The 125,254-nt window shown below is 41.2% G+C and overlaps 1 protein-coding gene across 1 annotated transcript; it reads right to left on the reverse strand.

Moving 5' to 3' along the window:
- Positions 1-60,924: 60,924 nt before the first annotated feature.
- Positions 60,925-121,664, reverse strand: ANXA3 (annexin A3; the record flags this gene model as incomplete). The annotated part of the gene is made up of 12 exons (XM_080697384.1): positions 60,925-60,984; positions 71,759-71,881; positions 74,239-74,297; positions 78,610-78,705; positions 80,218-80,311; positions 80,934-80,990; positions 84,199-84,278; positions 90,310-90,400; positions 95,032-95,145; positions 98,210-98,304; positions 102,854-102,941; positions 121,650-121,664. 12 exons carry the CDS (start codon positions 121,662-121,664, stop codon positions 60,925-60,927), a joined length of 972 nt encoding a protein of 323 aa, XP_080553510.1.
- Between the last annotated feature and the right edge of the window lie 3,590 nt (positions 121,665-125,254).

Below are 125,254 nucleotides of genomic sequence, written 5' to 3' on the forward strand. Positions count from 1 at the left end.
TGTGTGTGTGTGTGTGTGTGCGCACGCACACACTGTTGAGAAATGAGCTTGGGTCCCTTGTGCATGTTAAGTGTGTTAGTCAGTTTTTTGTCTCTGTGACCAAAATAATTGACATAAACAGCTTGGAGAAGGGAAGAGAAGAGAAGAGAAGAGAAAGAAGAGAAGAGTGGAGGAATAGAAGATTAATCCTTCCAGGGCACACTCTCAGTGACCTACGTCCTCCAATTGGATACAAGCTATCAATGGATTTGTCCATTAAATAAATTAATCCAATGACAAGGTCAGAGCCCCACCATGATGCAATTATTTCCTAACATCTCACCCCTGAGCCTGTCTGCATTGGAGACCACACTTCCACACATAAGTGTTACCGGCGGGTTCAGTCCTGTGGGGGGCAAGTCCACTAGCGGTCGGGGGCCTCAGAAAGATGGGTCAAAAGGCAGGCAGCGTTCTGCAGATCCTTATCTGCAGCGGTTCTTTTCCCCTCTATGAATTCCTTAAGTTTTTAGTTACGACGCTTTGGAAAAGAACCTGGGGTGGACAAAGGCTTCTTGAGCCAATGACACTTTATTACGAAAACCCCAAGAAATTTATACACTTCACCAGTAAAGTTAAGAGAAACGGGGGAGGTCTTTCAGCTGGCTGTTGGCCCTCGAAGAATTAACTTCTGTTTCTCTCCAAGGTCTTGCAGATAAGCAGCTCCAGGTGGCAGCCTCCCAGGATAGTCAAGGCTTGGGAGCTTCTCAGGGGAATCTTCTTTAACTTTTCCTGGAACTTTCCATCTTTTGGGCTCAGTTCATATAGCAAGTGCGGGGAGATGTGGTGATTCAGTGTTGGCATCTTATCTTTTAAATCTGAAAGCTTAAGCATACTCACAACACAGTTTGGCAGACAAAATATCACAAACAACACCACAAGGTTCTTAGTTCTAATTGTCAGATGTATTTCCTTAACTGCTGAGCACTCTTCTTTAAACAACAAGCCTATTAAAAGAATCCACTTCCCTGTCACAAACTCTCTGCAACCTGCTTCTAACTTTCTAATTCCTTTCTTTCCCAGTTGGGACTTTCTTATGATAAGCTCTTTTTCATGCAAAAATACTTTTCTTACTCTTACGGTATTTCTTTTTCTTCATACATATATATATTTAGAATGTCTGTCCTTTATTCTGTCATATTCATTTCTAACTATGCGGCCATTTTTTCTGTCTCCTGGGGTGCTCACACTGAGGTAAAAGTTAATAGTCTTTTTCTTTGGGTCTATTGTATTCGGGCAGCTAAGTTGTTTCTTTAAGGTCACACACAAAGTTTTTCTCTGTCTCTAGGCAGGATTTCAAGGGTGAATAATTATTTTAAACTGAGCTACTTTTGCCGGAGTGATAGATAGTGATGAAGGTCGGAGGCCATTTGTGATTGCTGCAGCTGGGGTGCTTATCACAGTACCTGAATTCTGGCCAGTTTCTCATTATTGTTGAGCAGAGCCAAGGACGTTTAGACAAATTATTAGAAAGTTTATTTCCACGGACTCAGTTTCTTTTTATATTTCTAATTTCACATCACTGGAGCAATTCGTGTAGAAAGTTAAAAGGAATAATAGTGAAGGGTATCTAAAAGTGGGGGGTACTTTGGCCAGAGACGATACCTCCTTCTCGGGGCGTTTTTGCTGATTTTTACTATGTGGAGTGGGGTTCTCAACACATAGATGCCGAGGCAGCAGGATGTCTTGGCACATAAGGTTTTGAGGGACACTGTAGATCCACAACACTAGGCCAGTGCTCTACCATCAAGCTACACCCCCAGCCCCACCCCATCTCCTGCATTGTTTGATAGGAACAAAGTACTTAGATGTCCTACATGTGTTTACAAATGGTCAGGGAATAGCACTGAGGAGAAATGGTGGGAGGTTAATCAGAAGCAAGCTACATGCCAACAAAAACCAACCCATTTAACATTCTTGAGTATGTGTTAAAACCTAACTCCAGTCCTCTGACTACTCCCTACACGCTCTACATCCTTTCTGTAGCCCCAACCCATCCAAAGGCAACAATCGCTTCCTCTACAGACTATCCTTTGATCTCAAAGCTTTCCCTGCTTTGTATAATCCTGCCTCTTTTATGTGTAGACAGCCATAGGTTCAATGTAAATAACTTATGTCTTCCTTCCTCTAATTTTCATTCTAAAATACTCTCTCTGGATTGAGCCCAGGGACATTCTACCTCCAAGCTACACCCTCAGTCATATTTTGTATTCTTTATTTTAAAACAGGGTCTCACTAAGTTGTGGAGGTCCTCACTAAGTAGTTGAGGCTGGCCTCAAATCTGTGATCTTCCTGTCTCAAGCCTCCCAAGTACTGGGATTACAAGCATGGGCCACCACCCCTGACTCTCTCTGGCTTTTTAGTTCTAGCGTTTTAGTTTTCCAATTGCTACCTAACCTTGCTGCTGAGCACTGCCTCTGTTCTCCCTTTCTTTCTGGCCAGCATCTACAATGGCTCAATGAAATATTTTATTTCAGAGATCCGTTGATCTCTGTTATGGTGCAGATATGGGACGGAAAAGAATTTCCCAAACAAAGAGTAGAGTTACAGACAGGTTTATTTAGAAAAGCAAGAGATACACACTCAAGGGAGAATGTGGGTCATCTCCAGAGTGAAGGAGAGGCATCTGGGAGTCACGGCTCCTCTTTAACAGGTAGAGGTATATGTGGGTGACATCAGTCCGGTGGTCACAGGATGATTCAAGGTGTTTTAGTTCTCTCCTGGATTTTGATGGGTCCTTCAAGGACATGTCCAGCTCTGTTGTTTTGATCGTAATGCAGCTGGGCTTGCCTTGTCCTTGGGGTTGCAACGTGGCAGATGGGGTGCCTGGGGATCTGCAGTCAGAACACTTGTTCTCTGGGCCCCTGAAGCTTCCTCTTGGCTCTCTCCCAAGGTTATGCCAGGCATCACAGTCGCTAGAGTTATGGTTTAATATGTTAGACTTGCACTCCCAAGCCATAGTTCATGCCCTCTATTTTCTGTAGTATTTTCCTAAGGACTCTGGAGTCATCGCTATCTCATTCTCCTATAATACTATTTCTTAATACTTTACTGTTTTCTTACATAATATGAAAAATTGACTATGTATATGTCACCGAAGATCCCTTGAAATTGTCCTTCACCCTCCCCCTTGTCCTTTTACCCTTTGCTTATTCTCTGGCTGAAGAGAAACCCCACCTAGATCCTTCTATGGTAAATAGCAATCAGCTAACACAAAGAATATACATTAACTTGCAGAAGATAAATGTGTCTGTCTGAAAAGCCAAGGTAAGAGGTGATCCCAGGAGGTCCAGTCCCATTGCGATGTCCTGGAGAGGACATGGGGCCTAGCTGACCAAGGCCCGGCCCAGCCTGCAGCCTTACCGCCACCTTCTCTCCCCATAAAAGCCCTCAATGCCCCTGAGCCTGGGAAGAAGAGCTTGGAGGAACTAGTCTCTCTAGTTTCTTCAGGGCTGCTTTGAATAAACCTGATTCCTTCCCACTGACTCTTGTCTCACCAATATTGGTTCATTGGTACTTGAGCAGCCAGCAGCCAGACACTTGACTCTGGTGATACATATATTCAAAGTGTGTGTGTGTGTGTGTGTGTGTGTGTGTGTGTGTGTGTGTTTCATATTTTCTCAACCAGGCTATAAGCTCAATGAAGATGCTAAAGCCAAGCTCTAGAGACCAAGGGCTCTCTGAAATTGAAGAAGGGCTTATTGAGACATTACAGACGCTAGCAGAAAAAGAAAGGAGCAGCAACTAGGACAAATGTGTCTTCCGCCTCCAGCAGCAGAGCTGGGTAGCATTTGTTAAAGGTCCACAGGACCAGAGCTAAGAGCACTTTTTCTAAACTCTGGGGAGGGAGAGCACTGTCATCTATTGGCTATAATAAGGAGGCAGGATAATGTGGAATGGGAAAAACCTGGGGATTAGAGGACAGTGCATAAAGAGTAGCAGTTGCTGCTTCTGGATTGGTTGGGGTTATCCACTAAAAGTTTATCTGTAAACAGGACGGGGTGGCCCTGCTGTTGGGATGGGATGGGATTTAAGTCAAAGATTCAACATAAACAAATCTTCTCAGTTGGTTTCTCTTTTCTGTCCTCCTCTCTAATTTCTGGTCTTTGTTATTAAATTAAGATATCTTAGAACAGTTTTCTTTTTATCAAAGTCAAGGACTAAGTCTTTTCCCCAACACCACTCTATGCTCATTTAATGTCTGACATACAGTAGGTATGCAATTAATATTGGTGGGATGAATGAATAAACAGCTACTCAGTAGGCCTCACTGGCTTGCAGTGCTCTCATTTAAACTAGCTCAGAGAAGGAAATTGGTGAACTCAAGTGTTCCATAAAAATTAAAGGAGGACATTGTTTTTGGACTTAGCTCCTGCACTAGGCCCCAAGAAACCAGGGTAAAAGTCAGAATGGTGTCACTCAGGCTAAAGTTTTATGTTATCAAGCTGCAGCTAAGCTGTTTATCTGACCTTCAGCAGAAATCAGGCTTAGAGAGATAACAACCAAGTTTCCCAAACAGGCCACTTTTAATTGGCATGATAGTGAAGTTCCCTCTGCCTTATTCCTTACACAAAAAAGGTAATGTGCTGTCAACAAATCCACTGTTTTCCTCTTACGCTGCCTCTCCGTTCCTGCCTTACAAGGAAAGTAACATTGAAATAACTAATCAATTTGTTGTTGTTGTTTTGTTTTTGCTTTCTTCAGTCTTTCTCTGTGAAATCAACCTCTTATCAGTCCATGGGACTATTTATTCTATTTTGTGGAAAGGAGTGTTGCCCAATTCTAGAATAGAAAGCAAAGTCAATTAAGATCATTAAACTAAATTGTTGTAATTTTGTCCTTTGACACAAGTATCTAGGCAGTTCAGGAATCAGCTGGCTTCAATCATGGCTCCACTGAGGTTAGATTAAATTGCTTTTCTTTCCTCCCCCTTCTACTCTTCCTTCTCTTTCCCCTGCCCCCTCTCTCCCTAGAGTGCATCCTCCTCCTCCTCCTCCTCCTCCTCCTCCTCCTCCTCCTCCTCCTCCGTCCCCTTCCTCTTCCTCCCCTGCCTCAGACATTCTCTCCTTCAGCAGCTGGACCTCCCTCCTGTATGATGAGGATGGCAGCTGGTAGCTTTTGCTCTAGTTTAGCATCCCAAGAGCTTTAAAGAGCCTATCTTCTCCACATAAGTTTTTTAATTTCAGGAAACGAGAATTTTAGGATTGGCCAGGCCTCTATCCTACGCTACCAGTGCAGATAGAATAGGGATGGGGCTTCTTGATTGACAGTTCCACCTAAAACCATGAGGAAGGGGGAGTAGAGGTTTCCCAAAGGAAGGGACGCCGGGCAGATGAAAACAACATATGTCTGCCATAAATAATTTCCAAGGGGATTTTGTGAAGAAGTAGTGGAGAGGCTGCTTTTAATATGAAGCAACTTCCTGCCTCTTGAATGGAAGCTCCTGGGATGGAGCTACATTATGACCTTTTAAACTGTTTGACTTACATCATAAACTTTAAAAGATGGACTGAGCTTCACTCTTTGAGTCAAAGGTATTAATAAGTACAGTAATAAAGAGAAGCCCACCCACAGCCTGACACATCTATCTGTTCCATAAAGCAAATGACCACTGAACAATTTTTTTTTGTTTATCATGGCTTCCAGCCAAATAGGAACTCTAGAAATCTGCAGATGTTTCAGTGTTGGAGAGGAAGTGTGCCGCTCAGTCACTGCTGCAGGATGCAGAGCCCCAATTCATGGAGAGAAAGCTATAGGCAACACGCTCATTTTCCTGTGCTGTGGGAAAACACCAAACACCCTTTACTCACATGACTGCAAAGGTGTGCAAAGTACTGATAGCTCTGTAGCCTCAGTTCTTCAAGGACGAAGCGGGCTTTCAGTTTAGGACATTTTTTTATTGGTCCATTTCTCTGTGTTTGAAAGCTGTCTTTTGGAAATGGATTTATAACTAGAATTTTCTCCCCTTATCTATGCTAGCTTAAGGTACTTTACTTTTATGTTCTTTTCATATTTGCACAAAATGCCTGAGAATGTAACAGTTATTATAAATGAATGAATGAGAATGAATGAGCAAGTATTCTATTCAGATGCTCGATAAAGTAGGATCAGAATCTTAAATACTTCTGAAAAACATAACATAGAAAGAATTAATATGAATTACTAAGTAGAAAGTATTAATTCTTTTGAGGGGTTCGTTTTTTAATTTATAAAGTGGATCTTAAGAAAAGGAATAGTGAAATGTTTTTCCTTCTTAAAGTTATAGTCAGGCATGGTGGCTCATGGCTGTAGTTCCGATACTTGGGAGGCTGAAATAGGAGGATTGAAGGTTCTAGACCAGCTTTAGTAACTTAGTGACTCCTGTTCCAAAGTAAAAAACAAAAAGGGCTGGGATGTGGCTTGGAGACAATGCCCCTGGGTTCAATCCTCAGAACTAAAACAAAACAAAACAAAATACCCTTATAAATATATAAGATTAATATAAAAAACACTGAAGGAAATGAAAACACCCTCACATCCTGTACCTCCTGACATCCTCTTGGTTTTGTGAAGTTTCCTGTCATTATTTTTTGGTATATTTATTTTTAAGGAAGTTTCTTAAGCAAGAAAAGAGCAAGACATGTACCCTGACCTCCCCCTTCCGCTGACACACATACACGCACACACACGCGCGTGCACACACACATACACACACTTACTCCAGAGATATCTAGAAATGTATCTGTATTATTATTCCATGCTTTTGCAAGACGTGTCATGTCTTGGATCTCTGCACTTACAGTGAAGCAGCTGTGATATAAACATCATTTACTGAGTTATTAGGAAGTATCATCAATGTGTGCACTGAGTATTTTAGACACATACGCATCACAGGTTTGTTACATGATTATGATTCCTTTTGGGGGGAGAGTACTGAGGATTGAACCCAGGTCATTCTATCCCTCAGATACACCTCCAGCCTTTTTTACGTTTTTGAAACAGGTTCTTACTGGGCTACTGAGAGTCTCCCATTACTAATGAGGCTGGTCTCCAACCTGCTATCCTTCTATCTCAGTCTCCCAAGTACTGGGATTATAGGAATGTGCCACCACTCCCCATGGCCATGATTCTGAATATCAGAGTTTCTGCCATGGGTTAAGGTTTATTTTTGGTGATTATCACGCATTAGTAAATCATGAATTGAATGAGTAGAGATAACCTCAGTGCTATAATATTTCTGTGAGGTGAATTATATTTCCTCATATTATAGATGAGGAATGTCAGACTAGAGGAGGCTGAGTTTATATAGAGATAGTAAAAGGTATAAGGTGTTGGGGGTATAGCTCAATGGTAGGGCACTTGCCTAGCATGCATGAGGCCCTAGGTTCGATCCCTAGCACCATAAGGAGAAAGAAAATAAACAAATAAAAAAAGTAAGAGGTATAGCTGCATTTGAAATCCTTTGCTCTCCAAAACCTTGTCTTAATTACAAAGGTTATGTCATTTAACATAGCTTCCAATAATTCTGAATATGTCACATTATAAATACAGCTATGTTTAAAACAGAAAGCCTGCTCCCTAATATATCTTACAAGGGAAAACAAAGGGTTTGTGGATAATTGGCTAGCCTGCATTGCATTACATATAGGCTTAAAAATAATTTGCATATGTACATTTGTATGTGTGTGTGAATGTGTGTGTGTTAGAGTTACAAGAAAAAAGTAATATGATTCAGTACTGCCAGGCACACGCTTGTAATACCTGCGCTTGGGAGGCTGAGATGGGAGGATCACACAGGTTCAAGGACAGCCTTAGCTACTTAGTGAGGCTCTCAGCAACTTAGTGAGACCCTGTTTCAAAATAAAATATAAAATAGGTCTGGGAGTATAGACCAGAGGTAGAAAGCCTCTGGGTTCTACCCCCAGTAGCACCAAAAGAAAAAAAATATATATGTACACACACACACACACACACACACACATATGTATATGTGTGTGTGTGTGTATATATATATATGTATATATATACATATATATATATATATATATATATATATATATATTTCAGTACCATTAATGGAAATACTAAAATTCATCAGTAACTTCTTAGGCAAAAGAGTTTTGTATTTAAAAAAATACAAAATAATGAAATTTTGCATAATATTTTACAATGTATATAGAGTTTTCAAGATATCAAGTGATCCTCAAACATTCTACAGAATTTATATGTGTGAGCTCTGTATGGCACGGGCTGTAAGACTGGTTAGAGCTGATAAAGATTCTTTATCCATAAGAAAGCCAACACATTTTGACCACAGTCCAAAAGTTTAAAAATGGTGCTTATAGATAATATACCATTTTGCATTTTCGGCTCTTAAAGAAGTAGCTTGGCTACTAAATGAATAATCAAGCAGATGTATTTAGTAGGCCCTATAAAGATAAACATAAAAATACCACCAATAAATTGGCTCTAGAAACATTTCTGCCTTCCAAAAATAAATATGTATGATTTTTAAACACATTTTTCACTTCAGAAAGATTTTCTAAAATTACTACAGCCATTTCACATGTCAACATTCATATACTTTCATTCAGTCTTCATTTATCTTAGGAAAAAAAAGTACATAAATTTACACAGAACCCTTTTCAGTTTTTATTGGCTGCTATTTTATTCAGGTTTAAGTAAGACTTTAATTATCCTTAAAGACTTTCATGCAAAGTTATCACATTACTATCAGAATTTGTGTTGTGGTTGAGGAAATGTTTTTGGTAATCCAAACCATTCATGAAATCAATTTAGAAAACAAACACTTAAAAATGAAATAGTGGTAGGCTTGTACATCTCAGTACAGGGGAAGCTGAAACAGGGGGTTCACAGGTTGGAGATCAACTGCAGCAACTTAGCAAGGCCCTCACAACTTAGTGAGATGGTCTCAAAAAATAAAGCCGACCGTGGTGGCGCACGTTTGTAATCCCAGCATTTGGGAGTCTGAGACAGGAGGATCGCGGTTTGAAGACAGCCTCCGCTACTACTTAGTGAGGCCCTTTGCAACTCAGTGAGACCTGTTTCAAAATAAAGAATAAAAAAATAGGGCTGGAGGTGTAGCTCAAAGGTAGAATGCCCCTGGGTTCCATCCCTGGTACTGTAATCAATCAATCAATCAATCAATCAATGGGGCTGGGTGTGTAGATCAGAGATACAATGTTCCTGGGTTTCATCCCTAGTACAAAAAGGGGAAAAAATATGGGGCGCTTCTATTTCTTATATACTTTGACATCAAAAGAAATCCCCCCCCAAAAAAAATAATATGCTGTGTTCACTCCCTGAGACAATGCACAATGCTTGACCTCTGTTGGAAAAAACAATGTAAGAGAGAACTGCTGGTCACTGTGTAGAGCTTTACTTCTCTCCCCGTTCCCTCCCCCCCCCCCCTCAGAAGCAACACTTCAGTGTTATGCTTCGTGGGCACTTCCCAGCTTTCTGTGTCTTGACATAAAGACATTGCCTGGTAGAATCTCCCTAGCCTGAAGAAAGGCAAGTGCAGGGGCAGTGTCTTGGAGGAGACGTGTGTTCTGGTGGATGGCTGCAGTGTTGTGTGGGTTCCCTTTCTGAAAGGCTAGCAGAAAATCAGCAGCCCACACTTGCTCCCATCTCTGCTTTGGCCTCATCGCCACCACCAGCCACTTCCCCGCCCAGGAGAATTATAGCTAAGTGGTGTTTTAACTGTGTCCCCAGGAGAGTGTTGAGTAAGATGAAAAACATGCTAGGTCACCAATACATCATTTCTGGAAAAAGGAACATTTCAGGAAAATTAAACAAAGCATAGAAAAGCCTGAGCTTGCAGTCTGTTGTGGAGCTTGAATGATGGCTTTCCTCCCTGCTTAGACAAACACCAAGCAGGATGGTCTGGACAGAAAAAAAAAAAAAAATCCTCTCCAGAGCCATGGAAGAGAATAGCAAACCATGAACCACAGTAATCAATAATTATTTCTTCCTTGTCCATTTAAACAGAAATGAAGGCAGCTAGTTCTTTAACCCTTCCCTTTTTTAGAAAGTTCTCCAGTGAGGATCTAACAACTCTAGCAATCCCACGAGCATGAAACATAGATTTTCAGAGTTAACTGGAAGCTCATCTTAATCCCCAAGTAGTTGAGCGAGCCCCCTCTTCTGCCCTGACTTCAACGTTTGCCCCCTCTTCTGCCCTGACTTCAACGTTTAGGTAAATTGCTCTCCTTGGGACGTTTGCTGATGGTGGGGTATATGGGGAAACAAGCTCACAGCTGGTTCACTGGTGTTTGTAAATAGCTTCTGGAGTTTGAAAATCATCCTTTTCCTATGTGGACCTTGTGATTTTCGATTTGGCCAGTTTCGCTGTGATCCTACTGTTTGTTCCTCTGCTGTATAAGTCCATCACTCGGCCGTCCACTAATTGCTGCTCTCGTATCATCCCACAACAATGTCAGCTCATATTTACTAGCTGAACTCTCCACTGGCAGCCTCCATAGCAACCAACTGAAAATATGATCGGACTTTCCCAGGAGCCCACACTGTGCAACAGAAGCACATCGCCATTTCTTTCGGTTTTAACATTTGTCTACCCCAAGAGGAGCTGGGGCAGAATTCAGAAAAAAAATGTTTCATCTGGGAACAGAAATAATCAACCAGGTCAAACTCAGGGCCTTATTTCTTTAGATGCCTTATTGATATCCTGACACTCTGATAAGTGACTCAAGCCATTCACCTTGAATAAGTCACAGTATCTCCTCAATATCTATATTATACTCTCTAAAACTGACATTGCTAGGATGGGTAAATTCTCAAAACAGGTGTGGGGGGGATTCAGTGAGCATTAATATCTTTGATTACATAATTTATTTTATAAGATCCTGTTAAAGTAATTTAAAATTTTGAAAATTTCTTAGGACATTGATGAGCATTTTAAGGAAAGTCTAGGGAACTCATTTGCATTATTTTCTGAGTCCTCCCAGCTTTTACTAGCTGTGAATTTATGAGTATATACTATCATGTTCCCAGTAGGAGATTCTGGATTATTGTTTTCATGAAGATTAAAGAAATTAGTTAAATATTGACTAGGTAGTAGAGATGTATGCATAGAACCACAAACTAGCAAGAGTAATAAATAAGACCATACATACAATAGACACTAAATAATTCCTTCCTTCCTTCCTTCCTTCCTTCCTTCCTTCCTTCCTTCCTTCCTTCATTCCTTCTTTCCTCCTTCCCTAGAGATCAAACCCAGGGCCACTCTACCACTTTATTTTACATTTTATTTTGAGCCAGGGTCTCATTATATTTGCCCAGGCGGATCTTGAACTCAGGATTATCTTGCCTCAGATTTCAGGTAGCTGGGACTTCAGGCATGCAACAATGTACCAGGCTAAATAACCATCTCATGATTCTTAACAACTTAACATTTCCAATTACCAGTTTTTTAATTATACAAACTGAAAGTGGTAGTATTTTCAAATAGGCCAATTTATAGCAATACATTTTGTAGCTTATATAACCATAACATGTTTAAAAGGGAATTTATTATCTTTATGTTATGGTAGGACAAGATCAGTCATTTCTATCAGTCTTCACAAGGTCTCCTTGTTTAATTATTTATATGTATGATTTTTATAGAAGATTATTAGAGTGCTTTTTTTCTTCCATTATATAGAAGTCATTTATTAGGAGAGCAAAAACCATAATGTTCCTTCCCAGGAATATTCCAAACTAGACAAACAAACCTAAAATCAGAATATTTGCTTCACTGGACATTAACCAGGCTAGTCAGGTTAGTATCTTCTCCTGTGATCCACACCCTTATCTAGCTGAATCCAAGCCAAATGATGCCCTATTTGTTCCAACAGAAGAGGGTTCCTTACTCCTGTTTTACAGTATTGTTCTGTCTTCTTCTTATTAATCCCCAGCAATTCTCTGACTACTTTATGAAGCTCATTGCCACATTAACCTCACTTTTCCTTTTCCTTTTTCTTTTTCTTCCTTCCTTCCTTCCTTCCTTCCTCTCCTCCTCCTCCTCCTCCTCCTCCTCCTCCTCCTCCTCCTCCTCCTCCTCCTCCTCCTCCTCCTCCTTCTTCTTCTTCTTCTTCTTCTTCTTCTTCTTCTTCTTCTTCTTCTTCTTCTTCTCTTCTTTGTGGTTCTAGGGATTAAACCCAGGGGCATTTTACATTTTGCCTCTTAGCTAAAGCCTCTGTCCTATTTTTTAAATTTATTTATGTATTTATTTATTTATTTTGCTGTACTAGGGATGGAACCCAGGGGCATTCTACCTCTAAGCTACACCCCAGTCCTATTTTTTATTCTTTATTTTGAAACAAGATCTCACTGAGTTGCAAAGGGCCTCACTAAGTGGCTGAGGCTGGCTTCGAACCTGCACGATCCTCTTGTCTCAGCCTCCCAAATGCTGGGATTACAAGCATGCGCCACCACTCCCACTTATTTTTATTTTTATTTTTTGTAGTACTGGAGATGGAATCCAGGGGCATTCTACCTTCGAGCAACACCTCCAGCCCTATTTTTTATTCTTTATTTTGAAACAGGGTCTCACTGAGGTGTAAAGGGCCTCACTAAGTAGCTGAGGCTGTTCTTGAACTGCAATCCTCCTGTCTCGATTTTCCAAATGCTGGGGTTACAAGCGTGCACCACCACACCTGGCTCCTATTTTTTTTTTTTTTTTTTATCTTGAAGCAGGATCTCACTAAGTTACCACATGCTGAGCTCAAGCCTGTGATTCTCCTTAGTGGCCTAAGTACTGGGATTAGATACATGTGCCACTGTGCCTGGCTTGATTCACATTTTCAACTCCCAACTCCTACTGAGCCACTCAGGTACAGTCAGCCTGGTCTTCCCTGGACACCTACCATCACCATCGTCATCACAATAGGATCTCACATTAATACTGTGTGCCAGCAAAGCAGCATGCTTTTTGTAGATCATCTCATTTAAACCTCACAACACCCTTTGAGACAAGTGCTTTGGGTTATTAAGAACACACACGGCACACACCTGTGTGTGTTCCTAGCTACTTGGGAGGCGGAGGCAGAAGAGTCACAAGCTCAAGGCCAGGCTGGGAAACTTAGAAAGACCCTGTCACAAAATAAAAAATAAAAGGGAGACTGAGAATATAGCTCAGTGATAGAGCACTTACTTAGCATGCGCAAGGCCCTGGGTTCCTAACACACACACACACACACACACACACACACACACACACACACTCACTCACACACCACACCAGAGAGAGAGAAAGAGAGAGGGAGAGAGAGAGAGAACACGTAACAAATAAGTGGTAGACTTGGACTCAGGTAGTCTTTAAATTGCTATTCTCCACCTCCTCCCAACTCTTTCCCAAAAGAAGAATTGAGTATGAGCCACTTGGGTAAGAGCCAGGCTCCACAACCATATGGTAGGTGTCATTATCAATATGGGGGAGGGCAGAGCCCCAGCTGTGTAGAATGTTACTGCCTTCCAACAGTTTTCTCTTAATTCTCTTAGCAGCGAGAGGCTTTATTCACTTCCTTTGCACCCGAAGTTAGCTTTTTTACTTTTTATCCACACAAAATCCCAGATTGCATTTGTTACGGTGTCTCTTATTACTCTGTTTACAAGAAAGGTTCTAGCTACTTTCAGGTGAAGTCATCTCAGAAAAAGTTAGCCAAAGAAACAGAGGTTAAAGAATGACAAACATTGCAAACATTCATTTTGTAGCCACACAATCTTTATTTTCCAATTTTTGTTGGTTGAAAACAAAGACAATATGAAATCTTAGAAAATACTGAGTTATTGGAAATGCAAGTACCTGTAAACAGAAGCCAAACACACTCTCTCTCATATCCTTACTCCACACAAACCAGGCAATGCTAAAAAGACTTGGAGAAGCTTTTTATCTGTCTGCAGCCTACAAAAACCTAAGGGCAAGCAAATGAATGGGAGCTCTGAGTAGCATGCATGGCTCATTTTTGTTATTTACCATCCAAACCAAAAGAATAAAAGAGACTAAAGTGGAGATTCAGTTAAGAACTTAGAATGCAATAGGAGAATCACAGATTTGAAGCCATCCTCAGCAATCTAGCAAGGCTCTCAGCAACTTAGTGACACCCTGTTTCTAAATAAAAAATAAAAGGGGGCTGAGAATGTAGTGTGGAGGTAGAATGGCCCTGAGTTCAATCCCCAGTACAAACCAAAACCAAAACCCCAAACTTAGCAGTGGCTCTTAATGGGTGGCATTTGCTAGTAAATATCTCAGGCAGTCCAAATACTGATACTGTAGAGCAACTGAAGGTCCCTCTGAGGAGCTACCCTACCTCGTAGAGAAAAATCAAGGTGTGGTAAGAGATAGACACAGACTTGCAGTTGCCAGGGTGCAGAGCAGAAATACTGTCAGGGAAGATGAATCCTCTCACTTGAGAGAATAATAAGAAACAAAGCAAACGTCTTAGTTTGGTGGGAAATCAAAGGTCTGGATCTTGAACCATCTCAGTGAGCTCTGAGAGACAGAAACAGGAAGGAAGTATACATGACCCCCTCCTCTGGACTGCATTTGACCCAGGACATGTGATAAACCCAGTCTGCTCCCGTCTCGTGTTCTCTTCTGGAATCTTGAACCACACTATGCTTTTCTCAAAGAAGCAAATTGTTTGATTCTGAAAAATAACCACCACCCACCCAGATAGATAAATGGTTCTGGATGACAGAGAACCATCTGATGTGTCTTGTAAAGAGCTCTACTTGTGAGCACCAGGAGCATAGTAGGTGAATATTCACTGAGAATCTACTATGTACTAGGTGCTCAGTGGATATTTGTTGAATAAAGGCACACCACAGAATCCAATAATTTGAGAGCAGCTTGAGAAATACTTGGGATTCTCTTATTCTTCACCTAGCCCATGATGGCAGGACAGGAGGAGGAGGAGAAGGAGAAGGAGGAGGAGGAGGAAGAGGAGGGGTAGGAGGAGGAGAAGGAGGATGATGAGGAAGAGGAGAAGGAGGAAAAGGCAGAGGAGGAGGAGGAGGGGGAGGGGGAGGAGGAGAAGGAGGAGGAGAATATTTCTTATCTGTTATAGCAACTGACTTGTTTTATTCATGTCTACTTTGTATTTATAGCTTCCTTGCAGAGAAGATTGTGATGAAAGAATCATGCATTTTTACGTGTGTATATGTGTGTGTGTGTGTGTGTGTGTGTTTCTTATTCATGCAGACAAACAGCAAATAGTATAGCTATATATCCATGTCTGTGGTTGGCTTTAAATAACTCTTCATCAATTCTGCTGAAATGATTTTGCTAATTCTTCTGATTCAGCAGTGATAATTTAGAATTATAGGAAACAGGATTGGCTTATAAACAAAATAACCCACCCCTGCTTAATAACACAAATTTAGTGATAATAAGAGAAGAGTAATATGGGAAGGCCACACCCCACTCCCGAAATCTGAGGACATCTAAATTGGGAGTTGGTGGCCATGTCAACAAATTCAAATTACCTTCCAGCAAAAACCTCAAAGTACTTGTTTGAGATGGTTTTTGGCTAGAAGATGTGAATCCAGATCAAAATCAAAAGCCACAAAAATACTGAAATAGCTGAAACAGAGACATAGTCATTACAGGAAGCTGATGAAGGTTCAAAGGAGGTTAAAATAGCAAAGGAAAAGCAGCAGCCAGAGAAGCTGGTGGCATTGCCCATCCCGCCTGGAAATGATGACACACTCCGAGGAGGAAGGGGAAGGAGTCAGAGGTGCCAAACAGGCAGCCTAGACAGTGACAAACAGGAAACAGGAGCGCTGATGAAACGGACTGCCGACTGGGAGGAGAGCAATGCACGGGGCTGGCCTGACAGGGGAGGACCACACGGGAGCAGCCAGCGAAGGACCCAGCACAGACTATGAATTAATGCACATTACAAACAGATAATGAAGTCTCCATTTTCCTAATGAGATGGAAATAGGCTTGGAGTCCTATTACAGCCATTCTAGGAACATTCTATTATACTAGAATTGCACTGGATCGAATTTGCTTGAAGTAAATTCACCTTCATATTTGGGAGAATTCTGTTGTCAGTGTATAGAGATTATCTCATGGTGGTGCTGGTTAATAGTGATAGGTAACACTGAGCACACTGTCTACAATACTTCATGAATAACATAGTTTAATCCTGAGATGAAAGGCTCGAGAGGCCATGGAAGAATCATCTGGGGACATGAATATAGTACCCTTCACTCCAGATTATGTTCCATCTTGCCTCCAAAATTACAGCACCATTTGATCAATACTTGACACATACCTCTAGTTATTTCCACTTATATTTGCTCTATTTACCAATATTATTATTTTCCTTTGACAATCATTGAAGGGAGGGAGAGAGCACTGAGCCAGGTAGGTTATTATAGATTAGAGAGTTCGATTCTCTCTCTCGTTAGGGTGAGAAAACTGCTGATCCCTAAGTAAGGCTTTTGCTAAGATTCCCTTAACAAGTTGGTGACAAAATCCTTTGACCAGATGAGAGGTGACTAGTAAGTTATTTTCCTTATATTTATTTAATCATATGGCAATATTTTGGAAGAATTACTGTACTGATAATCTAATGTAACTTGTTTATTATTCATATAATAACAACAACTTGATTTGGGTAAGTGGTTTGTCTAAGGTCACATAGCATGCTACATATTTCAAATTTCTCCCAAATCTTGTTTTATCCGGGAATTACACTATTTGCTATTAAGGCCCATTTGGGATTGCATATAATCATATGTCACTTAGATGTTGCTTTTATTCGTTTATTTATTTATTTATTTATTTATTTTTTGCAGTGCTCAACATGGTACGGAAGCCACTGTACTAGGGATCTATACCCTCAGGCAGATGTAGTTTTTAAGGAAATGAAAACTCTGCTTCAAAGTCCAGAGCCTGTGTTTTTATTTTGGCTGCTATCCCAGGACTGTGTCATGCAGTGGACACTTCCCCACAGCAGGACAGTTTTGGATACTCCATCACTCTTTCATAACCCAGTTGGTTTGCCCTGTTCCTTGGGGTAGGGAATGAGTCCTCCAGGCAGAATTGTTCAGTTATTTAAGGTCTGAAGAAGGCCCAGGGTCGTTTTACCTCTAAGTTATACTCCCTGTCCTAGGTTTTTTTTTAAATATTTTTTTTATTATGAAACAGGGTCTCTCTAGGTTGATGAGAGTCTTACTACTTACTGAGTCTGTCCTTGAACCTGCAATCTTCTTATCTCAGCCTCTCAAGCACTGGAATTACAGGTGTGTGTCACCGTATCTGGCTTTAAGTCAATATGCTTTCTAAGAAGTATTTCTGGGCTGAGGCTTTTGGAGGACTGAGTAACTGAGAGCTTACTTCCATTTAAAGTATGTCTAGACTAGATATCTGTAATTTTGTTTGATTTGAATTAAAGGAGTTTAAATACATTCATGTGACAAACACACGTATATCCATTGCTTTTTGTAAAATAAGATGAAATATAAATACTTAAACCGATTAAAGTATTTTATTTATTTATTCATTTATTTTGTGGTACTAGTGATGAAACCCAGGGGCTTTCTACCTCCAGGCTATACTCCCAGACCTATTTTATATTTTATTTGGAAACAGGGTCTCACTGAGTTGCTGAGAGCCTCACTAAGTAGCTGAGGCTGGCTTTGAACCTGTGTGATCCTCCTGTCTCAGCCTCCCAAGCGCGGGGATTACAAGTGTGCGCCACCACGCCCAGCATAAAGTATATATTTTTTGAATCACATACTATTGTGTACTCCATAAAGAATGGCAGTATTCTCTCTTTGTCTCTATTTTTCTTTTCTGTGGTGCTGGGGATTGAACCCAGGGCCTTGCAGATGCTAGACAAGCCCTCTACCACTGAACTAAGGCCTCAGCCCAGCAATATTCTTACAGCCTAAAGAATATTTAGAATTTTTGAACAACAACATGCTTGAGGATATTCTACCCACTCGCTTAGTTTTTATTCTTAATGTTTTGTTTGGAAGAGATGTAGAGCTACCCACCCTCACACCCATTCTCTTCTTCCTTTTAACAGAACCCTGACTTGTAGTCAGACACAGTATTTCTCAAGACAAAAACTCTATCTCTCAGCCTCTCTTGTGGCTAAGTGTGGCATGTGACTGGTTTCTGTAAAGATATGAAAGCATGATCCCTAGCTGGAACATCTAGAAAGGCTGCTTAGAGGTATTCTACTGCACAGCTGGGAACCTTTCTGCTTTGCCTCCTCTTGGCCTGCCATGCAGATGTGATAACTGAACCATTAGCAGTCTGAGATGGCCATAATAATAAATACACATGTTGAGATAATGGGGAAAAAAAAAAGATAGCTTGGGCCCTGGATGACATCATGGAGTGGCCCTAGCCACACTTTTTTTCTCCAGACGCCTAGCCGAGGAAAAAGTAAAACAAAACAAAACAAAACAAAACCTTCTAGCTTGCTTTAGGGACTGGTAGTTTACATTCTTTCTTTTCTTTTTTGGTACTGGGGATGGAACTCAGGGGCATTCTACCTCCAAGTGACACCTTCAGCCCTATTTTTTATTCTTTATTTTGAAACAGGGTCTCACTGAGTTGGAAAGAGCCTGACTAAGTAGCCGAGGCTGTCCTCGAACCATGATCCTCCTGTCTCAGCCTCCCAAATGCTGTGATTACAAGCATACGCCATCATGCCTGACACATTTTTCTTTAATATGCAGCAAAATCAGTTGTTATATTAGCAATAACTCCCTCCATCCCCAGTACTATTATTCAATTTCAGAGCCCGAACACCTAAAGTTATAGACAATGAGTAAAATACAAAAGTATAGGGCTGGGCAATGCAGCTCAGTGGTACAATACTTGCCTCGCACGGATGAGGGTGTGAGTTAAATTCCCAGTACTGGGAAAAACGTATGGCTGGAAAACCATGGGTTTGGTTATTATCTGTTGGTATTTTTAAAAACTATGAAGATAATTATTTAAACTAACTTATATTTTTAGCTTTTGAAATCTTACTTTTGCTAAAAAAAAAAAAAAAATAGAAAAAAAAAAGGCCCAAGATTTCATTTCTTTAGTTCCTGGATATATTCATTCTCATTCATTCTCCCTTTCTCTCTCTGTCTCTCTCTGTCTCTGTCTGTCTCTCTCTATCTTCCTTTCCCCCAAGTAATATTTAACAATGCCATAAGTTTCTTCTTGGGTTAAGTATCTATTTTTTTACATATTTATATAATATTTCAAGTTCATAAGCAGACTCATATAATTATCTCATATGATTCTCATAATAGGTTTATGAAGTCAGCAAGAAAAGCATAATCATTTCCATTTCTTTTCATTTCTACCAAAGCAGAGACTGGGTTTTCCTCTTCATTACATCATTTTGAGGTAGACGGAACTATTATTATCCCTAATACGCATAGAGCAGATCCATGGAGTGTCTGCATTATCTGATCCAATGCCTTGAACAGAATCTGGCATTCAATAAATACTTTCTGGCTTCCTGGGTAGGTTCCAGGAGGAGTGAGGGAATAAGGAAAATAGAAGTTAAAGGAAGTCTGGAAGTCACATTAGAATTAAAATGAGGGCTCCTCACTCCCGTTTCAATTCTTTTTCCATTGCACCGTGTTGCCTCTCCCTAGAAACTCATTCTCCAGTTTGCTGAGTGGTGCATTTGGGAATGCTGTTGGTGAAAGGCAGTTTTTAGACGGTCATCAACGACGAACTTCAGCCGATGCCCCAGCACAGCACTGCACACATCACAAAAGAGTCTGCGATTGCTGGCAGCTCTCCCAATGCTCGCATATCAGTGAGGTGCCAACAGCCATTGTCTTTGACAAGTGACTGTGCCGGCAACATAGGAAAGCCTTAAATAAAGTCCTTCACACAGTAGCCAGCAAGGAGTGCTATTTCTAGCTTTGCCTGACACCCTCATGTAACTGGAGTATTTGTTTCACTTGGGAAAAAGTGTCAGGAGGTTTTGTGCTATGGTAATTGTTGTGATTTAACAACATTTTTAAGGTTTGAACTAGGAATCACAGAAACTATTGTAGGCCCGAATATTTAGAACATTTTCTTTCCTCTGAAAGTAGTGAGAAATGAGCGCACATCAGAAATACCTGAATTCATCACCCTGATTCATTCTAAGGAATGAATAAAGGTAATTTTTAAAATTAAAAGTATATTTTTAGCCAGGCACAGAGGTGTGTTCCTGAAATCCCACTACCTGGGAGGCTTAGACAGGAGGATTGCAGATTCACAGCCAGGTCCAGCAGCTTAGTGAGGCCCTCTGCAACTTAGTGAGACCCTGTTTCAAAATAAAGAATAAAAGCCAGGTGTGGTGGCGTATGCTTGTAATCCCCACGCTTGGGAGGTGGAGACAGGAGGATCGAAGCCAGCCTCGCTGGCTTAAGAGACCCTGTTTCCAAATACAAATATATAAAATAGGTCTGGGAACGCTGGGTGTGGTGGTGCACACTTGTAATCCCCGCGCTTGGGAGGCGGAGACAGGAGGCTCGCGCTGGTTCGGAGCCAGCCTCGCTGGATTAAGAGACCCTGTTTCCACATAAAAAAGTTTAAAAATAGGTCTGGGAGTGTAGCCCGTGGGAGTGTATCCTGGAGGTAGAAGGGCTTCCAGGAACCCCAGTACCACCAAAAAAAAAAAAAATAGGTCTGGGGGTGTAGCCCGGAGGTAGAAGGGTTTCCAGGAATCCCAGTACCACCAAAAAAAAAAAAAAAAAAAAAAAAAAGAAAGAAAGAAAGAAAGAAAGAAAGAAAGAAAGAAAGAAAGAATAAAAGAGGGCTGGGAGTGTAGCTCAGAGATAGAACGTCCTTGGATTCAATCTTCAGTACCACACACACACACACACACACACACACACACACACATAAATAAAGATAGAGTACATTTTTTTTTTTTTTTTGCAGACCACTGAGACATATATAAAACAATTTCTCCAAAGTAATCTAATTTGTCAGGGCAAGGACATAAAGTAGACAGCCTAGGTCCCATAATAGTAAGGTAGTACATGAAATTCTAAGGCTCCTGTTTATTAGCTGTGTGGCTTGGGAAAATTAATTATTCATTCTGAGCCCCAATTTTAATATTTATATATATTGGAATAATACTCTGACTCTTGTTTGATGTTAAATAAGATGGTGTAAGGTGCCATTTAGAGTCTCTCAATTTCATATTAGTTTCATGCCTTATCCCCATGATACCAGCTCTTTTAGAACCTGTTGGCACATTTTATAAGAAGCACTGAGAAATCCAACATCATCTTTATCAAAACATTCTATTTCTTTTATAGAAGTTTAAAAATGTCCATAATGTGCCAAGTTTACAAAAATGTCTAAGAAGATTTAGAAGACTTTTGGCCTGGTTTGCTTCACCTGCAATAAATTTATGTGTGTAACACACCTTTGGCCCAGGTCTGTACAGAAAGCAGCGCAGGGAGTGAGAGCTTTCAGTACCTATCATTTTCTCATGATACTGACCCAAAAATCTTTACCTATGTTTCTTCACAACTTTCCTGTATTTGATTCAGCAGATATTTTATTTACTTGTTTAAACAGTAATTGTGCTATGGTAATTGTTGTGATTTAACAACAATTTTAAGGTCTAGAAATCATAAAAATGTGACATGCTGATTTCATTTCCTAGAGCATATACCCAGAAGTGGGATTTCTGGATCATATGGTGGTTCTATTTTTAATTTTTGAGGAACTTCCCTACTGTTTTCCACAATGGCTGTACTAATTTGCATTCACACCACACCAACAGTGTGCAAACGTTCCCTTTTCTCCACATACTCATACTAGTGAGGTACCATGTGTAGTGTTTAAATCAGGTTAAACATTATCTTTTTTTATAGTTAAAACATTCAAAATTCTTCTAGTTTATTTAAAATATATAGTACATTTTCATTATCTATAGTCGCCCTCCCGTGCACTGGAACATCAGAACTTCTTTCTCCTAACTCTAACACCTACTGCTCAACCTTTCCTCACCCCCTACCCCATTCTTCTTGGCCTCTGATAACCATCCGTTTATTCTCGATTTCTGTATGTTCAACTTTTTTAGATGTGGCATCTGAGTGAGATCATGCAGTATTTCCTTTTCTGTGCCTGGCTTGTCTCACCTAACACAATGACCTCCAAGTCACCCATGTTGTTACAAATGACAATACCTCGCTCTTGGGGATGACTAGGATCTCATCGCATGTATGTACCACATATTCTTTATCCAGTCATTAATGGATGAGTGACAGGTTGTTTGCATTTCTTGGCTATTGTGAATAGTGCTGCAGTAAATCTGGGAGTGCAGATGTCTCTATGACGGGCTGATTTCTTTTCCTTGAACTTATACTCAGAAGTGGGATTGCTGGGTCACATGGTGGTCCTATTTTTAATTATTTTAGGAACTTCCCTAATGTTTTCTACAATGGTTGTACTATTTTTACATTCACACCACACCAACAGTGTGCAAGTGTTCCCTTTTCTTCACATCCTCACTGCACTTTTGTTCAACTAGTATTTTTTTCCCTTTTTTGTGGTACTGGAGATTGAGCCTAGGGGCATTCTACCTCTAAGCTATACTCCCAGCCCTATTCATTTTTACTTCTTTATTTTTGAAACCGGTTCTTACTAAGTTGCAGAAGGCCTCAGTAAGTAGCTGAGGCTGGCCACAAACTCACTATCCTCCTGTCTCAACCTCCCAAGTAATGGGATCACAAGCATGCATAACTACACACTTCTTTTAGCTAGTATTTTTGAAGCACCAACTGTATGTCAGGCAATATACAGGTGTTGAGGTTACAGAAATGAACAACCAGACAGTCCTATTTGTTAGTAAGGGAATACAGACAATAAACCAAATAAATATGGTACGTTGGTGAGTAATTAGCATAACGAAGGAAAGTAAGGTAGAAGGAGAGATGCAGCAGTGGGGCAGAAGTTGACAATTAAATATGGTGGTCAGGAAAGTCGCACAGGAAGATGAACCTGTAAGGAACTGAACTCGTGGGAAGGGCATGGAGCTCAAGACGACAGTGCCTGGTGTACTCAGGACAGCAAGAAGGCCAGTGTGGCTACAGCAGAGATGACCAAGGAGATGGGTAGGGAGGTGGGGAGGGGCAGGTGCTGTACCGCCATTCCAAGGGCATTGGTACTGTAAGTAAAGTGGGAGCCTTTGTGAGTTGGATTAGAGAAGTGATAATACCTGACTTATGTTTTAGTAGGAACATTCTAATTACTGCATTGTAAAATAAGCTGAGAAGCCATGAGATCAGTAAGTAGATTATTTTAATAATCCAATGACACATGGCACAAATATTTGCTGACGGACGATATGACAGAGATGAGTCAAAAAGGACTCCAGGTGTTTTTGGCGCGAGCAAGCAAAAGTGTGGTGCTGCCATTTAGCATCAGGAAGAGCACAGGAAGAACAGGTTTGGGCCAGATCAGGAGTATGATAGTAGACATACTAGATTTGAGATGATTATTAGACATCTTGGTGGAGATGGAATGTAGGCAATTGTATATCAAGTCAGAAAATAGAAATCTGGGCTAGAGATATAAAGTTGGTATTGCCAGCCTATGCATGATATTGAACAAAGAGAAGTAGATACATGTATGTGTAGGGGGGCAGACAGGTGGGTAGGATGCGGTGGAAAGTCTCTTCTGAGCTGCTTCAGGTTTTCAGTGAAAAGGGAAGCAAGGTTATCTAGTAAAAGTTCCTATTTAAGGCTCCGAAGGAATGGCAAATGCCTGGTTGTAGAAAATAAGAGTGATTCCCAGCAGCAGCAGCACTAGAAGCCTAGTCTTCGGTTCTGAGGTTTCCAAACTCTGCAAGTCCAGAGCACACCAGTTCTGTATGTCCTCTCTTCATGGTTGACTACCACCCCAGGTCTTAGCTTTTCCAACCTCTAATTTCGTGGTATGGATAGACCATGCCACCACACGACGTGGCTCTTGCCTAGAGGATTTAGTCTCATGTTCCAGAGAACCTGCTCCTAGAAACCATCTGGGGGCAGAGTGCCTGGGAAGAAGAGGGAACCCCTGAGTTCATGAGTTTCCAATCCCTTATGTGAGAAAGATGAGCAGCTGCAGGAGAGCAGGGCTGGATTGGACCTGAGGAGGAGCATGGGAAAGGTCAAGGACCACAGGCAAAACAAGGCCGCTCTGAGTGATGTAGCTCCCTGACTCACACCCACAGAGCGATTCAAACAGACTTATTGGGCACTCACTCTTCATAACATGCTGCTTACACAGCATGATTTATCTGTTCATAACATAAAAAAAGATTACAGAGTAATCTTTGACTCATGATTCCATTTCTTGACATGCATCCTAGGGAAACAATTTTAGTTATGATGATATATTTATATGTACGGGTATTCATCCCTGTGTCAGTTATAATAAAATAAACCAACACAATCTAAGCACCCTGTAAAGAAGGAAGGTTAAAAACAGGAAGATCAGAAATTGTCATATACTATAAAATATCCTATAACTACTCAAAGTAATATTTAAAATAATACTGAATAACATGAGGAACAACTATAACATGTTAGATAAAAATTAATAAAAACAATTCACTATCTGATCCCAATTTTATACTTTTATATATGCAGAGACCAGAGAAAGAAAAAAAAAACCCCAATAATTATCTGTCAGTAGGAGACTTGAGGTTTTTCCCCCTGTCATATTTGTGTATTTTCTAAATTTTCTATCAAGAGAAGATATTATTTGTGTAATGCTAATTTTAAATTTTTTTCTAATGATTTCAAGCCAATATAGAAATAAGAAATTTATGAGTTCTCCCAAGTTCTCCTTGGGTCACTCTGTCTGGTTTGATTTCTCTACTTGTTTCTGATCCCCTGAGAATTTGGTACCCTTCTCCCAGAACAAGTGGTCAAACCGGAACGATTTGACAAAAGGTGTCAAGATGTTGAATAAAAGCTGAGCTTGTGGAAAACCTGTGACACTGGTGTGACAGATGGAGGCGTGGTCTCCTGGAGCCCTGGAGCTGCTCATCAGGCTGGGATTAAATCCATCTGAGCTGGCAGCAGGCCCTCTTGCTCCCAGGACACCTGGGTTGTTTATTCATTCATACTGCTGAATTCTTTGTAGCAGAGTCATTTCCTGTTTAAACCTCTTCAACTCTTCCTCTTTGGCTCAGGACTGACTGAGCATTATCTCTGTTCCACAGCGCATGAGATATTCTTAACAAAAGTAAGCCCTTAATAATGTGTTAAGTCTGTCACACAAAAAAGAAAAAAGGCAAAATAATTTAGATCTACAGTTCATCTATCTGATTTGGGAGTAGCCAACAATCATTGTGGATGGTGGACCTATCCCAATTGGGTCAGTACATAGCACTTTCTATTTTGGTAAGTAAATCTATCCAAGTTTTTCTTTGGGAAGAAAGCCTTAATATCATCCTGCTTCTTTATGATTAGGAAACCACCCAGGCCTCCCAGCTGTTGGAGAGCCACAGGCTGACTTCATGTTGTTACTCAGCACTTTGCTCTGTATTGAAAGGCCTGGCTTTGCACAACCGGTTTGTGAAGTCTAAAGATCCACTGGGTGTGCCCAGAACATAGCAGCCTCAGGAAGAGAGTACTCAAAAGGACAGACAGAGAACAGGAGATGGGCGGGACAGCTCTGATCTGCTTGGATCAAGTTTATGTCCACATCTTGCTTCTCACAGCCCTTCTTCTCTTTTGATTGTATCCACCTAGGGTTTTTTGTTGTTGTTGTTGTTTTGTTGTTTTGTTTTTATGGGGTTTTTGTTGTTGTTGTTGTTGTTTTTTGCAGTACTGAGGATAGAACACAGGGGCATTTTACCTCCAAGCTACACTCCCAGCCCTATTTTTTTATTCTTTTTTTTTTTTTTTTTGTGGTACTGGGGTTCCTGGAAGCCCTTCTAGCTCCGGGCTACACTCCCAGACCTATTTTTACATTTTTATTTGGAAACAGGGTCTCCTAAGCCAGCGCGTGTGGCTGGCTTTGAACCTGCGCGATCCTTTTGTCTCTGCCTCCCAAGCGCGGGGATTACAAGCGTTCGCCACCACGCCCAGCTCATTCTTTATTTTGAAACAGGATTTCACTGAGTTGCAAAGGTCTCACTAAGTAGCTGAGGCTGTCCTAGAACCGTGATCCTCCTGTCTCAGCCTCCCGAATGCTGGGATTACAAGCATGCACCACCACGCCTGGCTACTATCCACGTACTCTTTAGTGCAATTCTATGCTACCTTGCCAGCTTAATCTAACCCAGTCCTCATCTGTGTTTTTATAATGCTTTTTTTTTTTTGTCTTAGAAGCTTTCCCGGTACCATACTTAAGTATGCAATATATGTACATACCTATGTCTTCCTATTATGTTGGGAGTGTCCTGGAAAATGAGAGTGGTCTAGTTGAGCTGGCATTCCTTCTCCTACAGCATGATGTCTTGCAGTTATTAAATTAAAATGCTTCAATTAAATGGAATCAAATCTCAGTTTAAGGCAATAATTTGCTTTGGACTAGATCTGAGAATGCTGAGTAATGTACAACTCTTGTCTTTCTGGGTAGACTTGAAACCTTGGGTGGATGTCAGTTACTCCCAGGTTTGCAGTAGATTCAGCAAAGGCGACATTTCCCAGGGTTGTAATGGTTATAGGAATCTAGCCTTCAGTGGCCTTCATTTCTGTCTTTAAATGGTTATGGAAACACACTTATTATTCATGGTTCATATACAACTATTGTAATGATATAAAAAATACTAGCAGTGTTGATGAAGAAAAGCAAACTCTTGGAGTGTAATTTCTTGGAAAGAAAATAAATACATAGGAATTAAATTTTATTGTAGAGAAAGTGGAGCTTGATGAATTAAAATAACAATGTAGATCTATGTTTATTATCATGGAAGAGTTTCACAACACATTGTTGGGTGAAAGCAACAACATTCCACAGTAGCGCGTTAATTATGATCCCATTTTTATTTTGGTAAAACCCAACAAAAGATAATCTTCATGTAAAATGTGTCTGCATACCTGGAGAAATACATTTGGAAAATTATACAGGCATTTATTCTTCTTCAGTTCAGGTATCTATAACAAGAGTTAGACATAACCCAATTAGTTTATTAGTGAATTTAATTTATATGAACTACTCTTGGTAATAACTAGAACTGGCTGGGAATTATTATCATCAGAGTAGAAAACAAGCTGCTCTTCCCTGGGCAGTTAAGGACTGTGTAATAGGTAGATCTGCACAGTAGAGGTGATGGGAGCTACCTGGAGAAAAGCACAAGGGTGGGCGAGTTTGTTTTTGTGCTTTTTTCCCCTTAATTTTTATTGAACATGGAACCTCTCACATGCTGGTCAAGTGCTCTACCACTGAGCTATGCTTCTCAGTCCTGTTTTGTGTGTGTGTGTGTGTGTGTGTGTGTGTGTGTGTGTGTGTGTATCTATATCTATCTATCTATCTATCTCTCTATCTATCTAGTGGGGGAGATACTGGGAATTGAATCCAGGGACATTCTACCTTGGACCTACATCCCCCAGACCTATTTTACTTTTTATTTTATTTTTAATATTTAATTAATTAATTAATTTATTTATTTATTTTTGTGGTACTGGGGATGGAACCCAGGGGCTTTTCTACCTCTGGGCTATACTCTCAGACCTATTTTATACTTTATTTGGAAACAGGGTCTCACTAAGTTGCTGAGAGCCTCACTAAGTAGCTGAGGCTGTCTTCGAACCTGTGCAATCCTCTTGTATCTGCCTCCCAAGAGCTGGAATTACAAGTGTGTGCCACCATGCGTAGCTTATTTTTTATTTTGAATCAGAGTCTCACTAAGTTTCTGAGCGCCTCACTGAGTTGCTGAGGCTGGCCACAAACCTGTAATCCTCCTGTTTTAGCCTCCCAAGTACTGGGATTACAGGCTTGTGCCACCATGCCCAGATCTTGATCTATATATTTTTTTAAAAGTTGGCAATGTACAAATACAGTTGTGGTTATATAAACATATATAATTACTATTCAAATTAATGAGTGGGGGAAAACCCCTGTTCTTCAGGGAGCTTAATGGGATTTTCCCTGTTTCTATTAAAATATTTTTAAATCTTGGTTTTAAATTTAAATTTAATTTAGTTTTAATAGGAGATACATTTATTAAGCACAAAATCTAGCAGACATTTAATAGTACTTATCCAATAAAAAAATATGTGGCACACTGCTGCATCTCGGCCATCTATCCCCAGTTTCAACCAGGGTTACCCATTTTTGTGTGTGTGTGGTATTAGGGATTGAATCCAGGGGCATTCTACCTCTGAGAAACACTGCCAGCCCTATTTTAGTTTTTATTTGGAAACAGTCTCACAAGTTGCTAAGTCCTAGCTAAGTTACTGAGGCTGTCTTTGAACCTGTGATCCTCCTGTCTTAGCCTCCCTAATACTGGAATTACAAGTGTGTGTCACCACACCCAGTAGGGTAAGCCATTTAAAAATATTGTATATAATTCATGTATATAATTTCTTAGGAATGTACCTATTTTGCTAAAATCAATAGACTGTATAGTAAAATATTAGCTGTAGTAAATTTTCAAGTAATAGGATAACGGGAAATATTTATCTCTTCCTAGCCCAAATGGTTAGAGAATTAAAGGTAATATCCAAAACATTTTGTTGGACTTCGTGTGACAGCATACCTACATCTTACATTGTCATCACGTGTGTGTGTGTGTGTGTGTGTGTGTGTGTGTGTGTGTGTGTGTGTGTGTTACTGGGGATTGAACCAAGGGACAGTCTACCTCTGAGCTAATAAAAATTTTTATTTATTTATTTTATTTTGAAGCAGGGTCTCAAGTGCTGAGTCACTAATTTGCTGAGGCTAGCCTCAACTTTATGATCCTCCTGTCTCAGTCTCCCAAGTACTGGCATGTGTCACCACACTCAGCTTGTCTTCACTTTAATTACTCCATTTCTCTGCTCTGGTCTTTAATCTTCACTAATAGTACAGCTAATGCTGAGGAATGTCCTCTCAGCCTATTTTCTCTTCCCTTCTCTTCCTCAGTCCATAGCTCGTGAAAAAAAAAATCAAAAACTCGTTCTGAAAAAAAAAATTTGCTGGAATTTCCGCTGAACTCTCTGAGTTTTATTTGATCCATACTAATTAAATAAAATTAATGACTTAATAGCTACTATTCTTGATTCACATAAGATTTTTAAGGTAATAACACATTCAAAGGAGACATTTATCTCACCAGGATGGGTAGAAAAAGATTGTATTTATTTTATTTTTTAAGTGGGTTTTAAAAATCCTTAAAAGCCGGGCGTGGTGGCTCACGCTTGTAATCTCAGCATTCGGGAGGCTGAGACAGGAGAATCACGGTTCACGGACAGCCTCAGCTACTTAGTGAGGCCCTTTGCGACTCAGTGAGACCCGGTTTCAAAATAAAGAACAAAAAATTTAGGGATGGGGGTGCAGCTGTAAATTAGGATGCCCCTGGGTTCCATCCCCAATACTGAAAAAAAATCCTTAAAAATTAGAGGTGTGATATGTGGTACCTACTAAATTTTGAAAATATGCATTTTGCACTATTTTATTATGTCAAGTATTTTTTCAAGCCTGCCCGTTCCAGGTGTAAGAATTTGGACAATAGCAGCATTGCTTGTAAATGCGGTATACTAGCCTTGAGTGGACCACCTTAAGCCCAGGATTGCATCAGTTTACATCTTGCTGTTATGCCACCTTTGAATTCAACCCCCAGTTTTACTTATTGAGATTTCTGTTCTAGAAACATTCTTCTTCCTTTATTGTCATTCCTCTTATTTTTCTCTCTTACTGTAGTCTAATGTCAACCTAGAGTTGGATGTGCACTGAGATAGGACTTAGGAAGCCAGGAGTTTTAACTAGTCTTTACTAGATTAGGCATATCTTTTCTTCCTTGTCTCCCTTCCTTCCTTCTACAAATATTTGCTGAGCTCCTGCCCTCTGTTAGAGGCTACTGTAAATTGCAAAGATGAATTAAGGCATGACTGGTCGTGATGGTGCCCGCCTGTAACCCCAGTACTTGGGAAGGCTAAGACAAAAGGAATGCAGATTCAAGGCCAGCCTCAGTAACTTAACAAGACCTTCCAAAATTTGGTAAGACCCTGTCTCAAAATAGAAAATAAAAAAAGAGCTAGAGGTGCAGCTTAGAGGTAGAGTGTCTTGGGTTCAATCACTAGTACTAATTGGGTTCAATCACTAGTACTAAGAAAGAAAGAAGAAATAAGAGAGAGAGGGAGGGAGAGAGAAAGAAGGAAGGAAGGAAGGAAGGAAGGAAGGAAAGAAAGAAAGAAAGAAAGAAAGAAAGAAAGAAAGAAAGAAAGAAAGAAAGAAAGAAAAGAAAGAACCACCTTTGGGTCTATGCACTTGATCTTTCTAATTGTCACAGAGAAAGCCGGGTCTGACAGCAGGTGAATCAGTGAGCGAGCGCAGGTCTGAGGCAGCCCTGCCTGCTGTCTGGGCAGCGAGGCAGTGTGCCACACTTGGGCATTTGCTGTGCTTCTCGGTGGCAACTTGAGCTGCTGCTGGGGCTGCTGCAGTCAGCCAAGGCATTTCACCCTGTAGCGTGATGCGATATAAACAATCCACTGAGAGTCACAGGATGCAGGCTCACGTCCAGCTTGGGTTAGAGAGACAGCAAAGTTGGAAGCCACGGAGAGTCTGGTGAATTTGAAGCAAATCATTCCATAAACGCCTTATCCTTTGGATAAGGGGCTCTTCTTCCTCTCCCCAGGACTTAGCCTTTTTTTTTTTTAATGCCATGATACTTACTGAACAAATGCAGGGATGGCAAAATGCTATGGAACTTAATAGTACGTTGAAAGCATGTCCTTGGTGGAAAATTAGGAGAGACTGGTGACCAAGAGCTGAGCATTATACTGCATGAAATATTAGAGAGGAGCACTTTTACTCGTAGAGAGGACTCACTGGGAGGCCAGAGGGGAAAAGCAGAAGAGGGGAGGAGGCTGACCCTGTCCCAGCCCACTTTCTGGGATGCTCTGGGGAAGTAACTTGTACCAGAGGCAGGAGGACAGACCTGGGGAAGGAAAGCCTTACTGTCAGCTGAGTGGCCTACTGCCCCAAGAAGAAAGGCACTGGGTGGGGCAGAAAAGAAGATGTGGCTTGGAGCCAGTGACTAGGAAGTAGAGCTTCACTTTCACAGTGTATGGCTTACTTTTGGTCAAGCCAAACATTTTCTGAGACTCAGCTTCCTCTTCTGTAAAATAGCACCTCCTACTCATTGTAATGAGCTGCTTTCCATTACAGAACTGAGAGACTTACTTGGATTGGTATATTCTCCTTTTTTTCTTTATTATTCAAGAAAGTGATTCTTTAAGAGGAATTATAAAATTAAGCTTTTTTGTCTTTAAAACTATTTACCCCCATCATTCATGTTTATGAAGGGATGGAGTCAATAATAAAATGCCTTGCACAAACCATTTCTTAGATTTATAGTTTAAGCAGAGATTCTATACCTAAATACAGGATTTCAACATTTTTCTCTTCCATTATAATAAAGAAAGATATAATTAGATATTCTAATTTAAATTTTTCTTCTCATATTTTTCCCCAGTATGATACATTTTTTTAAAAACACAAATACATCCTGGTAATGCCAAGTATTGTTTGTTTTCTTGTTTATTTGAGATGGGGTCTCTACATATTATCCAGGATGGTCTTGAACACTCAGGCTCAAACCATCTTCTTACCTTAACCTCCTGAATAGCTGAGACTACTGATACGTGCCACCATGCCTGGCTAGTGCCAAATATTCTAATAGAGAGAAATGTAAAGATATCGAAATTTGAAACAGATCTGATGCTTTGAGTTACTGGAGACAGGTAATAATCCCTTAACGGGGATGCACTAAATTGCCAGGTGCTAGACTGACAGAAGAGGCTGGTGGGCAAGTCTGATCATTTAGGTGTCTGCGAAGAGGAAACCCTCGAGGACTTGCGTGTGCTCTATCGGGAGAAATCCAAGTAAAGGGAGAGGCACAGAGCAGGTGACTTGGCGGTGGCAGGAGTCTGGATCTTAAGAGAGAACAAGTCAGAGGTTCCTCTTCACAAAAGAAAAATTAAGGAAGGACAGACGCCGGGTCACAGTAAATCAGAGAGATGCCTGGCTGTACTCTATTTGCAGATTCTTGTTTTGTCTTTTTTCTTTTTTTCATCTGCGAAATGGTGATTATATATAACTAAAGGTGGAGTGAGGAAGATTAAAATGGGAAGATATATGCCATTTCCTACCATGAAATAAACACTTAATACATTACAGATAGTATTGTTATTTTATGTATCATATATCTATAACAATTATATTTAAATAATAGTAATCAATATAAAACAGTGGTGATATAAATATATCAACATATTTGATGCTATAATATGATATATTGCTATATATTTGATGCTATAATATGATATATTGCTATTATAATATAGCAAATATATTTTTAAATTTACAATATAAACTGTATTATATATTGCTAAGATTCCCATATGAAGGACTGGGGTATAATTCAGTGGTAGAGCACTTGCCTAGCTTGTTGGAGGCCTTCGGTTCAATTCCTAGCATTAAAAAAAAAAACCTTCTCCCACATAACAACCATGATGGGTAAGCTCATAGCTGAAAGTGAAGAAGCCCCTGGTTGTGGTAGCATAGGCCTGGAATTCCAGTACATGGGCAGCTGAGGCAGGAGGATCAAAGTTTTGAGGGCAGTCTCAGCAACTTAGTGAGACTCTCAGAAACCTATCAAGACCCTGTTTCAAAATAAAAAAATTAACAGGACTGAGAATATAGCTTGGGGTGGAATGCTTCTGGGTTCAATCTCCAGTGCCACAGGCAAATGTGGCGCACACACACACACACACACACACACACACACACACACACAAAGCCAAGAGAGGTGTGAAAGAGGTTCTTTGCCACCAAACTGTTCAACCGCTGCCATTGGACTCTGGAGAGTTTTGGTTCCTCATGTCACCTCACAGAATGTGTGACATGCACTCTCTTGCTTGCCAAAATAGAGATGACTTTAAAAAAAAGCATAAAATTAATACTATTCCTTGCAATTTAAATAAATACATGAACAATATAGGAAAGTATAAAGAAAGCAAAAAATCAATTTTTTCATTCATATATTTGCCAGTGAACAACACTTTTTATGAGTTAAGTAGCCAAAAGCTCACTTGATTCTTAGGCTACCTTTTTTTTTTTTTTTTTTTTTTTGCGGTACTGGGGATGGAACCCAGGGGCATTCGACCTCTGAGCTACACCCCCAGCCCTATTTTTTATTCTTTATTTTGAAACAGGGTCTCACTGAGTTGCAGAGGGCCTCACTAAGTAGCTGAAGCTGGCCATGAACCACCATCCTCCGGTCTCAGCCTCCCGAATGCTGGGATTACAAGCGTGCACCACCACGCCCGGCTAGGTTACTTATCTTTTTAACTGCTGGCTTGCTTGCTTGCTTATGGGTTTGTGAAAGGGTTCCATGTAGTAAAATTATTATATCTTTGTCAAATAGTCCATCCCTCCCCTGGTTTTGTTATCTGCCTCTTCATCTGATGTTCATTCTCCCACAGAAGTTTAAAGTTTTTCATTTTCTGTTTCTTGTCAGTCTCTACATATCTACTCTTTAAATGGCCTACAAAATCAGACAGGAGATTCAAAATCATGATGATGAGAATGGAAATAAAAGACGCAAACATAAAATCTATATATAATCGGCAGATGAATGGGGCAGAAAATAGGGGCTGTAGGCCTTTATAACATAGCCAAATTCATCAAAGTCCCTCTTGTGTAGTCTAAGGTTAAGACTTGCTATGCCTTAATCCTTGTTCTGTAGGCCACCAACAGTTTGAAGTTTGGAAATTTGCTTCATCTGCTTGTACTTCAATTTCTTCACCTAGGATGTAGGTTTGCTGTGAGGTTCTGGTGGTGGTAAACTTTCGATAAATGCTATCCATTCTTATGTTTTTACCACTTTGTTAAGACCTGGTGAAGAAATAAAGAGATAATTGATTGGTTTGGGGGTGGATATGAATGAGACTAGAATAAAGAGCAGACAAAATTTGCACCAGGGACCCCAAGATACAGGTGAGGTGATCAGAGTGACTGAGAGCTTTGAACAAGGCTGCAGAGGTCACCCGGGGCTCGGGGGTGGGTAGGACACACGAGTAAGAGTGACTGGAAGCACCCATCAGAAGGAAAAACAAAAAATGATGAACTGTAAAACACAAGACAGAACTCACTAGAATTTCTTGTAGGATGGACCATTTTAAGGAAAAAGAAGAAAGTGGAACTAAGGTATTTCAGACACTGTGTGAAAGGAAATGAAACTCAAGTGGCGGGGGTGGGGAAGCTCTCAATAGTTGGCATGGAAATCATTTTGAAGAGGGTGAAATGTACCTCGGACCTACCAGGATGGCCAAAATGCCAGAGACTGAAATAACAAGTACTGGCAAGGATGTGAAGCGGACAGAGCTATTGGTAAGAGTATGAAGTGATCCAAACCCTTTGGGAAATTACTTGACAATATCTACTCAAGCTGGACTGTGTGGCCTCCCAGGACTCAGCAATCCTACTGCCAGTTCTTTATGGAACAAGGATTACAAATTTGCTCACCAAAAGACCTTCATATTAATAAGCAGCACTAATCATAAAAGCTCCCCAAGTAGAAACTACCCAGATGCGCATTCATCATAGAATGCACTGATATACTATGGTGTGCCGCCTCGATAAAAATAAGGACATTACAGCCACAAGAATGAATCACAAAAATGAAATCCCACAAAACTGGGCGAGAGCGATGAATGCAAGAGTCCAATGTACAATTTCACATGATTCTATTTATATTATATATAGTTTAAAAACAGGCAAAACAAATGTTGGTGTTAGAAGACAACATATGGTTACCATTGGGGGCTCTCATCAACTACAGCTATGAGTGGAGTGGGGTGAGAGTTTTGGAGGTGCTAGGAGTGTTCTTTTCTGCCTGCCTGCCTGCCTGCCTTCCCTCCTCCTTCTGCACTGGGGGTTGAACTTGGGGTAGTATGCATACTAGGCAAGCACTCTACCACTGTTACATCCCCAGACTTATGTTCTATTTCTTGATTTGTGTGGTGACTATATGTGTATATTCAATATGTTAAAGTTTATTGCAGGGTATGCATATTACTTGTGCATTTTTCTTTATGTACTTATTTGTTCAGTACAATATTAAAAATATTTGCCCATGCTGGGTGTAGTATTGCACATCTGTAATACCAGTACCTGGGAGAATAAGATGGGAAGATTGCATGTTCAAAACCAGCTTCAGCAACTTAGCAAGACTCTGTTTTAAAATAAAAAGTAGAGCCGGGCGTGGTGGCGCACGCTTGTAATTCAGGAGGATGAGACTGGAGGATCGTGGTTCGCAGACAGCCTCAGCTACTTAGTGAGGCCCTCTGCAACTTAGTGAGACCCTGTTTCAAAATAAAGAATAAAAAATAGGGCAGGGGGTGTAGCTCAGAGGCAGAATGCTCCTGGGTTCCACCCTCAGACCTGCAAGGAAACAAACAAACAAACAAACAAACAAACAAAAAGTAAAAAGGACTGGGAGTAGCTTGGAGGTAGAATGCCCCTGGGTTCAAAACCCAGTATACTGCCCGGCGTGGTGGCACATGCTTGTAATCCCTGCGCTTGGAAGGCGGAGACAGGAGGATCATGCAGGTTTGAAGCTAGCCTCGCTGGCTTAAGAGACCCTGTTTCCAAATAAAAAATATAAAAAATAGGTGTCTGGGAGTGTAGCCCAGAGGTAGAAGAGTTTCCAGGAACCCCAGTACCACCAAAAAACCCTCAAAACAATCCCCCAGTATTCATATTCTCTCTCTCTCTCTCTCTCTCTCTCTCTCTCTCTCTTCTCTCTCTCTCTCTCTCTCTCTTCTCCCCCATGTGTATATACACATATATAAATATTAGACATTAATAAAAGTCTTTGCAAACCCTTTTGTTTACTCACAGAATATATAGCTGCTTATTGTCAGCTTTATGTTGACACAGCATTTTGAACTTAAGTTTCCCTATGTATGAAATGTGGATAAGCTAGGTGCAGTGACACACACTGTCATCCCAGTACTTGGGAGACTGAGATAGGAGGATCATAGTTTTGAGGACAGTGTCAACAATGTAGTGAGAGTCTTAGAAACCTAGTGAGACCCTAGGAAGGAAAGAAGGAAGGAAGAAAGGAAGGCAGGCAGGCGGACTAACAGTACCTGCTTCACATTAGATAATGAAGGTAAAAGAACTTTGAAGATTTTGGAATCTCATATGAAGCGCTGGGTGAGACATTTCCTTTCTGCGGAACCCACAGCCCTGGCCTCTGCCTGCCCCCTTCTCATACTGCCCCCAAGAGGGCAGAACTGAGGGGCAAGTTTGGCAAATACAGTACATCCTTTGTGTGTGTGTGTGTGTGTGTGTGTGTGTGTGTGTGTGTGGTACTGGGGGTGGAACCCAGGGGCTTTCTACCTCTGGGCTATACTCCCAGACCTATTTTTTTTAATATATTTTATTTGGAAACAGGGTCTCACTAAGTTGCTGAGAGCCTCACTAACTAGCTGAGGCTGGCTTCGAACCTGTGTGATCCTCCTGTCTCAGCCTCCCAAGCGCAGGGATTACAAGCGTGCTCCACCATGCTCGGCATACATCCTTTGTTTGATCTTTCCCTGTTGGAAGCCAGCTCGTCTAGGACAAAAGCCTATTAAATGTTATCAAAGCTGGCCGGGCGTGGTGGCGCACGCTTGTAATCCCCGCGCTTGGGAGGCGGAGACAGGAGGATCGCGCTGGTTCGAAGTCAGCCGGGCTGGCTTAAGAGACCCTGTCTCAAAAAATATATAAAATAGGTCTGGGAGTGTAGCCCAGAGGTAGAAGGGCTTCCAGGAACCCCAGTACCACACACACAAAAAAAAATGTTATCGAAGCTGAATACATTTCCCAAACAGATAGCAGGTGACAGAGATAGCCTTTGAACTCAGGTCTGTTCAATTACACACACCATACAGACCATGCTTTTAGCCACTCAATTATTTTGTCAGCCAAATAAGTGATATGTAAAAAACAAATGGCTGAGTTGTACAGTTCAGGTAAGAATGCAATAGGGATGCAGAGAAGGGAGTGATCCATCCAAGGACCGGTTCAGATACCACATAAGATTTTTGTATTCCTATGCTACAGGGGTGAACTCAGCTGTCTGTGTAAACCCCAGGAGCCAGACTGGCTGGAATGACCACTTACCTACCAAGCCACACCACAAGAGGTGTCTGTTGTTGGCAAGTACACATCTAAACAGAGTTTAACCCTTATACCACTTATCTGGGACCTGGTGCTTAGCCAGTTTCCCCATTAGTGTAGCTCCAGTTCCTCATTTACTTCTGGTGTTTTCTTTGAATTCTTCTGGGCTTTACCACATAAGCCATTCTAAGGTATGAAGAAGAACAGGAAACAGATTTCCAAGCACCTGAAGTGTGAGAATATGCAAAGCGCATATTAGTAGGATTTCATAAAGAAAGATTATTTTCATTCAGGCATAATTTATATTTAAAAAAAACAGTGAACTCAGATATTCACTTAGATGGATTTTCACAGCTTAATTACACTCATGCAGCGACTACCCAGAACAAGATAGAGGCCAGTGTCATTGCCACAGAATCATACTGCAGGGCTCCACGAATGTTTATCTGGCTGTTTTCACTCATTATTGTGTTTTGGAGATTCAACTGTCATTGCATTTACCACTAGTCTGCTTCTTTCTATTAACAAGCAGTATTCCATTGTATAGATGTATGACAATTTGAAGTATCTATTCTCCTGTTGGTAGATGTGTAGGTTGCTTCTCATTTGAGATTACTAAGTATAAAGAAAAGTTCTTATTAAAGGCTTTGCATTGACATATATTTTCATTAGTCTTGGGTAAGTACTTAGAAGTGAAACTGTTGGGTCATGAGCGGGATGTATGTTTGTTGTTATGAGAAACTGCCAAACAGTGCCCCAAAGAGTTGAGCTACCTCCATTGTTGTTCTGCACTCCTGCTGGAACATATTTTGAAAAGCTAAACTATGATACCATTGTAGAAAAGAATGTTTTATCACCCAGGAGTGGTGGTACATGCCTGTAATCCTAGGACATGTGAGACTGAAACAGGAAGATCGCTGGTTCAAGGCCAGCCTCATCAATTTATTGAGATCCTCAGCAATGTAGTGAGACCCTGTTTCCAAATAAAAATTAAATAGGGCTGGGGGTGTAGCTCTGAGGTAGAATGGCCCTGGATTCAATCCCTAGCACCGCAAAAACAAAATAAGACCAACCAAACAGCAATAACAAAAAGCAACATTTATCATGCCATGGAGGGTAGGGAATATGTCTGTGGGAATCACTTGGAGGGAGAAAAAGCCAGCAAACCAAGGGGAGTAGATTGGCACTCACCAAATAGAGCTTCCCAAGAAGCAGCCAGAGGGGACCACGTGGGCCGCGGGTGCCATGGCTACCAATGGCGGCAGTGTTCTCTGCTGCTGACATTCACTGCACATGCCAGGCCCACTGTCTGGGATCCAAGAAATCTGGGCAACTTATTGTTTTTGCTCAAGTTGTGCTTCATTGAGATTCCTTTTGGAGTGTCCCTTTCGGTCACAAGTTTCCCTTCTTGTCGGCAAGCCAAGACAGTGGCGCTTAGCACAGCAAGCCTTTTTGAACTTGTGACGCCGACTCCACCTTTGGTCCCAGCCTCAGAACTGGCCGACCTGACCGTGCAGGGCAGTTTTCCCTCAGCTTATACAAGCGGAGAGCAACGTGACTCTTTATCTTTTGGCCTCTTCCCCCAGTTTACTGTTAGCATGATTTTCAGTTTGTTTTTATGCTATTATATTCAAGGGAGGGCAAGGCCTTTGGCACCGCTTTAAGATGATTTCATTTGGAGACAAAACCTTATTCTCTCAGATTTTTTTTTAAGGTTACCATCGCAGAGGCAAGAAATGGTGGAGGGTAACCTCAAAAGAATGAGTCTTCACTTTCTGCAGGCATGACTGATACTGGCTGTGTCTTTCTTTGATTTGATTTTACTAGTAAATTTTTTTTTTTTCTGATGTTAGTCCTCATTTGCAGTCCCCAAGGTTCTAATGATTTTCCCATCCCTAACCCAGAGTCTCTCTGCTCAAGGACAGCCTAGTGTTCTACAGGCTGGAGCTGGAGCTAAGGAAGAAAACATGGCCCACAGAGCCGTTAAAGTAAAATAAAATCCTTGTGAGGCTTCTGAGACAGAAGCAGGCACTCTTGAGGAACTCGAGCCTGAGACAATCTGAAGCTGGAAGGTGTGTGCGTGTGTGTGTGTGTGTGTGTGTGTGTGTGTGTGTGTGTGTGTGTTAATGCCCAGGGGGCATTCTGCCGCTTAGCTATACCCCAGCCCAATTTTATTTTATTTTTTTCCTCCCTTCCTTCCTTCCTTCCTTCCTTCCTTCCTTCCTTCCTCCCTCCCTCCCTCCCTCCCTCCCTCCCCCCTCCTTCCCTCCCTCCTTTCTTTTTTTCTTCCTTCCTATAGTACTAGGGATGGAACCCAGGAGAATTCTACCTCTGAGCTACACCCCCAGCCCTATTTTTTATTCTTTCTTTTGAAACAAGGTCTCATTGAGTTGCAGAGGGCCTACCTGTACTGCTGAGTCTGGCCGTGAGCCTGTGATCCTCCCACCTAAAGCTGGAACGTCTGTAGTCAGTGTGCTCCCCTATGGAACCCGAGGCCGAAACTCATTATTGGAAGACAAAATTCAAGATAAAGAGAAAATGTAGTCATACCATATGTTTGAACCCTGAGTCCACCTGCACACTATCCCTGGATGTTCAGTTACACGACCCAATTAATTTTCTCCATTGGGTGAATAGGATCATCTGTCTTTGTCATCCAGAAGGATCTTAACTAAAATATTCTGTCATAGTGGACTCTACTCAATTACATTCCCACACTGCTTCTTGAGTGGGAGAAAGACAAGTGAGGTTACAGCTATTTCCAGGGGGATTTATTGCATATAACAATGAAATTGGCTGCAATAAAACAAAACTGCGAGGCGATTCCCTGGGATTCAGTGACACTCTCCTTGTCTGAACTGCTTTATTTGGAACCAGTCTCCTTCAGACCCATGGTGAGAGGGCCCTTCCTCCCACCCCTAGGATAGACTTCCTCCTTCCTGCTGGTCCCATATCTTGTCAGCTAGCAGGCCTTCCAGAATTTTCCCTAGTGAAGTTTTGTATTAGTCTGTTTTTTAGTATTATAACAAAATACCCAAACCAGATTACTTTATTAAAAAAAAAAAAGAGGTTTATTTAGTTCATTTTTCTGGAGGCTCAAGGGCATGGTGCAGGTATTGGCTCTGATCAGGACCTCTGGGTTCATGGCAGGAGTGGGAGGTAGAAACCATATGAGCAGATAGACAGACAGAGAGCATTTTGGGTGCTGGGCTCCCTCTTATAATAACTGTCTTACTCAAGAACTCTGGGTCCCATGAGAGCTGCCTTAATTCCTTCCTGGGGTAGCGCCCTCCACTGACCTAAGGATTTCTCACTAGTTCCAATGTCTTTTTTTTTTTTTTTTGTGGGGTAGGGGCAGATACTAGGGATTAGACTCAGGGGCATTTTACCTTCCAGCCGTATCCCTAGCACTATTTCGTTTTTAGTTTGAAACAGGGTCTCACTAAATTGTCTTCAACCTGCAATCTTCCTGTCTCAGTCTTCCACGGACTGGGATTAGAGGTGTGTGCTAACACGCCTGGCTGGCCCTATGTCTTAAAGATCGGCACTCCCTCCCAACATCACCACACTCAGCACCAAACCTCTTGAACTGACTTGAACTCTTAGGGAACACACTCCAGCTCTACCAGTATGTGCTCAAGACGGCCTGAACACAGCTGAAGAACCCGTTAGCTACTGAAATCCACAGCCCCCTCCTCTCCATCAAATGTCATTGCAAACCCATCCTAGGGGGGAGAGAAAACCTCCTACGAGTCTTTTAGCTCTTAGAGTAGAATTTTCAGAAATCAACTCTATGAAATAATATGTGTCCAAAAATTAAGAGTAAGTAGTATTTCACTTTTCCAATTGCCAACCACACAGAAACAAGAACAGGGAGAAAATGCTATTGGAATTCTTGTAGGGTCAGGAGAATTTCTTATATAGATTCATTTAGTTAGTAGTAACAGTGTCAGCACAAGATGCTTTTAGACTTACATCTTATATTTTGAAGCATTTGATATCCCTCAGGAAAGGCTGAATTTAGTTTGTGTACTGGCTAATGAATCCAGAAAGCACTTATCATTTGCTAAAGGAAGAGGCCTCATCTTTCCAGGAATTAACAAGCCTAATTGAATGTCAAACCTCTGATAGATGATAGGAACACAGTGAATGATAGTAAGTTGGGAAAAGTAGTTTGTAACTGGTACATATAAGAGTTTATATAAGTTGGGCATGGTGGTGAATACCTGTAATCCCAGTACTTGGGAGGCTGAGACAGGAGGATCGCAGGTTTGAGGCCAGCCTCAGCAACTTAGCAAGACTCTCAGGAACTTAGTGAGCGCCTGTTTAAAAAAAGTAATTAAATAAATAAGACTGGGGCATATAGCTCAGAGGTGGAATGCCTCTTGTGTTCAATCTCTAGTAACACACACACACACCACACACACTGGAATTTAAATGAGTTGTTAGGTTTTGCTGGTTCTTCTTAATTGGCTATATCTTTTAAAGGAGGAAAATGATTAAGGAACAGATACTAATTCATTCCTTTTCTGGGAAATGCTATAGATTTCATGATACCAATACTTAGGCTGTTTATAAAAGAAAATGGCGGGCCATGTCATTTTCTAACAAAAATAAAAGACAAAATGTTGCCCATTTTCATCATTTTTTCTATTATATTCCTGGAGAATAAGAATACCAAAAGAACAGAACTTGCTATGATATATGCAGCAGAAAATACCCTGAGCTCAGAGTTGCAAAACCTAGACTTTGGCCATGTAGGGCCCTAAGCAAGTCATTTCTTTCAGACTCTCTTCTCGTGTCTGTAGAGAGCGTTGAATAAGTGCTGAGGAAGCGTCTAAGTATAATTGTTATTACTGAAGGGGGCGCTTGTTTTTTTTTTTTTTTTTTTTTTTTCTGGTCTGTTTTCTTTTTTTTTTTTATTTTATTTTATTTTATTTTATTTTATTTTATTTTTTAACAATTTTTTTATTGAACATAAATAGTATACATTTACACTATATTTGGTGCCCTCTCCCCCCCGCCCCCGTTTTCTCCCCCCCCCCCACCAATGGTTGGCCAGGTTAACCATGTCTTGTTCATAATTTTACACATGTTCAGGTGAAGATGCTCCTTAATCAAGATCGGCCTTTCTCCTCTCCTATCTTTCCATTAAAACTTAGCTAGTATTTCCCCTCTAATATCTGGGGTCCTACTGGTATCCTTTGTGTTTTCTAGTTTGGGCATATTAGAGGAAACATGTGTATCTTCTCCTTCTGTGCTTGGCTGATCTCACTTAACATGATGCTTTCCAGGGCTTTCCATCTTCTTGCAAATGATATAATTTTGTTCTTCTTTATGGCTGAATAGAATTCCATTGTGTGTATTTCCCACAGTTTTGCTATCCATTCATCTGTTGATGGTGATCTGGGTTGGATCCATATTTTGGCTATTACAAATTGTGCTGCTATGAACATAGGTATGTATATGTTGCTGTATTTCTCTGAATTCAACCCTTTTGGAAAGATACCCAGGAGTGGTATAGCTGGATCATATGGTGGGTCTATTCCCACCTTTCTTAGGAATCTCCACACAGATCTCCATAGTGGCTGAACTAGTTTGCACTCCCACCAACAGTGTAAAAGAGTTCCTCTTTCCCCACATCCTCGCCAGCATTTGTTGTTGTTTGATTTCTTTATGCTTGCTACTCTCACTGGGGTTAGATGGAATCTCAGTGTAGTTTTGATTTGCATCTCCCTGATGGCCAGTGATGAAGAACATCTTTTCATGTATCTATTAGCCCTTTGTATCTCTTCTTTTGTGAAGTGTCTATTTAGTTCATTTGCCCATTTCTTGATTGGGTTGTTTGTTTTGTTGGTGTAGAGCATTTTGAGCTCTTTGTATACTCTGGATATTAGCCCCCTATCAGAATGGTGGCTGGTAAAGATCCTTTCCCATTCTGTAGGCTTCCTCTTTAGGTTATTGATAGTTTCCTTTGATGAGAAGAAACTTTTTAGTTTGATGTTATCCCACTTGTTTATTCTTGCTTTAATTTCCTGAGCTTTGGAGGTTTTGTTGAGAAAGTTACTGCCTGTGCCAATATGGTGTAGTGTTGAACCTATGTTCTCCTCTACTAACTTCACCGTCTCAGGTCTAATTTCTAAGTCTTTGATCCATCTTGAGTTGATTCCTGTGTTAGGTGAGATATAGGGGTTTAGATTCATCTTTTTACAAATGGTTAGCCAGTTCTCCCAGCACCACTTGTTGAAAAGGCTGTCTTTTCTCCAGCGTATGTGTTTGGCCCCTTTGTCAAAGATTAATTGACTAAAGATGTGTGGGTTTGTTTCTGTATCTTCTATTCTAATCCACTGGTCAGTATATCTGTTTTTGTGCCAGTACCATGCTGTTTTTACTACTATTGCTCTATAGTATAGTTTGAAGTCTGGGATTGTAATGCCTCCTGCGTGTTTCTTGTTATTGAGAATTGCTTTGGCTATTCTAGGTCTTTTCTTTCTCCATATGAAGTTCATGATTGATTTTTCTAGGTCTCTGAAGAATGTCACTGGTATTTTAATGGGAATTGCATTGAACCTATAGATCAGTTTTGGCAGAATGGCCATTTTGATGATATTTATTCTGCCTATCCATGAGCACGGGAGATCTTTCCATCTTCCAAGGTCTTCTTCTATTTCTTTCTTTAATGTTTTATAGTTTTTGTTGTAGAGGTCTTTTACATCTTGGGTTAGGTTTATTCCTAGGTATTTTATTGGTTTTGAGGTTATAGTGAATGGAATTGTTGTTTTTGTTTCCTTCATTGTGGATTCGTTGTTGGCATAAAGAAAGGCCACTGATTTCTTTAGGTTGATTTTGTAACCTGCGACTTTGCCGAATTTGTCGATCAGCTCCAGAAGTCTTTTGGTTGAGTTCTTTGGGTCTTCCAGATAAAGGATCATGTCATCTGCGAATAAGGATAATTTCACTTCCTCTCTTCCTATGTGGATTCCTTTGATTTCCTTCTCTTGTCTGATTGCTGCAGCAAGAGTCTCAAGGACTATATTGAAAAGGAGAGGTGAAAGTGGGCATCCTTGTCTTGTTCCTGACTGTAGCGGAAATTCTTGCAGTTTTTCCCCATTCAATATAATGTTGGCTTTGGGTTTGCAGTATATTGCCTTGATGATGTTGAAGTACTTTCCTTCTATCCCAATTTTTTGCAGTGTTTTTAACATAAATGGGTGTTGGATTTTGTTGAATGCTTTTTCAGCATCTATTGCTATGATGATGTGGTTTTTGTTCTTGGTTCTATTTATGTGGTGAATAACGTGTATTGATTTGCGTATGTTGAACCAGCCTTGTTTTTCTGGGATGAAACCGACTTGGTCGTGATGAATTATTCTCTTGATATAGTTTTGAATGCGTATAGCTAGTATTTTGTTTAGAATTTTTGCATCTATGTTCATTAAGGATATTGGTCTGTAGTTTTCCTTTCTTGAGGTATCTTTATTTGGTTTGGGGATTAATGTGATACTGGCCTCATAGAAGGAATTTGGAAGAGTTCCATCTCTTTCAATTTCCCGGAACGTGTTATGAAGTATTGGTATTAGTTGTTCACTGAAGGTTTTGTAGAATTCAGCTGGGAACCCATCTGGGCCTGGGCTTTTCTTTGGTGGAAGAATTTTTATTGCCGTTTCTATTTCTTTGGTTGTTATTGGTTGGTTTAGGCTTGCTATGTCCTCTTGGTTGAGTGTAGGAAGGTTAACTGTGTTTAGAAATCTGTCAATTTCATCCAGGTTTTCAAATCTATTGGAGTATAAATTTTTAAAGTAGTTTCTGATAATGTTTTGAATTTCTTCACTATCAGTGGTGATATCTCCTTTTTCATTTCTAATTTTGGTAATTTGTGTTGATTCTCTTTTTCTTTTGGTTAGGTTGGCCAGGGGTTTATCAATTCTATTAATCTTTTCAAAGAACCAACTTTTTGTTTTATTGATTCTTTGAATTGTTTTTTTATTCTCTATTTCATTTATTTCTGCTCTAATTTTGATGATTTCTCGTCTTCTGCTGGCTTTGGGAATGGATTGTTGCAGAATTTCTAGATCCTTGAGTTGTGTCATTAGGTTCTTTACTTGGTGGTTCTCCATCCTTTTTATGTGGGCACTCAATGCGATAAACTTTCCTCTTAGTACTGCCTTCATGGTGTCCCATAGGTTTTGGTAGGTTGTGTCTCTGTTTTCGTTTGTTTCCATAAATTTCTTTATTTCTTCCCTAATTTCTGCTCTTACCCATTCGTCATTTAGTAGTGTATCATTCATTCTCCATGAATTTGAATACTTTCTTTCGAGTTTCCTGTTGTTGATTTCTACTTTTATTCCATTGTGGTCTGAAAAGATGCATGGGATTATATTACATTTTTTGAATTTGCTGGTATTTTCTTTGTGTCCCAGGATGTGATCTATTTTGGAGAAGGTTCCATGGGCTGCTGAGAAGAAAGTGTATTCTGTAGTTCCTGGTTGAAATACTCTGAAAACGTCTATTAGGTCCATTTGGTTTATGGTTTCCTTTAGTTCTAAAGCATCTTTACTCATCTTTTGCCTCGAAGATCGATCCAGTGGTGTGAGAGGCGTATTAAAGTCTCCCAGAATTATTGTATTTGGGTCTACTTGGGATCTTATGTCCAGAAGGGTTTGTTTTACGAATGTGGTTGCACCCACATTTGGGGCATAAATATTTACTATCATTATATCTTCTTGGTGTATTGTTCCTTTTAATAAAAGGAAGTGCCCTGATTTGTCTCTTTTGATGTGTTTTATTTTAAAGTCTGTTTTGTTGGATATCAGGGTTGCTACCCCTGCTCTTTTTTGGTCACTGGTGGCATGGTATATCTTTTTCCATCCTTTCACCTTCAGCCTGTGAATGTCTTTGGCTGTGAGGTGAGTTTCTTGCAGACAGCATATGTTTGGATTATGTTTCCTAATCCACCTTGCCAGTCTATGTCTTTTGATTGGTGAGTTAAGTCCTTTGACATTAAGTGATATTATTGAGATATGCTTATTGTTTTCTGCCATTTTGTGTTCTGTCTACTCTTGGGTGTTGTGATCTTTCTTCTTTACTTAAATGGCCCACTTATTAACTTCCTCTCTTCTCTGATTCTGGAGTCTGCTTCTTTTTTCTTCCTTATGATTTATTTCTTTAAGAATTTTCTCTAGTGTTGGCTTTGAATTCATGAATTTTTTGAGATTCTGTTTATCCTGAAAGACTTTGACTTCCCCATTGATCTTGAATAGTAGTTTTGCTGGATAGATTAATTTGGGCTGGAAGTTATGTTCTTCCAGGGTCTGAATCACGTCGTACCAGTCTCTCCTAGCATTCCTGACCTGGGTTGTATAGTCTGGGGTGATTCTTATTGTTTTGCCTCTATATGTCACCTGTCCTTTTGTTCTCACTGCTTTTAAGATTCCTTCCTTGGCCTCTATGCTGGTCAATTTGGTTATTATGTGGCGTGGAGTGGTTTTTCTTTGGTCCTGTCTCAGTGGAGTTCTGTATGCCTCCTGTACTTGAAGATTCAAGTCTCTTTCCATATTTGGAAAATTCTCTGAGATTATTTCCTTGAAGATATTACATATGCCCTTGGTCTGTACCTCTATCCCTTCCTCAATGCCTATTATCCGTAAATTAGGGCGCTTCATATTATCCCATAATTGCTGGATGTTTAGGTTTTGTTGCTGTAAAGATTTCTGTATATCGCTGACTGTGTTTTCGGTTTGGGATGTACTGTCTTCTAATATTGATATTCTGTTTTCCATTTCATCTAATCTTCCAGAGTTTCTTTCTATTGCTGTCTTCATTTCACTTATTGCCTCTTTCATTTCATTCCAGACCTCTTTCTGATTCTTTTTTAGTGTTTCTATTTCACCTTTAACCTCCTCTATACTTGTTTTAAAACCTTTCATCATATTGAACAACAAGATTCTGAACTCCCCTTCTTGCATTTCTAGTAGGTCAGTATTCGTGATTTCTGCTGTCTCTTCATAACTCCTGGTTCTCATATTTATAGTGTTCTCTGTCCTGTTTTTCTGATTTCTACCCATCGTTCGTGAGTAATGTGTTTAGTCAAATCTTAATATTAGGAGTTTAGGGGTATCGGCCAGTCAGCAGAGCCTTTCCAGTGTTGAGAGTGGGTGATGTGGGAGGAGCTGGGGTGATGGGTAAAGGAGTCAGATTAGGTGGAGGATATGTTAGGTTGAGAAGGACTTTAAGTATGATAAGGTAATAACTTGCTATGAATGAGAGAGAGTTAACTACTAGGACTCTTGTTGTTAGTAGAGTAGTTATGGATATAAAAAATACTTTGAGTTTTAAACCATGAGGTATATTATGGGGAAAAGTTTTGGGGGAGAAATGTATGTAGGTTAGTGTGGGAAGGTTTGTAAATAGGGATGCTGGTAGGAGCAGACAGACATAAAAAAAAGAAAAAAAAAAGAATCCCCACACGATACCAAGACTATTATGTAATCCAAGAAAAAGGAAGGTAAACCAATCAAAGGAGGAGAATGAAAGAAAAGGAAGGAAAGAGGAAGAAAGAGGAAAAAGGAAGAGGAATAAAATAAAAGGAACTAGCAGCCGTGTGAAATAAAAAAATAAGGCAAACTATCCAATGTATATATATATAAAACAACAAGTTAAAGTAAGAGAAGTTTGGATTAAAAGAAGAAAAAAAAAGAAAAAAAAGAAAACAGCAATAACCATACTAAAACAAAGGCACTTTAAAAGCAAAATAAAACATAACATCCACATTAAAAGTAAAACAAACAGTCCTCCTTATTTACGCATATGGGGTCAGTTCCATATAATATGTGCGTATCTGATTGCTTGGTAGCTTTCAGGATACCGTCCAATGTCTCTTAGTTTTCTTTGTACTCTATTTTTATCTTCTTAAGTCACTCTGGGTGTTTGGACACCTTTTTCTCCTTTAGCTGCTTTAGGTTTATGTGTCCGGGTGTCTGGTTTCACTGTTATTTGATTCTGTACAGTTCACAGATTCTGCGAAATTCTAACCTGTGGTCAGCACATCTGCACTCACCACCCTCGCCTCCAGCCTGTGCTTCCCTACAGCAGGGGTGGAGAGTGACTAAAGTGTAATTGGAACTTCCCCCTGAGGTCCTGAGCAGATTTTGTGGCCCGATGGATTTTCTTGTGTCTCTGGAAATTCCAGCTGGGCTAGCCGGTGTGGTCCCAAGATGTGCCCTGGGCAAATGAATGCTGGTTCCTGGGTGGCCACACTTACTGCCAGAGCTCTGCCTATTCCAAGAGTGCAGGCTGGATGCACTGTTAATACTGGACCCTAGTGAGAGTGGGTGCAGCTGTCTATTGCTGCTGGTATGTTCTTCCAAGGTGTATTGAGCTGTGTTCTCACTTAGAACTAAGCATCTGGCTACCAGGAGGTTGGGAATACCCCGCGGTGGGCCAGGGGTGCAGGGTAGGTGCTCAAGGGTCCAGTGTGCGGTGTCCAGCAATGGTCTCTGCGTCCCGCGGGACGTAGAGGCTGGGGGTGCCCCAAGGAGATTTCCGGGTCTCCCAGTGCTTTTGCAGCCTGGAGGGTAGGCTCTGGCAAGGTGGCAGGGGTTAGCCACAGAAGCAGGCTCCAATTTAGGGGGGCAGTGTACAGGCTCTGATTACTAGTAGGGGACAGGCAGGATGCGCGAGGAGAGTGCTCTGAGGCTTGAGCCCGTGGTGGGGGGTTGAGACTGCGACTGCGCACACGCTAGGACCCCAGTTACTAGGGCGCCCTCAGGTACCTGTCTTGGTGCAGGAATCCGTGTGAGTCTCTGTGCCGATGTGATCCGGTCGCTGGTGGGCAGACAGAGTTCTGGTGGGTGCTGCTCGCTGCTTAGGATGCGGTCCTAAGTCCGTTTTTATTCCCGGATTATCTTGCCGTGGTAATATCGGGCAGGCAGCTCCTTGGACAGCTGCTAAAGCAGCCCGCGGCTCAGCGTTCCGCGGTCAGATTGTATCTGCAGCAGGTCCCGTGTCCGATCTTTGTTCTTCTTGTTCAAGTTCAGGGTTCCGCCGAGGTACCAGGATGTGTTTTGGTTCCTGGTATGTGTTTATTTTGTTGATTTAGACACTGCTTTCTCAGTATTTAAACTTTATTTACTTCAGCTACTGAGAGGTGCTGTGTCCCTCGGTCGCCATTTTGGAAAAAAAAAAAAAAAAAAAAAAAAAAGGGGGCGCTTGTTGATGGAATTCTTGCCTCCATGTGCAAGAACTGGCTGACATGACCTAACCAAAGACCGGTGAAGGTGTCACAGCAGCTAGAACGAATTATACTGTGAGAAAAAAGGAGCCACGGCGTCATTACTATTTGTCATTCATTCATTTGTTCACAAATACTTTGGGGTACCTAATGCCCACCAAGCACTACGGCAGGTGCTGAGGATACAGCCATGAAAAAAAAAAATCTAAGACCTCCATCTTCATTTGGCTTGCTTTCCAGAAGGGAGAAAAGGTCATAAGCAAATACACACGCGGAGCAGAGTGCGCCACCGGGTGACAAGTTTTACATAGAGAGGTAGAGCAGGGCGGGGCCGGGGAAATTGAGGTTGCTTTTTCTCATGGGGTAGCTGTGGATAATTGGCACCTGAAGAGAGATAGATCTACAGGGGCTGAGAAACAAGCCAGGACATTTCCCAGCAAGGGCAAAGGCTCCGAGGAGAGCGTGTCTGGCGTGTTCCTGGAGCAGCCAGGAATCCTGTGGTGCCCAAGCAGAGTGAGCAAGGGGAAGAGAGGTAGAAGGGGAGATGGGAGGCTGTGGCAAGGGAGCGGCCACCTGCGAGGCCCTAGGAAGCCATCTCTGGAAACCCGGGCTTTCTGAAGCTTTTGTAAGTGCATGATCCCCCTATGTTAAATCCAAAACTTTAAAATAATTAAAATGATTTCTGTTTCCTGCAGTTAAGTCTAATTGTTGGAAGGAAGGGTTCTGCCATTATCCCCATGAATCCTTTAAGTCTGCTCTTCCTTTTCCAGTTCCTAATTCATTCAGTCTTGTCAAACTGTCTTTGTTCTCTCCTGTTCTTTCACCATCTTTGCCCTTTATTTTTATAATCTTTGGAATTGCCAGTAAGCTGTGCATGGAGTCGGTACATTGGCCAGAACCTCCCAGAGAAATCCAGTGAAGGGGCCGGGGTCCTGCCTTAGGAGCTGGCTCTCTGTGGAAGGAGGCAAGCCTGAAGTGAGCCGAGGCAGGCAGGCCGGCTCAGGACCTGGCGGGGCTGCATTCAAGTCCAAAGTCCACGTGCTCACAGAATTCCTTCTTCCCGGGGGCGAGAAGTCTTTATCTGTTCACGCCTTGGGTTGACTGGACGAGGCTCACCCACATTATGGAGGGTAATTTTCTTTACTCAAGGTCTGCTGATTTAACTCATTGTAAAAAGTCCTTTCACAGAAACTTCTAGAATAATGTTTGCCTAATCTCTGGGTACTAGTCTAGACAAGCTGATACATAAAATTAGCCATCACAGTCGCTGTTCGAGCAACTCCAATTTGCTTTCTTACCTGAAGCATGCTCTGTGATGAAACCACATTGTTTTAATCACGAGGGCTGTGGCTTCTTGCCCTATAGGTTGGAGGGTCCGCTGGGCTGGTCACTTTTTTTATCCCTCACCAGTGAGCTTTCCTACCCTCTCTCCGGTCACTAGGTCTCACCTGTACCTGGAGTTGGTGCCGCCTTCAACACTGACTCACAGGATCCACTCCCAGAGCCTCCTGCAAGTAAGTAGCTGGGGCACATCCCTGACCCTGCTCTACCCACACCCAGTATCACTGTGATTATTACTGTTATTCTGGCACAGGGGACTGAACTCAGGGGCATTCTGCCTGTATGATACACCCCAGCCCTTTTTATTGCTTGTTTAGAAATAGTCTCGCTTGGTTGGTATGAGTCTACGTTGCTGAGTCTGTCCTTGAACCTGCAATCCTCCTGTCTCAGCCTCCCAAGAACCAGGACTGCAGGCGTGTGCCACTGCATCCAGCTTCTCCTTTTCTTTTTATTGTTCATATTCCGCGTCTTCTTCGCTCATGTTTCCCAGTGACTTTGGAGGAAAGGGCAGGGCTCTGAAGACCCAGCTTGCGTTCAACTGAGACACAACTGTGTCCAGCTTGAGACACAATGAGGCTCCAGCCTCTCCGCTTCCTGCACACCGCTGGTCAGCCCTAGAACACCAGGTCAGAGAATTTGCCTTTCTAAATGGCCTCTACCCTCGCAAGCCTCCTTCTGCTTCCCTCAATGCCTGCCCTTAGTCACCGGACCAAGCTATACCTGCTACTTCACAATGACGCTGAAAATCATCCTTCTTATAGAAGTCCAGCGTAGTAAGCTTTAGAAAGCAGAATCAAGCCGGGCGTGGTGGAGCACGCTTGTAATCCCCGCGCTTGGGAGGCAGAGACAGGAGGATCGCACAGGTTCGAATCCAGCCGCGCGCGCTGGCTTAGGAGACCCTGTTTCCGAATAAAAAAAATGTAAAAATAGGTCTGGAAGTGTAGCCCAGAGGTAGAAGGGCTTCCAGGAATCCCAGTACCACCAAAAAAAGAAAAAGAAAAAAAAAAAAAAGAAAGCAGAATCAAAAGAAATGGTGTTCGGGGACAGCGTTGTAAATGAGTCTTAGATGAGGGGCTCCTCTCCCTCTCTCTGTTCCCAGCTTTCTTGGGGCGAGTGGCTTTGCCTCACCACATCCTTCTGCCTTGAGGTTCTGCCTCCTCACAGGCCCAGAAACAATGGGGCCAGCTGATTGTTGACTGAAAATATGAGCAAAATAAACTTTCTCTCCTTTAACTCATTTTCCTCGGGTATTTAGTCACAGCGATGAAAAGCTGGGTAATACGTACCAAAGTCTCAAATTGACTTTAATTATACGGAAGCATCAACTAATTAATGGCCATTTAAATTCATTAATTAGGATGAACCTAGCATCCAACTTTTTTTTTTTCTCAGTCTGGGTCTGCCTAGATTTATTTTTGACATTTAACAATAAGATAATGTTGATGTAAAAAGAATATGCTCAACATAGCATTACTATGAGGACTTAATAAGTAATAACTGACAAGTCCCAGGTGTTTAATGTAATTTATTACATTTGTCTGTATTATAGGCCAATTCCATGATAAAAGATGGAATATTATTTATCATATACAAGTGGCTTTTAGACTAATATCTAGCACACAGTGGGTCTTCAATTAATACTAGTAGGCTGAATATATTACTACTCCATTTTTAAGATGTAATACATCTTCTTCTTCTTCTTCTTCTTCTTCTTCTTCTTCTTCTTCTTCTTCTTCTTCTTCTTCTTCTTCTTCTTCTTCGTGGTGGTACTGGGGTTCCTGGAAGCCCTTCTAGCTCCGGGCTACACTCCCAGACCTATTTTTACATTTTTATTTGGTAACAGAGTCTCCTAAGCCAGTGCGCACGGCTGGCTTCGAACCTGCACTATCCTCCTGTCTCTGCCTCCCAAGCACGGGGATTACAAGCGTGCGCCACCACGCCCGGCTTCATTTAATTCTTTATACCTTCTACTAAGCACTCCCTCATCCCTGGCACCTGGGGCTTCCTGGCACTAAGGATTAAATTTTTTGCTCCCATCTTAGAAATAGGAGGAAGTGGATAATCCGGCAGTCTAAGCAGTTTGTCTGAAGTTACGAAGGAAGTAGGTAGCACTTGGACCCCGAGCTCCAAGGCCTACCGTCCTTCCTTTATACTTGGGAAGAGGAAGCTCAGGGGACCCAAAGGATCATCACCTCGAGGAAGCCTTGAACAGCTCAGGAGAAGCAGGACAACCACAGCGTTCTCCAAAGATTTGTGGAGTTTCCCCACAGGGACTTTTTCTGGGTGGATTCTGAGTTCTGGGAAACCTTGGACCTCCCAAGAAGCTTCTGACAGGACCTGACCCAAACCCGGAAGAAAGAGCGAGGAGAAAATCAAGAACAAACAGGGTGTTGCCTGGTGGCCAGGGTACGGTGTCCCATTGAACTCATTAAAAGTAGACTAAACAGTACAAAGACTTTTCTTTGTCTTGTCGTCATTGCTGAAGTTGCCAGGAATGAGAGCAGAGGGCCGAGAGGGGATAGGAGGTGGAGAGAGGAAGGAAGTGTGTTTTCTCTGCCACCAGAAACACGTCTGGATGACCTGGAGACATTCTCCAGTCATTGCTGTGTAGCTGAAGCTCCCAGTGACATTAGGCTACGGTTCTGCACTAACCATCGGCCTCGCCTGCAGTGTGTTCTACTAATACAGACTTAGAGTCCTGTGGTCTGGGGTGAGGCGCATGAAGAATCAGAAAAGCAGGACCATTCCCAGATGACTCTTGATCTGGGCTGTCCACTCCTAGAAAGGAATCCTGGACAGAGGGTCTCCATGGCTCTCTCCTTACCAGTCAGTATCTGGACAGTAGACAAAAGAATTAGCACCTATTCCATAAGCACCAGCATAAAGAAGACAAACTGGCCTCTAGCTGACTTCAACAGACGGGATCCCATAATAAGATTTCTAAAATCAGAGACAAAGAGATAAGGAAAGGGGAAAAGTGAAACTTATATTTCATATTCAGTGCCCAGTGTCTTCTTATTAAAGATTAACCAGCCCACTTAATTCAGGTACTATTCTATGCATGATTTTCCAATATAATAAAATAATTCATAATCAAGGCAGCTTTAGGGATCCTATTCTCATCTCTATTAATTTCTGTCTCCAAAGCCCCTGCCAATAAATTTCTCTAATACCCAGCTCAAAGGTTACATTCCCAGTGAATCTGTCCCTAACATATTTAATTAATCTTTCATTTGAGTGCTAAAACTCAAACTTGAGTTCTCTCTGAGGCATGTGGCCAGGAGCGCTGACATAGGCTGGCTGCACCTGGATGCTCCAGTTCTTTTAAGAGAGGTGTGAATTTGGGTGCATTATTACCAACTTCCTCCTGGGGCGGGTGATCTTACCCACATTCCACCCCACTGCAGCGTGCTCCTTTGTGTAGGAGCTGACTTTATCTCAGTGTCCTTTTTTCAAAATTCTCTTCTGTCTGGTGGTTGACATTGTATCCGTTGCAAATCACATCTGATGCTCCAGAACAACATCAAGACTCTGCCAGTTGCCTGGGACCATTATTTATTGCCACATCCAGTTTCACAGAGCTCATGCCAAAAGAGGACACATGTAAGGTTTGAGAGCCAGTTTTCTCTAATGTGTGGTTGTGTTTGTTTGTTTGTTTGTTTATTTGTGGTGGTACTGGGGGTGGAACCCAGAGGCTTTCTACCTCCGGGCTATACTCCCAGACCTTTTTTATATTTTATTTGGAAACAGGGTCTCACTAAGTAGCTGAGGCTGGCTTCGAACCCGTGGGATCCACCTGTCTCAGCCTCCCAAGTGCGGGGATTACAAGCGTGCGCCACCACGCCCGGCTTGTGGTTGTGTTTTGAAAACACATAGTGGAATGGACCATTTTGGTGTCTTGGGTTTGGGATTGAAGATTTCTTTTTACAGTTTTGCTTCCTCAGACATTCCAAGTTATTCCCACTTGGTAGCCCTCCTCTTAATCTGAAATTCTTCTCTCTCTCCCGCTTTTGACTTTGTCAGATCTATGAAACTCTGTCTGAGAAAGCGGCTGATCCTGGTGGATAAAGCTGGCAGAAAGCTAAGCTTGTCTTAAGTAGAAAAATACAGCATCAGTAAAACAGCTTAAGTACAAAGTAACCAAGGCTCACTGGGTTCTCAGCCCCATTGGAGATGTGCAGAGAGTGCGTGGGAAAGATCTGAGCTTGTCAGTTTGCTGAGGTGGGTTTGAAACGAAATTTGGGGTACTTTCCATGCTTTGTAAAATACAAAGTTTCATAGACAGGAAATTGCCAACAGGTCCATTTTATCTTCTTTCCTAATTACAAGTTAGAAGAGAACTTTACAACATCCTAAAATCCCCAAGTGAGTGAATATAAGCTATTTTAAGTCTTCCAAGCTGAGCCAGAGAGCAGTGGCTAGCATTTATTGTGTACTTGAAAGGCTGCAGGCACCGTGCTAAGTGCTCTACCTAACGGACTTACTGAACTCTCACACCTGTTTTCAACAATAAAGCCACTGTCATCCTGGATTCACCAAAGAGGAAAGGGAGGGTCAGAAAGGTTAGTCAACTTACTGACTCATGTCACACGATCGTCAACTGACAGTCAGACAACAAGACTCTTAGAGTCTTCCCACCCCATAATCACGGAGGAAGGCACATTTGACCCCTTTGTCAAAGGTCACATTTAACAATGTAACACTGATTTCATCAGGTATTTCCCTGAAGATTTCCAAGGCCAATCTTAGAGATACTATTACTGTACAGTACTAAATGTAAGTCTTTTTCTCCTCATGTGTTTCTTGAACATGCTCTCTGCCATTCACTGGGCCAAGCTATGCCAATGTAATTACTGGGAAAGGGATTTTATTGAGTTAATTTTTATGTGCTCCATCTCATTTAGTTCTCACAACTCTTTGAGGTAGGTACTGTTATTATCAGCTAAAGAACCGAGTTGTAATCTGAACCCAGTTTGACACTAAGACCAATGCATTAAAGACAAAGTAAAATTGGGGATTATCATTATAACACACAATTCCTAAGGGAACGTAAAAGGGAGAGGATACAACAAAGAGAAGTCCAACTACATTCCTTAAACATTTCCTTCAAAATGCTCTTATGAATAGGCTGGAGGAGCTTGTGTTCAGGATCTTCATTTGGCATTTTTCAGCACCTGATTTATACATCAGATATCCTATTACTTCATTTATTTTAGTATGCTTGTATTGGTGCATTATAATCATACATCGTAACAAGGTTCAGAGTGATAGAAACACAGGTACGCAGGTCTCATTACTTTAGACTGAGACGTACAAAACTCCTGTCTTCAGCAGTTCACTAGTCACAGAGCCCAGGATTCTTTCCAGCTTGGAATTTTTCTCCTTCATTGTCTCCAGAGAGTAAACCTGGTGCTTAACGAGCTGCCGTGAATGCAGACATTTAGGCAGGTGGTCCGTGGCAGAGTTAATGCAAACCTCAAGTAAATGCAGATGGCCCTGGGAATCCTGACAAACCAGAGGCTGAATTAAATGATCCACATGGTCCATCACGAAGGCGTTTGCAGGAACAATCAGATGCCTGGGCCATGACAAGTACTCCATAGAAGTAATTCAGATTTGGACTGGTTATTCTGAAGTAAGTTTTGCAGTTTGGGCACAAAGACATGGGGTGCACTTTGAAGCTGACCTGCCACCTTGTGGAAATTGGAGGCAATAATAAAAAAAAAAACCATGGACCTTGAATAAATAAACTATAAGGATGATGTGAAATATGCTAACATTTTTGGGTTCTCTATCTCTCTTTACTTTTTGCAAGGGTAGTTCATTATATAGCCCAAGCTGGTCTCGAACTGCCAAAGCCTGCCAAGTCATAATAGTACCTACCTCATAGGTTAATTTACAATTAAAATTAAAATTTTATAATTTACATTTCATTGTTAAAATTAGGTAGCTGGGACTCCAGGCACATGCTACCGTGCCTGGGCTGGGCTAACATTTACTGAGGGCTTATCCTAGGCTGGTGCTGAATATCTTTTATATGTTTTCTTATTTAATTATATAAAATAACCTTACGAAGCAGGTACTACCATTGTCCTTATTTTAAAGGTGAGAAATGTGTGGCTTCGGAAGGCCAAGTGTTTTGCCTGAAGTCACAGATCTGAGCAGCCAGACTCCACGGCCCACGAACTTAACCATGCAAGTGCTCCTGTGCCCTCCCATTCAGACACTTAAAGATTGAAATGAATATTGCAGTTCTTTGAAAGGATCGTTGACAACAATCATTTTACAGTAAGGGTGCTTCCTTGGAATGATCAGAAACACCCTCCCAGCAGCCTCCGGGTGGTGCAGAGCACAGGAGGCAGGAGTAGAAGGTCCTCTTTCCTTGGTGCGCTGTCCTCATCCCCTTGGTTTCCTCTCCGCATCCCCTTGGTTTCCTCTCCGCTGCTCTCCCACGGATGGCGGCTCCCTTCACATCCTCCTCCTCCTCATCCTCCTCACACACAGGTAAGTGTCAAGTCCAGCTGGCCGGGAGCTCAAGCCTGTTGTGTAGCCTTGGGCTACAGCCACCTAACCTTTGGGGGTCTCATCGTCTTAATTTGTCAAATGGGGAAACATTGACACACGGGACCATGCTTTGCTTCAGAACAAATTTAAGACGAATGAATGATAGAATTCTGAGGACGAAGGAGATCTGAACTCCCTAGCACGGTGCTCAGCACATAGTAAATCCTCGGTTCACATTTAAAGCAAAAGCCAATTATTCTAATATCAACACTATACTTTTATATCGCATTTGGATAACATTTATACTTTTCAAGATAGCTCCTATCATTATTTCCTGTGTTCCTTACAACAGTCTGATATGACTGGCAGGAAAATTCTGCTATCTCACCTTAAGCATCCTTATCGTCAATACTTTTGGGTACCTACTATGATTTGGGCTAGGACTTTAGGGACATACAACATATAAATTGACATTCAGAATGGCATCGTGTCTGTCCTATGATAAGATTACACAGATAATCCCTGGGAAAGCAGGAAAGAACTCGGTTCTTCGTTTTGTGTTCCTCCCGTTATATTCTGGCTCTTAGTGACTAGAGAGAAAAGCTACTTCTATGGCCCTAGAGGGAGACCATGGCTTCAAGAAAGTATAAAGGGATAGGAGCCAGAGTGAAGAGAGAAGAATGTAAAGGAGGGAGAAATGAATGAGTGTCTATGGGAGAGCTCTATTGGCACATATTTTCCCTTCAGAGGGAAAGAGAGCTATTAACAGTAAAACCCAAAGGTGTAGCCAGGTGTGGTGGTGCACGCCTGTAATCCTGGTACTTGGGAGGCTGAGACGGGAGGATCGTAGGTTCAAGTCTAGTTTCAGCAACTTAGTGAGACACTGTTTTAAAGAATAAAAAAATAAAATAGGGCCCATAGAATGCTCCAGGGTTCAATCCCCAGTAACACTAACACACACACACACACACACACACACACACACACACACTCCAAAGGTATAGAGATTCTCTATCCACAGCTTTGAAGGATGCCATGAGGTTAAGTTAATAATTTTATAATGCTATTTTAGGAGTTTTGCTTGATGTTAAGTAAGGAAAACACTATATACATTTGAACTTGTTGTTGCTCCAGAAGTCCCAATACTATGGCCAGCTTCACAATCTTTCTCTCAAAAGCGATGGGTAGTTGAAAAAAAGTATTTTCTACATGGGTAAATTTTTTTCTCTTTTCTTTTTTCTCCTCCCCCTCGTCCTCCTTCTCTTCTTTTTCTTTTTCTGCCATACTTGGGATTTAATCCAGAAATACTCTTTATGACTGAGCTATATCACTAGCATCGCCAAACTCAACTTTTTAAAACAGGGTCTAAGTTGCCTAGGCCCGCCTTGAACATTCAATCTTCCAACCTTAGCCTCTGCATAGCTGGGAATACAAGTGTGTGCTACTGTGCCCAGTTACATGGGTAAATTTTCTGAAATTTTCCCCAAGGACCTCCACCTGAGAACCTCAGGTGTGCTTACAAATGTTTAAGCAGCTGCTCATATTCACATGCTTAGTTCAAATGCATTGAGTGAAAAGAATTTCATTCAACGACGATTTATAATGTGCCCTTTATGTACCAAGCACTGTTCTGAGCACCTGGGATCTGGCAGTGATGCAACAGATAAGATTCCTGCTTTCAAGTAGTTGACTTTCTAGAACAGTGACCCTGGATGGGATAAATCCCAAGGCAAGAGAGTGATTCAGAGCCTGGAGGCTAATTGCTTCTGTTTAAGTCCTGGCTTTTCCAATTTTCTTAATTTCTCTAAGCTTCTATTCCTGAACTGTAAGTCAGTACCCGTGTTGTAAAATTTCTTGATGATTAGCAATTTAAAATATAGTACAGTATGCCGGGCGTGGTGGCGCACGCTTGTAATCCCCGTGCTTGGGAGGCTGAGACAGGAGGATCGCGCGGGTTCGAAACCAGCCTCAGCTACTTAGTGAGGCTCTCAGCAACTTAGTGAGACCCTGTTTCCAAATAAAAATGTGAAAATAGGTCTGGGAGTATAGCCCAGAGGTAGAAAAGCCTCTGGGTTCTACCCCCAGTACTACCAAAAATAAATAAATAAAAATAAATAAATATATATATATATATATATATATATATATATATATATATATATATATAGTACAGTAGCCAGTGGGGTGGTGCACACCTATAGTCCTAGCTAATTGGGAGGCCACTGAAAGAGGATTACTTAAGTCTACGAGTTTGAGACCCTCTTGGGCAACACAGCAGACTCTCCTCCTCCTCCTCCTCCTCCTCCTCCTCCTCCTCCTCCTCCTCCTCTCCTTCTTCTTCTCCTTCTCCTTCTCCTTCTCCTTCTCCTTCTCCTTCTCCTTCTTCTTCTTCTTCTCCTCAGTACTGGGGGATGGAACTCAGAGGCATTCTACCTCTGAGCTATACTCCCAGCCCTATTTTTTAATTATTTGGAAACAGGGTCTCACTGAGTTGCAAAGGGCCTCACTAAGTAGCTGAGGCTGTCCGCGAACTGCAATCCTCCTGTCTCAGTCTCCCAAATGATGGAATTACAAGTGTACACCACCATGCCCGGCTTACAGACCCTCTTCTAAATGCAATAAAATTACACTAAACAGGCTGCTCTTTAACACAGTTCCTGATGTACAGTACACACTCAGTGTTAGCGTCGACTTATTCTCTAGCGTCACTCATTCAACCAATCACTTAAGCCAAAATTGGAGGGACACACACACTTGATGCCCGAGCACTCTGATGCCCTGTTTACTCAATTTTATCTCCTGAATAATTGAGTGGGTTTTAAAAAATTCTTCCTCACCATTATCTTGTCAGGTGGTATTTCTAGTATTGGTTATGAACTAACTTGCTACGTGCCTCCACTTCCTTCAGCTTTCTTTCCCTGTCTGCCCCTATTTTTTATCTGCTATGGTTTGGAGATAGTTTGAGAGTGTCTGAAAAAACTTAGCATGCTCTGCCACTTCTAGAGCTTGACCTCTTCATTTTAATTTTTTTTAAAGACTGTGATGAATAAAGTAATAAATGAATTGAAGCAGCAACCACTTTTATAACTAATATGTTAAAATATCTTAAAAATATCATTAGTTGTTGGCACCAGGCACCATACAATGTGGGTAGACTCAAAAACCACACAGACAATTCAACAACGGCAACACCTTTTATTACCCAGTTCTATATTTAATGGTTTTGATCTGAACAAAGTTTCTGATTTCCTAAGCAGAAGTCTAACTTGGATAGTATTAGCAGAGCCTTAACACTACTTTGGATTTCAATTTTAAATTACTAAATTATGAGTAAAATGTCCTAAAATGATCACTTTTTGTTGTTATTGCTGTTGCTGTAGAATGAAAATTTCTGTTAGGCAAATACGTTGCTCCTTTACACTTGCTGGTACTTTTAAATACTGTGAGAAAGAAGCAAGCAGAGCCGTTGGAGAAGCCCTTCCTGGGAGTGGATTGTCTTCTTGGAGACTGTCATCTTGACTCAGTCATCTCCTCCACAGATCTTTAGCAGTGCCATTTCATAGTCCCCAGAAGTATCCGACTGCAGAGAATAGCACCAATGAGGAAGCACAAAAGTGAAAAGACCATAAGTGAATGAAATCCTACAACACTAGAGAATTTTCTTGGGTGTGAGACGCATGAGCTGTACCACTTATTAGTAAAAAGCACCTGCAATTTCATTATTGATTCATACCTTAGTGTGATTATGTTGCAGCTTGGCATTTTTAAAACAATGTATGATATTTAAATTCTTCATAATGCATTGCAATTAAATTTGAATTTGGGTTTAAAGATAAAATTTCAGCTATTGTATAATGTCCATCTCTGACAAAAATTTTCAAAACTGTAGTTTTAATAATAATACTTATCAAACACATCTATTTACTCTGGAGGCTGGGAGTGTATCTCAGTGATAGAGAATGTGCTTAATGTTCATGAGGCCCCGAGTTCAATTCCCAATACCAAAAAAAAAAAAAAAGACTTACTGTGTATTAACTATTAAACCCTTATAAAAGCTCTATGCAGTGTGTCAGGTATGCTCAGAATCCCCACTTAACAGATATTTAAAATGAGAAAAACAGAGGTTAGGATACTTGCCCCAAATCATTAAAAAAAAAAAAAAAATAGCAGCAGAAGCAGGATTCCAACCCAGGTAGCCTGGCTTCTTAACACCATGCCACACTTGTGAAATGCCCCACACCCCATAGTGTATGTTTAGCAGTTTCTCTTCCTTAGGCCAGCCAAAATAAGGCCTTGGCTCAGAAAAAAATACCATGTGAGGTTCAGGATTAGGGGACAGAGATATGTTTGCCATGTAAAATACTTCCTCAGAGGTAAAATTGGCTTTTAAGCTCAATTGCCTAAAATATTCACACATTTTAAAATTTTATTTAAAGAAGTCCATTTGTTTTATATTTGGAAAATCTGTTATTGGGAAAAATAATAGAGTAAATGGTCGTGTTGGAGGAAGTAATGAAGGCTCATTTAGTTAAGCATAACTTTCACATAAGGCACAATAGGCTTAATACATATTCTGTTGTATATAGATTTTAATTCTTCCACCACTGGCTTTCTTAAGTATTTCTCTGCATTCGTTCAAACTTCTGGCAGTCAGTGATACTCTAACTTTATATTAAAAGGCTTCTCCAAGCTGGGCGTGGTGGCGCACGCTTGTAATCCCCGCGCTTGGGAGGCAGAGACAGGAGGATCGCGCAGGTTCGAAGCCAGCCGCGCGCGCTGGCTTAGGAGACCCTGTTTCCAAATAAAAATGTAAAAATAGGTCTGGGAGTGTAGCCCGGAGGTAGAAGGGCTTCCAGGAACCCCAGTACCACCAAAAACATAAATAAAAATAAATAAATAAATAAAAAATAAAAATAAAAATAAATAAAAAATAAAAAGAGCTGGGATGTCAGTCAGAGATAGAATACCTCTGGGTTCAATCTCCAGTACCCAAAGCAAAACAAAACAAAATAAAACAAAACAAAAAAACACACAAAAAAACACCAGAAACCAGAAAATAAATATATAAATAAAAAGCTCCCTCTAGTCATCTTTGACATTCTACCAGTTAGTGAAGAAAATATATCCAAGTAGCTTACCACAAAGCTTTATATAAAATTCTGTTCTACTGTAGGGAAGAGTCCTTTCTTCTGACATTATATCTATCTGGTAGTTATATACCATTCTATTTATATGTCATTTTAGAAACTCTATTTTCCCCACACAAAAATTTTAAGGTGTTTTTAAAACCTTTGGGCATAATTTCTTCCATTCTAATTAAGCCATATCACTTGTTCTTAAGAAACTAAATGCTTTTGTTGGCCTATTCTCGGTGTGTGTGTGTGTGTGTGTGTGTGTGCGCGCGCGCACGCGCGCAGTATTGGGGGTTGAACCCATTCTAACTCCAGGCTATACTCTCAGTTTTACTTTATTGTGAAACAGGGTCTCACTAGGTTGCAGAAGGCCTCAATAGGTAGTTGAGGCTGGCCACAAACCTGCAATCCTCCTGTCTCAGCCTCCCAAATGCTGGGATTACAAGCCACCACACTCAGCTTTATATTTTATTTTGAGACAAGGTTTCACTAAGTTGCCTGGGCTGGCCTCCAGCTTGTGATCCTCTCTCAGCCTCCCGGGGTCACTGGGTTTAGGCATATGCCACTGTGCCCAGCTAAGATATCAGTTCGCTTTCTTTTGTAAATCGCTCTTCTCTTTTTTATGTAAAAAAAAAAAAAAAAAAAGACCAAGAATATCATGTCCCTCAAAAAAAAAAAAAATATTTTCTAGCCCTTATCTTACTTCTCCACCAGCAGGAAATAGCATGGTGTTCCTCTCGCCCTCCTGGAAACATTCTCTTTCCCTGGTTTCTATTCTACCACGTGGCCCTGGCTTTGCTTCCTTCCCCTGTGGCCCATCTGCCTCTGTCTTCTTTACAGGCTCCTCCTCTCCTGCCCAGCCATTAGATGTTGGTGATACTGAGTTCAGTTCTAAGCTTTCTTCTCCTGGCACTCTAGATTTTCTCCCTAGGGGACTTTCATCCCTGTCCAAAGGTTCAATAACATAATTCATTCTCAAAATATTTCTCATATCATTAATGGCCTAGCTGACATCTCCACTTATGTGTTCCAAAGACATCTCAGGCTCAGCACACACAAACCCCAATTCATGAACTTCTTCCAGATCCTCAAAGAGACAAAGTCCTAAAGCCTGACCCTCTTTCAGGGAATGGCACCACTTTCTGCTTCCCAACTTAGAATCCTGGGCTCCATCTTGCCAACCTTGCCTCAGTTCTCACACCAGTGTATCACACCAAGGTCGTAACTCCTAAACATCTTTTGAGCCCCTGCTTCTTTCTCTCTTTGCCTGACCACCAACCCAGTCATGGCTACCCCAAGATGATGATGGAATAGCCTCCTAGATCCTCACTCCCCGTCTCTTCTAGCTCTTGCCTAACTCATTCCCCCCAGTCATAGGGATTCTTCAATGTTCATGGCCCTTGTCTTGATTCAAACTCTTCAGTGGCAGCCCAGTACTCTTAAGGTGAAGACACAAATCCTTAAACATGGTCAGAATGGCCCTGCATGATCTGGTCCCTTCATCTTCACTTTTCATATGTGGCCCCTTCCAAGAGATCTTTTCATTAGCAATTCATTTGTTAGAAAGCACTATCAAATTTTTGCTTCTACAATTTTCGCCTTATTAATATCTACTCATTTTCCAGATCAGATAATAATTTTCTGTTAGTCAAGTTATTCTATTATATGATCTTTCAGCACAATGTCTCTTTTCTTTATACTCAACACAGTTGTAATTTTTGTATATATTGGTAACTATTTAAGAAGGTAAAATGTTACAGACTTCTGGGAAGATGGCGACAGAGAAAAGCGGGGCTTAAGAGCCCCGCTAACAACTAATCTCCATTACCACAAAATCAGCACCTTTCATAGCCAGAAAACACCATCACCAGAGAAACAAAAAAATCACCAGGCTCCAGAGAGAAAGCGGTCTGAGAACAGAGCTCAGAGCCACAGAGGAGATACACCGGCCTCACGCCTGAGGACGCGGCAGCAGCGCCATACTGCCGGCAGCAGTGGGGACTTCACCGGACGGCTACAGCAAGCCGAGGTGAGCCGCTGCGGAACAGCCAGGTGGGATTTCTCGCCGCAAGTAAAATCTAAAGCTCCCAGTGGCTGAGCTCAGAACACGCTGCAGAGATTCAGAGTGGAAATCAAAACCAAGAAGAAATACGCCAGCCTCATGGCCGAGGGCGTAGCAGCGGCACCATATTGCCACCGGCAGCAGCAGCACAGAATTCAGCGAGGCCAGTACAGCTACATCTGCGTACTCAAGAACAGTGAGGCAAATTGCGGGCCACAGAGGAGAAATCCCAGTACTGTACTCCCTGGGACTTGACCCAGTGGGGGAGGGGCGGTGGCAGAGATATCACACCATAGGAGAACGTGCAACCTGGCACCCCCCCACAGTCTAAAGCAGCCTCTATCGACTCTCTGGGTCGGAGACTCTGTGATACAACCTAGTAAAGGAGTAGTGGGGTCTGAGATACCACAGACTTGAGATCCAGAACACCTTAAGTGAAGTCATAGTGACCCAAGGGAAGAACCCAGAGAAGGCACAAACTTCCTAAATCATGGGAAAGAGGAATAATACTGGAGCAATGAATGCCCACAACCCCACAACATCAGAACCCGATAAAACTGAAAATCAGAGATTTCTAGAAGATCAAATCAGGAAAATAACTGTAGAAATAATAGAGGTGCTTCAAAAAGAACTCAGAGAGAGCCAAAAAGAGATAAAGGATGCAATTAATGAAGTAAAGGCCTCAATTCAAAGCACAAACAACCGATTAGAACACATGGAGAACAGAATCTCGCTCTTAGAAGATGATCATTCCAAAAATGAATGCATAGTTTCTAATCTAGGAAAAAATATCCGACAGCAGGAATCTGATATTGAAGAAATATGGGCCCATTTTAAGAGAGCTAACCTAAGATTAATTGGAATAGAGGAAGGAAAAGAAAGTGAAACCAAAGGGATCAACAATCTCTTCAAGGAAGTAATAGCAGAAAATTTTCCAAACATAGAGCAAGAGGTTGATACACAGGTCCAGGAAACTTATAGAACTCCCTTTAGACAGGATTGGAGAAGAGAATCCCCACGCCACATAATTGTCAAAATGACCAATGTGGAAGCCAAGCAGAGAATCTTAAAGGCAACAAAAACAAAGGGCCAAGTGACATTCAGAGGCAAACCAATTAGAATCACTCCAGACTTCCCAAACCAAGTTATGAGAGCCAGAAGGGCTTGGAGTAACATATTCCAAACTCTGAAAGAAAACAACTTCCAGCCAAAAATTTCCTACCCAGCAAAACTTTCTATCAAATTAGATGGAGAAATAAGAAGCTTCCATGACAAACAGAAACTGAAGGAATTTATGTCTTCAAAACCAGCGCTAGAGAAAATACTCAAAGAGATTAACTACAAAGAAGAAATAGGTAACACACACCAGAACCAGAGAAACAAGAGTTTCCATCCAACAGACAACTAAGATTGGTTATCTGTGGAGATTCATTATTTATGTTAGTCTTTTACCTATCTCTAAAGGGTATTGTTTGCCTTTATTGTTGTTAATTTTTAGGATTTCTAGTTGGAATACTAATATACCTTCAGATATAGCATTTGGAAATATTTTATCCCATTCTATTAGTAACTGTTAACTCTGTTTACATTGTCTTTGGATATACAATACTTTTTTTATTTTTTAGGGAGTTTGTATACTCTTCTGTTGCCTGTGCCATTGAAATCATATCCAAGAAATCACTGCCAATTTCAATGTTGTGAGGTTTTATGACCCAGATTTTCTCCTAAAAGTTTATAGTCTTAAGATTTATATTTAGGTCTTTTATCTATTTTGAGTTAATATTTGTATATGGGATTAGGTAAGGGTCCAACTTTATTCTTTTCCATGAGATTATTATGTTTCAACAATATTTAGTTAAAAGATTATTATTTCCACCACCAAATGTTCATGGAAACCTTGTCAAAAATAACTTGACAATATAGGGAAGAATTTAGCTCTAGGCTTTTATTTAACTCCAATGGTTTATATATCTGCCTTTAGAATAGTACTACACTGTTTCAATTATTGTAGCTTTATATGGTTTGAAATAAAAAAATATATATCTTCTAGCTTTGTTCTTTTTCAAGATCGTTTTGGGTATCTAGAGTCCATTTTCCATATTAGGATAGATTTTTTTTCTGAAAAATAAATATATAAATATATGATAGTTTCACCTAAAAAAATAGAAAAAAATATTCTCTGGTAAGAAAGAAAGTAAAAAGAAATATTGAAATGTTATCTTTAAGTCATCAAAAGCTTGGTATCAGACAAATGAAACTGTTATGTGAGATTATCATTTTTAATTTTGGATAAATTGCTATAATACTAGATGTCAACCACTAAGCCAAGCATGGGAGGGAGGGATGGGGAAAGAATGGGGTGGGGATCAGGTGGGGGCTGACTGGGCGATGTGTGCATGTATGTCTACAAAAGTTTGTATCCCACTATGATGTATGAATACAGTGCACCAATAAAAAAAAAAGGTTAAAAAAATAAGAAGGTAAAATGTCCCCCTTTTAATTAAAGAACCTGAAACCTGGCACATAATATGCATTTAATAATAAATATTTTTAATTGAATGAATGCAGTAAAATTTTCCTGAAGCACTTTTTAACTGACCTCATCTTGCCATTTGGGTTTTACTTCTCAGTATTTCCCCACAGTGGACCCGCCAGTCAAGCACGTGCCTCACTGCTTCTTTCCCTCTGGCTTCTCACTGTAGTTATGTTTTGAGAGCATTTATCTCTGGGACGCTGCTGCCCAGCAGAGCACCTGCTGCATGGGAGGGACTTGATGCATGCTGTTGACCTGAAAGGCAGGCTTAAAGCCGGGCGTGGTGGCGCATGCTTGTAATCCCCACGCTTGGGAGGCTGAGACAGGAGGATCGCACAGGTTTGAAGCCAGCCTCAGCTACTTAGTGAGGCTCTCAGCAACTTAGTGAGACCCTGTTTCCAAATAAAATATAAAATAGGTCTGGGAGTGTAGCTGGAGGTAGAGGGCCCCTGAGTTCCATCCTGAGTACCACAAGAAAGAAAGAAAGAAAGAAAGAAAGAAAGAAAGAAAGAAAGAAAGAAAGAAAGAAAGAAAGAAAGAAAGAAAGAGGGAAAGAAAGAAAGAATGAAAGAAAGAAAGAAAGAAAGAAAGAAAGGAAGGAAGAAAGAAAGGAAGAAAGAAAGAAAGAAAGAAAGAAAGGCTTAAGACCTCATGCTCTAAGAAACAGTTCTCATCTAATCCCAGACTTCTTTTCTATCAGTCCCAGTATTTCCACTAGTGAGTCTTTAATTATATGTACTTTCAATTATCATCTAGTTGGTTTTTCATGCCTCAAGCCTTTACATAGGTTATAAGTTTACTGAGAGTAGCTACTATATTTTTCCTTGATGAGCTCTATTTATTAGATAGGTATGTAATTTACTGACTAAGGAAACCTACTAAAAATGCAATTCCATCCAAGTTTCCTATTATATCTTCTTGTAAAATAAGGGAAGATACACATCCGCATTTCACTTTTGTTCTTTTTCTCCTTTTTTCCCACCAATTGTCACCTAAGAAATGCGTTAGCAAGCAAAAAAACATCTATGCTACAGGTCGAAGAAAGAAGACAGAACTAAAGGCTTCAGTGACAGAGAAGATGGAACACCAGCTCTTGGAATTCAGAAACTTCATCTGAAAAGACCCTGCTCGTCAGCAGTAAAAACACAACAAGATTACCCAATAATGTACATTAGGTGGTAGAAATGAAGGGGTTTATATTATTTCAAATCACAAACAAAACTCTTCAGTGATGGACTTTTCTTTTTATCAAACTACAAACAGTTTAAAGGTTTTCTAATGCGGTAAGTCTCAATTACGCAGACCACTGCGGGACTGAAAGCCATTGCTTAATTTAATGTTCTGGTTTGCTGAGGGTGAACTGAAAGCCCTCTTTGTGTGTCAACCTTATTACTGACAATTGTTATAAAATGGATGAGTCTACTTTTCTGCCTTGGTAAGTACAATGTGGTTAACGTTATTGAATCTTCCTCTGATGATTGAAACTATTCTAATGTGTCAGGATCGATTCAAATAAAATTGAGTGTGAATAGCTGATGAAATACATGCTAAGCCCCAGGCAGAGTCAGTTGCTTTTTTGAGTAAGTTCATGATTTCAACGTACCCATGCATCTTTTTTGACAAAGCTTTGGAGTAAAGCTATAGTTTAAAAGCAGAGAGAACTTTGGTGAACAAATCTGCTGCCTGATATTAATTTGATATCCATTCAAAAACCATTTTGGGCTGGGCGTGATGGTGCACGCTTGTAATCCCTGCACTTGGGAGGCTGAGACTGGAAGATCACACAGGTTTGAAGCCAGCCTCAGCTACTTAGTGAGGCTCTCAGCAACTTAGTGAGACCCTGTTTCCTAATAAAATATAAAATAGGTCTGGGAGTATAGCCCTGAGGTAGAAAGCCCCTGGGTTCCACCCCCAGTACCACTGGAAAAAAACAAACAAAACATTTTGAATCTGGACACAGATATGGTCCTAAGATGGCTTCCCAGAGGCCAGGCCAGGCCATCTGTGTCTGGCCAAGGGCAGCTCTCATGGGCCAGGTTGTAATGTGTGAAGGACCAAAGACTCCAGCTACTTGAAATGACACAGGAACAAGGTCTATGCCAGGCATCCATCCTTGGTGGCCGAGGCATCGCCTCCCTCAAAGCAGGGCTCCTGCCTCACAGGGGCCTGTGGAGAGGTAGCTACAAGGGAGGTAACCAAGGTAGGATCCACATGATGCACAAATGATCCTACCATCAGGCAGGGAGGTCTACATAGCAGGACTCCGCTCTCAGCTCTAGATTTGCACTGAGGAGCCAATGTTCTCCCTGGGTTGCTGGCCCTGCTCCCTCTGAGTCCAAGCTTGAACCTTTGGGAGTAGGAACCAGTGTTCTTCAACGCTGATTTCTCCACACATTCCATAGGGTGTATGTAGGTAAGAGCCATGCAGCCTGGGAAGCCGGCCATAAACTCCATCTTTTCCCCTAATCAGTGTGACCCTGGGGGCTGGGACAATTGGACAACCTTGTTTAAGCTCAGCCTTCTGCTTCAGAGAACCAGCTTGGACTCCTACTCTCTATCACTCATTTACTGCAGACTTTCATATGGCACCTGGAGGCTGAAGTAGAAAAATGAATCCATGCAAGACTGCCAGGCAGGTCTGAGGCTAGACCCTTAGTTTGTCATTTATTGACCAGTTGCCATCTCCCCATTGACACTGCAGCTCTGAACCATGACTTCAGAGTGTGGAACTTTCAGGACAGAAGCTTCTCGCACAATTTTCTCCATTCTTACTTCCTTATTAATTCTAATAATGTATGATTTATTTGGGCTTTCTATGACTATAATTACATCAGTTGAAACCCAAGAAAAACAAAGATTGGTTCCACTCTTTAAGACAGAAAAGGAGTATAACACATTTTTGAAAGATTATCATCTAGAATGACTGAAACATAATTGGCTTTCTTTATAGTAACAAAAACTATTAAAGATTGATAAATTAAGAATTTGAACATCTGCACTGGGGAAAAACACCTTCAGCCAAGGCAAAAATTAAATGATAAACTGAAAAAACATTTACAGAGACAAAAAGCTGATCTATGTTACATGAATAGAAGCCTTAGAAGTTGACCAAAGAGGAAGGAAACCAAGAAGGAAAATGGCTAAGAACAGAGAAAGATACAACACAGAAAAAGGAAAGCAAATGGCATTTTAAAACATGAAACTATGTTCAGCCTCACTGAGACTAACAAAAATGTAGACTAAAGCCACATTGAGGCACAATTCCTCGCCTCTCGGCTTGCGAAAACACAGAATGGTTGTATGTGGATTGAGAGCACCCCTCCATTGCAAGGCCAGAGACATAAGGACTCATATGTTCCTATGGAGGTGGAAAATGCAGGTCAAGCGGTAATATTTGCAAAACTTTAAAATGCATTTTTATAAGTCTAAGTGATCCCACATCTGGGGATTTATCCCATAGACAAACTTAGGCCTAATGAGATTGTATCTGCACACAGCAGCACTGTTTATAATAGGAAGCAACTGGACACATTTGCTGATGTTACTGGTACAAATATATAAAGAATAGGATAATAAAATGCTAAAAATAAAATAGGATGCTAAAAATGAGAAAGCTTCTAGCCGGATGTGGTGGTGCATGCTTGTAATCCCAGTACTTGGGAGGCTAAGACAGGAGGATCCGGGCTCATGGCAAGCCTCAGCTATGTAGTGAGATCCTCTGCAGCTTAGTGAGACTCTATTTCAAAAATAAAATAAAAAATCAGGCTGGGGGTGTAGCTGGGAGGCAGAATGCCCCTGGGTTCAATCCCCAGGACCACACACACACACAAAAAAAATGAGAAAGCTTCTTATACACCAAGTGAAGTGGAAAGAACTGAATCTGCAGAATCATTCTATATTTCACGTAGAACAAAGAGGAAGTTTACTTTTGTTGTTGTTTGTGGTTCTGGGTATTGAACACAGGGCCTTGCACAAGCACTGTACCATTCAGTTATACCCCAGCCCACCAAGACAAAATTTAATATATTTTTCTTTTATTATATTTTCTTAAACACTGAACAAAATAAAAACACTGCAGTATAAACAATAGTTGAACAACTTGCACATGCATTCACAAAAGAAGAAACATTCATGACCAGTAAAACTGAAAAAAAAAAAAAGTTGAGTGCCTATTATATGCCTGGGAGTTTAGAGCTGAAAATAGTCACTACCTTTAAGGAATATTTTGCTGTAACTATTTCAAACTCAGGAAACTTACTTACATATTGACCAGGACAGAGAACTCTTAAGTCATGTGTTTTAATGTTTTAAGGAATATAAGAAACGATGGTAAGAAGGACAAAATCTTTTATGCTATTATTATTATTATTATTATTATTATTATTATTATTATTATTATTTGGTATTGGGGATGGAACTCAGGGGCATTCTATCTCTGAGCTACACCCCCAGCCCTAATATTTATTCTTTATTTTGAAACAGGGTCTCACTGAGTTGCAAAGGGCCTCACTAAATAGCTGAGGTTGTCTGCGAACCATGATCCTCCTTTCTCGGCCTCCCAAATGCTGGGATTACAAGTGTGCGCCACCACACCCGACTTTTATACTACTTTTAAGAGAAGACTTACTTTAATTGCTGAATATAGGGAATAGCCATAATGCTTCTTGAACTCTGCTCGAATGTCCAAGAGGTCAATTTCTGATCTGGAAACCATTATTCGGTTCAGTGTAAACTCATCAGTTCCAGCACCCTGTTAAGAAACGCATGTGTTCACACATGTCTATCTCATTGGTAGCAAAACCACATATAGATCTATATTCAGATAATGGTGCACAAAACACTCAACTACTGGTACTTCACTAATCTATCACCAAATGTTGAGCCCCTTACTCTGAAATGCTAAATGCTGAAGAATATAGAAGAGATAGCATAACTTTCAAGTGTTTAAAGGATACAGGCAAGAAAACAGGCCATTGCAAAATGTGCTGGCATATGGGAACTACTAGGTGTCATGGAGGCACAAATTAGGGCGTGGTCCAAGAAAGTTAAGGATTGGGAAAGGCCTGGCCAAGAAAGTGACATTAACACTGAGGTATAGATAGTGAAGCGAGGGAAGGAGGAGTGGGCACATATATAGAGAAAAATAATGTTCTTTTTTGTGTGTGTGGTGGTACTGGAGTTCCTGGAAACCCTTCTACCTCCAGGCTACACTCCCAGACACCTATTTTTTATATTTTTATTTGGAAACAGGGTCTCTTAAGCCAGCGAGGCTGGCTTTGAACCTACCAGATCCTCCTGTCTCCGCCTCCCAAGAGTGAGGATTACAAGGGTGTGCCACCAGGCCCGGTGAAAATAACGTTCTAATAGAGGATATTATGTGAGAGAAGGTTAGGGCAAGAAAGCGCGCCACATTCAATGACACAAAGATAATGAGGCATAGAGAGATGTGTATGGAAAAGCCAGGCCCTGTTAACCATGAAATGTCTCCCAAATATGGAGAACCATAACAATATTCTACACATGAGAATGTTGTCAAGATTAAATTATACTTGTGATTTCATAAGTTCACTTTGGCTGCAATACAAGGAGCAGATTATAGGGTAGAAGCAAAATCAGATGAGGGAATAAGATAGAGCCGGTAGGACCCATCTGGAGGTGATCATAGTAATAAACAAAAGAGATGAGCCGGGCATGGCGGTGCACGCTTGGGCGTGGTGGCACAGGCTTGTAATCCCAGCATTCGGGGGCTGAGACCGGAGGATCGTGGTTCACAGACAGCCTCAGCTACTTAGTGAGGCTCTCTGTAACTTAGTGAGACGCTGTTTCAAAATAAAGAATAAAAAATAGGGCAGGGGGTGTAGCTCGAAGGTAGAATGCCCCTGGGTTCCATCCCTAGACCCTCAGGGAAAAAAAAAAAAAGAGATGATGTTGAACTGATTGGAATGATAGCAGCAAGGAACAGAAAGGTTTTTATTACATAGGTGGATTGACCAAATATTGACATATCATTTCAGGATAATGGAGAAGGAAATTTAAAACCTCCAGCTGAGCAGTTAGGTGCATGCTGACTCCAGCTGTTGGTGCACGCATCAAATGCTCAGTGAGCACTCACTGACTTCCTGCAGGCAGCACAGACTGTATCTCAGTCCTCGTGGAGTTCATGTTCCAATAGATGGAGACAGACGGTAAAGTAAATCAACTATTTGTATAAGTAAACGTTAATGAGAATTACAAAGAAAATAAAGTAGGCAGATGGCATGGAGCGTGTAACAGAAAGTGGGCGGAGGGACATGGCGGTGTCACCAGGGAAGACCTCTTCAGGAGAGGACATTGAGCTGCGACCTGAGAGGGTGAGCAGGAGCCAGCCACAGACAGATGTGGAGGAAGGGCTCTGCAGGGACCGAGGACCGCACCTGCAAGGATGCCCAGTGGGCAATAGTCAGGAATGGAGAGAGGGCAGAGGTGGCCGCAGCCTGTGGACACGGCTGGGAGGAGCAGGTGAGCTCTCATCAGAGCTGCCCACTGAAGGACTGACGCAGGAGGGGACCGGCTTGGGGTGGGGCTGAGGCGAGGGAAAGCAGTGTTCACTTGGACATCCTTTTGAAGGTACAGGTGAAACCACAGGAAATGGCCAGTAAAGAAATCCAGGTAAGCATCTTCTACGTACCAGGCCCTGTCCTAGGGCCTGGATACATACAGGAGCATGAGTCAAGATGCTCATTAGCTAGCAGGGAAGACAGACAAGAACACGCAGGGTTACGACAGCCTGTAAAGTTGCTGACTCATCTTGGTTTATTTTCAGCAAGGCCACTTCCCAAAGGCGCCAGATATCCTGGGTTAAGCCTGAGGCTGGGCAGTCTGAACCAAGCCCTCCTGCCTATGCTGACTGTGGAGTGAGGGGAATAATTTAGCCACTACTTCACTGTAGCTGCCTCTGTATTGATTGGAATACTCAGTATCAACCTGCGAGACAAATTAGGAGACAAATTAACTACAAAAGGGAACTCATCAAAGTGGAAAGGAACAGGACATTCCACCAATATTGAGCGCTATTTTGATATTCTCCTTGACAGATGTTAAGAATGCACATAAAATTTCCAGACTCACCTTCAAAGCGTGATGCAGTCTTTCAGCTAAAAAGGCGGGCATGTTCCTCGCACAATGAACTGTTATAAAAAGCAAAGCAACAATTGGCTTCACTTAATAGAAATTGGGTTAATCTATAGTAATATGTTTTTAAAAAAAGAGTCTTCGGCTCATTATACCACTCTCCCCCTTCCCATTGCTGGCTTTTATTTAGAATGAAAGGCTGCTTAACCTGAATTTCAAAGCTTTATTATGTCATATTTGCACAGAACTTTAGCGTGATAATTATCTTCAGCCATGGGGAAAATAAAATCACCTGCCAAAGAAACTCCTACGGTGTCTGACTCATCTCTCCATCCCAGACACACTGAACACCTACGCTTACACCAAGAATTCCCTGGGGTGCTCCGTCACTCAGGCTAGCATCCTTGGTTACTGATGAATAACTTGGGCCTAATAACTGCAGAGATGTGGCTCAAAATAACTCATTAGGTGAGAGGGGGCACTAGAGTTCAGCTGAAATCCATTCTTCCCCATACAAGGGTTTTCTTTTAAAATAAGTGGACTATGATGTATAGGCTGATTAGAGTAACTATATAAGAACGGGTGCCTGTCATTTAAATTCAATTATCTAAAAAATACTGTTATCTTCAAATAATAAGTAAGCCAGAAATATAACCAGAGAAAGGAAACTGACAGAAACTAGGAGCAAATTTATTATCTTTTAAATAACATGAAAAAAGTCTATGGGGAACAAACCTGTTTACTGCAGCACAATTATTTTTATATAAAATTAAATATATTTTAATATATTTATGCATTATTTTGTTTTGTTTTGTTTGGGAGCACCAAGGATTGAACCCAGAAGCATTCTACCTATGAACTATACTTCTAGCTCTATTTTATTTTTTATTTATTTATTTATTTTTGTGGATCATGTTGAAAATGGCTTACATGCAGACTGTGTTATTTTTTATTTTGAAACAAAGTTGCACCAAATTGCTAAGGGCCTTGCTCAGTAACTGAGGCTGAATTCAAACCTGTGATCCTCCTGTTTTGGGCTTCCAAATACTAGGATTACAGATGTGCAACAATACTTCTGGTTTACATATTATTTTTACATAAAATAAAAATATTCTTTAATTATTTTTATAATCTCAAGTGATCTATGGAGATAAATGAGACAAAACGTGATGGATGTCTTTGGATCTCGGAACAAGAACAAGTCTGTCTTGACGTCCTCACAGTGGCTTATGGACTCTCTTAGGACAGCTTAAAAGACTTGGTTTGTTTAAGTGATTTAAGGGAAATAAAACCAAGAAAACTATTGCATGTGAAGTTCTCTGACAAGAAATCAACCATCTCGATGCTACCTAAATTTTCCCAAACTCATATTAAGTAAACCTTAATAATTTGATTCAAACTTATCATAACCCTTTTTTCTCCTATTCAACTTTACAATCACCCCTCAACTAGATTTGGGCAATCCTCTCTCTCTATAATTCTTTCTCTCCCTTTAGCTTGTTCTCCACATGCTCGTCAATGCCCAGTCTTGTTCGTCCTGTCTGAACACGTGGGCAGCGGCAGTATATTTCAGTGGTAAGGAGGCCTGTCTTAGCACCTCAGCGTGTCTAAGCGTCTCAGGTAGGCAAATGTGGGGAGTCTGTTTGAGTTAACTGCTGTGACCAAGGATTCACAATTGCTCATTTCCTTACCTCTTCATGGCCCTGACCCAACTCAGTCAGGCCTCTTTCTTCCCCTGGACCACTGAACTTTGGCTTGTCCCCCAACACCAAGCAAGCACTGAGATGAGGACGTGCCTCAAGTCAGCATATCTCAAGAACCAGCTGACCAAGGGAGACACATGCTCTTTCAAACCCCAGTGACCCGCTGATCCAGCTCCCCTTCAGAGTCCCTGTGGGCCTGCTTCTCCCTCCCTAGAAAAGCAAAGACCTTCCTGTCTGATTCCAAGACTCTTGCATATTTCTGAGAGCAAAGTGTTCTCCCTATTATAACAGTCTTTTTGAATAAAGCCTCTCTTTTTTAAGTCTGGATTTGATTTTATTTGACAACTAGTAGGTTCCTATTATATAATTCCAAAATGATACAGCTCAAATGGGTTTTCCTGTTGAACACAAGGTGTTGACATATTGTATTACATTCCTTGTATATGAAATATCCATACTAGTTAAATTTATGGAGACAGAAAATAGATGAATGGTTGCCAGAGCCTGGGAGTTAGGGGTGCTGGGAGTGATGGCCAATGGGGACAGGCCTTCTATGGGGGCTGATCAAAACATCCTAGACTTAGATTGTGATAAGGATTGCAAAACTCTGTAAATAGATTAAAACGCACTGAATTGTACATTTTAAAGGGGAAATTTTATTGTATGTAAGTTATAACTCAATAATAAAAATATTTTAAATGTTTTATTCCATTGGTAGAATGATTCAGAGAATGAGCTAGAGTATAGCTCAGAGGTAAAATACCCCTGGGTTCAGTCCCCAGTATACACACACACACACACACACACACACACACACACACACGACTTAGTTTCATTTTTCTTGGCTTAACTTTTTTTGGGATGGAACCCAGGGGCGTTCAACCTTCGAACTACACCCTCTGCCCTATTTTTAAATTCTTTTTATTTTAAAACAGTGTCACTAAGTTGCAGAGGGCATAACTAAGTAGCTGAGGCTGTCCGTGAACCACAATCTTCCAGTCTCAGCTTCCTGAATGCAGGGATTACAAGCATGTGCCACCAAACCTGGCTAACTTTTAATATTTTTATAAGTCAAGATTTTGTTTGTTTGTTTGTTTGTTTTTTGCCTTTTGATTGGCGCCCTATCACTGCCATGGAAGAGAGGTTAAGAAGGGAACTGACAAGTTGGAGGAAGCCCTTAGAATGCAGCTTGGAACTCAGAGGTTACTTGTTCTCTGGTATATATTCTATCATTTACTTTAAAATACTTTAGCATAGACTGTGTCCAGTCTGTGTCTACACTGCAACACATCCAAGTGGCTGTGCTTGTCGCAGACTATGGTGCCTAAAGGCCTGTAGTAGAAACCAAGTGCTGTCTTATCCTCTGTGTGACCAGGTGACAACACCAGGTGATTTCTTTGTACCTTGGGTTTCCTATCTCTACCAAGGGGATAATAGTACCTACTTCATAGGATTGTTATGAGTTTTAAATGAGTTAATATTTTTAAGGGGTTTGGCACAGTGCCCAGCGTGGTAAATTATTTCAAAATATAATTGGGAGTTCAACCTTCAGGGATGGGAATTCACTTTTTTTTTTTTTTCAGTACTGGGGATGGAACCCAGGGACATGCTACCTCTGAGCTATACCCCAGCCCATTTTTTTATTCTTTATTTTGAAACAGGGTCTCACTGAGTTGCAAAGGGCCTCACTAAGTAGCTGAGGCTGTCTGCAAAACGCGATCCTTCTGTCTCAGTCTCCTAAGTACTGGGATTACAAGCATGTGCCTGGCTTGGGAGTTCACATTTGAATGATCAATCCCAGGCTCACCTTCAGGGGAAATAACCCTGGATTACCTTAGTAACATAGTAACACCAGAGGTGCTAGGAGTTACTGTGATGGATGCTAGAAACACTTCACATGATGGGTACAGTCTGGGTATTCCCACCCTGGCACTAATGGAGAAGGAACCTGCCCTAAGCTCAGTGACCACGCTAAATTGGAGTAGCTTAAGATTGTGAACAATTCTAGTGTGCATACAAGCACTTCACAGATTTGGTTGCCTGACTCCTGATCAGAAGGTTCGAGAATCCTGCCTTCAAGCAGTGTCTTTATCCCCTTGAATGCGCTTTTCTTGCAAGATGCCCTCTTGGTGCTGAGACTGATGAGAACTTCTTGCTGTATGATTGTTTCTGACCACCTGTTACTGCACATGTCTATAGAGAAACAGATTTAGCCCAAAACTTACTTTTATTTTTTTACATACTCCCTGCTTACTCAACCAAGGAGGGAGAGACCTGGAGCTCTGACCTTGGTTCCACTTTGGGAGGCCATGGGCATCTTCCGGAAATAAGCAAATGTAGTAAAATACCAAATTGGCTTTGGTCTTAGTTTTCAACAAAGCCAATAAAAATGTCAGTATAAATATAATATTCCAGCTCTCAAGGAGTCTACAGTCTAAACATGGTGACAAGCCAAATACAAATTTAAAAGTCAAAATAAGAGGTAAAAAGATAACCTCTTCATGCATCATTTAACAGTATTTGTCAATTGTCCTGTGGTTTATGCTGGGGGCTGTGGGGCACATAGAGATGGATCAGTGGCGATTCTTACATGAAAGGAGCTCACTTTGACATTGAGTTAAAAGAAGTGCAAACTAACTCCATTTATTAGCACTCAAGAGCTTACCTATGGCCAGCAGTAAGTCTTCAAAATGCCCAGATAATTCTCCTTTAATGCTGTCCTCGATGTCCTTCTGGCTAATATTTCTGTATTCATCAAATGCTAAAAAAGGAATACCATAAAAATATTTAAAGCATCCCAATTGACCACACTGGAGTGTATCTCAGCTTTTTTTATTTGATATGCTGCAGATCAAATAGCAAGCTCAAAAACTGCTTCTTCAGACCCTCAAAATTCGAGCACAATAAAACCTAAACTTCATAGGCCATTTTTCTTCAACGACCTCTCTCCCCTCCTCCTAGGTTGAAATGTTTAAAATAGCCTGAATAGTTAAATGATAAACAATTTACCTATGCTATTTCTTAAATTAAAGAAATAATGCTGTCATCGTTAGTCCAACAACATGTTTTATCAGCTAAAGAAATCCGTGTGTGTGTGTGTGTGTGTGTGTGTGTGTGTGTGTGTGTTAATAGTAATTGAACCCAGGGGAATGTTACCTCTGAGCTACATCCCCAGTACTCCCCCCCCCCATTTATTTTGGTTTTATTTTGCTTTAAAACAAGGTCTTGCCAGGTTGCTGAGCGTCTCACTGTGCTGCTGAGGTTTTCCTTGAACCTAAAATTCTCCTGTCTCAGTCTCCCAAGTATTGGGATTATAGGCATGTGCCACAACACCCAGCTTAAAGAAATCTGATTTATGAAGATTTCTTAGTGCTGAATGATACATTCTCCAAGGCAGTACGGCCTACTTGACACCCACCAGCAGGCATTTGAATTTTTTGATAAGTATTTGCCTCAAGCAAAACCTGTACCTATGTCACCAAGTACACAGGCAGATCTTGTATACCACCAAGTAAATATTTTTTTTCTAAGTAAATTTTGAATAGAAATTTTGAGAAGAGATCTAGGATCATGTGATTTTGTTTTTGAGGCAAAAACATGCATCAAGCAATTATATTACCATTATTTTATAAGATCAATAATTTCCCAAATAACAGAAGGATAATCTCAGAATTAGAAAGCCATGGTAATACGTGTGAGTTCCCTCACTCTTTCATCAACTTTACGTAAGGCTAGTTGTGTATGTGGCTCCCTCTAAATGGGCACCTGGACGCCACGGTCAGAGATGTCCATGGTAAAGAGAGGTCCAGACTTCTATTGTTCACACACAGCTCAGGAAGAAGCATGAGTGAGAGGCAGGTCCTCAGCTGAAAAAGCTGAGCATCAGTCAGTATTAATTAATCAGCACAAAACTGTGTGCAATGCCTGGCTTCTCTGGGAAGTGGCTGTCTAGGGAGAGGAAAGCAGTAATCAGCCGGGCTCCTCAGCCCACAGACACAGGCCTCTGTGCTCTCCCCAGAGGGAGGGACCCTCTGCTTCTCCTGCTATTTCTGTTCCCAGCTGTTCCTCACTGGATAATCTACTGAGTCTTTATGGGGAAACAAAAGAGGAGCTTCAATACTGCCTTGAGTTAAAATATAGCTTTTCCATGTTGTTTCCTTAAATGTTTATACATAAGCTGGAACAGACTTTACCACTTTTTAACTTCATTTTCCAGAACCCCAAAAATGTTGGCAAAAACAGTATGAGACCAGAAAGGACTGTGAGTCCATACTCAGTTTCAGTTGAGGAAAGCTCCGTAAACACAGGATCTCAGTGAATTTATCTTCATCTGTACCCCATTTGTTCTCGCCAGCATCATAGAGGATCTGTTGATGCAGGGACGAAGATGTACATATTATTGGACACAATTCTCTCTCTTTTTGAGGGAGTGGGATGAGAAGAGGAGGAGCTTTACTATATTTTAGAGGTTGGTAAGATCACCTATTTTCTAAAACTCTCACTTTTAGCAGATCAGGAATCTGAAGGTCAAAGGGGCAAAAGTCAAGGGTCAAGGGAAATTATCACTATTATTGGAGAAGGAAGAGGCTGGGTCAACCCTCAGTCTGGTGAGCCCCGGTTACCAGACTTCTGTCTCAGACAAAAAAATGAGAGAATAGCCCCAGATGGTATCCTCTTACTCTCTACCCCTTAGCCTTTTTTTTTTTTTTTGGTGTTGAGAATTGAACTCAGAGTTGTTCTACCTCTGAGTCAAACCCACAGCCTGTTTTATTTTTATTTTTGAAACAGGGTCTTGCCAAGTTGCTGAGAGCCTTGCTCAATTACTGAGACTGGTCCTGATCTTGTGATCTTCCTGTCTCACTCTCCCAAGTACTAGGATTATAGGTATGTGCTGTCATACCTGGCCACTCTATTTCTTTTTACTGAAATACAAAAGCTATCAAGGGGAGAATAGTTCGAGGGAGATATTTTCTTCACTCTATTACTGACCTGGGCATCTTTTTTGGCCAGATGTTCATCCACTTTCAGACTTTCATCTCTTCTACCCTAAAAAGGGATTAAAAAAAAAAGTAAGTTCTTTGAGGACAGAGATCTACTACTCAGTACAATCAGCAGAACATCTTGGTGGCTTTTCCTCCAATGGAGGCCACAGAGCAGAGAAGAACTGAGCACTCTGGGCTGCAGAACCTGCTCTGCCACTGACTAGGCATGAAATTTGTAGCAAATCACACAAACTTTGTAACCTTGATCTCCTCTGAAAACTCAAAGGCTGCTAAAAAGATAAAAAGAAGTGCCACAGACTAAGAAAATGTTTATAAAACATATCTGATAAAGGATGCATAACAAACATATATAAAGAACTTTTAAAAACTCAGCAAGAAGAGAAACAAACCAGTTAAAATGTGAGCAAAAGATCTGAGTAGACACCTCACCAAAGATTGACAGATGGCAAGAAAGCACATGAAGAGATGCTTATTAGGAGACTGCATATTAAAACAGTAAGATATAGCCACAGAAGGTAGCACAGGCCTCTAATACCACTACTTGGGAGGCTGACAGGAGGATCACAGGTTCAAGGCCAGAAAGACCCTGTTTCAAAATAAAATAAAATGAGGCTGGGAATGTAATTCAGGGGTAGAGTTTCCCTGGGTTCAATTCCCAGTACCACACACTCACACACGTGTACACACACACACAAAAAGAAAAAGAAAAAAAAAACAAATACTACTATACATCTATTAGAGTGGCTAAAATCCAAAACCCAGACAACACCAAATACTGGTGAGAATATAGAACAATAAGAACTTCCATTTTCATTGCTAGTGGGAATAGAAAATGGTACAGCCACTTTGGAAGACAGTTTGGCAGTTTCTTATATTGCTAAATATATTCTAACTTTATGGTCCAGAAGTTGTATTCCTTGATATAAGTTGGAGGCATGTCCACACAAAAACTTGTGCATGAATTTTAATAAAAGTTTTATTCTAAATTGCCATTATTTGGAAGCAACCAATATGCCCTATGCCCTTTGACTGATAAAACAAATATTCCATACAGCAGAATATTATTCAGTGCTAAAAAGACATGAGCTATCTATCTAGTGATGAAAAGACCTGGAGGAACCTTAGAGGATATAATCAAGTGAAGGGAGCCAGTCTGCAAAGCTACATAGTATATGATTCCAAGCACAGGATATTCTAGAAAAGACAAAATTATAGAGACAGTGAAAAGATCAGTGGTTGCCTGAGGTTAGGAAAAGGGAGGTATAAACAGACAGAGCACAGAGGACTTTTAGAGCAGTGAAACTATTTTATATGATATTATACTGATAGATATACTATACATTTATCAAAACTCATAGAACTGTACAACACAAAGAGTGAACTGCAATATAAACTAAAAATTTCAGTTAACGTATTAGTTATCGACTCAGCAACAATCATAAAAGTGCCACACTAATGCAAGATATAAATAATAGAGAAACTGAGAGGGAGAAGTGAGACATGTGGGAACTTTCTATACTTTCTGTTCAGTTTTTCTGCAAATCTAAAACTGGTCTAAAAATACAGCCCATTTAAAAAAAAAAAAAACCTGCAATGCTAATTCTGAAGATTCTGTAGTTAGGATAGAAGGTGAAAACAGGGTTCCCTGAATAATTGTGAAAATTATAGATGAACAAAAATTTGGCTATAATATTTTAAAACAGATTTGCTCCTATTTTCAAACCTTAGGACTCTGCATGCCTGTCTGGTCTTGGCCTGCTTTCTTTTTTGTGCTGCTGAGCTCTGTAGCAGTTAGTTTGCCTTCTTCTTGTTCTCCTTCATTGTGTGCTGTGCTCCAATTAAAAAATGCTGATTTTCATTAGCCCTAATAATCACAAACCATCACCACCATGTATTGCTCACTTTCTATGTGTAAGTACCGCACATATGTCCTTCACCCTTTTAACCTTCATAGCACCTTACAGGATTGGCACTATCAGTATTTTAATTGCACAGATGTGAAAATGATGCTTTAAGGTTTAAATTGTTCAGAGACAGAGGCTAATAGGCACCAGGAGAGTCCGACTCTGTTTGGTCCAGCCCTGGGACCTCACTCTCTACCTCCTCTGGGTAGATGAGCTCACGTCCAGGCAGACGGACATTCACTTAGGACTAGATATCTTTGAGAGTACATATTTGCAGGAATGCTTCACAAATTTGGGTTTGTGGGCTCAACCTCCACAAGGCTTTCAGCATTTAAAATAACTGAAAACATAATTAGGATAAATTATCTCCTCAGGACAAAATGCTTCACTTTGACAAGTGCTGTTTGAGTCTTGAGGCTGAGACTACTACTGAGATTTTTCTCTCACATTAGGCGCTTTGTAAATCAGCTGAAAGAAGTCTCTCTCTAACAGAGGTCTGTGAATACAACTCATCCTTCACCTTAACCAACTTTACTATGGAAGTTAGGAGGGTTCTAAATAAAGAAACAAGGAGTGGCCTCATTTGATCAAACAGTGATTAATGGCTTTAGCAGCTTTTCCAAGGTGGGAAGCACGAACTTGCAAGTCTTCTTCTTTTTTAAATTCTGAAACTGATACTCATTTCTGAATTTAATACGCATGTCTGAAAATAATTCTTCTTTATCATACTTCCCATTTAATTAATTAATTAATTTTTATTTGGTACAAAGGATTGAACTCAGGGGCATTCTACCTTTGAGCTATACCTCCACCTCTATTTTATTTTTTGTTTTGAAACAGGGTCTCACTAGGTTGCTGAGAGTTTCACTACATTGTTGTGGCTGTCCTTGAACCTGTGATCTTATGTTTCAGCTTCCCAAGTACTGGGATCACAGGTGTGCACCACCATGTTTGGCTCTTCTCATTTAACTTAAAAGAAGTAAATATTCTTTGGAGTCCAGAAGAAAATAAAGATATTCTAAAAATGAAGACACTTGTGATGGAAAGAAAAACTAATTATTTTTATGTCAGATAATTTATCAGGACATTTTCTAAGGAACTATGAAACCTAACCAAAACACTTTTAATTCATAAACTGAACCCCAGAATTTTATTGTTATACCAGTCAGCATGCATGCTTTTATGACCTTGGCTGAATATTTTACTGATAGCAGCAATGAAAGCGTAACATGGCCAAATCATTTCATAAGGAAAACTGCAATCTCGCTGTCTCAGGTTATTTTTTAAACTCTTCAAAATTTGTTGCTGAGCATGCAGTTACTGGAGAGTTAAAAAATAAAAACTTACATCTGCCAAAGTCAACAAAGCTTTCCGGAAATCACCAGATGTTTCAGAACTAATGTCATCGCCAAGGCTCTTCTTATATACTGAAAACAAATAAGAATGAAATCAGTCAGGCATGGTGGCACACGCTTGTAATCCCAGTACTTGGGAGGCTGAGACAGAAGAATCGCAGGTTTGCGGCCAGTCTCAGCTACCTAGTGAGGCCCTCTGTAACTTTAGTGAGACTCTGTTTCAAAATAAAGAATAAAATATAGGGCCACGGATGTAGCTCTGAGTTATAATGCCCCTGGGTTCCATCCCCAGTACCATACACACAAAGAATGAAATCAAGTCTTGACAAACTGTAAAATATTATTTAAAAGAGAAAAGTATAGATGGTAATACTCATAAGAAATAAGTATCTGATAAAATTAATCTTGCTTTTATATTTGACTTCCTGGTGCTCTGCTACTGTGAGATGGGGATATTCTTTTTATAGCTATTTCTAGACTGTGTTGTGGTAGATGTGGAAGAACTGCTATTCTAATCATGGTTTATTTAATCTGACAAAATGGCACTAAGAACATATACAGTGGGCAGCCTGCTAATTTGCTTTCCAATTTCCATTACTTTTTTTCATATAAAAAGAATTATAGCCTTTAGCAAGACATAATGCACACAGCCCCAAAACTACATTCTTAGCTTTCCTCTTTTCTAGGAGCAGCTCCCAAACTAAGTACTTTGCAATCAAATGTAGGCAGACATATGTAGCTTTTCTGAAAATTCTCCTTAAATGGGTAGACCAGTAGTCCTTTCTTGATCCTACTGCCTTCTACATGGGTTGATACTTGGAGCTTGGACTATGAAGATCAGGATGCATGTTAGCAATGGCACAAAAGTAATCAGGAAGGGGCCTCAGTTTCTGAAAGTTTGGAGTAATTATACCAATCTTGGAATTGTCCATCTCCAGACTTGGTAGACTCCAGACATAAAATAGAAATAAATGCCTATCTTATATAAGCCCCTGGTATTTTTAATTTTATTGAAACTAACCTAAATTGTAACAAATATACCTAGATCAGAATATTTGATATTGCTCGAAAATAAAAAAGCTACCCTAAAGCTTATACTATTTTCCCTTAACAAATGCTGTATATTCACATATTTTAGTACAGTCTAGTTATAGCACCTTTCGTACAGCTTATGATATAAGGTAGCCATCAATTTTATTTTATTTTGCAATGTTGGCATGGAACTCAGGGCCTCCTGCATGCTAGGCAAGTGCTCTCCCCCTGAGCTACGTCTGCAGCCCCCACCTATAAATCTTCATCTCTGTTTATCCATGGAGTAGTCATCTTTTTGCAGCCAATATATATATATATATATATATATATATATATATATATATATATATATGTAGGTGGCACCAGGTAGCCATTTAAACTGTCTATATCATTCTCAAGAACTTTATATAAATTGGTCATGTGAATACTCAGTCTTTTAAACCAATGAAAGACAAGTATAGAAAGTAGTATGAGAGGGTGTACTCATTCGAGTCATCCCTCCATGCCTGTCTAGTATGGAGCTGTTCCTGTTCTCTGTATTTCCATCTTTTAATAAAGTTTTTTAAATCTTCAGCAAGAAAAAAAAAGAAAGTAATATTAGATTACCTAATAGCAAGAATTGTGTTGAAATAGAAACTTCCTCAGCCTACTTTTAGTACCTTTTTAATGAAATCTGTAGTTTTTCAAAGTAATTCATATAAGCAAACCCCACTATAAATATAAATAGTTGATCACAATGGTGATAACATTTAGCAGGAATCATTGTTCCTAATAGTCATTTCATCATTATATTTATCCTTACCTCTAGTTAAATTTTTTTAATTAAAAAAATCAAGTCAAAGAATGAAGCTCCCATGTTTTTGTAATTTAGAGGAATATTTTGTCATTTCAGAATTATCTAGATGAGACTTTAGATAAGACATAGCCTCCCTTTGCTCCAGATATTTTGCAGGAAATCAGGGAATTAAAATGAAAAGGATTTCAATCCAAGTTAACAACTACTTTATGTATTTGGGGACATTACAGAGTATAGAAAAATAAGTACAATATTTTAGCAGTGTAGGTTCCTGAACTAGAATGATTTCTTGACCCTTGATTCAGTGTTTTCTCATTCGCTGTTAACTGCAGAACACCAGAAGACGCTCAATGTGTAGCTCTCTATTTATTTAGACTCTATTGCATGGTTGTACTGGATGAGGCATATCAGATGCTGGGCCTCTTTATGAGGCCAAGATGGTAGCCCCCTCTGATGGGTTTCTTATGCCTGTGTCACCATTCCACATCATATGACACCACTGCTCTTGCTTCAGCTGACCGCAGTAGGATTGGCACCAGGGTACAGACAGCCAACAGCAAAGAGGTCACCTGGTGGGAGAACTCCACCCCAAAGAATGCTCTCTATTAGTGACTTCTTGAACCTACTGAATCTTCTCTCTCAGAAAGTGAGCTACAGAGAGCAAGAGGCAAAGACAGTAGATCACAAAGAAGTAAGAGACCCCTCCCCCCTTCAAAATGGACAGAAAACAGAAGGCAAGAATAACCTCACACCATAGAAAAACATAAGCCTTGGGCAGTCAGACATCATCTGGTAAGAAAAGAGAAGTTTCTTGGTGATGTGAAGACCCTTAGAAACAAATAATGACAGGCACAAAGTTACTAAAATGGGAGCCAGCACAGGGAACAACGGGTGCTTGCTTGATGCGGAGGCCGTGACAAGATAACTGGGTTCTTAGGGTGGTACTGCTGAGACTGTTACCTTCAGCATCTTCTTGTGTTCATTAATCTAGTAATCACAGTAGCCTAGATGCAATTCTATTCTGACAGCCTTAGAAAACTTACTTCATATAGAAAACAAAACTTTGGTAGCTTTGAGCTATTATCACTGGTCATATTTGCAAATCATGGTCCTGAATGATAAACTTTCACTTGGCTCTTAAGACTTTGTAATGGTTTGGAGTGGGGAGCCATTAAGGTTTTCCCCTAAAAGAATACTTCTGACTGTCCTTTGCCCAGAGTCAATAAGGTTTGGGATCATGGAAAGTTCAAGGTCTGAGAGCTTAGGTGGGATTGATTGACCTGACCGTTATGCACACAGGTGGTGATGGCACGAGGGTTGATTGACTTGACCATTATGTGCACAGGTGGTGATGGCACGAGGGATTGATTGACCTGGAACTGTATAAATAGGATGAGAGTGATAAACCCAGGATAGGTCAGTAGAGATATTGATCCGGGAGTGTACTGGCGACCCTTCCATGATAGAATTAAAAATTTGTTGAATCAAATTCTTAGAATTGAATTCTTCATCCTCACTCCTCTCTTCGGAACTTGTACTTTTGCTGGCTGGCTCTGGCAGTTTGGAAACAGAATTCCCTCCAGCCCTCATGGAAACAGGTAGCAACATTGAAAGTGGGGCTTGGTTGTCATCTCAGCAGTGGATAAATCCATTGTAATAGATGTATCTAGGTGGTGGCCTGAGCTGTTGGGGTGTGGCTGGAGAAAATGGGTCCCTGGGGCTGCTGCCTTGGGGTTATTTATGGCTCCTCCTCGCTCATTCACTTTCTTGCTTCTAGCCTCCAGGGCGTGAGAGTGAAGGCTTGTGCTCTCTCTCCCCACTTCCCACTGCCATGCCCTGAGATCAGTGGTGTCCAGCCTCACATGAACCGAACCCCAGAGTCCCCAAGGAAACTGTGAGCAAATACATCTTCCTTCCTCTAAGTTACATGGTCAGGCCTTTGTATTTCAGCAGCAAGACTAGGACAAACCTCAACCTCAACTTTGAGGGCCATCTAGTCAATAAATACCTGAACATATCTCTGCATTGGGGATATAGCATTGGGGATATAGCAAGGAACAAGATAAATAAGAATCCCTCACTCACAGAGCTTATATGTCCTGGGATTGTTGGTAAATAAATGCTAGGTGCTAGGGAGATATCACAGGGCAGGTGCTGTCACTGGAGCAGCAAGCTTCAAAGAGACACCAGGAAATAAGAGTCACCTTAGGATAGAGCATCTGGATCTATTCTTTATATTTTTAAAAATATATAAACCTTATTGAAATATTTAAAACCAATGATTTTAAACAACAAAATCCCCACTTATGCCTAGTATTAAGTAATTTTCTCATCTACTCCCATGTCGCCCACTTCCTATTAGTTTCCACCAATAGGGGGAGTAGAGGGAGACTGCAGGACTGATGAGGAAGTACATGGTATTTGTCTGCTGATTCAGTCAGTGCCAACTCAGCAAAGACCTTTCAACCTGGAAACAGCAAACCTTCCTCTGGGCCCCCGAGTCACCAGCGCCAGGCACCTCGTGTTCTTCTGAACTTCTAGTTTCAGACAACTCCAGTCTCACTTTTTTGTGGTTCCAGTCTTGGGGGTTATTCGCTATATTATCCTCCGTGTTCCTGCGTTGCCTTTTTAGTCCTCTACAAGGTACTTCTATTAAGCGTTCTCTGTTAAAATACCCATTGCTGTTTCTATTTCTTTGACTCAACCCTGATTAGTGCCTCAGTGATGAAACACCAGTCATTAGGGTATTTACCTTCTAATGAAAATTGCCCTAAGTAACCCCTCTAATAACCATCCGGGGCCTAGTATTTCCTTCTTCGGGCCTCTCCGGCTGCAAAAACTCTTTTGTTACACAACTGACTCCCCAGAAACACACATTTTAAAACATGTCTTTCTTAAAGTACCTGGAGAAGGTTATAGGGGGCTGTTGCACAATGCATAATTGAGCTGGTCTTTGTCTCTAGGAGGTAGCCTTTAAATCCTTGGAATTTCTCAAGTAGTTAGAGGGTCTTTGTTATTCATGGGGGCTTTGTAAGTTTATGCTAACAAGATGATTCAAAATGGAGGGTAATCAAATAAGAAAGACCAACCTATGATTAGGGGGCTTTGAGCTCCATGATAATAGACCCACCTCTAGGGCAAGGAAGGGCTACAGATTTGAGTCCAGTCATGTGAACAATGATCCAGCCAATCATCCATAAGTATTAAAACACCAATAAAAACTATGGAAACCAATGATCAAGTGAGCTTGCTAGCTGGTAATTATACATCAGTGGGCTAGGAGGGTGGAAGCTTCATGTTGGACCCTCCAATATGTTGGACATCTCCCTGTGTGTCTCTTCATTTGTAGAATCCTAATTTGCATCCTTTACAATGTCATTATAAATATAGCACTTTCATGAGTTCTGCAAGTCATGCTAGTGAGCTGCTGGACCTGAGAGGACAATGGGGACTGGATCTGTAGCCAATTAGTAAGAGGCCTGTGCAGCCTGGGAACACAGGCTGGTGTTTACAGCCAGGAGGGCCTTATGGAGACTGGAACTTCACCTGTGAAGTTACACTAATGCTGTTAGAGTCAGAATTGCATTGTAAGGACTTTCTCATTTTTATACAGCTAATGAACCGTTAGCACTTTAGCTAATTGTATTGAGTCCATATGCTCCACACAGCCCCTGAGTGGCTTATTGCATTTCCCTCTCCAGAAATCACTAGTCAATTTGGAATGTTTTTAAACATATAAATAATAATAATAATAATAATAATAATAATAATATAATAAGCAATGATTTGAGTCTCACATTGATGAAAATGGTTGATTCAATTAAGTGATCACTGAGAGCAAAATCCACTGCAGCTGTGATATTCTAAATGTGAAATGCTAATGTCTGCCAGGAGTGGTGGTGCATGCTGGTAATCCCTGTGCTTGGGAGGCGGAGACAGGAGGATCGCGCAGGTTCCAGACTCTCTGGCTTAAGAGACCCTGTTTCCAAATAAAATATAAAATAGGTCTGGGAGTGTAGCCTGGAGGTAGAAGGGTGCCATCCCCAGTACCACCAAAAAAAAAAAAAAAAAAAAAGCTAATGTCTTTGTTATGCAGCCGTTTCCAGCTCGGATCATACTGTATATGTAAATTCACAGCCCATGTTGGAATGTATCCTTTTCCTATAATTCTTGTCTTCTAAAAATGCCTCATGAACAGAGTGGTGGGATTCTGGGAAAGCAACTTGGCTCAGGTATGTGTGAACAGTGGTAAAGGTGAGCGGAAACTAGGATTACCTGTGTAATAGGCTTGAGAGATCTCCTTCATTTGCTTGCTTGTTCTGGTGGTTAAGATTTCAATCAAGGCATCTTCATCTGTTCCAGTGCCCTAAAATAGAAAAGGAAATCTAATTTTTAGAACACTTAAAAAAACTTAATTTCATGCCTTTCAGTCTTAGTATTTTAATTTATACAGATGAAAGAACAGTTTTGAGTAAATCAATATAAGGTCTCCTATTGCTCTAAAGTAGTTTTCTAATTTTCCTAACATTTTAGTATGGAAAAGAAGTCATCTGGGGTTAGGTGACATAAAATTCTTCAATAAAATATCCTTTTTTTTTTTTGGTGGTACTGGGGGTGGAACCCAGAGGCTTCCTACCTCCGGGCTATACTCCCAGACCTTTTTTTTAATATTTTATTTGGAAACAGGGTCTCACTAAGTTGCTGAGGCTGGCTTTGAACCCATGCGATCCTCCTGTCTCAGCCTCCCAAGCGCGGGGATTACAAGCGTGCGCCACCACGCCCGGCATTAAAATATCCTATTTTAGTGCAAAATCAATTGGATAATTCTAGGAGGAAAAAGTTTAAAGGAAAGGGACTAGGTCATTAAAGATTGGAAATGTTAGTCGAGTAGGATAAACTCCACTGAGCACTCAAATATGCCACCATGTTTAGAAAGGCCTCTCTAAGTGTTGTGCATGAGTGGTGCACTGATTGATCCTGAGTTGGGCTCCTCAGCGCGCACCATCCTCTTGTTCAAATCCTCGGCAGTTTGTGTCATACTCTGGCTATCTTGGAGACTAGTTGCCTCTCGGCTGCGTTTACATTAAGGTCACTGAATTGCACTGTGCTTTTAAGGGAAGCCATTTACAATAGGCCTTGATCAAATGAGACCAACAGAGCAAATGAACAGGGACTGAGTTCTATCCCTCTAGGGCAGAGATTCCTAGCTGCCTCCAATATCTCTTTTGTCTCTGTTGCTTAGCAATAGACCCTCCAGTGTTTAACTTGGTGCCTAGCTAACCAAATAAAGGCTACATTTCTCAGCTTCCTTTGGGGCAAAGTTTATCTATATAACTAAATTCTGACCAACTGGTTTTGTGCACAGGTATCAAGTGCATGTGCTGGGGTGTCCTTGAAGAGAGGGAGAGAAGACACAAAGGTTTTTGTTTATTCTTTATATTTGACCGGAATGAAAATATAATGGCTAATCCTAAACTGCCATCTTTGAACAAGAAGTAAAAATCATGAACTAAAGATAGCAAAGCCTCAAGACTGATCCTTGATTCTGGTAGCGCCACCACACTCTTTCCTGCCTGGAATGCTTACTTTAGATGTGTGTGTGTGTGTGTGTGTGTGTGTGTGTGTGTGTGTGTGTATACGCGTAAAGGAGAACATTTTCTAATGCTTCCTGGTGAATCTAATCCATGGCAGTCACAGAGGCACACTGTTCACATTTCACTTCAAAAGCACCTAGCCAGAGGCGCGTGGTGCCGCATGCTCTTAATCCCAGTACCTGTGAGGCTGAGACAGGAGGATCATAGGTCCCTGGCCAGCTTCAGCCACTTAGTGAGACTCTCTGCAACTTAGTGAGACTCTTTCAAAATTAAAAAAAGAAATAGGTCTCGGGGTATAGCCCAGAGGTAGAATGCCCCTGGATTCAATCCTCAGTGCCGAGAGAGAGAGAGAGAGAGAGAGAGAGAGAGAGAGAGAATGAATCTGGCCAGGTATGGTGGTGCATGCCTCTAGTTCCAAGTACTTAAGTGGCTGAGACAGGAAGATCACAGTTTTGAGGCCAGCCTCAATAACTTAACAAAACTGGGGGTATAGCTCAGCGGTAGAATGCCCCTGGGTCAATCCCCAGTACCAGAAAAAATAAAAAAGAGTATCTGCTATCTGCTGCAAAGAATGCAGTTGGCTAATAACCAGCACCCACGACACTTTTGGACCTGCCACAGAATTCTCACTGAGGTCATGCTGGCTCCAGGCTGCCACCAGCCAGTGACTGAGCAGAGGTCCTGGAGCAGGGCCATTTCTGCCCCGCCTGGGACTCCTGCAAAGGGCCACCTCCGCTCAGGAGCTCCCCATCAGCCTGCCAGGTTCTCTCACAGATGCACAGTTGACCGAGGCTCTTCCTCTCCGCACCTCTTTCCTTCTGGCTCTCCTTCCACAGCCCTCAGATCAGCACTGCCGTCTGCAGGCTCCTTCATCCTCTCACCCCGCTCTCTCTCGTACCAGGGTTTTCACGGCAATCTCTTGTGCATCTTGCCATCTGCTCCTCAGATGCCCATACCACTGCCATTGAAAAGAAAATAACTCCCATCCCAGATATGTTTATGATTTATGGCTCACACTCAGGCACCTTTCTTTCCCCTTCTTCCTATTGATAAGTATGCTAAGCACCTACTTCATTTCAGATTTTGCTCTAGGATCAGAAAAAACAGACTAAGACCAATGAGGCTCTTTGTCATGATGGAGGCTTGCCTTCTTTTTGGATGAAAAAAAGATAATAAATCAATGGACAAAGGAAACATATATAATTTTAGATGGGAATACGTACAATTAACAACTAAAACTGGCTTTGCCTATAAGTCAAGTCAGGTGATCTTGGAAAATGGCTCACTATTCACTTGACCAAGAAAGCCCCACAGAAAGACTTAAATCAAGAGGTTTGAGTCTTCGTAATCACTCGGAACACCTGTGAAACTGTCCGAGCTGTCAACGATATGCGTTTGTCTGAAAAGCCTCTGAGATCTGAAAGATGTCACTTGAAAGAAGCAATGAGTGCCAGGTCTGGTGGCATGAGCCTAGAATTCCAGGTACTGAGGAGGCTGAGGCAGGAGGATCACAAGTTAGAGACTGGCCTGGGCAACTTAGCAAGAGCCTTTCTCAAAAATAAAATAAAATAAAAAGGGCTGGGGGTGTAGCTCAGTGGTAGAGCACTTGCCTTGCACATACATGGCCCTGAGTTCAATCCCAGTAAGCATGTATGCAGGAGCACACACACACACACACACACACACACACACACACACACACATGCAGTGGCAGCATGGGTCATGACAATAGTGGAGTTGGTAGGTGTGCTCAGGTCAAATAGTGGGGCTGACACAAGACTGGTGATGCAAAAAGAGTGCTGAATTTTTACTCTACATGCCCTGAAGTGCAACTCTTGGCTGAGCCCAAGGGTTTAGATATATATTCTCTAGTTATCATACATAACCAGGTGAACAAAACCAGGTGAATTTACAGAGCTCATGGTCAGAAAAATCCATACATGAGCCCCATGCCACAGTGAGGTGATCCTTACAAAAAAGGAACACCTAGACCAGGTGAGGAGGGAGAACAAAAGAAAAGGATGCCCCAGAAAAACTGAAGAGTTAAAATTTTAAGTGTTCACACCCCTGAAGATTTATGCAGATGAATAACATAATTTCACTTTATAAAAATAATTTTGAGTTGGGTGTGGTGGCACACATCTGTAATCCCAATACTTGGGAGGAAAGATGGCAAGTTTGAGGTCAGCCACAGCAATTTAACAAGACCTTCAGTAACTTAGCAAGACCTTGTTTTAATAATAAATAATAAATTAAAATGGTTGGGAGTATATGATAGAGGTAGAATGCCACTAGGTTTAATCCCCAGTGCCAAATAATAATAATAATAATAATAATAATAATAATAATAATAATAATAGTAGTAGTAGTAGTAGTAGTAGTAGTAAGGCTATTCTATAGAGAATTAATTAAAAGATAAAAAATGGAGGTGAAAGAACCAGTAAGGACATTACTGGTTCTCTCAAGAGATGCTATGGTCTCAGTAGAATGGTAGTGGTACTTTCTGAGATAATCACGTATATTTGCAGTGGATTTTGGAGTAAAAACAATGGACTTGATGCTACATTTGGAAGCTGTGAGAAGCAAAAAAAGAAAAAAAAGCAAAAAAAAAAAAAAAAAGCAAGGGACCAAAGACAATATGAGGTTTTTGGTCTAAGCAATGGGGTTGATGATATTGCTATTCACTCTCCATGACAACAAAACCGAATTTGGCAGTGTCTGTTAGGGTTAGATATAGAATGTCCCCTGAAAGAGTTTATGCATTGATGTTTGTGGTAGACATAATCTCAGTTGAAGATTTTGACCTCATCAGTGGATAAGTGCACTGTGATGGATTTATTGGGTGGTAAGCTATGCAGGTTGGATGTGGCTAAAGGAGGAAAGTCACTGGGGATGTGGCCTTGGGGACAGTGCTTGTGGCCTTAGCCTTGGGGACAGTGCTTGTGTCCTTGAATGCCCTTGCTTGTGCTCTCTCTTGCTTCCAGCCTCCACATTGTAAGGGTAGAGCACTTTTGCTCTTCTTTCTCTGCTTCCTGTCCCATGCCCTGAGATCTGCAGACTCCGCCCAGCCTAACAGGGACTGATCACTCTGAAGTCTCCAGACCTGTGAGCAAGTAAATCTTCCTCTAAATTGCGCTGGCCAGTTGTTTCGGATTACAGCAGTGAGAATGCTGACCAAAACAATGTCCAAAATATAAACAAAAGAAAGCCCTGACATTTTTCTTTCAGCCCAGGAGCATCTGAGCTCCACCACTGCCCCTTATTTCAGAGTCATCCTGCCTCCTGAAGTGCACAATCCAAATGGTATCCGAGTGCACCCATGTCTCACACAGGCACTGGAAGAGCTCGGTTTTTGATAACTCAGTCAAATCCTGGGTAGGACTGGTGGGTGTAGGACTCATACCTTCATGGATTTCTTTAGCTGCTTTGCATTAAACACCGCTGGTTGTGTCACAAGAGACACCATGAGATGCTTAAAGTGGCCGGAGAGATCTCCCTTCAAATCATCTTTCAGCTCCTACAATAGAATACCCCAAGGAAGAAATTGTGAAATACTTTTCCCTTCTCTAAAGTTACCTAGTAAAAGATGACTATAAGAATCAAAATAAGATTAAAACATGCCTATCTATAGGAAATAAACAGAAACGTTGAAAATACTTCTTTTTTTTTTTTTTTTTCCTAAACCGAAGATGGAACTCAGGGGCTCTCTCCCTTTGAGCTCATTCCCAGCACCTTTTATATATTTATTTTAATTTTGAGACAGGGTCTCACTAAATATCCCAGGCTGGTATCAATCTTCCTGCCTCCCAAGTACTTAGGATTATAGATATGCACCAGTGTACACAGCTTGTTGGCATACTTATATGGATGTTAATTTGCATTTTATCATTGCTTCCAAAACTTTTGGAAGCAATGATAAAAAGGTTTTATAAAGGATTTTATAAAGGAAGCCAAAGGGAATATTTGCATGTGCATACAGCTAGGATCTCCTTATTAAAATGCCTTTCCTCTAACTACCCTGATTTGATCATTAGATGTTTTATACGTGTGTCAAATTATTACATTGTACCCCCCATAAATATGTACAACTAAAACAACAGCAAAATGGGTCCTTAATGCTTAATTCTTGGGATGGACAGGGAAGAAGAAATGAGGAAAAAAACCTTAAAATTCACACCAATTTCACTGGTGTGTGTTCTATTCCTGGGTGCCTGTTTCTCAGTGATTCCAAAAAACTCCAAAGACAACGGAGAAGAAAGACTGGTTGGTCACTTGCCTCTGGGGAGAGCATGGAAATGGGAGGCAGCTGAAGATGCTTTTGGTAACAAGAGCCGGGGAACTTTCAGGGTAGCAATGGGTGACATTACTTACTGATAGCACCCTTTGGCACTGTCTTCACACATCACCTAAGTACAGTCTATCTCTCTTGCCGAAAGTCAGGTAACCTGGTTTTCATTTCCATTATTCAAAGAAAATGATTTTTTTCCTCCTGATTATTTCAGCTCTGACCTAGAGGCTGGCAGCCTTGGAAGTGGCTATGATAATTTGGACCCACACTGCCTCTGCTTGAATTGCCACAGGGTTTCTTTCCTCTCTAAATGCTAAATTCTGCTGCTATCTATCCTCAACCCAAGACTTTGCAAACAAATCTTATTTTACATGCTCTCGTTTTATCCCACTGTACAAAATGGCTGTTTTCCTTTCCTCCATCGTTTCTCCACATTTTGAAAAGACTGAAAGACCAAGGGATCATTCATGTTTCCTGATGTGAATGGTCTGCCTTTTCCAGATGTTCGGCAATTCCTCCAATTCAACATGTGGTTATTTGGACCTGTGCTTAGCCTTTAAATGTAAATCAGATAAAATCCTATCTCTGGGATATTAAACCCTGATAAGAAAAAATAAAAATACTCAAAGATAGAATGTCAGTATAATATATCAAGTATCTCGTCAGTGGAAAAGCAGTCGTAATGTTGAGCGTCTGGAGGATGCTCAGGAGGTGACTCTCGACCTGGTTTTGAATGGTCATTAGACTTTCTCAATAGCTGGGCTGGTCTCTGTTTCCACCCTTTCTTTTCCAAAGTTCATAATCCACGGAAGCCAAATTAATTTTTTAAAAAATTGGATTATAACATTCCTTTGTTTACAAACTTTGAATAGTTCCCTGTTGTCCTTAGGATAAAATTTAAACTCTATACCAAAACCCAAGGCCCAAGCCAGGCATGGTAGCACACATCTGTAGTTCTAGCACTCAGGAGGCAGAGATGGGAGGGTCCCTTGAGACCAGCCTGGACCTATCTCAGAGCAAACAAACAAAAAGGGTTAGTTGCAAGGTATGAAGGCTGAGGTGGGAGGATCACTTGAACCAGCCTGGACAACATAATGAGATGAAAGAAAGAAGGAAGAAAGGAAGGAAAGAAGGAAAGAAGGGAGGGAGGGAGGGAGAGAGAAAGGAAGGACTCAAGGCCCAGCATGCTCTGCTCTTTCCAGGTCCTTTCTCTTCTCTGCCCCCTTCAATTCTGCATCCTTGTCATACTGGAATTCTTTCTGTTTCTTCAGTATTTCTAGCTCGTTTCTGCTTTGGTACTTTTGCATTTGCTACGCCCTCTACCTAAAATGTTTTCCCATCAGATCATACAGAGTAGAACCTCAGTACTGTTCAGATTTAGTTGAGAGTAAGTAACAAGCCCTACTATAGCCTTTCTTTACCACTCTGTCAGTAAGTAAGGGAGCTGGTCCCCAGTCACCCTCCAACATACCACCACATTTTAACTTTTCATAGCACCTACCAATTTCTGAACTTACTTTATTTACTTGTTTATTACTTTTCTGGTAGAATGTCAGCTGTATGGAAGAAGGAAGGATCTAATTTTTCATGCCAGTGGGTCCCCAATGTCTAAGATAACTCTTGACATACAGCAAATCTCAACCAATAGAGGATAAACAAAGCAGGTCGGAAGCAAATACCAAGGCCTACGTGTTCTTACATAACTGGTGTCTGGTATTTAGTAAGTTGTGTTGGCTGAGGGAATTAAGCCTGCAATTACATAAATACTTCAAAACTGGAAGAAAAATTAAAGACCATCTAAGACAGGCTCCATCAGACGTTGGGCAGATGACTCTGTCGCAGCAGTCTGTCTTGTGCCCTGGAGGATTTTTAGCAGCTCCCAAACCCACCCCAATGGAAGCTGGAATCCCCGGCATTCACTTGCGGTGATCTAAATTCTCCATCCCTGCCAGGTGGAGAAGAAAATCGTGCCTGGCTTAGAATGACCCATGTAAGGGAACCCTTAGATCTGAGGCAACCCTCTTTATCCTCCAGGTGAAGAAACTGAGGCCCAAGAAAAAACCAGGACTCAGATCCCAGGTTCAGTCAGTTAAAGACAAATCTAGGACTCAGGTCCCAGGTTCTTGCCTGGCTGCACTGGGCACCTTCAGTTATACTTGACCAGGGGCCAAGAGGAGGATGGGGTGAGATGAGGTGCGGGGAAGACCCAAGGACACACTCACACTATGGTATGAGCAACGGTGGTACAGTAACAATTGATGCTTCCTCGCCTATCCTGCTAATCAAACTGTACCTTTCCATGTGCTGCTTGATATTCCTTAACAATCCACTGTCGCTGCGCGTTTGACCTCTCGGTCAGAATGTTGATGAGCGTTTTCTCGTCAGTTCCTAAAAGAAATAAAAATTAATTTACTCACCATCAACCCCAAGATGCTCAATATTTGTCTTGAACAAAAGCAAACTGATCAGTGGCCTGGAACAAATGCAGAGTCAGGCATTTGAATTTTTAATGTCCGGCTTCATATAGGTCAGAATTTTTCTTTCTTTGATACTTTGCTTGCCTTTTGGAAAATGGAGCGGGCTTTATTTGGATAGTTTGGGGAGGGGGAAAAAACAACCATTGTCAACCACTGTCTACTCCTTTCTGTGGATCAGACAGAGGAACAAGGAACCTTCTCTTTCATTCACCCTGCGAGGTTCAGTACCCACTGGTCAGCACTTATCTCTCATCCCCACACTTGAAAGCAAACTCTCTCTCCACTAAACAGGAACTGACATTTACTGAGAACCTTCCCGGCACCGGGTACCTCTTCATTCCTCCTCGTTGTTGTTGTTGGTTATCAAGGATGAAGCTGTCCTGAGGATGTAGACATGAACACTCGGAGAACATGCCAAAGTCACACAGCTTCCAAGTGGTACAGCAAGAATTTAGACCCAAATATCTGACCACCAAACATGGATCTCTATCTCTGATCCACACTTCACATTTCACATGCCAACATTAACCAAGTGTTTGCAAGCACAGGGAAATAACCTCAGGCTAGGGCTGCGGCTGGCCTGCCTGAGGATGAGCACCAGGTCACTATTTTCTTGGTAATTACAGTATTAAGACCAATGTGGAGCTGGGTGGTAATACAAGCCTGTAATCCCAGTACTTGGTAGGCTGAGACAGGAGGATTGCAGGTTTGGGGCCAACCTCAGCAACTTGGGGAGTCCTGCAGCAACTTAGGGAGACCCTGTTTCAAAGTAGTTATGGAGAATAGTTCAAAGGTAGAATGCCTCTAGATTCAATCACCAGTCACACACACACACACACACACACACACACACACACACACACACCAATGTGGGAACTATAGGCTGGAAGCTCTTAATTGGCTTGAAGAGGTCTTCGGATGTTTGATTAGAATGGTGTAAAAATCAACTGGAACTTGAAATTCACTTTCTCTGTGTTGAGGTGACTTAAACATATTCTTGAGGGTGATACATCAAGATGGGGCAAAAGAATCTGTGCACTTGGTTATCTGCTAAGTCTCCTAGTGGAGGATGCACCCTTCTGTATTTGGGGTCTTCTATTTTTCTATATTGTTGATTAAGAGAAATTAGATTAAAGCCTAATTGTACTCTCTGATTCTGATTACTAAGTTGGCCTTTAATAGCATCAGGTTAGTGCAGAACTACACATCTCTACCTGTTAAGTATCACAAGCTAGGCATGCTCCAGGGGGAAGACATTGCAGTTCCTCTCTTTTAAAAAAAAAAATTAGGGGCACTGTGAATTTAATCTAGGACTATTCTACTCTGAATTTCACCCCTAGCCTTTTTTATTGTTTTTATTTTTAAATAGGGTCTCAATAAGTTGCTGAGGGTCTTGCTAAGTTGCTGAGGCTGACTGTGAACCTGCAATCCTCCTATCTCAACCTTCCAAATATTGGGATTACAGTCTAATTCTTCTTTAACTCTGTGTTCCCTCATTAATGATATGGCCATGGGTATAGCCATCCAACAAAAAATCTTGGAAATCATCCTACATACCTTTCTTTTCCTCTTTCCTGATATTGTAGCAATTATTTGCATCATTTGAATTTGTCCTCTCCTTTGCTACTGTGCCTCTGTCCTACCATACTGGATAAATAGCCTCCCTATCTGACCCCCACATAATTCATCCCATACACTACTGTCTAAGTAAATTTTTAAGAAATGCAACCTGGTCATGTCATTCCCTTGGCTAAAACCCTAATGGCTCTCTGTAACCTTCAGGACAAAGAATAAGCCCCTTAGCTCCTACACCAGCTCCTGATTTCTGTCTCTGTTTTACTTCACACCCCCTCTCTGTATCTCTACACCCTATGCACCCAGACACCAAACATATGTAACTATTCAGTTATGTGTAGTCTGTATGCCTGGAAGCTGCTTGTCTCTTATTTTTGTTCATGCTCAAGAACAGTAACTAAACCAAGCTGCATCATTGTTGAGAGACTGCTTCTGAAATATTCCTAATGTAAATGCCATTGTGATAATTGGCTCTGGATTTGGAACAAGTCAGATGTGTTGTTCGCAAACAAAAACTCAAAGAGGGTCCATAAGCCAAAATGTAAAAACTCATGAAGAAATTAGGCATGGTGATACATGCTTGTAATCTTAGTACTTGGGAGGCTGAGACAAGGGATCGCAGGTTCAAAGCCAGCCGCAGCAGCTTAGGTAGACTCTTAGCAACCTAGTGAGACCCTGTTTCCAAATAAGAAATAAAGCTGGGATAGGGGTGTAGCTGAAGGTAGAATGCCTCTGTGTTCAATCTCCAGTACCAAAGAACAAAACAAAACAAAAACACATGAAGAAACATTAAGAAAGACAAGAAATAGAATATAAAGATTATGCCGGGCATGGTGGCACACGCTTGTAATCCCCGCACTTGGGAGGCAGAGACAGGAGGATCGTGCAGGTTCGAAGCCAGCCGCGCGCACTGGCTTAGGAGACCCTGTTTCCAAATAAAAATGTAAAAATGGGTCTGGGAGTGTAGCCCGGAGGTAGAAGGGCTTCCAGGAACCCCAGTACCACACACACACAAAAAAAGAATATAAAGATTATTCATTCACTCATTCAGTTCACTGGTGCTGACCTCAGGAAACAGTCAACTGAGCATTGGGACAGAGATATGTGAGGCTGGGTGTGATGGTGCACATCTGTAGCCCAGTACTGAGGCTGAAACAGGAGGGTCACAGGTTCTAGGCCAGTTTCAGCAACATAATGAGACCCTGTTTCAAAATAAAAAAAGAAAAGGCTCGTGTATTTGGAGGTAGAATGTCCTGGGTTTAATCCCCAGCAAAATAAAACATGAAGAAATACTTTCATCTAAAACAGAAATAAGATAAAATTACACTGACATAAATTCTTACGAGTATATTTCATAGAATTCATAGCTGATCCTAAAATTCATAGAGGAGGCAAAGAGCGGAAAAAACATTTGGACCACTCACCACTAATCATTATACAATTATAATTACAACTGTGACAATATGGTATTGGGACAGGAAAAGACAACTAGACAAATAGAACATAAAGGAGAACAGAAAACGGAAACACAAAACAGCCGTGGCATTACCAATCAGGGTGGAAACAAGGAGGCTCTTCAATAAATCGTGTGGAGACAACTAAATATCCACATGAGATAAAATAGAGTTAGATACCTTTAAGTATCATGCACAAACATTAATTTCATTTAGATTATAAGATCGCAGTGTGAGAAACAATTTCTAAGCCTTGCAGAAAAATGCAGAATATCTTTATGACTTCATTATAGAAAAGATATAGTAAGCATAAATCCCAGGGGAAAAATTATTGGTAAACTTGGTTTTGCTAAAATATAAAACTTGATGCAATAAACATTACTGTCACCCCACATTAAAAGAAATCCATAGAATTGGAGTAGCTATTTCCATTACTTGAAATTTAAACAAAAAAAGTTTTGTATCTAGAAATGTTTAAGAGCCTCTTGCCAATCATGAAAAAGACATCCCAACTGAAAATAGAAAAAAGTCTATGAAAAGACTGAAGAGGCACTTGGAAGGGGAAGAAGATAAACAAGAAAGGTGCTTAACAACATCAAAGACAAGAGAGACGAAAAACAGAATGACAGAGAACTTTGGGTGCAGTTAATTGGTAAAATGTCATAGTATGACCAGAGCACGTACTAAATATAACTTGTAAGAATATAGAGCAAAAGGAAGTCTCATGCAGTGCTGGAAGGAATGCTAGTTTAGTAAGGAGGGTAGTTAGTAAAACTTCTAGTTAATCTGAAAATAAGAAATCTCTTTCACCTAGAAATTTCAATTCTTGTCATATTTGAGAGAAATATTAGCAAACATGCACGATGAAACACAAGTAGGAAGAGTCACTGCAGCATTTTATGCTGTAATAGAAAAGAATTGTAGGCAATTTAAATGTTTTACCGATATTTCCATTTTACGATATAGCATGCAATAGACTACTATGTGGATAAAATTAATGAGCCAGAGCTAAATATATCAATGTGGATAAATCTCAAAAACATTATGTTAAGGGATAAAAGCAAATCCCAGGGAAACTTACATATATGACTTCATTTTGTACTGGTTAAGACCATACAAAACAATATGTACATACATATGTAATTATGGTAGTAAAAATTTCATGGGACTGAACTGTAATTTAGTATGGTAATTATCTCTGGGAAATGGGGTGAGGATGAAATCTAGGGAAAAATCAACAGATTTTTATCTGTAATGATTTACTACGATGATGATTATCATTATTGGCGGCAGTGGTGAAAATGTAAGTTTTCAATGTTAAGTAAATAGGGCAAATGTTAATAAAACTGGGTTCTCTATCATTTTTCTCATTGTTTCATACTTTAAAAAAAAGCCCTGGCAATTTCTCTAATTGAGTAAAATATCACTCACCAATTCCTCTGATTGCCTTACGAATAGCATCAGCATCCGCCGATGGGCTAAAGCCTGGATAATCTCTCACCGTTCCTCGGGGTCCAACCTAGGAGGAAAATAGCGAAAGGCCCACTAGTACAAAATGACCTCTTTATTTCTATTACATATGCACATTCTCACATGCTGATAGGAAACGTGACAGACCCACAATTTGCATGCCTTTCTACCATTTCAGGCGTGATTCGAGTCTCCCCTCCTATAGGCAATATGACTTCTACCACATAGATCGTGAGGCCTCTCTTTTTCTCTTGTGCAACAAATTACAAATATAAAGCATTGATTCTCTAGAGCAACACATTACGTCAATCCTGGTGACTCTGAAGAGTATTTGCTTTAAAGTGGCATCGGCATAAAAGCAATGAGAAAGCTACAATTTCCTACATCCGCTTTGTTTTCAAGTGATGATTCAAAGCTCTTCACTGCATCTCGCATAGAAGTAATTGTGGCTTGCGGACTTCAAGATGTTTTAATTAATGTTGACCATTGTCCTTGGGGAATCCTACACTAAAGGATCCATAAATGAAAACCCTATTAGGAGTGTCTGTTCTTAAGCTTTGTTTAATGGATGTGCAATTGTGGCTGATAAATTCCCTTCTAAAAGCTCCACTGACATCACAGATCTTCAGGAATCACAAGGAAATAAAAACTGCCACACCACCAATTTTAAGCACATAAATTAGAAATATGTCATTCAGCTGAGAAAGACCATACTACTAAGAGAATAAAATATTCTAACAGTACTTGAGAGACTACAGAAAGACAGCCACACAAACACTGGGAAAAATGCAAGTGAACACGCACTTATGTGGTATATCTCAACTCTTTGAATAAAAATTTGTCTTTGCAGTAATGATATTTCTTTTTCAGTAGGATTTTCCTATCCTGTTACTAATATGGGATCTGTTGTCTTGTGTTAATATAGTTTAATTTAAGCTCTTCTGAAGTGTTCAGTATTTTCATGAAAGGGCATTGCATTATCTTGTCACATTAAAATGGATGGAAAATTGATGTTCTGGCCCAGTAAAAATGATAGTCTGTTGATTCAAAAGACCAAATTAATAATTTTGTTTCAATATAGTCGAACATTTTTTTTCAATCTTAAAGCACTCCCAAAGAAAGAGTTTGTAATGGAAAAAATAACTACAAAAAGTTAGGAACTAGTTGGGGAAATGCCAGTTCTGAGGGCACCTATAAGATATCAGTCATTTTAGCATATTCTTTTTGGAAAATTCTCTTTCCCTGAGGCTTAATAAATATTTCATAGATTTGCAAAGCAAACTGGCTTCATTTCAGTTCTATCTACCTGTGAACTTTTGTGCTTCTTTTACCCATGCCAGACCTTTCATACCTGGCATTTTACAAGAACCATTATTGGAGCATTTGCTCGCTGTGTGCCTAGCACTTTATATATGTTAATCATCACAGGCCCAGCGGCCTTGGAACATAAGAGGAAGCCAGTTCACATCAATGACACCAAGATTTAAGAAGATTGGAGAATTTGATCCAAGCCGTACAACAGGATTTGTTCTAGCCCATTCCTGGTGCTTTTAAATAAAATCTCTATACCATCTGGGTAATACTTACAAACACATATGACATGGATCCAGCAATCCCAGTGCTTGGGAGAATGACACAGGAGGAATGTAGGTTCAAGGCCAGGCTTAGCAATTTAACGATAATCTCAGAAACTTAATAAGACCCTTTTTCAAAATAAAAAAGTAAAAATGTCTGAAGGAGTAGTTTTGGAGGTTCAATTCCCAGTGCCAAACACACACACACACACACACACACACACACACACACACACACACACACAATATAGGACCAAGCCACATCAGATATACAGACTCATAGTCTTAGAGACAGGGTGATAGATTCTACATGTTTAAGAAGCCTTCCTCTGTAATTCTGTGCCACATGGATATTTACATGGTTGCTTCTGAGTACAAGACAACAACTGTGGTAGGATCCTAATTAGCCATGAATTATGAAAACCCGGGGTTTGTATTCTAGCTGCAACCTTATCACTGCCTTCTACCACCTGTGCATCAAAATGTGCTAAGATTTCAAAGTGTAAATCTAGAGGAGGATGAAGTTCCTAGCCAATTCCTGCAACTATCTGCTTAGCAACAATGGAGGAGAAACAACTTGTTTAATGAAAAGAAACGAGAAAAGTTAAAGTGAGCATGTTATTTGTGGCAGAAGTCATATTGCCTGCGGAGGGAACACTAAGTGCTGTGTGCATGCATGAAGGCACTGCTTCAGAGCTCACTCTGATGTATAATTACAACACACCAATAACAGCATTGGAAATAAAAGACCCCTCCCCCCCACACACATACTAACTGGAAAGAGGACACAGGGTTTGTTTGTTTATTTTTGTGGTGTGAGGAATCAAACACAGGGCCTCTTACAAGATAAGCAAATGCCCTACTACTGAACTACACCCCTAGCCCAGCACATGCAAATTGTGAAGTAGACGTCCAGTGAAATATTTAAAACGGCTTCAGCTATATAAGTGAGCAGTTTTAGAGAATTCACCAACCTGATTTCCCAGATCATTCAGGAATACTTATATACTTGCAAATTGCAAGAAAAAAAATCTTACCATAAAATAAATTAATGGAATTAATTAACTATTTTTTATTCCAATACATCCCAGGCAGTGAATGAAGTGATTTATAATCTTTCATTTAACCTTTCAATGACCCTAATGAAGTAGATTTTATTATTTTCATTTAAAATGGAAGAAACTCAATCTTGGAGAGATTATTTGCTTAACAGAGAACTCTGACAATAAGAAAAGCCCTGGGATTTAAACCCATCTCCATCTGATTGAAACGTCTGGGGCTCAGCACACCACTGTTGGCCTGTAGGGAGCTGGGGTGTGCCACTCTAGTGGTTCTCCAAGCGTAGTGTAGTGTCTGCATTTGCCCCTTTCAAATCACCTGGAATTTAGTGGCAATGCAGGCTCTGCCTCATTCCTACTGGGTCACCAGCTATGGGGCTGGGATTCAGAATCTGCTCTAACAAAGCCCCCCAAGTGATTTTAATGCACATGTGAACCACGGCTGCATTTCACTCTTGGCTGCCTAGAAAAGCACAGCAAAAATGAGCAAACAAGCTCTGAATTCTTTTATGGGTGTGGATGAGGAGGAATTCGGTGATGAGCTCATTGTTTCAGGAATGCTGGCCTTTCTACAGCCAAATAAAGCTATTTGCATGGTTTGCATCATTGCAGGCTCAGTGTCTTGCCGTTTAAATTACTAATCAATACCTGTTGAGTATATTTCCAGTAGCTCTAGTATCCTAACATAATTTGAGTACTTGTATAGGATGTTTCATGATACTTGGCACAGGCTTTTTTTGTGTGGTACTAGAGATGGAACCCAGGGGCTTTCTACCTCCAGGCTATACTCCCAGAATTATTTTTATATTTTTATTTAGAAACAGGGTCTCACTAAGTTGCTGAGAGCCTCACTAAGTAGCTGAGGCTGGCTTCAAACCTGCGCGATCTTCCTGTCTCAGCCTCCCAAGTACTGGGATTCCAAGTGTGCACCAACATGCCCAGCGGGCACAAGCTATTTTTTAAAAATAAAATAAACCATGTTTGATCACATTTCCATACACATCCTTTAAGCACATTTGGTTGCTTTCCTTTTCTCAAATTTGATGTTCAGATGTTTCCAAAAGGCAAACGATGCTGACACCAGTTGGAAAATAAATTAAAGCAAGGAATGCCTAAATAAAGCAGAATAACAGGAGGTCTTTATAGGAAGAACAATTGCTGCTACTCACCATGTGCCAAGAACTGTGCTAAGCACATTTTCTACATTAGCTCACCCCATCCCACAATAAACATATAAGGTAAATACAAGAAGTCCTATTCACAAATGATAAACTGATGCTTAAGAAATTAGCCCAAGTTTACAGAGCCAGGAAGAGGTCTGTGCCATCAGTCCCGGTTCCTAGTTACTAGACGAGGTTGCGTCTCATTTGAATCATCTTTTTTTGTGTCCACATAATTTTCCCTCATCCAAAACTACGCTTGGGAGGTCATTCGCAGAGGATGTCACAAAGCCATTTGGGGGCCAAATTGGCCCTGGGGAGCGATCTCCGGTTACCCCCAAGAAGTCCATCTGCCCTCCACTCATAAAACACCACTGTACCTATTTCTTCATGCAAAGTGTATTGGGTTTGCCAGAAGCTAAACATTTATATTCAGAAGAATGAATAAAGGAGAAAAATCATGTGTCAGCTCTGTTGACGTAAAACATATTTAAAGCCAAATGTTCCGAAGCAAGAATAGCAGCAACTGCAGGTACGTTTTAAAGGTGAGGCCAAGCTGTATCTCTTCTCATTTCGTAAAACCCTGTAAAGGCCGGGTCCAAAAATTAAGGCTTCAAATCAAAGCCTCAGATGTGACTCCATGACTCAGGAGTGGTCACAGAGGCAGGAAGAAGGGTTCACTGCTCAGTGTCAAGATGTTCTCTGGGGTGGTGAAGCTCGATAACACAAGGAGAAACAGAACAGACCACCAGACGAAACAAAAGCAGAAAGCAAACAAAACTTGGAAAATCTAAGGTCTCCTGTTCAGTTTTTCAAGTAAGAAGTAGTGTTTAAACCAAAAGTTTACTGCAAGAGGCTCCAAAACAAAATACAGTTAAATGGGACAGGTGGTCTGGGTCGAATCCCTCCTTTCTCTGAGAGAAACACTGAAGTCCCTATAACCTGCTGCACCACAGAACGAGACCTTATTTGGAAACAGGGTACCGCGGATGCACTTAGCTGAGATGAAATCATATTGCAGTCGGTTGGGCCCCTATTCCAACAGGACTGGTGTTTTTAGAAGAGGACAGCTCTCTGAAGACAGACATACACAGGGAGAATGTGATATGACAAGGAAGGCAGAGTAGGATTATGCAGTTGTAAACCAAAGTCTACCAAAGTTTGCCAATGTGGGTGATGATACGGTGCCTCCCCAAATAATAAAGTCCTGTCGAGCTTAAGGCTAGTGAGAAGAGGCTCGTCTAGAAGACCTCTGTGGCTTCCCTCCACTGCCTGAACACTGGACATAGATTTACAAAGATAAAGGGTGTCCTGCCCTGCCTTCACCAGGAGCACAAACCTTACGCCCTGGAGACAGCTGGGGGCCCTTACCAGCTGGAGATGATGGCACGAGAGGAATTTACACTTGCCAGTTTTACCAAGTATTCGTTATCTATCAGTTATTCACCTTTCTGTTCCAGATTTCTACTCCTAGACTTCAAAGCCTTCTCTTTTTCTTTGTCTTTTTTCCTTTATCTTGTCCTGCCAGGCTTGTAATCCCAACGCTTGGGAGGCTGAGACAGGAGGATCACACAGGTTCAAAGCTAGCCTTGGCTATTTAGTGAGGCTCTCAGTAACTTAGTGAGACCCTGTTTCCAAATAAAATATAAAATAGGTCTGGGAGTGTAGCCCAGAGGTAGAAAAGCCCCTGGGTTTTACCCCCAGTACCACACACAAAAAAAATAAATAAAATCCTCTTGTCTTGTTACTTCAACTCTTCTTTGTTGAAGATACTATATAAGCTGGAATTCGGAGCCACCTCTTTGACACCTACTCATTCTCTATATATGAAATATACATGTCCATAAACTTCTGCTTTTCTCCTGTTTTTGGCTTTGGGAACAGGGTCAGTTCCAATAATGAACATATAGGGGTTATCATCACTCACCTACACCAGCAAACCACCAGAAGCTAGGAGGAGACCAAAGATTCCCCTACAAGTTGCAGAGGGAAGATGGCCCTGCTGACACCTTGATTGTGGACTCCTAGCTTCCAGAATTCTGAGACAATACATTTCCATTGTTTGAAGCCACCAGTCTGTGACACTTCGTTATGGCAGCCACAGGAAGCCAGCAGAGCAGGTGAGCCAGAGAAAAGGCTAGGGGTGACCTGGACCAAGGCAGGTGAAGGTGAACCCGTGTGGCTCCCCACCAGGCAGCCCTGCAGGCAGGCCAGAGCAGCAGGAGGTGCCGCCCGCTCAGCCCTCTGTTGTTTACAATGCCTGTAAGAGGTCCGAAGATGTTTGTACTCATTCTTGTGCTAGCTCAAGTGAGAAATATTCATACTTTTCATGTTTTCTTTTTGTTTGAACACTGATTTCATCGGGAGCATCTCAGAGCAGGAGCATGGGAATGTGATAAGGGAATAAGGAGGTGGGCTGGAGTAGAAAGTAAATTTGGCTTGGATGTCAGAAAAGACAGGCAAACATTCCGATTGTGTTGTGGTTCCCACAAAGCATGGATTACAAAGGAAGCCTTGGCTGTGAGAAGCTTGTTTCCCAGCCCAGCCCCTCTCCTTGGGCCCTCTGGATCTGTCTCATTCTCTGGGTTTCTTCCTGTTACCCCAGTAGCATTTATTCTGCTCTGTCCATTCCTCCCCTCGGCCTGACATCTGTAAAGCATGTGCTTATCAAGTGAAAAGTCAGCTGTGTGTGAAGGCATGTGGATCATAGGTTCAAGGCCAGCCTCAGAAGCCCAGTGAGACCTTGTTTCCAAATAGAAAATAAAAAAGGGCTGGGATATAGTTTCTGGGTTCAATTTCCAATGCCACACACAAACAAAAACAAGAAAAAATAAAGTAAAACGTCTCGTGTGTGTGTGTGTGTGTGTGTGTGTGTGTGTGTGTGTGTGTGTGTGTGTGGTGTACTAGGGATGGAACCCAGCATCCTTCTACCTCCAGGCTACACTCCCAGATCTATTTTATATTTTCTTTGGGAACAGGGTCTCACTAAGTGGCTGGGATTTTAGCACATGAATTGGGGGACACAAATATTGAGATCATAGCAATGGCTTTGTAAGGTTTGGGGACTACAATGAAAATACCCACTCTCCAGCCACCTCGCTGCTGTAGGGATGAGAATTCAGCATATGGGGATGAGATTAAGGACATCCATTGTTTACAACATTCTGGGGAAAATGCTTTTTTGCAGAGATGGCCAGAGTCATTGATGTGTACATGACATGATGGCAAAATGCATTATTTGATGGGTTATTTATGAGTTTGCTTAAGAACTGACAATCTGAATGTGTTGCTGCAGATTTAAGAGTGCTTCCTAAGTAATCCTAGAGAAGGAAACTCCTTAAACAGTTCATGGGAAGACTACTGGGACTCTTGGTAGATCGATCCTAAAACATCATTAAAAGGAACTGTAACTCTTCCTCAGGCCCCCTTCTACTCCTGCTTCTTCCTTTCAGTTTTGGGGGGATTTCTTGCTGCTCTCAGCCACACCTTCCTGGTCTGCCTCAGAATTTTACACTTCCTGCTCCCTCTGCCTGGATGCTCTTCCCAGTATTCTCCCAGCTCACTCCCTCACTCCATGGTGACCTTTGCTCAGGTGTCTGAGCAGAAAATAACACACACCGCCATTCTCTTTACTGTCTGTTTCCCCCTACAGCACTTAAAATCGACTTTATGTATTATACAATTCTTTGTGTAGTACCTGTCTTCTCCAATAATATATAGGCTCTATGCATTTTTATTTCTTTTTCTCTGCTATATCACCAGGTACATAGGAGATGTTTAGTAAAAATCTGTGAACAAAAAATATTATCCTGTCCAGGTCTCGTTTCTTTTGATAATTCTCAAATGACATCATCAGACTGTCAGAGCTTCATGTCATCTGTCAAAATCCTACAGGCGCATTTACCTTTTCTAAACCCCATTCATGAGGAGCTGTCACCACTGCTCCCGTTTAAACTGCTCCTGCCTCTAGAACTTAGGTGGCGAATTCAATCAAATACAAGGGAGTTGAAAAGAAAAGGAGCCAATATTCGATAATGGACAGACCAGAATCTTCTGCCCTTTTGACTTATTATCTTTTAACTCATGGAAGATCTGTGTTTTAATCTTATTGTATAGCAGCCTAAAATATTTATCTTTTTTCTGCATTTCATCTACGAAAAAAGACTTTCCAGAGAATCAGACCATATTTTTCTCCCTTTCACATTTCTTGCTCTGTAACTGAACCTTTTTTCTTTTCCTCTTGGCTTCTGATTCATCAAGCCTATTCAAGGGCTACTCCTTTGATTCAGAAATTATGCTTTCATCATGATTAAATGTGAGAGATTGATCCTCCTTCCCTCCTAGTTGGGGGCTGGAATCCAGGAGGGCAAAGAACAGCTCAATGTTGTTCATTCCAATAATTCCTACCAAGCCTCTCTCTTTTCCATTATAGAATATTTCTTTCCAGACTTTATCCTGAGACAAAGCTTTAAGGTTCTGATTGGAAACCCATGTCTAACCTGTTTTTCATGAACTTTTTGCAGAGGCCAACTCTCAATGTGCCAATATTTACCCAAAGAAGCTCCAGGCAACGCGGTTTAAGACACACACACACCCAGACAGGAAGTTGGGATCATGTTGAGGAGTGCCTTACCAGGATGTGAAGTGTGTTTTAGGAAAAAATAGTTTCAAAGTCAGATCCCTCCCTCCCTCCCTCGCTCCCTTCCTTCCTTCCTTTTCTTTTCTTTTTTTTTTTTTTTTCTTGCAGTACTAGGGATGGAACCCAGGGGCATTCTACCTCCAAGCTACACTCCCAGCCCTATTTTTTAGTCTTTTATTTTTTGAAATAGGGTCTCACTGAGTTGCGAAGGGCGTAAGTAGCTGAGGCTGTCCGTGAGAATTACAAGCATGCGCCACCACGCCCGGCTTAGATCCTCCATTTTCAAAATGAGGTCGATGGAAGGGAGACCAGAGGAGAAATTCAGCACATCCACATATACCAACACAGGTGTCCTCCACACACACATTTGAAGTTTGCATGAGCAGGAAGAGCAAACAAACCAGGAAAGGAAGGTGCAGTGAATGTCCCTGCTGAAGTGAGAAATACAAAGCTGAACAGGGCCCTCAAAACTCCTTGAGCTCAGGACTGATAGCATCTGAATGCCCAAAGTTGGTGGCATCCATGGGACAGAAAGGCATTGCCTCCCCAAATTCTTTCCTCTTAGCACACTGAACCTTTCCTGAGAATTCTACCACTGGTGTCATTCCTCTGGGTTAACAGCATGTGGCAAATTGCACCAATCTTGTTTCCAGAAAAGAAAGGGAGGGTGAGGCTGTGCTCCTGACTCCCACCATAATCACATGGCCACCGTGTTTACTCTGTGCAGCTCAGTCTTACATCAGCCCTCTTCACTATGTCCACCACCAAGGAGCCCTTCTTAATTTCTTCTACATAGCTTTCATCTTTAATGATGACTCTGCTCATTTTTATTATAAGACATTCACTCATTTTCTTATTCTTCCTCATTATTAAAGATACAATGTAAGTAACAATCACATATATAATGTAAATAACAATGTAAGTAACAATCACAGGGTCTTTTTATATATTTTATTTTTATATTTGTTTGTGGTACTGGGGATGGAACCCAGGGGCATTCTACCTCCGAGCCTACACCTCTAGCACTATTTTTTATACTTTATTTTGAAACAGGGTCTCACTGAGTTGCAAAGGGCTTCACTAAGTAGCTGAGGCTGTCCACGAACTGTGATCCTCCTGTCTCAGCCTCTCAAATGCTGGGAAGAATGCGCCACCATGCCCGGCTCTCACAGGGTCTTTTTTTTTTTTTTTTTTTTTTTTTTTTTTTTGGTGGTACTGGGGTTCCTGGAAGCCCTTCTACCTCCGGTATACACTCCCACGGGCTACACTCCCAGACCTATTTTTTAACATTTTTATGTGGAAACAGAGTCTCTTAAGCCAGCGAGGCTGGCTCCGAACCAGCGCGATCCTCCTGTCTCTGCCTCCCAAGAACGGGGATTACAAGCGTGCGCCACCACGCCCAGCTCTCACAGGGTCTTTTAAAAAATACATTTATTAGCTGGGTGTGGTGGCACATGCTTGTAATCCCGGCACTTGGGAGGCTGAGACAGGAGGATCACCCAGATTCGAAGCCAGCCTCAGCTGGCTTAAGAGAGACCCTGTTTCCAAATTAAATATTTAAAAAAATGCATTTATTTATTTTGGTACTGGGGATTGAACCAGGGGCACTCTACGACACCCACAAGCCCTTTTTATTTATTTTATTTTGAAATGGGGTCTCACTAAGTTGCTAAGGCTGGCCTCGAATCTGTGTTCCTTCTGTCTTAGCCTCTCAATCCAATCAGGGATTGTGATCAGCATTATGATAGCCAGTGCCATTAGTTTTAATATAATTTTAAAAAGAAATACGGAATAAAGGAATACAGGAGCACATTTTAGAAACTCTGTGCCATAATGTGAGCCAGATATGTGTATTGTAATAAGGAATATTATATTTACAATTATATTTATAAAGATGCATTTAAATAATATATAATAATTAATTAGTACTCCTTATTAATAACATGATAATCCTTGGTGATATTAATTCATAACATATTATTATATTTGCCTGCTTTTTGGCAGAGTTTTAAAAACTCTTGGAATTCCTGAGGGGTGGGAATGTTTTTTGTTCTGCTGCTAAGGTGGTTCCTGCTAGCCTTTAGATAGCTTCAGGGTGAGAGCTAGTCATCGGGAAGATCAAGCATGAGATTACAGGTTGGAATTTGGGGTCAACCTGGCTTCAGGGAAGGAAAGGAAGGCTGGGTATTGAGTTCAATAACGTGGCAAGTCATTTAATCGCAATACCTGCCTAACTGAACCCTGAGCACTAAGGCTCAGAGGAGCTTGGGGTTGGTGAAGATGCTGGTGTTCAGGGAGGAGGACATGCCCTGACTCCACAGGGAAGGACATGGACAGGGCCACTGCAGATCTTGCCCTGTGCATCTCCCTTGTAATAAATTTATAATCACAAGCATAGTACTTTCATTGAGTTCTCTGAGTCAGTCTAGTGGATTTTGAATGTGAAGGGATTATGGAAACTTCCAAATTTATGGCTGGTCAGAAGTGTGAGTTGTACCTAAAACTTGTGATTGACAGGTAAACTGAGGCCATCCCATGAAGGAAGGAGCTCTTATACCTGTGGGATCCAATTCTAACTCCAGGAACTGTCAGAACTGGATTCTCCTCAGTATTTCTGCATGGAGTAGAAATACAGCGCTATAGGTCGTTCAAGATACATAAGTTAAAATTACTACAAAATATTGAAAATATAAGTAGTAGGAACAATCTATTTCTAATTCAGAGAACTATTCCAATAGAGAGGTGTTGTTGATTTGAAATAAAATCAAGTCTAGGAGATAGGCAGAAACTCCTTTACTGAAAGAGGGATACTGTTTAGCAAGGAATATATTTTTAGAATAAAACTATATATTAAAATGATGATTGCCACTGAAATCTATCAAATACTCACCCCATTGTATACACTGTTAATGTATTTTATATGACTTGGCTTAATGCTTACAAACACTAGATGGTGTTGGCACTACAATTATAGCCACATACAGATGAGAAAACCAAGGCAGTGACAAGTAATTTGTTAAAGTCCATATTCAAGAGCATTCCTTTTATTCAACTGTGGTCTTATGAAAAGGAAAATCGGGATCGTGCTTAGACTGTCTTTATTTGCCGCTCATGAGGGCCCACTGCACTCTGTACTTGTTAGGGTTAGAGATAGAAAGTCTCCCGAGGAGCTCATGTAGAAATGTTCAGAGTTGATATGATTAGGTCACAAAAATTGTAATTTCACCAGTGAAATCTAACCTAGTGGATTTCCTGGGCAGTGGGCAGTAACCTAAGCAGGTGGGATGTGACTAGAGAAGGTGGGTCCCTGCGGGTATGGCCTGAGAAACTGCAATCTTGTCTTTGAATCCCCTTGCTTGCTCTCTCCTTTCTTTCTGGCCTCCATGATGTGAGAGCAGAGCCCTTGCTCTCTCCCTCTTTCTCCCTCATGCCATTGTGGTCTGAGGTCCACAGATGTAACCTGGCCTGACATGAACTGAAATCCCAATATTTGCAAAGAACTGTGAGCAGATTGTTTCCTTGTCTAGGTTGTGTGGTCAGTTATTTTAGGTTACATCAGTGAGAATGGTGACTGGGATTGTACTTGTTACTTTATTTATCTGTGCTTTGGAGGAACTTCAAAACAAAGTTGGTAGGCATTGTATTTATAAGAAGTTATATTTTTATCCCTTGGTTTCCAAAAGGGGCTCTCTGTAACCCTTTCTCCATATGTAAATCAGAATTTAGAACAGGAAAGGAGAATGTATAGCAAATTGGAATGTTATTAAGAGTTCATGTTAATTACAATAATTGTGAGTTAATTTTGAGAAGTTCTAATAGCACATAAGAAAACCTAAATTGATAGTTCAAAAAAGTAGGAATTAAAGCCGGTCATGGTGGTGCATGTTTGTAATCCCAGTGCTTGGGAGGCTGAGACAGGAGGATCACACAGGTTTGAAGCCAGACTCAGCTACTAAGTGAGGCTCTCAGCAACTTAGTGAGACCCTGTTTCCAAATAAAGTATAAAATAGGTCTGGGAGTATAGCCTGGAGGTAGAAAAGCCCCTGGGTTCCACCCCCAGTGCCACAAAAAAGTAGGAATTAATAATTATTATTGTGGTTTTATAAACATAAGTTATAAAAGTAAGTTTTGTGAGAGTATATATTGATTAGGGAGGAAAGAACTCAAAATATTTCCATGAGAAAACATTATAGGGAACACACAATGAAAAAAATCCTGCTGTGGCATCCTAGTGAAAAGTCATCCTAAGCTATTCTAATTTGTGAGCATCCTGAGTGCTTGCTATGGACCTAAAGCCAACATATGACAAGGAACTCTGAGTCCCAGGAGCATAAACTGATAAGATATCAGGCCCTTTCATCGAGGGTAAAGTAGGAGAACATATGTCTGAACAGAGATATTTAAAACTTCAAAACCAAGGAAATGCTGATGCAATGGAGACTGTTTATTTATTTGAACCAAATGTACCATTGCAACATCCCCAGGCTGGCTGAAATTGGTTATGGCCCAGACACACTTGAATATAAATTCCTTAAATAACAAAATACTTAAGTCATCTTTCAGGAGAAGCTTCCAGAACCCATCCAGGATGGTTTGGAACTGATGTTTCTAGAATGGACATGCGCAGAAGCAGTGCAGAAGCAGCCCTCTAGTTAATGACCTTCTGGGGCCCCAAACATCAACTCTCTTCCCCCCGCCCCAGAAAAAGAAACTTGTGACCTTTGGAGAGGACACCTGTGTGGTCATCATCTTTCTGCCTGTGTGGAAGAACCCAAAAGCACCCCCTTCCTACCACTCAACCCAAAGTAGCTTCTCCCCTTTTCTTTCCAGCAAATTCCCCACTACCAACCCTTTGGGAAGACAGATGTGAGACACTTTGTAGCTCCAGACCTCCTTTCCATGTGACCATGCTGTAAAGACTTTTCCTTTTTGCAGAAACCTAGTGTCAGAGTATTTGCTTCTATGTACTTCGAGCAGTGAGACCTTCCTCCATAACACAACTTTGTGATGAGTATTTAGAGTTGTAAGCTGGGTGCTGTGGTGCACATTTGTAATCCTAGTGCTTGGGAGGCTAAGGTACAAAGACCACATATTTGAGGCCACCTTGTGGTAAATTTATTTATTTATATTTATTTTTATTTTTTATTTTATTTTTTGGTCGTCCTGGGGGTAGAATCCAGAGGCTTTCTACCTCTGGACTATACTCCCAAACCTTTTATATATTTTTATTTGGAAACAGGGTCTCACTAAGTGGCTGAGAGCCTCACTAAGTAGCTGAGGATGGCTTCGAACCTGTGCAATCCTCCTGTCTCAGCCTCCCAAGCACGGGGATTACAAGCATGCGCCACCAGGCCCGGCTAATGGGACTCTCTTATTAAAAAATAAAAAGGGCTGGCCAGGCGTGGTGGCGCACGCTTTTAACCCCGCGCTTGGGAGGCGGAGACAGGAGGATGCACTGGTTCAGAGCCAGCCTCGCTGGCTTAAGAGACCCTGTTTCCAAATAAAAAATATATAAAATAGGTCTGGGAGTGTGCCCCGGAGGTAGAAGGGCTTCCAAGAACCCCAGTACCACCAAAAAATTAAAAAAATATAAAAATAAAAAATAAAAAATAAAAAGGGCTGGGCATGTAACTCAGTGGTATAATGCCCCTGGGTTCAATCCTTAGTACCACACACAAAAAGGGGTATGGTATTTGCAGTTGTAAATCTGAGTTTTTGTTAAATCATTACCATTTTCAAGCATGCCCGTCAGTAGTGGTGAGACTATTCCTGGTATTCTAAAAGAGATTACCAGAACTTTTTCATCTTGAAGAAGTGAAAATCTACAGTGAGTAAACAATGACTTCCTTTTTTCTTTCCTTGGCCTTTAGAAACCACCATCCTGCTTTTTGTATCTATTAATTTGAGCACTTGAGATAGCTCATATAAGGAATCATACAACATTTGTCTTTTATTTTATTTTATTTTTTTGGTGGTACTGGGGTTGGAACCCTTCTGCCTCTGGACAATACTCCCAGACCTATTATATATATATATTTTTAATTTGGAAAGAGGGTCTCTTAAGCCAGCGCGGCTGGCTTCAAACCTGCGCGATCCTCCTGTCTCCACCTCCCAAGCTCGGGGATTACAAGAGTGCGCCACCATGCCCAGCAACTAACATTCATCTTTTTACAGCAGGCTTATTTGGCTTAGCATACCACGCTCAGGGTGGGTTCTTCTGCTATTGCATGTGACGCGATGTCCTTTCTTTTTAGGGCTGAATAATACTCCATTGTATGTATAGATTACAGTTTTTAGCCACTCATCTGTCAGTTGGCTTTGGGCTGCTTCTACCTCTTGGCTATTGCAAAGTATTGCAATGAGCATGGATATAAAATATCTTTTTAAGACTCTCCTTTCATTCTTTTAGATATATGCTCAGAAGTGGGATTGCTCAATCACAAGTAGTTTTATTTTTAATTATTTTAATTTTAATTTAATTTTTTTTTTTTTGAGGAGCTTCCATGGTATTTCCATAGCTGTTCGCTGTTCTGAGGGGTTTTTGTTTGTTTGTTTCTGTAGTACTAAGGATTAAACCCAAGGGCATTGTGCCATTGAGCTACAACCCCAGCTCTATTTTATTTTATTTATTTTATCATTTTGATACTGGGGCTTGAATACAGGGGCATTCTACCTCTGAGATACATCCCCTAATCCTCCTATTTTATTTTTTTCTCACTAAGTTGCAGAAGGACTCCTAAAGTTGCTAAGCTTATTTGAACCTGCTTTCCTCCTGTCTTGGCCTCCCAAGTACTGAGATTACAGCATGCACCACCACGACTGGCTCTGAGTTGTTCTTTTTTTTTTTTTTTTTTTTTTTTTGGTGGTACTGGGGTTCCTGGAAGCCCTTCTACCTCCGGGCTACACTCCCACGGGCTACACTCCCATACCTATTTTTTAACATTTTTATGTGGAAACAGAGTCTCTTAAGCCAGCGAGGCTGGCTTCGAACCAGCGCGATCCTCCTGTCTCCGCCTCCCAAGCGCGGGGATTACAAGCGTGCGCCACCACGCCCGGCGAGTTGTTCTTTTTTAGTTTGTTTGTTTCCCAGAGGTATTTGACCTCTGAGCTACACCCCCTACCCAATCTTTTATTCTTTATTTTGAAACAGGGTCTCACTGAGTTGCAGAGGGCCTCATAAGTAGCTGAGGCTGTCCGTGAACAGCGATCCCCCAGTCTCAGTCTCCCCAATGCTAGGATTACAAGCGTGTGCCACCACACCCGGCTTCTGAGTTGTTCTTAATCTTTGCTCTCTGACATCTCACTTGTATGTACAAGTGCTTTAATTGGGGAAAGGAAAAAAAAAAGGAAAGAAAAAAAAGGGGCAGAAGAAGTCCCTCTGTGCCTGGGGCCCCTTTCTTCACCGTCCCCTCCCCGCACATGGCTCCCCCTTTCTGGCCCGCTCTCCTACCATCTCCTGAGGCAGCCAGACTCCTTGTCCCTTGGGGCAGGCAGAAGAATGTCTCTTTCCTAAAATATCCATGCAGTAATCTTTGAAGACATTGAATGTGTTAAGTTACATGACCAAAGGAACTTTGCAGATGTGATTAAAGTTCACTCATTTAAGTAGGGAGATAATTCCGGATTTTCTGAATAGAGCCAATCAAATTCCAGAAGCCCTTAGAAGCAGAGAACTGTCTCAGCTGGAGGATGAAGAGGAAAGCAAGAAAGAGATGTTCCAGAAAGGAGACCAAAGAGACACCACGTGTAAGAAGGAGACTGTGCAGGATTGCTGGTCCTGCGTGGTAGAGGCCAAGTGCAAAAGACAACAGAGGCCCGTGGGAGCTAGTGGCGAGCCCTGTGAAGGCAGAAACAGAGACAGACCTCCGGTCCATAACTCTAAGGACCTAAATTCTGCCCACAACCTCCGTGAGCTGGACAGAGGATTCTTCCCAAAGCTTCCAGAAAGGGGAACAACGTCTTGATTTTTGTGCTGGGAGACGCATTTCTGGCTTCTAATATACAGAATAATGAGATGATAGATGTTGTTTTAAACTGTTAAACTTGTGGTAATTTGCTATGGCTGCAACAGGAAATGAATATACCTGCGCTCACACTGGTTTCCCAGCCCGTTGAAGGTGTCAGCTGGAGAGAGAGCCTAACTGACTTACTGCCATTCGGATGTGCTACTGGCAGGGCTAGCATTTTGGCATTTTGGAGAGAGGCTTCTTTTTCATGATTGTGCTGGAGGTCCATAAGAGTAGCAGGGATTTCAGATCTGGAAAGAGGCAGGGTTAGCTTCCCATTTAGCAGTCTGGGAATAAGGTGGGGCCAAGGAAAGTCCCAGGGCAGCGCACCTCTCCCTTTGCTGCCAGACATAGGGCTGGTTACACCTCTATGTGCTTCTCTTTAAACTCCCCTGCCCCTTACCATAAAAATATACACTCATGGCTTAAAAAAACAAGTTGAGTACAGAGGTGATAACATTGAAAAGTAGAAGCATTCTTTCTCACAATCCCAACCTTCTAGAAAGATTTCGTGAAACACAGTTCACACACACACACACACACACACACACACACACACACACAAACACACACACACACGGGGGAATTCTACCTGTGAGCTATTTTTGTATTTCGAAATAGGGTCTTGCTGAGTTGCTGAGAACTGGTTTCGACCCAGCAATCCTCCTGTTCCAGCCTCCCAGTCATGTAACATAGTCTTTATGTAGATCTGTTCTTCCTTTCTTTTAAACAGAATTACTCTGTACATACTATTCTATGATTTTTTCCCATTAATGTCTGGGGACATTTTTTTTTCCAGTTTTCTAATGTCAGTATGCAAAGCTTACTCTTTTCCAATTCTTTTTAATGATCACAGAAAAATGGCTATCACTTACAAATGAATAATTTACTAATTCATGCCCTGTAAATGGCTACTTATGCTGTCCTCATATTTTCATTAATACAAATGAATGTCTTTTGGACCATATGTTTCTTAACACTATGCAAATTTGTCTATATGACACCTTCTCAGAGATTAGATTACTGGGCTAAAGGACATGCACACTTAAACATTAATAGATAATGCCAAAATACCATCCAAAAATATACCAAATTTATTACCCTATGAACAAAATATGAGAGTATGTGTCTTGCCCACAGCTTTTATAACACTGGTCTTCCTGTATTTTTTTTCACTTTACAATTTCTTAACAATGGTTTCTTGTATTATTTACATATTTTTAATTCTCTTTGAGGTGTAGCATCTTTTTACATGTTAGTTGGATATAATTCATTTCATTTCTTATGTCTCTTACCAATTTTTCCATCAACTCCATACATATACATATACATATATATATATATGTATATGTATATGTATATGTATATATTTGTTTATTTGGTGGTGGTACTGGGATTCCTGGAAACCCTTCCACCTCCGGGCTACACTCCCAGACCCATTTTTTTATACTTTTTAAAATTTGGAAACAGGGTCTCCTAAGCCAGTGTGGCTGGCTTTGAACCTGCGCGATCCTCCTGTCTCCACCTCCCAAGCGCGGGAATTACAAGCGTGAGCCACCACGCCTGGTGTCAAGTCCATATTTTCAATTTATTTATTCATTACTTGTGTGTGTGCTAAAGATTTTTTTTTTTTTTTTGCTAACATGCAGTAAATATTTTCCCCTGTAGCTTTTCAACTTTACTGATAGGATTGTTTGCTGTCATTATTGTGAATTTACATGTAGTTAAATAGATCAGCATTTTTCTCTTAGGCTTTTCGTTTTGGGTCATGGCTGTTGTAATTGCCTTCCCCGCTCCAAGTTTATTTGGATGGAGGATTCTTCCCAAAGTCTCCGGGAAGAAATGTAGCTCTGCTAACATCTTGATTTTAGTGCCAAGAGACCCATTTCTGGCTTCTAGCATGCAGAACTATGAGATGACATTCCCATATTTTATCTCCACCCATATTTTATCTCCTTCACATCTGTATTTTATCCACTTGAAGTTTGTCTTAATGTAAGATAGGATAAGGAATACAGACTTACTTTATCCCCAAACAGCAACAAGTTTTTCTTACTTGAATTATTAAAGGCAACTTTTCTTTACTGATATGAAACGTTACTGTTATCATAGAATAAAATCCCCAAATATACTAAATTCATTTTCTGGTTTTGACCTCTCCACTCTGGTGTCATCACAAATTATTTTAGCTGTGCAACTTTCATGCTTTATGTTTAGACAGCCTCTATCTTTTTTGCGCGGTCATTTTTTTTCCCAGATGAACTTTTTCATCAACTTTCAAAATGTTTCCCTGTGTTCTGAAGGCCTGATTTTTACTTACCCAGATAGAAGCCATGATGGCCTTCCTTTTTCTTGAGCTGAGATCACACTAACCTATTGAAAGAAAAAATAATTAACTTTATAAAATATGTGATTTAAAACATGGTAACCTCAGCCCAACTCTTAGCCTTTAATAAAAAAAAAAAAAATCAGAAGCAACATTCAAAGAGAAACCTTCTCAGGAAGAGGAAGTCTTTGTCATCAGGAGTACCATTTACTGAGCAAGTATTTCCTGGACACCTACTATATACCAAGGAATGTGCTACATCTTTGAAGGGACAGAAAAACCTCTACACCTAATCAGGGGCTTACAAACACACTTCCTGGCTGCAGTGACATGCATCTGTGGTCCCAGCTACTTAGGAGGCTGAGCAGAAGGATCGCTTGAGCCCAGGAGTTTGATACTACCCTGGGCAACTCAGTGAGACCGTCTATTACTGACCTCTTTTAACTAGGACAGACTGCCATCAGAATGGCACAAAACCAGGGGAAAAAAGTGGGGGAGAGGGAGAAGAAAAGAAAAGAAACAAAACACAGGAACTGATCTTTCCCACTAAACCAACACAAATCGTAGCTGGCTTCAGTTAGATTCTTAGTGCTTGGTGGTGAAACCTCTTTGCACCTTTGTCAAGCTTGATGCTGACAGCCCTTTACAAACAGACACATCTGCTCTTGGAGGAGAGAGTCCATTGTTTGGAAGGTGCAGAGGAGAAAGGGGGCAGTTCTTTGACTGAGAATCCAAGCACACTTTCTTTAAGGAGACATTATTCAAACGTGCTGGCATTTCTCCAGGATTGATTTAGAAATGCAAGCTGCTCCCACCCATCCTGGGAAGAAACTATTCTAAAACTTCAAGTAATAGTGCCACAGAGCAAAGTTCGACAGGAAATAACAGCAAGAGACCCTGGAAATATTTAGCCCTGAGTTTCTCAGGCTCTCTGTAACCTGGGGCAATCAGCTGCCTAGTTACAGAATTAACCCTCCATATCTCTTTATACAGTATACAAGTTCATATAGGGTATTATTAGCTCTGGTTTTGCCGTGTGTGTGTGTGTGTGTGTGTGTGTGTGTGTGTGTGTGTGGTGTCAGGCATTAAACTCAGGCCCTTGTACATGATAGACAAGATCTCTACCTTCTAGCAACATCCCCAGCCCTGGCTTTGCCTCTTAAAGCTAAACACAATTATTTGATACCTCATTTTCTATTTTGCAAAAAGGGGAGAGGACTGTTGCTAGCACTGAATGATAGTATGTGTAATAATATCGAACAGCATCTTGTGTTCTTACTATGTCCAGGTAATAAAAAATTACCACGAGGTTAATTTGGGTGGAACTCAGAGACTTTCTACCTCCAGGCTATACTCCCAGACCTATTTTATATCTTATTTGGAAACAGGATCTCACTAAGTTGCTGAGAGCCTCACTAAGTACCTGAGGGTGGCTTCGAACCTGTGTGATCCTCCTGTCAAGCGCGGGGATTACAAGCGTGCGCCACCACGCCTGGCTAAGGATGGAGATTTTTGTTTGTTCGTTTTTATAATTCAGTATCTATAGTAGGCACTGAATGAAATGCTTATTGAAAGAATGATTTAATACAAATACAAACTTCACAGTAATCTTGTGAGTTAGAGGTTATCAGTAACAACTCCATTCTGTATATGAAGGAGCTGGGGGCGCAGGGAGGTAGGATAAGATTCCATATCACACAGCTGATGAGGGGACTGTACAAAAACTAGACAGCCACACTGCAGAGATATGCCTTAACTCACATGTTTCTGCCCTACCCAAGTGCTTGGCCCGCACCTGCCCCAAAATGGCACCCAGTATTTGTTAGTCCAGTATAATTAGGTACAGTTATTCATGTTCAAAATTTGAAGTTTAACCTCTTTTGACATCATGGCTAAGTTATCATGGTCTCTTGCCTTTTCAGAAATATGCACGGAAGTTTCAAATTCCTAATAAAAAGAGAAACTTAACTTTTAAAAATTGCTCTGTGGCAGAGGCCAAGTGACTTCACAATAGAACTTTAAACACTCCCTTCCCGGACGGGATGGCAGCGCTATGTCATTTCCTTCAGCTCCTTCCTCCATCCTTATTTCTAAACAGATCTCTCAACACAATCGAATGGCTCTGGGAACAAGGGTCTGGTTTTCTTCACATTTTAACATCCCCTTTCTGTGCAGCATGAAGTTTCCTGCCTTCTTGAAGACCAGTGACAATATCTTCCCGGAATAATCCTTTAATTAGTCACATTGTTTTATGATGTTGGTGAAAAAAGTAGTAACTAGTTCTCTCGGGAGAAGCCCTGGGAAAAATCTAGCCTGAGCAACTTCTTTTCTGCTGTCAAGAGAACTACCTACCCAGAACCCCCAGCCCCACTAGAAACGACCACCCTAGGTATTAGGTCATCTGCCATCAAGTACCAGGATCTCACACCTGCTGACTCAGTTGCCAGAGGGCAGGGTTCTTGGGCAGTGACTAACGATTCTGTTGTAACCCAAGCAAAGAAAACTGCGAGTCTTTGCAGGGAAAAGCAAATACCTCCAACTTTCAACGCCCACATGCCCTAATCCACCTTCTCCTGCCTCCAAACAAAGCAAAATTCTAATAAAATAAGTTGCCTACATGCACAGAAGGAAGAGCTTACAGGGCGGGTGCATTCCAAAACAGAGCCCTGAGCCAGCCCACTGGGCCGCTGGGTCCACTCGGACTCCCTGCCTTTCTGCCCCTGAGAGGTTTGGGGACTGGGAATGGAGCGGCTGACTGGTCCCCCTACCCTGCAAAGTATGATAAAAAGTTGAAGCGCTCAGGGAGCCGGTGCACCGGGCGTCAGCGAGAGTCCCGCGGTGACCCTCGCTGGGTGACCCTCCCCGGGAACTGCCCTTTCGCTCCCGCGGGCTTCAGTTTCCTCGACTCTGAAATGCGGGAAGTGACCTCTGTGTCCACGGAGGCCACTCCAGCCCCCACAGCCCTGCCGAGGCCCGGGGCCGGGCGGCGCTGGGGGCCGCACTTACCTGGAGGCGCCGATCGACAACGCTTGGGGCTGCGGAACCGCCGGCGAGGTGCGCGCCCAGGGCGCTGGTGCTCGCAGTGCCCCGGCCCGACCGCACCCCTTCCTCCTGCCCCTCCTCCCGCCTCAGACTCCACCTGACCGCCGCCCCGGGCCCAGGAAAGCCAAGCCGCACCCAGCCCCCGCTGGGGCTCCCGCGCCGCACCCAGGAACCTCAGCCCCCGGCCCACCCGGGCCTCCAAACTGCCTCTCCAACCATCCTCACGTCCGAGTCCGTCCCCTCGGCTTTCCTTTCTTCCTTTTTTCCGTACATGAAGGCCGTCAAGTTTATTTCAGTGCCCAAAGTGTTCTAGGCACTGTGGGTTCAGAGATGAGCCAGTGCCCACCTCTCAGAGGTTCACCTCTTCATCCAGGTGACACAACCTTCACGCTAGTAACAGGTGCGACGAAGAATGGAACAGGGCCCAGTGTTTACTGTGTGCCAGGCACCCTGGCAAATGCTTTACAACTGCACTGGTTGAATGAAAGCTGTATTACTGCAGCCCCAATAAGTAGATACTGTTATCTCCTTCTTAGGAAATTGAGCAGAGAGGTTAG

This window comes from Muscardinus avellanarius, assembly GCF_963383645.1.
Source record: "Muscardinus avellanarius genome assembly, chromosome: 6".
NCBI lineage: Eukaryota > Metazoa > Chordata > Mammalia > Rodentia > Gliridae > Muscardinus > Muscardinus avellanarius.